Below are 122,571 nucleotides of genomic sequence, written 5' to 3'. Positions count from 1 at the left end.
AGTACATAAAAGTCGTAACTTTGTACCAGTCAGTAACTGCTGACCACAAAAGCTTTGGGTGTTACTGAACTTTATCTCACTAAGCAAGATAAAATAGTTGAGTCAACAAGAATTATTCCCTGTCTCTATAAAGCAGATGTTATAAGTAAATAACGCAAAAATAAGCCTGACTGCTTCTAAGGTAGCAGTCTTCAGGGAAAAAGGAAAAATATGTAGCAAACTCCTGCATCTGATGACAGAAAAGGAATGATAACACAAGGAAAAGATGAAGCTCTAATAGCAACCTGAGTTTGCTGCAGTAGACACTCAGGATTACTTGATAAAATCCAAAAACTACTTGAATTCTCCCCCTCCAACTACAGCAGAAGACCTAGATATTGTGAATCAGTGGTTAAAGATTTAGGACTATCACATTCATTCCAACAACATCCATCCAAACTGAAGAAGCCTAGATCACAACAATGTCTACCACTGGGAACAAGTACTGGGGATTATTGGGATAGATGGTTGATGAACCCAAATAAATGGCCCTCTTTTTTGATGGGTTTGAGGTCTTCATTCTATCAGCATATGTCAGGATATTAGGGAGATTTGAAATACACTGGTACAGTTCCCTCCTACCCCCTTGTTTCCTAACTCAGTTGTTCTCAAAGTATCGTCTGTGGAACCAAAAACAGCCCATAAGGCCCTTTTAGGGTCAATGAGGTCAAAACTAGTTGATAATAATACTGACATAATTTGTCTTTTTCACTGAGTTGACATGTACATTGATGGTGCAAAAACAATGATGGTAAAACTGCTGTCATCTTAACATGAATTAAGGTGGCAGCACCAAATTATTATATCAGTAATCTAGTAGTCATTGTATTCTTCATTGCCATGCACTCATAATTTTTTAGAAAGGAAAAACATTGTATTTCACATAACAGTGTTGTTGATGAAGCAGTAAAATTTAATTAAACTCGACCTTTCCATACATTCCTCTTTAACAGTCTATGTGACAAAATGAGAGATATAGAGAAACACTTGCTACATTCTGAAATATGATGGCCATCTCGAGTAAAAGCACATGCACAATTGTTTTAGATGTAGCTAACCTAGCTGCCTTTTTAGCAGAACATTTTACTTGAAAACACAATTGACAGACATACTACAATTATTCAAACAAGTTTTGACAGAAATTTTTTTTAAAATTAATGATGTGAACCTGTCATTTCAAGGAAAACAACTGATAATATTTGTTGCAATGATAAATTTCAAGCTTTCAATGAAAAATTAGAATTTTGGAGAATGTGGGTCTGCTATCACGTACTTGACAGTTTCCCAGTACTTAAATAATATTCTGATGAGGACACCAATGATGTTAACAGATGTGAAAATAAATTTGTCAGCTTTTGGAAGATACACATAACTCTGTTAACCAATATTTTTCCAAATAGGCAATGGATAATGTTACAAAGTTATGCATGGGTAAAGGGTAATTAAGGTGCAAGACACATCAATGTATTTCATATTTGTTGCTATGAAATATTTGTAGCTATGGATCAAGATTCTACATTATAATCAACTTTTAAGTAATCATAAATTGACAAGTTTTGGTGTAGTTCCAAAAAAAATAACCACAATTAACTTAAAGATTATTACAATACTCCTCCCTTTTCTAAGTGCATATCTGTGTAAAACCAAAACTTCTTCCTTATACTTCAAACACAACAGAACAGTTTGAATGCAGAAACCCTTATGAGAAGGTAGACATTAAAGTGATTCAAAAAATATTTAAATAATGACATTTTTCTCATAATTTTTTTATCTGTACAAAAGCCCAATGTTATATAAAATGTTTTTAAATAAAGTGTAGTAAAATTAAAATGAAGTAATCAATAAATCTTTCTCAGTTTAAAATTCTAATACAGTAAATATTGATATAGGCAACTTACATAAAGCTTTTCAGAGTTCTAAATAATTGTTAAGAGTATAAATAGTTCCTGTTTGAGAACAATTGCTCTACTTAAATTTTTACACATTTTGCATTTTACCCTAATGTTCCTGTCATTGACCAATAGTCCCACAATTTCTGTCCTTTTGCTTCAACAGCCCCTCATTCCCAAACCCTCCCAAGCTGGAGTCTCTGACCTATGATATAGACACATACAATAGACCAGCAGGTGCTTGGATCTAGTATAGGCCCCATTAGCAGCAACAAAAGCATTTTTTTTTTTTTTAGTTGAGTATCAACTAAGTTCTATTCTAGTTATTTTATCTCTCATTTCATTTAATCTTAACAATTCCTTAAAGTAGATTCTTGAATTACTTAGAATGCTTTTAGTTCCAAATAAACAAAAATTTAATAAGAGCTTGTTTTAGTTGTACAGAGTAGTTATTTTTATTTAACAAAAAATCCAGAGGAATGAGTTCGGGGTTGATTCGGCAGCTTAAAGACGTCATCCAGAACATTCTTACGCTCTTTTGCTCATTCATTTGAGATTCTTTTGCTCTTCCATCCTCAGTATGTTGGTTTCCTTCTTCGGACTTGCCTCTAATGGTCACAATATGTCTGCTGCATCTCCATGCATCACATCCTCATATGACAAGCTCCAAAATGCAAGTAATTAGGAGGGAAAAGGGATTCTCCTCATATGGTACTCTTTCTCACTTAGGAGGCAAATCTTTCACAGAACTACCACCAAGCTGGCTGATTTCTCCTTTTAATCTCTTTTGCCACATTTACCCTATCTCTAAATTAACCAGAGGAAAAGGGAACTGGTCTATCTCAGCCCATGTTGGCAATAGAAACATGTATCATCCTCTGGGGCGGTGCACATTGCTACTGAACAAATTCCAGATTCTCTTAGCTAGGAAATGGTGAAGTGTTGTTTTATATTTATAAAATATTTATATTCATGTTCTAATAGAAAACATACAGTCTCTGGATCAGAGATCACACCATTATTACACACAGAGCATCTTAGTGCTAGTTCCCCAAACTCCAATATCCACTGGGTAACATAGTGAGAGCCTGATGTTACCCTTTGCCTTCAGTGGGGCTGCACCACAGAGGAAGACCCCTGAATTTACACGATTCAGAAATTTTATAGGGCAGTTGACACATCTGTTCCTCCTTTCCTTGAAGAGAGAGAAAGAGGTGTTCAAGCTGGGATGCAAACAAATCTTTTCCTGGGAAGGAAGAGCAAAGTCTCCAGCCTCCCCAAATTGGAACCAAAACAAGTAGCCCCTGGGGGGATAAGTCTCTAAATATCTTTGAAACAATGCAGTCATGTGTCACTTAACGACAGGGATACATTCTGAGAAATGTGTCATTGGGCAATTTCATCCTTGTGCAAACACAGTAGTGTACTTACACAAACCTAGATGGTATAGCCTACTGCACATCTCGGCTATATGGCATAGCCTATTGCTCCTAGGCTACAAACCTGTACAACATGTTACTCTACTGAATACTGTAGGCAATTATAACACAACAGTAAATATTTGTGTATCTAAACATATCTAAACACAGAAAAGGTACACTAAAAATATGGTATAAAAGATAAAAATGGTACACCTGTATAGAGTACTTACCATGTATGGGGCTTGAAGGACTGGAAGTTGCTCTGGGTGAGTCAGTGACTGAGTGGAGAGTGAATGTGAAGGCCTAGGACATTACTATATACTACTGTAAACTTTATAAACATCATACACTTAGGCTACACTAAATTTATTAAAAAGTTTTTTCTTCAATAATAAATTAATCTTAGCTTACTATGACCTTTTTACTTTACAAACTTTTAATTTTTTTAACTTTTTGACTCTTGTAATAACACTGAGCTTAAAACACGAACACATTGTATAGATATACAAAAATATTTTCTTTCTTTATATTCTTATTCTATAAGGATTTTTAATTTTTTTTACTAAATTACTAAATTTTTTATTTTACTTTTACTTTTTAAACTTTTGTTAAAAACTGAGACATAAATACACACATTAGCTTAGGCCTACCCAGGGTCAGAATTATCAATATCGTTGTCTTGTACCTCCACATGTTGTCCTACTGGAAAATCATCAAGGACAGTAACACTCATGGAGCTGTCATCTTCTATGATAATAATGCCTTCTTCTGGAATAACTCCAGAAGGACCTGCCTGAGGAGGTGGCACTTTTTTCAGAAATATATCCATGGTGGTTTGCTTGGTTTGTTTCTATTTTTTATCATAGATTTACTTGTAAGCAGATAATGCACCACAAACATCTCTCTTTATTAACAAAAATCTTTTAGTGTTGGGGTCCATGTTTTCAAACTTTTTAAGGAGCTTGTTTAGGTCTGCAAAAGCTTCTGCTTAACCCTTCACTGTGAATTTTCTCAAGGGTCCTTGTTTTTCTTCTCACGCAGTTTCCTTTTCTCTTGCCTATTCTTCAGCTATGTATTCCTGCTCCAGTTCCAACAATACCTCATTAGTCAATTCCTCATGAACTACCTCTAGGAGCTCCTCAACGACATCCTCATTCATACTGAGGTTAAAGTTGTTTGCCATCTCAACCACAGTCTTCTTGATTTTTGCAAATCCTCATCCTTGGCAAATCCTTTGAAGTCACAGACGAATCTTTTGAGTGTCTTCTTTCATATGCCATTCAAACTCTCCTTGGTGACATCACCCCAAGCCCAACCAAGGTTCTTGATGCAGTCTCATAGCTATTGTAATCTTTCCAGAATTACATCAGTGCCTTCCCCTCAGCTGCAGCAATAGCCTAAGCAAAGATCTTCCTTGGGTAATAGGCCTTAAAAGCTACTATAACTCCTTGATCTATTGGTTGTATCAAAGAGGTGGTGTTTGGAGGGAGAAACACTGCTTTTATACTGGGATGAAGATCATCAATAAAAGAAGGATGTCTGGGACCATTATCAACAATAAGCAAAATCTTGAAAGGTATGTACTTTTTTCCATTTTACCAGCATAGCAATTCAGGAGGGCATCTTGGAAGAGGAGGTGGGCCATTCATGACTTCTTATTATTTCTGTAGTATAGGCTTATTGATATGCTTGAAGAGAGTTCTCACTGTGCCAGATCACAAAGGGTTTCAATTTGAAGTCTGCAATATTTCCCCTAAACAAGACTGTTATCTTGTTTTTAAAAGCCTTGAAATCTAGCATTGACTTGGTCTTATGAATGAAAGTCCTTTCAGGGATCTGTTTCCAGAAAAGGATGTTTCATCCATATTGAATATTTGCTCTGGTAAGTAATTTTCCTCCACAGTCAGCTTATCTAGAGTTTCCAAAAATTCTTCAGGTGCCTTCACATCAGCACTTGCAGACTCATCACTCACTTTCACATTATGTAATGAAAAACAATTCTTGAATCATTTAAATCACTCAGAGCTAGCAGTAAATTCAACAGCAGTCAGTTCCAACCTTCCCTTTCAACATCACAAATTTTTTGCTTTGATTGTGATCATCATGGTGCTGAAAGCGATACTCTTCTGTGTCTGGTCTTCAATCCAAATTATCAGAAATTTCCCTATGTCTGATATAGGCCCTTCTTGAATTTTTGTTAACCTCATTGCCTTCAATGAAGCAGATTCTTTATTAACTTCCATCACTTTGTTCTTGTTTTTCAAGATTGTAGCTATGGTGGATATGGGAGGTGCCTGACCAGCAAGCAATAACCATCACTGATTTTCCACCTACGTAGTCCTTCATCACTTTTAATTTCATTTCTAAGTCAATCACTCAACATGGCCTCTTAATGTCAACAATAGCAATGGATTTTGTATGCTTGAGGGTCACAATGAACAAAACAACATGAGACTAAATCAAGCACAAGAGAAAATGATACGATCAAGAGACACGGCAAACACAAGATATATGAGGCTGCTGCCAGTGTAACACAGCACACTGTTTTACAGTAAACTTTTCTTTTTATAAGTAGAAAGGGTACACACTAAAATAATGATAAAAAGTATAGTATAGTATATACAGAGACCAGTAACATAGTAGTTTATTTTCATATCAAGTATTATGTACTGTACATCATTGTATGTGCTACATTTTTATATGACTGGCAGCACAATAGGTTTGTTTACACCAGTATCACCACAAACTCGTGAGTAATGTGTGACGTTCCAAGAGCTATGACGTCACCAGGTGACAGGAATTTTTCAGTTCCATTATAGTCTTATGGGACCACTGTCGTATACGCAGTTCATTGTGGACTGAAACATTGTTATGTGTGCATGACTGTACACCACCCCAAACTTTCAAAGCATGTTTGCTATTAATCATCCTTTAACAAGTTTTCCAGTGAGTTTTGTTTAGAAAGTCTACACCATGCACAAATGTGGGAAGAAAGTATGGAGAACTGCCTTTTAACAATGGCACACCATCATTATCTCTGTTTTACAGACAAGGTGGGTAGAGCTCAGGGATGGCAAGGAACTTACCCAAAGTAAACCCCAGCTCAAATCTAGATGTTTTTGATTCAAAAACCCTTATTCTTTCACGGATGCTATACTACTTTTTGTAACATATGGCAAGGGAGGGGGAAAGGGAAGAGATAAATGGATTCTGGAATCCTAAGTTATAATTCCAAAATATTTTACTATTAAAAATACGGTTCAAGTTATAATTTGACATCTTTAGTTGTGTTTCAGACTCTACTTGGAACCAAATCATGATTTCTAACATTGAATACATGTGAAAATATATTCCTGATAGCAACTAAGCAAACTATAAGTGAACTTTGAAAAACATCTGTTTTAAAGCTGTGAGTGTTTATAGCTGGACACCTTTGTTTCCTTAAGTATGAATTGAGAGAATACTTTTGATTGTGAAGCAAATACCCCATTTATAAGATATAAGTACAAAGGGACTTTTTGTTGAAACAAATTGTCACAACATATAATATAAACACACATACAACATTATTTTTCTACCTTTAAATGTGGCTGCTATTGACCACTTAATACAGCAACTCCTACAGTTATTGGTTGTCATGAAATGAAGGGCTGCAAATAGTTTTGTGTTTTTTTTTCAAAAGAAACCTTAGGCAATTCAAAGTAATAAGATACCAAATAGAATGCCACAAACCGAGGTATTTTTTAATCCTCCATAGCTTCTGGGAGATTTTGTCCTTTGTAATTCAGCCTGTGCTCCACTGACACTGTTTTCATAAGTCAGAGAGAGCTGTTGTTGTTCAACTTAATGTCGAATATTATATGAAAGTATTTCCCCAAGATTATTATGCTGAAGAGTTTATATGTAATAAAAGTTACTTATGTTTTCTTTTAAATTTATGACAGTATAAAATACTAAAATCACACATTTGGAAGAAGGAGAAAGAAAAATGCAAATGAAATACCACAAAATTGTATACAAGTTTGTCACTTGTCTTTAAAAAAATAGCCAGAATGATTGAGACGAGCTTCACGTCCAGTTGGTTAACAGAAATTGTCTTGCTAATTTATATATATATATATTTGGTGGTCTTCTTTTAGAAGATTGTTCTAATTTTAATCCTCACTTTTGGAGATAAATTGTGGCTGCTAATACATGAATCTTTTGATCATTTTAGGAGAAAATCTCCTGTTTATTATTTTTTAATAAAATTTTCCATCCATTGTGCCACATTGGCATGCATAGTGCATTTATTATTACATACAAGCTTATGATATAAACCACAGAGTGCATTTATTCAGACTTACCTGAAAGCTTAGTTTATTTGAAGAATTTTATTGCCAGAAAATATTTGCATAAATGAATCTGGAAATTCTGAGGAATATTGATAATTTTATTTCTGGTTTTATAGGGACTGCTTGCCTCAGTCAGTAAACTAAGTGATTAAGACCTAATCAGTTCACAATATGTACAGTCCCTAACATATTTCAATGGAAATATAGGTTGCAGAATAAAAATTTAAAAGTCTAAAAGCTGTAAGTGTAGGGAAAAAAAGAAAACTTTAAAAAATAAGTAAGAAAACACAAAGAGATAAAAATACAAATAATTAGAATTTTGGAGTAAAATCCTTGGGGCACTTAAGGTGTTGAGCGATTGGAAAACAATTCAAACTGAAGATGAGACAGAGTGTACAGTCATGACTGAAAAGTCTTCCCACATTAGGCTCTCTTTGGAACCATTACTGCTTCTAACACACTAAACACGGGAACACACGATCCTGCTCTGTTGCTTATCTAGTTTGCAAATGCCGGCTGCCTGACACAGACACAAGTTAAAAACATTTGTTTTACCATCATATAACAAAACATTACTGGGTGAAATTTTTTGCTTAATGTTTTCTGCAATCCTGGATTAAATTTTAATATGCCAAAAAAAGTTCATAAAAAATATATATATACGCTATCTGTTAGACAATTAAATACAAATATCAATCAATTAATCAATTAGATATAAATGTTAAATATATGCAATACTGAAAAAAGAGGTGATTGGGGCTCGCCCAGTAGTGTAGCAGTTAAATTCACATGCCCTGCTTCGGTTGCCAAGGGTGTGCAGGTTTGGATCCCAGGCACAAACCTGTGTATGGCTCATCCAGCCATGCTGTGAGGAAGATTGCCACAGATACTAGCTCAGCAGCAATCTTCCTCAAGCAAACAGAAGAAGATTGGCAATAAATGTTAGTTGAGGGCCAGTCTTCCTCAACAACAACAAAAAAAAGAGGTGACATTTTCAAGAAAAGCTTCTAGCTATTTCCATGATTTTAAGATGCTGTATATTGTAAGATACACCATAAATTTAATAAGAGAGTTTTTAATAAAGTGAAACACGTCAAATACCTAAATTGAAATATTCCTTCTGATTTTAGATGCATTAAGAATAAAAGTGTCTTAGATTCAAGAACTTTTAGAACAAGTAAGGTTGTTAGATTAAGCAAATAAAAATGCAGGATATCTAGGTAAATTTGAATTTCAGATGAATGATGGATAGCTTTTTAGAATAAGTATGTTCCAAATACCATATGGGACATACCTACATCAAAACAAAAATTAACTGTCACTTATCTGAAATTCAGATTTAACTGGGCAATTTGCAGTTTATCTGATACTCTAGAGATAAGACCTTACTTCACCTTCTCCAGCTGCTTTTTAACTGAGAGCTTTCTCCAAATATCAGTTTTGATGATAGCTGGTCTTGCTACATCGTGTGTTTCTATAATGCAAATGACTCTACTTGCTATTAGTATAAAATTAATATTACATGAAATTCATATTGAATGATATATGATTTTTTTCCTAGAGTATTTATATATTGTGGTACCACTAATAACATCTGAAAACAAGATGCAAAATATAGAAACGTTATGTTAGTTTTCTATTTCTGCTTAAGAAATTACTATAAACAGTGGTTCACAACAACACAAATTTATTGTCTTCTCAGGTTTGCAGTAGTAGTTGTTGCTGTTGTCGTCATCTGACACAGATCTTGTATCTCACTGGGCTAAGATCAAGGTGTGTACAGAGCTGCATTCCTTTCTGGAGGCTGTAGAAGGGAATCTGTCTCCTCACCTTTCCCAGCTTCTAGAGTCTGCCCACACTTCTTGCCTTGAGGTCCCCTCACTCCATCTTCAAAGCCAACAATGTTGTATCTCTCTGATCTTTCTTCATCTTCACATCTCCCTCTGACTACAGCCAGGAAAGAGTCCCTGCTTTTATAGATTCATGTCATTAGATTAGGGTCACCCAGATAATCCAGGATGATCTCCCAATTTCAAAGTCTTTACATGTAAGGACTCCCAGTTTGCCATGGACGTTAATATATTTACAAGTTCTGGGGATTAAGACGTGGACATCCTTGAGGGCCCATTATTCTGCCTACCACACATGGCTAAATTCCAGCCAGCACTGAGGAACGTTGACCGTGCCACCAAATGTTGTTTGTCTTGGCTTAGTTTGGCCACTTGCTCTGTCTTTTTTACCTACTTCTCCTTGATCTTTGTTATTTCTTCTTGTCTGTGTAACTTCACATCTTTCTTCATACACCTTTCATTAAGCTTCTTACTTTTTTTGTTTTTTAAAATCCTATGTTTATTGCACAATCTATTACTTTGTTAGGAATTTGCCTTTTTTAAATAATCTGTCAGTGTTTAAAATTTGGATGTTTTTGGTTCATGTTAGTGCTCCAGTTACAATGTTGCAAAGAGTTTGATGGGTTTGCCCCAATCCTATCTTTCATATCAGCCTTATTTGCAGCGCACAAATTTGCAGAAGGTAAGGGTTTTCAGGAATGTATATATCACATTATGAAATGCATGTATTTTGTTTCTCTCTTTATTCTTTCCATGAAAGAGAAGTAGAACATCCTTTCTTGGCTTCTTGCATCTCCTTGGAAGGCAATGAATCCTAGATCTACATCTCCATTCTTACTTTTTGCACTAATATCAGTTTGTAGTCTTCAATGATATGCTTAGTGTTTTCACTTTTTTCATTGTCATGACAAGTTACCTGAAAACTGAACTTTTAATTTTCTCCTCTATTGATGAATCAGCTTCCCTTCCATTCACTCTTCTACTTTCCAACACTCAACTCTTACAGTTAATTACTACTTGTGCTAACTGTGCCCATCTAACCTAGACTTAGTCACCAAATACCTTGATATTTCTGCCTTTGAAACTCTTTCATGACAAATTCCAGCCTCTAATGCCATGCTCCCCACAGGTTGGTCCACACATCTCTAATGGTTCACAAAATTATTTCACTTATTAAAGAGATATTTTTAATATATACATTTTTATGGTTACTCTCTTTTATGCTAAGTAATATTGATGTATTTTTTTATGTAGGGGAGGAAAAAGTTTCACTACACTCTCTCAGGGTCCCTGACTGGGTCTGAAAATCAAATTGACAAAGACAGATTAACAGGAGAAAAGCATACAACTTATTTAATATGTTTTATGTGACATGGGAACCTTCATAAGGAAATAAATACCCAAAGAAACAGTTAGACCCAAGTATTTTTATGCTAGGTTTGATGAAGAGTGGGCAGTCATCTAGGAATATGTTAGGTCAGAGGGTAGCAAACTGGGGGAAACTTAGCAAGATCTGTTCATTTAGATTCTTCTTGGCATCCTTTTTTCTGCGGAGATAAGGATGCTCCTTTCTTCTGGGTGTAGGGAGGGCACATCTCTCATGAGGGTTTTATGGCCTGTTTCAGGGGAGAAGGGCAGGGAAAAGATAGAGAGACTGTCCCTCTCCTACTGTTTTCTCAAACTCCTTCAACTTAAAATATTCAATATGCCAAGGTGCCATATCTTGTGGTAGCATGTCCTGAACCCCACCATTAGTGATATGAAATCAACTTTTGAAATAAAATTGTCAAAGCTTTAAAAGTTACTTAATTTAAAAAACTGTATCAAGTATTATAAGTAGGGGCCCAGCCCCATGGCCAAGTGGTTAAGTTCAAGTATTATAAGTAGTATGCAAATATTGCAAAATTTGTGATGGTTGTATATGACAGAATAAAAGTTAAGAAACTGCTTAACAAATGGGGTTCAGATCCCTTTCCCATTCCTACATTCTATGTTCTATCATGGGCAACATGGAAGCACCAGAGAAACACAGTTAAGATATAATAATAGGAGGCAAAATTTGAATATGAAGAGTAGAAAGATTGCAAATAGCCTTGCAATATGGCAAAAACTCTTAGTCCTTTGCTCTCTCTTTAAATCTTTCATCTGTTTGCCTCTTTTTCAGATTCTTTCTCCTCTTCAGTGACTGATGTGATCACACAGATCTTGGTAATGCCTCTAAACTAGGAGTTGATGTTCCACTTGAAATGCAAAAAGGGTTAGAAAGAATTTGGGGGCAAAGGAGGGAGCAAGAGGGAGCAAGCAGAATCTTAGACCAACTACCGCAATTGGCCATAGGGAAATAGAGCCATTCTTTTTCCCCCTTCTATTCTCTTCTTGTTTCGCTCATAGCCAGAGTGGTAAAACCAAGTATGCTAAGATCCTAAGGTTGCAGGTCTAGCATGTGTTCTAGAGCAGTTTGTTCAGTCCATCTCACTCTTTAGCTTAGATATTAAGCTGAAGAGACAAAAAATTATGTATTTGCAGACCACGTATGTTCTGACTCATTGCACTGCATTTGGAGGTAGGATAGTCATTAGTGGTTAGGAGGCAGGCATCTATACATATTCTATATTCTTTGCAATATAGCAAATATAACAATAGCCCTGATATGTTATGGATTTGGGAATCCTGATCCTATGAACACTCTGATTTCAAGTCAGGAGTCACAATTAACACTATGCACTGCTTTATTTTCACTGTCATGAACGTCATTGAGGTTCAAGTTCTTATTAATTCATTTCTGATTTACTAACAAACCTGAATTACTAGTTTTCTTCTTCTGCAGACAACTACTCTGTACATTTTTAAACCGGATTTCCTGTGATAGATTATCTTTTCCCCATTGCACTTGATTTCATTATACATGCAAATATGGATTCTTCCTTGAAATTTTGACTTCATCACTTAAATCTTCCATAACTCTTTTCTGCCCTTTGATTAAAAAAAAAAAATCATATCTATTTATTAGATTGGTGTCCAAGCAATTCCCCAATCAAGTTCTAGTCTACCTCTCCAACATAATCACCACCACCATCATCATAATCAACTGTGCCAACAGCAATGGTTATCGCATGCTTATAATATGCACGGTGCCATGCACAATTGAGAATTACAAAGAAGTATGAAATATCGTTCAAGGCCTATAAGTTTATTTAATCAGGTAGAGATTTCATGTAAAATGATATATAAATTGGAGGATAATATAAAATAAGTACTAAGTGAAGGACACAAATAGCAAATGCTACAAAGGTTTGAAAGAAAGAGATCAGTATGGAAGCCTTCACACATCTGGAGGGTTTAATCACTACCCTCTCCAATGAGACAGCCCATTCCTCTGGCCAGGTCAGCCTCCTCACCTTTGTTGAATAGTGAAATGCTCAAACACTTAGTGCTGTGTTCATTCCACTTGGCAAAGCACTCTTAAGCCTCACTATCTTATCAAACTTTAATACTTAATTTCAATTTAACTTGTATTTTCTAATCTATCAGTCAAAACTTAACTAATTCTACACAGTTTTGTTGCACAAAGTATATACTGCCACTAGGTATAACCGGAAATATTCTTCTGGATTAAGCAGCATGTCTTTTCATGGTCTTGGTTACGTGAGAGAAAAAATAATATGTGTTTCTTTTTGGTTTATGCATTTTGCACAAAATTAAAATATTTTACTACAGCAAGTAAATTAAAACAGTAGCTACTACTGCTAAGTATTTTTAAATAGAATGGGCAATGCATACATATATGTGATATATGTATTATCATATGACATTTCACATATATCAGATTAAATTGCTCTTGATTTTAAATTAGAGAATTTCTGAGAGAAGATTTTAAGACAATTAACTAATAAAGAAATTCTCAATTTTTGAGAAGGTACTCTTTACCTAGATAATTTTAGAAATGATGCTTTATGTAAAACCAGATTTTCACGTTTCTTAGACTGCAGAATACCAAAAAAAAAAAAAAAGGAAACTTTCAACTGTGAGAACAAAAGAAATGAAAAATTCAGAGGCTTTTATTTTGCTATTCCTATGTTTTAAAAGCTGTTGTATTTTGGCAGTCTTAAATTCTATATATTACTAAGACAGAAGTTCAAATATTGCCAAGAACGACCTTTAAATTTCAGTTTCTCCTAAAACTAAAGAATATGTTTTAAATCTCCCATTTCTTTTTCCATCAGTCTCAGTTTAAGCATCTTATGGTGCTGTTATGACCACCATCTTCTTAGAATCTGGACTTTTCCCTATACAGAAATAAAATGAGGTTCCCACAAAGCGAAATAGTTGTTCGGTATGCTTGCCAATATTCTTGTGGAAGAAGTAAGTGGAGGGATATCTACGACACTCAAATTTAAATCCAGAAATAAAAAATTCTTGACATTTCATAAAATTGAAAGGGTTGATCATGGTTTCATAAAACTCATTGATTTTATTATAGTATTCTCAGCTTTTCCAAAGTCTTGCTACTAAACTTAACTGTAATGGTTCCTTGTGGACTACTCAGTATAATATCCTGAGTGAAGATACTGTGATTTTAGTGTTTGCATCCTGCTCAAACTTTCTTAAATTTCTACTTTCTTTAACAACACTAGTTTACAAAGTTGCTTTAAGTTAAAACCTTCAAAGCAATCTCATCTATAAATTTTTTCTCTCAAACTGTCTTACAAATCATCTTTACTAAATTATTATATGCAACAGACCTACCTACCTTCATAGATAGAGAAGTGTAACTTATTATGAATGTGAGTGTTTAGTGATGCCTTGAAAGTGGTACTTCCTTTCCCCCTATTTTGGCTTTCAAATGACTTGGTAGGAATCAGCAAAAGCATAGAAATATTACTGAGTTTCTGCTTGGCGACCTTATAAATGACTCCTATGATAATTTGCTATGCCCTGGGGGCTACTGTTAATGGAGTTGTGATAATGGCAGCCAGGGGAAAATCAGCCTAGCTCTTTAAGGCATGACTAACTTCAATTTACTGGGGTAAGTTTCTAAGGCGGTCTCCCCTGAATTAGCATTGTCTTACTCAGAGAACACATATTCAGCATCTCCTACTGTAGGTCAAGTGAGGACTTTTCTCTGGGAAAGAACACATGTAATTTGACTGAGAATATGCTGGGTTGTGTGGAATTGTGTTGGCCACTCTGCCCTACTATCCCCTTCTATGTTCTCCTTTTATCCTAGGAGCTAGAAGACTGGGACCTGCATTTTCAAAAATTCCTGCCAGTATGTCCTAAGTTAGATTCCGCCAATGAGAGGAACTAGTATAATTTTGGAAAGCATAGGAAAAGGAAAAGCAATTATTATTCTTGTGGCTGTGGCTGGCAATTACCGAGGCTTCCACATCAAGATTTTTCCAACAGCTTACTGATGTCTTCCAAAGAATCGCCTGCCTTTGGGCAGTGGGCAGTGAAATCAATGGCAGTCGTTTCCTGTAATCTGAGCATTTCCTGATTTCCTAAATGGTAGAGTGGCCTCCCTAATCTTTTCTTTCCCAGGCCTTCTAATGGTTTTCTAATCCCTCTATTAAGCCGTTTGTTCTTTGAAACACCTGGAGTTATTTCTGGTTTCCTAACTCAACCCCAACTGATACAGAGCTTTTGGAAGAAAAGGGATCCAGAATGCATCTCCTTCTTTTTAAAGCCCTTCAGTGGTCCTGACTGAAGAAAGGAACCGAGGACCCCAAATAGGAACTCACCAAGAGGAAAAGGAGAGAACAGGCTGGGTGTGATCAACTCCAGGTTTGCCGTATGGGGAGAATCTATTTGACAATGTATAACTAAGGATGAAATTCCATCTGTCCTAGGCAGCCTGGCATAATGACCACCCTTCAGAATTAGTAGCTGGGCATGCAAATGACAACAAAAAGTTGTAACTTTGAAAGCATGTAAGGTATCACCTCTCCTTATGCAGATATTAGGCTCAGCAAAAGCCATTGCAGCATTAAAGGCACATGCATTGTATCTCATCTCCATGCCTCACAGAGACAAAGTCATCATCAGCCAAGATGCTCCCAGTCTTACAACAGATTGACAAATAGACCTGCATCTGCAGCCTTTCCTTCTTTTTTGTTTTAATAGAGGAATTCTGTATGAACCAATTCAAGACCAGCACCTCCTCCTGCTTTCTCAGTGATCTCCATCTTGTAGTTATCCTGTCTCTTCCTCTATCTCCAGCCTCTTTGCCAACAACAATATTAGTAAACATGTAAATGTGCTCCAGGAATGCACAACTACAAAAGGATCCCTTTTAACCAATGTTAACATCCACCTTACCTAGCTTATTGTTGACCAAACTGTTTAAAAAAGATATTTATACCGCCTCTATTTTTTTTTTTTTAATCCCCAAATACCTATCAACTCATTCCAGTTGAGCTTCTTTAAATTTTCACTATTCTTCAAAAACCTTCTCTGGTTATGGTCATTCATTCATTCATGCACTTTTTTTCATCTTTTCCTTTAACATATTTTTACGTAGCACTATGTTAGGAGCTGGATCTATCTGTTGATCTATCGATTGATCGATTGATCTATAAATAAGTAAAAAGGAAATTGTCCTGCCTTGATTAATGATGCTCATGTTGCAAATACAATTAGTATCTTTTTTCTAATCAATTTATTCTCTGTAAAATAAGAAAAACAGTAATACAAACTTATTGCAACAAGTTAAAAAATATGAGGATAGATATATAAAAGAAAATGTAGGGGCTGGCCCCATGGCCCAGTGGTTAAATTCACCTTCTCCACTTCAGCAGCCTGGGGTTCCCTGGTTCAGATCCTAGGCTCAGACCTAGCACTGCTCATCAAGCCATGCTGTGGCTCTCTCCCAACAATTAGTTGATGTTAACAGTTTAATGTAGATTCTTCCACACATTTGTCTATACTCACATAATTTAGGTTATGATACATGTAATTGCTGATATTCTGTTTTTCACTTACAAAACAACAGTATCAAATGATTCAACCTAATACATATGCACATGTATTAAGATTTTTGTTTATTTTTAAACAGTTTTTGAGTAATGTTCAAATAATATTTTCAAGATATGAATGACTTAATGAATGAATGAGTGATATCTGTGTTCACCTTTATTGGGGAGATATATTAAAAACAAAATCTTCTGCCAACCCAGAAAAACCTCTCCAGAACATGATAAGCATTATAGGCAATCCACTAAGAGACTGCAGAGGCAGAAAGAAATCTCATCCTTTTATATGGCCAGGCAGATACAATCCATTCTATATATGTTGTTGAGGTAAACATTAACTATTGCTCAAGAAAGAGGACTTGACAGCATCATTTGTCACACATAGTTCATTCTAAATTCACCTGATAATTGAGATGACCCATTGTGTTAGCTGGATTCACCCATAAGCAAATCAAATTCTTACCTTTATAATGAGGTAGTTTTGCAACATGTCCAAGGTTGGGCTCTTACCTGCCCACAGAAACTGGGAGATGGGGGCACTATCTTCCTTGATGATTACATTTCAAAGAGATGGTTCTCAGATCCTAGAGAAAGATATTCCTGGATTGTAAGACTGACAAGAGGCTTATCTAGCCTTTAAAAAGATTTGCATACATTTCAAAGAGACAGAGAAAGAATTTAAAATTACAAGTTTTCTAAAGTAAATATGTAAGAAAAAGGAGGGTAGGACATCTCCTCCCTTATTTTTCACAGAGAGAATTAAGCCTCTTATTTTAAATTGGTATTTGCCTTACATATTAAATATCAAGAATCAAAACATTTATATAAAATTAAGTATCTTTCTCTTTGTCACAAAATGTTATGTCCTGATATTTGAATTGTTGGACTCATCAAGAGAGTAACTGTATAGAAGGCAGAAAAGAGACTATGGAAAGGTTGGAGAAATATATAAATTTTTAGGATGAGAGGATTAGTCAGGAAAGGAAGTCCCATAACCAGCAGTCTATGTAGATATTTTTAGACAACTGAGAAGGTAAAATTATCTATACACAAGTAAATTTCTTCCAATTTTTATTTTAGGTAGATAAACAATGATCAAACTGAACAAATTCTACACATTATTTTTCTTAATAGTTTAACAGCAAGAGTATGATTGTTGCAGTGAAAAATACATATATTAGATCTTGATGGTAATTAAAATGTTTCTCCTTTCCTATTGTAGAAATTCAATTATACATTGGAAAATTGCAGCTAATAAAACATGAAAGTAGAAATGAAATAAATCACACAGCTACACAGGCAAGGAAATAACACACATTTGTCTCTTTTTTTCTTGTCTGAATAACTATACAATATGTTTTACTTTAGCATTCAGGCTATCATATGTACAGACTCAATTAGTATGCTTATCTCACTAAACTATATTTAATTTTGTATTCCTGATACTTGCATATTTCCTGGCACAATGACGATACCCAATAACTGTTTATTGGATTAGATTTTAGAATGACTTTAGTTTAAAATTATCCAAGGATGAATCTTGTCTATATTTTTTCTCTAGAGGAGCACTACACTCAGACTAAGCCCCCAAAATGGTTACTTTAATTTGCTGAATAGTGTTTTACAGTATTGTCAGTGCAAATAATCTGTAGTCAATCTATAAATAAAAATTCAGGTGCGCTTATTATATGAGCCATTTTTGAGGACTATAATCAGTGAGCAAACTTCCCAAGGAAGGAAGTGTTCTGAAGAAGCAGGGTGTACAGAGTGGTTATACACCATCTTGGAACAAGGAACATACATCACAATTGACAGGAGTATCTCTTTTACTAGAGTCATGAGATGCTTTGCTAGCACAGCAGGTCAGTGGTCAGCAGGTCAGTGGTCATGAGATGAGAACAGTGGGTCAGTAACTAATCCTTAGTTTCTGGGAAGGAATGTTTTTCCTTAAAGAAATGTTGATATGGGCGGGGGGCAACATCCCCATCTTTAAGGTCATCATTCTTGGCTTTGGGACATTGTAAATGTTTAAAGCAGAGGTACAATGCATGCTCAACAGGTCATGTCAGGTCTTTCTGGAAAAACAAGGTCAGGCCGAGTTAATTTTAAGCCAAATGGCTTCCTCATATACTCCAATATATCTTTTGCTTTTCAATTATTCATCAGTATGAAAAGTAGCATGGAATCTTACTTGTACATCCACTTGTTGTTTATTCATGTTTGATGTCATCTCAATCATAGCTAATGGTTACCATTTATTGAGTGCTCACTACGCAACCTGGTAAACATTTTATGAATGTTACCACTTTTAGTTTCACAACTCTACAAGGTGTGTTTTCTAGTCTTAGCCTTACAATTGGTGAAACTGAGGAGATTTAGAGAAAGTTTAAGTAACTTGACCAGGGTAATACAGCCAGAAAATGGTAGATCTAAGTTTAAACCCATGTCAGTCTGAATACACAGTCCTGCTCCAGGGTCTCTGCTTTTTTAGCCAACGTATAACTCTGTGTCTCTAACCAGGCCACGTGGGCCCAGACTGTATGACAAGTAGTTTACACAGTACCTACCAAATGAAGTGGCAAATTCTGGCTTGTTCAAACCATTGTTAATAGTCAAGATGGCTTAATCCCCAGGGTTAGGAAATGAACAGGTGTTCCTGGTAATTAACATTCTCAATCAAACAAGTGATAATGCCATGGTTTTGGATGACCACTTCACTTATGACAGACTAAAAGAAATGGCTGTTACAGATGTGACCCATGAGGGAAACTCTGTGAGCAGTTGACATATAGGAAACAGAGTTCAGAACTTGTCGAAAGGCTTTCAGCAGGTATACAAAGAGTTATTTCTCCCAAACAACCATACTGTCTAGTGTCTAGAACTGCACAGCCACATCTTGGAGTAGTGATAATGGAGAGCTATGGAAGGTAGGATATTCAGGGTGGGGAGGTGGCTGGGTGGGATGAGAAGGAGAGAATAGCCTTTGCAGGATTCATATCTTTGCAGATTTTATGATTTAGCTAGGAAGGCCTGGTTCTGTTTACCATATTCAAGCTGCAGAGAAAGGGAAAGCATATCTGCAGATACTATCTCATAGGGATTTAAATAACTCCTCTAATGGTTTATGATATGCTTGCTTTTCTTATTGCCCAAACCTCAAGTTCCACAGGAAATTATTTGAGATACCACTGCACTGTCTTGGCATATCTTTTTTTTTATTATTGCTTTTCTCAGTTACTTAAACCTTGTATTGTTATTTAACTATTTATTTGTTCATATCATTTCTTCCTCAACACAAAGGTAAACCTTTTGAGAGCAGGAATGTGTCCTAGAGAGGAGCTATCTTAGTATAGGGAAAAGCACGTGCCATTTGATCTGGCAGGGAATTCAGACCTATTGATTTTCTTTGTTCCAACAAGAGCACATGGGAGACATATGGCTTTGTAGCCAAGAGACTCCTTATTCAAGTATTATTTTCACAGCAAGTGAAAGAAATCCACCTTAGTTCACCTTAATTGAGGAGAATTATTTTGTTTCATGGACGTGAATCACAAGAAAAGCTAGGATGAAATTTGTTGTGCACATTTAGAAGAAGAAATAAATATTATCAAAACTCTTCCTGTGTGACAGCAGAGCTGCAGAAACCTTCAATTTTCACATTTCCAAAACATTGCAACCAGAGGGAAAAGGTTGCCTCTCTCTCATGAATATTTTAGAAATCCCAGGGAAATATTCATAAGCCCAAAAAGGACTGTGAATAAAGAGGCAATCCCCACAGTTCCCTTCAGACCACATGGCTAGAATGTGGTGGGAAGGTGCAGCTCCTCAGAAGAATGGGAAGGCCAATGGGTGAATATTTGTGAGCTGGAAAGCCACTATATTTTATATCTAATGTAGAATGTGATAAAAGGAGAGAAATAGGGTATATCAATCTGTGTTGAATACCTACCATATGTCCTATAAACTTTAAATACATGATAAACTCATCCAAATATCCATAAAGGATAATAAATATGAAGATAAATGAGATGATACTGGGCAGTGAACATCTATTTAAAGATAAAGAAATAATGATATATTTTTAAACTATTAATACTAAGGTTTAACTTCTCTCTTGATTTTAGGATTACTTCTTTGCCCCAAAAAACTAGATAATTTAAAATTTTAGCCTGCAAGAGACCTAGTATTTGCAGAGTACCACATGCAAGCATTTTACATGCACTATATGATTTAACTCTCATAAAAACACCAGAATGTAGGTATTTATATTTGTTAGGATATAGACTAGGCTACTTTAGTAAAGAGACCCAAACATACATTTACTTAAAAAAGAATACAGGTTTATTTCCTTTTTAAGGAACACTTATATATATAGCATGATCCAGAATGAGTTATCCCAAGAGGGCTCTGCCAGACTCAGTATAGAGCTTCCATCTCTGAGTCCAAGATGGTACCATTTCCCAAGTCCAGCTATTGCCATTTCCCAGCCAGTGGAAAAAGGAAAAAAGGAAATGGAGGACAAACTAGGGGTTTTAAGGATATAGTCTAAAAGTTGCATATATCATTTGTGTTCTCCTGTTATCCAGAACTGGGTCAGATGATGATACTTTATAACAAGGCAGGCTAAGAAATGTAGTTTCTAGGTGGGAGTGCAGGACCCCTACTAAAATATGTGTATATGTGGTGAAGTTGGTCGAAGTAGTTCTACTGAGATTTACTGTGAAGTTAAGGTGGTAAAACGCCTCACTTACACAGCCTCCTTCCAAGACCCTGGGTGAGGGAGAGCTAGAAAATTATTCATTTATTTATTTCATATCCTTTTTTCTTAACCTTTTCAAAAGATAGATCTGCTCCTGACAAGTAGGGCCTACCTATAAAAGAAATACAGGAAGAATAAATTCTGGAGGAAAATTTACTCTCTCTGCCTCAAAGTAATTTTCCTTATTTTACCAATGAAGCCCAAAAAAGTAAAGTATCTTGCAAAAAGTCACATAGAGTTGAAGGAGAAATGAGAACCTTGGTCTCTACGGCTCAAAGAATTTGACTATTATATTTCTAGTACATCAAGTACTCATATCTTTTAGAATTTTATTTCCTCCCGGCACTATCTCAGGAGAAAAGTTGGACAACATAGAAATTACAAGGTAATTGGTCACATCGCTTTGTCCCTATCTGTTCAGATGATCTCGGGAGACAAAGTGAAAGTGAAAGAGAACACGTGAAGCCCAGCTGCCAAGCTGACATGACAGCCAGTTAGTTGGGGCGATGCCACTCTCAGATCAACCCAAAGGTTAATAACACAGATGCAGTCAAAGATCTGACGGATAGAGGGTGTGAACTCTGTATCAACAACTTACAGCAAATGCCTGAAGGTGGCAGATGAAGAGGGCTGTCATCAATTAAGCATGGCAGCCCATTTTTATAAAATTGTCAGATGGGATTATTAAATTTCACATCTTAGTTTGCTTGGGGAAAAAATCAAATAACACTAAAGGTTGCATTTTAAAAACAACATTTAGTGTAAACTCTTGCTTCTGGCCTCATGTCAAACTGTCAAAGAAGTGCTGTACAATTTGATCCATGTTTTTCATTTTTCCATTTCTGAACCAAGTTATTTCTTCATACTTATTATTAATCTCATGGTTAAAAAAACCCATCTGATTAATAATTTTTATTTTAAGAATTTCATAAACTGGAGCAATATTTACTTATCAAAGAAACACCCTCAAAGTCTGAATACGAGTGCAAGCGGAATATTTACTCAGCATATCAACTTGGAGTGCACATTCCTCAAAGTAAACTACCATAACAGAACACGAGGTGCAGGCTTTGCTTTTTCCAAATTTTCTTGTTTATAGTACACTCAGCAAAACATGCTGCACTAAGTCACAGTGCACTTAAAGCGGTCTGTCTCCAGATACGCTGCTTTTATTTTAAGATTTCATTCAGAGGGCTCCATGTAATTCAAGTTGAATTCACTGTGGATCGGCTTGATTATCTAACATACAGCAAATCTTAAACTTCTTGTATTTGTAAAACCCCTATGAAGGCCAGAATTATTTGGTAGCAAACTGGAAAAATTTAAAAGACCCAACACAACACTTTTTTTAAAAGGCAATTATAATTATAATGCAATCACTACTGAAGTATAACAAGTTCTCATGGTATCTAGAAAACCATTCACGGTTATTCCACCATGCATATTTTTACACTTAACCTTGTGATGCTGGCTCAGTAATTGGTTCCTATCTTAATGTGACTGGCCTAATACCTTCTTAAGGAAGTTACTTTTCTTTAGCACTGGATTAATATTATCCTATGCTTTTTACTTTTTATTTGTGGTAAGTTGTGTCCCATACTGTACCATGGTCCACTCAACTTAATGATCTATTTGAGGGACATCACTAAAACAGCTTGTAAACGTGATTGTAACCATATGAAATGTTGCACAATGATCAGCTTGAGGTAGTACACTGAAAAGACTCACAATACACCAGAAAGCTGTGAGAAATTGTTGAGAATCACTATATCATATATTGACACAGATGAAGAAAATGATTATGGAATTCTAGAATTATAAGGCATAGGAGTTATTTAGGCCAACTCTCTAATTAAACAGGCCATGAACCAAAAGCTAGATTTGATAAACATCTTAAAATGAATTGGCAGCTGAACCAAGATTTGGACCTAGTGTTGTGTACACCATAGCCTACTGTGTTGCTTATCATATGGTCCCCAAAATGGCATGGATACAATGATAAGAGCAGTTCTTAAATATACTTATTTGAATCAAGCAAATTAAAGATCAGTATTTTACCCTGAGATTAAAACTTCTCAGCTATCAAGTGATTCTTTATGCCTCCTCTCCCCCAATATATCAGCCTAGATGGAGGATATAATCACGTGGCTGTGGTGCTGAGAAAGTTTGCACTATCTTTTAGGTTCCAAAATGTTCCACCTTGTAACAGGTAAATGTAAATTAATTGGGTGACTGACTGCCTGCCTGATTAACTGACTTACAGACAAACTGGGTGACTGATTGTCTGATAGACTAGGGCTTCCCAAGGCAGGTCAAGTTTATCATTCTCTATAGGCTCCTCAAGTAAACTTCCAATGTCAAACATTATTGGCAAACTTTATATTTAGAGTACCAAGTTACCAAATAGGTTTTAGTGAGACAAATTCTAAACGTAATTGGCATCTCTTTAAATCTTTCTTAATTCCCCCACAATTTTGTTTTAAATTAGTACATTTGTTTTACACAAATATACTAGTCTAAAAAAATTAAATGATATTCAGTATCTAAGAATTAAGTTATGTAGTGAGTAATTCAACGCTGACACCTGATATTACGTGACAGACCTAACAGACATAATATTGTGATACTGTGATACTCACAAAAATAACATAGCATTTATATTTCCAGATCTGGACATAATGTGATGTCTTTCAAAAGGCAACTTTGTAATACAAACTTTAAAATTAATATTATCAACTTTTTCCATCTAAAACTTACCGTAGCAAGTTAATGCACTTGTTCTGGCATCCATGTTTGAGAAAAGCATTTTTTGCAAACTTCACAGGAAAACATTTGGACAAATTCAAAAATCACTGCAGCAATACACATAGATCTCATATTTCTTTGATTTTCCCTTTCTTTTCTAATTTCTACATCTTTTACTTTATGATAAGACACAGCCAAAGAAAAGACAATACATTACTACAAAAGACAACATTGGTTCTTAGGCAAAAAGCATATGGAGAATCATCTCTTTTATGTGACCAAATAATCTCTTTTTTAATGTCCTTATTAATGTGAACCAAATCTAAAAATGTGAACATGTAGCTTTATAGATTGCTTGATTCCAATTTCACCTGCATTAGGTAAACTGTGTCTTATAAATTCCTTTCTTAAGGAGTAATTCTTGTATGTTCATTTCTTTTCCTCAATTTCCCACTAGTCCCCCAATTATTTTAGAGTAAACATTACAGTAAGGCATTATGTAAATATGAAAATTTTAATAAAAATGCTTGGTCCTCCACATTATCTTTAGAATTGCAAGGTTTATGTACAAGCATGAATGCTAAGACTGAAATGCCTAGGTTTTCTTCTGCTGTTATATGACAGAGTACTTATAGTATCAGATTCTAACTTTACCAAAACTGAACTAAAATGAAAACCATCATTATAATCAGCCATATGGCTGCTTCATTCTAAACTGGTTATTTTTAAAAAGCCAGTCTCCAACATTCCTCCCTACAGGAAGAATAAAAATAGCATTACTACTGTGCACATCGAAGCTTCATTGCTCAGCCAGTGCATTTAGCTGGCACTAAATTCCTGAATGGCACAGTACTACAACACAGGTCATCTGGATGACTACCAATGGACAGTCTTCATGTGATCAGGGATTAATCTGATAGACATGGCCTTTGTAGAGACAGCTACAAAATACAACACTAATTCTGAAGGAACAGGGATGGAAAGAGTCATCTTTTTCAGGTGACCAATGAATCTTCTTTTAAAGTTACCACTACTGCACACAGATCCTGAAAAAGGTAGGAAAAGATTCCATTTCATTGTATTCAGAATCATCCTCTTGGAAAACCTCTTCTAGTCTAAAAGCACCCTCAGAAAGTGTTCTTTGTCTTGAAGATAACTGTGGTTCAATTCCGGATGATATTTGGTAGCCCTTATTTTTGTCTTTTGGAGAATTTTTTGGTGCTCTGTAGAGAGTGGACATGTATGTGTTTGGGGAGGGTCACAGAAATCTGATAAAATGATATTATTGAAGAACTTGAGGCTAACCATGAACTTGAAGTTTTGTATTCAGCTCTACAACAAAAGGCACCAGCTTCTCCTACCCATAGATTTGGTAGCAGGAAAAGACAGATGTGGGTCTCCATTTTGCCGCATGGATTGCAGTCTCTCCTCATTGGTTTCAATTTTTTTCTGTTCTCAGAGAAACAATTTCTCTGTTTCTATGTATTATATACATCCAGCTTTCTTTCCAGACTGCTGGCTTAGATGACCTTTTGAGACTTGAGGCCTAGCACAAGATGGACAGGCAACAGCTTTGCATAAATTTTTGCTCCAGTTCCCACAATTGTGTGAGGTGAAAGGTCTCTATAATAAATCTTTAATCTATATCACTCATAGTGATTCTACTTCTCAGGCCAAATCCTGATGGATAAAGTAGTAATGGAGAGACATGAAGAAATTAATTAAAGTGATTAATGCCCAAGCACTCTTCAAAGGAAGATAGTAGAAGAACCTAGAAGCATGCCTTTACTTTCTCTGAGTTGATTCCATATCCCTAAATGCATATGTCTATAGTTCTTATTTTATTTTAGACACTTTTTTACACAGTGACACTGAGTTTCTCCAAAAGTGGAAAGAAAATAGCTCCAAGTAGCTACCCCTTCAATATTCACTCTCAAGTCCATTAATCTTCACTCTGAAGTGTCTTAGTTCCACTTTTCCCTGCCTACTTCTGACTACTTGGAAAGTTTGCCCATCAGGCTATGTTAACAGTCCTTAAAAACCTATCATGGGTTTTTCTCTTTGTGTATTAAGAGTAAAGTCTTTATAGTTTAGTGATTCACTGCAAACTCGTGAAGGAAGTGATGCTCACATTATCTTTTCCTTGTCTAAGGCTCAGCCTGGCTCTGATTCTTCTAGCAGAAGCTGAGTAGAGCAATGACCACATCTTCCGGCCTAGCACTAAATCACCCATAATGTGAACAGGAGCAGTGCATATCAGCTCTCTGACTAGGAGCTACCAGACTGCCACTTCCTTTTATTTCAGCAAACTTGGTTTTTGGCAACCAGCACACTTCATTTTTCTTCCCTGACAGCTGTATCTGAGTCACAGGTCCACCGTGCAGGGCTTTTCTTTCTCCTTAGAGTGTTATCAATTATTCTACAAGTATTTACTGAGTACTTACCATGCACCATGCACCATGCACAGAACTAAGCCTAGGCCTAGGCTGGGATGAGATGTGTGATGAACGAAGCTCTTCAGTTTGAGGACATAACATATTCTTGGGCATACAGGCTACACAAAGAGGAGAGTTGTAGTAGCTTCTGTTGAGGTTAGAAAAATATATATAACGGTGCTTTTTAAATTTTACCTAATCTGTCACTGCTAGAGTTTTGTGTAATGTGAATAGAATTCTCATTCTTTTCCCTAGGCTAACCCTCAATGCTTCATTACAGCACAATTAATACTGTCTGGGGAGAAACAGTTTATAGCAGATCTCTAGGGCTTGCTTATTAGACACGCTATGCCCAAGGCTTGGGCTTTTGACTTTCCCACTAAACATACATTCAAATGATTATTCTATAGATGGGATTGTAGACTGGGAGTCCTACTTAGGCTATGAAAAGAAAAATCAATTTTCTTTTTTACCCTTTTTCCATTCTTCGGTACATCCTATCACAATACAATAAGATAGTAGTCAGCAAGCTGTTTGTACCAAACAGCAAGAAAGAAGCAGTATCTATTGTTAACTTTTTACAAATGCAAGTTTAAGACTAAAAGAAATCAAAATAGAGAGTATATAAATGACTGCAATTTTACTAAAAGACAAAGCTTAGTTATACACTCAAACATGTACGCAAAATACACTGGTGTGCACTAAAATACATCCCAAGGCAGAATTTCATAATTGTGTTTATAAGTAGAAGACAAGATAGACACATTCTGAGTAGTATATTCAATTTTGTTAGATTTTCTGAACAAGCAACTGCAAAATAGCACATCTACCAAAAGCAGTGATGCCTAAAATATGTTTTTAAACCTAAGGGGGAGGAAAAATCTTCCCTATTCAGGTTAAAATACTTTGAATTCATTTTTCAATGTTGGCTCCTTTTCTCTTACCACTTTATTAGGGATACATTAGTAGCTTTTAAACTTTGGTAATAAATATTTACAACAAAAACTACAAAAGTATGTTATTAAAGAAACAATTTCTGAAAGCACTTTAAAACTGTGGACCTTGTGAAAAAAATGTATAAAACAAACAAGCAAAAAGCTTTATGGGCTTCCTCGGCCACTATTATTATTTATTTACTCATTTATATTTGTACAGTCAGTACTTTTGGAAATGATTTAGGGCAACTTATAAAAATACATAGTACAACAAAATGGGTATCAAAAAGAAACAAAGAATTTGTAGTAAAGGCCAATGAGGGTAGAAACAATAGATTCAAAAGCTACACAAAATGCATGTCCTGGGGTACAACAGCTAACATGGAGCCTCTAATTTGGCAGTGCACTGTCTATAACAGTAAAGCCAGAGGAAACACAACCAGTTACTCGAGCCATCGCTTCCAATATACAATGATAGGACAGTTTCTCAAAGAAGCACATTTATTGCTCATACAGATACCAAAGATAAATATCTTCATTAATCAAAGTGATATGTTTTGCTTCTGTTATTGTTGTTTTTAACATATACGTGTGTGTGTATGTATATATACATGTTTCAGTTTTGGAGTACTGAAGTCCAGGTACATGGCACACAGCCTTCCGCCCTTATGCATTAATCCAACTATAGATTTGAAAATTTCAGGTGAAATGATTCTTAATCATTTCTTAGTTACAGACCACTTTGAATACGTGACAAAAATAATAGACTGCCCATTAAAATTTATATGCATAAAAGTTATATGTCCTTTTAATGTGCTCTTAGATCTTCCTTTACCCAAGGTAATGTAAGAATCTCTGAGCAAGAAAAATGGACTGCTTAATTTGCAAGAAATCCTTTGTAAATACTACTTATTTCCACAAAGATTTTGAGACACTGAACAGCACTGAGTTTGAGGTCGTTGTCTCTGATGAGCCCCTTGTGCATGTACTCTGTGCTGTTGCTTAAACCAAAACCAGACAGGAGTTAATAGGTTAAGCAGGGAAGAGAAAAATCAGCCCTTTATGAGACATCAAGAATAAAAATGACATACACGAAAAAACCCTAATTTAATAGAAGGTCTTTGTTCCGCTGCACTGAAGTAGGACATAGAAGAATTCCTGAAAGGAGGCCCCAGAATCTCCACATGGCTATTGGGAAATCATACCATCAGCGAATGCATAGATAGTGAAAGCTGTAAACATCTGTATTAAAAATGATGGCAGTAAGAATATTAGTCTAGAAAATACGTGCAGCGCATTTTAGTTGTGGGGAGGGGAAAATCCCTCTCCCCCTGTCCCTCTTGGTTCGTATGACTGCTCAAATAATTAAAATGGTATGACCCTTTAGTTCCTTTACAACCTTATTTCCCTAATACTTTCTGATTAAATTATAATGGTAAAGTGTTTTCTACAATAAGAAAAATCTATTTTTTAAAGAAAGGATATATATTAAATCAACATCTGTATTGGAGGTATACTCTGGACTCCTTGCTTACATGGCAGAATCTGCATTCAAACCTAGTTTGCTAATGTTTCTTCTCTATTACTTTCTTGGGTTAATTGACACTGTAGTCCTTAAATCAACCAATGTTTCCTTTCCTTATAACAGGCAGAATGATGAGAAGGAGACAATACAGGAAGGGGCATGTATATAATAATTTCAAAATTCCAGGCACTGTTTGAAGTACTTTACATATATTTACTCATTTTATCACTCCAATAACCCAGTACTATTATTATCTTCAACTTATACATATAGACTAGTGCAAGAAGCCAGGGTAACTTGGAGAAAGGAGGACAATAAATATGCATAATTGCAGAACATAAACCTTTACAGGTTTTATAAAGATTGTCTGTAACCTTAGTGCCTATCATGTGTCCTAGACACCATGAGCTAAATAAAATCACTAAAATCCTGAAAACCAGAAGAGAATCTTTTTTCTTTTAAATTTCCCAGACGCAAAGGCTCATGGTTTCTAAAAAGGCATGGTTCCACTCTATCAGTGACAATCATAAAGTAAAAGAATCTTTGACATGACTCGTCTTAAAAAAATCATTTCAAAAATGAAAAAGTTGTGTCCCAGTGTAGATGGAAACGGCCCATATTAATCATCTTTTAATACATGAAAAATTACTGCAAAATTTGGTTACTTAAGACAAGAAGCTTTTATTACATCACACAGTTTCTGAGAGTCAGGAATCTAGAAGTAGCTCAGTCCTTTGTTTTTGGCTCAGGGTGTCTTATGAGGTTGCAGTCAAGCTGTTGGCTGGTCTGCATCTCTATGGCTTGACTGAGGCTAGAAAATCTGTTTCCAAGCTCCTTCACAGGCCTATTAGAGGTTTCCGTTCCTCACCATGTGGGCCTCTCCATAGGGCTTCCCCCAGATGGAGTGATCAGAGAGAGAGAGAGAGAACACAACCAAGTCGGAAGCTATAATCTCTTAACTTAAACTCAGAAGAGATATACCATCCCTTCCGCCATATTTGATTTGTCAAATAGGCCAACCCTAGTACAATTCACAAGGGTGCGGATACCAGGAAGCATTAGGGGACATATTGAAGGCTGGTTACCACAGAGCCCTTGACTTGGAATCCAAATATTTGAATTAATAAAGACATTTGGGTAGTAGGGTGAGATAAAATGCCACTGTTTCCTTACCCTCCCCAAAACCTCCATGATCAGAAATGATGACCCTTGCCCTTCAAGTTTAGAAGTGCTAGATATCCTCCTGATTTTGTCTCATCCTGGAGAGACATAAAGCAATAGTGTATTTGAGCAGTGAAGTGATGTACTGAATGTCCCCGCTAAAATCCTGAATTTCCCTGCTTTAGTGCATTCTCCAGTTAAAGCAATGGATTTCCTAGAAAAGCCTATTGTTAATGAAAAGCTGAGGCAGTTTTCTTAATGGGAGGAGCTTAACAGAGTAGCAGAGCAATTGTACCTACACCTTTGAGGTCCCACATTCTCCATTCTTGTCAAAGTTCCCATTTATCCTGCTGGGATCCATGATATAGTTTAGTCTTCAAGGACTTATGAATTCTTCTTTGATGTTTTCCTGAGAAGTTTTCTACATGATTCAAGACAGAACATTGAATTAAGTTAGCCCCAAGGCCAACCTACATAGCAGACTGAGAATTCACATGCTGTTCTTTATTCAATCTTAATTAGGCTAGTAGAAGTGATGTAGTCTAGAATGCCAATCAGGTGTGTGAGTTACTATTGCATAGAGAGGATTCTGTATAGCGTAGACCTTGCTTTAAGTTTGCCTCTTTAAACATGATTTTTAAAGAAGACACATATTGTTCAATGTATTATTAGATACAATCACTGTATACAGTTTTAGAATAGACTTGCAATTGGAGAATTAAAGCAAGAAAGAAGGTTTTTGCACTAAGCTTTACCACTCACAGTGACTACTTACATGGAACAAATGTAGTTCAAATATCAGCCAGTCTCTTTTTCATTCATTTTAAGAGATAGGCTCTTTTTTTTCCTTATTGATTTTTCTCTGCTCATTACAGATCACTTCACTTCCCTTTGATCTGTTTCTCTCACAGAGTTGGTACTTCTTATAGGTGCTTCACTTATCACTAATGGCAATTGCTGGCTATTGACCAAATATGACATGACTACTGAATTGAAACTTTTTACATCATTATAGCTCAATATTGGTAAATGCAGTTTTATAAATTCTAAATTAGCTCTGCTGATAGCTTTAAGAAATGTAGGAACTAGCAGGGACAAAATCATAATAAAAATGCCCAGTTTAGATCTCTCCTAATACAACACGGTAAAATAATTTTGCTTATCTAGAATTAAGTGAAGGAGAAGATTCCACAAACATCCTTTTGCCTAATAAATATTTATGTTCTTTCACTGGGATTTTTACTCTATTTGGTAACAGAACTACACAAATAAAATTAATCCTATATGGTAACTATTTGGCCATTGAATAAACAAACCAAAAAAAAACCCCCACTGATTTTATTTATATTTTTTTCTTTCTTAGATGCTGCATTTGACAAGCCCAACTTTCTCAAGGATAGTAATTGCTATTTAGCCCACCTTGTCATTAAGGAGTGCTAGAAAACAGATGATAATTGTGTATTACATCTACTGTTTTCTAACCTCTTTCTACGACCTACAGGAGTTACTGACTTCTCATTTTTTCCCAAAGGTTGCATTTGTAACGTAATAGATTCTGCAGAATATGTGCCTGTAGCAGAAAATGGAAATATATTCCTTTGTGAAATATGCATGTTTTGGAAACACAGATAGTCAGATATAGGATGGATGAGGCATAAGAAATGCCAACAGAGAATAAGTTAAAACAAAATCTGAAAATCGAAGAGTATCCTATGATTTTTGTAATACTTGTGAGGGCCCCAGAAATGATGTATACATCTTATAACAGGACACACCAGTAGGAACTGGAGGAAATACACGATGCAGAGCTGTGTGTTGAGATTTTACTCAAATTTTTATTTGGATACAGAACTTTTTATTTTTCAGCTTGAGCATATAACTGCATGATCATTTATATGAATGAAGTAAGTCAACACCTTCTTTTGACTTCCTTTCCCATTCTCCTCAGTGGTTTTACTGTACTTTCACTACTTTCCTTGAATCCCTAACCTACCTCTTGTCTGATACTCTCACCTTGGTCTTCAAACATGTTCAATCCTTTCCACGCAGAAAACAGAGACAATGATCAATGTATTTCAGCTTCCACGTCTTTCTCCTCTTTGGACACACGCTCTTAAGAATAATCTACACTCATTTTTTTACTCTTATACCTCCCAGTGAGTCTTGAATCCACTGCACTGAATTTTTTTCCCTCAACCACTTCACTGAAACTACCTGAAATTGACCTCTGGACTGTCAAATAGACTTTTAATTTTTCACTTGCCTTGATTTCTTTGTGATATCTGCCTTCCTGGACATTATCTCCTCTTTTAGCTTAATTGACACTACTATTTTGATCTTCCTTTTTATCATTCACTATTATTTATCTGGCTCGTTTAGCATTAGTTTTTCATCTGCTCTCTTGTGACTGATGAAAGACATCTTTGTTCCTGTTATGGTCTTTGTACAGTCCCTTCCATGATATCAACTATAGAAAATTTTTTTTCCAGTATTAAACTTTCTCCAGAGTGCAAGGCTTATTTTTATTCACCTTCCAAACTCTGAACATCTATATACTTCTATAATATAAATCTCAAGAATATTATGTACAAAAATAGTAATAAATAATAACATGATAGAAATATTAATATATTTCACATACATTATCTGTTTCAATTTCCATAATAACCATTTGAGAGGAATTACTCTATGTGTTTTACCATGAAAGAAACTAAGAATCAGAGTGATTAAGTAACGTGCACAATGTCAAAAAACCATTGAGAGCAAGTACAGTGATTTGAATGCAAGTCTATCTGATTGCTAAATTCTACTGCTTCCCAAAACAAATTTTATATACAATAAAATCTGCTTTTCCACCTTGTCTAAAGCTCAGTTAATGACTTCAGCATCCATCAATCATTCATACTTGATATCTAAGAGACAACTCTGACCACCCCATCTCCAATAATACCCACATCCAATTTGCTTACTAGTTTTGATATATGGGTGTTAAAAATGTCTTTAAATAAATTCCTTGCTTCCTTCTTTCCTTCCACTACCCTTGTTCACAGACTCCCAGCTCTCTCTAAATCATCTTCCATTCACTACCTGAGTTATCATTCTTAAGCTTTTTCATATCATTCCCTTGAACAAAATCTTTCAGTTATTCTAACTGCATGCAGAATAAAGTCCATACTCCCAGTCCTCCCATGCACACATCCCTTATCATTTCTAGGTGTATCCCTTGCCCCTCAGTCCCAGCCTTTTGGCTTTAGATTTCTTCCATCATTGTTCGGTGTGTGAACATGCCAGTCACTTTCACATTTTCCCTTATTCTTTTGCTCATGCTCTCCCTTCTGCCCTTATTTTCTTCCCTGACTGGAAATTCAGTTCATTTCTATTCATCACTGATATATTTGGATCCAGATAGGTCAGTTATGTGTCTATTTCCCAAAATAAACTGACAGGTTTTCAGGGCAAGAGTCAGGTATTCATCTTCACAACTCTCCTCTTTTTCCCCTAGAGACCCTTAGTCTAGAACTTCTTGCACATAAAAGCTCAGACTGAAATTGTTCTTTCACAGCTACAGTGGGATAATAAGAGAAAGTTTCAACATTCATATATGAATTTTTGAGATCCTGGGAAAATTAAAAAAGTGAGAATAAGCAAAATAACTAACTTTATCAGAAATTACAAGGTGACAATGACATATGCAAAAATCCCACCATAGTATTATATAGTAACATGTCAGGACACTTACGACATAGAATTGATCTTAAAAAAATTTAGGAGTAGAAAAACAAATTATACACAAAGGATGAGAGAACAGAAAAGCATCACATTTTCCAAAATCTATAGCTATAAATATATTTTCTAAAAATTAAGGACACCACTAGGAAAATGCAAATTTTACACAAAAATATTCAAATCGTGAAAGAGAAAAATAGAATGAATAAAACTCTTATTTTAGCAAAATTTAAAAAGTCAAGAAAAGAACACATAAGAAAACTAGTAAACATGGAATGCAAATTCAACTAGGATAAATAAGACAAATAAAAGATTATTACAATACACGTAAATTAAGGTTAAAAAGCTTTATATGTTTTTAAAGGAAAAAAGGAAAGCAAATCCAGGTATATGTAGCTTATACTAAAAAAAACTAAGAATGGGCAAATAAATAAATATATAGGCAAAAATATAACTGATACAAGCAACCAAAAATATTGTAAGATGGCAAGTTTACATTAGATGACACAGTAATCAAGAAAAAAGTCTTATTTTGCATTAATGAGACAAATGTTAATCTTTTATAATGGGAAAAATTATAACATTATGAACAGTTATAAACACCTGTTCCTTTAATGTAGCAGCAAAATATATAAAGCAAGAGTATTAGAAAGAAAGATTGTCAGCCTCCCTCCCTCCCCAAAGAATTCACATTAGGAGACAGGAACTTACTTGCCTCCGAATTCAACAGGCTGAGGAGACAAAGAACTGAGGCAAGAGATTTGCACATCACCCTCAGCCTCCCTAGAATCTTATGCCGTACCATGAATATATATTCGTTTTGAAATTACAAATATTATTTATAAAATCAGTTATGCCTTTGTCACTAAAAAAACTCATTAAAATTTCCAAATAGTAACAATCAAGTCAACATTCCCTAAATTCAATGCAATAAAACATATTTAAAAAATTAATATAAAACAGGAATTAAAAGAAAAATCCTCTAAATATTTTTCCTAAAAAGGAAACCAAATTTTAAAAAATACACTCTGTTTTAAACTAATACTAATGAAAACTTTACAAGGAATACCTATAGGATTCAGACAAAGCTCTATGCACTAAAAAATGTCCCTCTTAATTAGAGAGGGAAGGTATAGAAAATAAATGAATTATGCATTTAACTTAAGAAGGTAGATAAAAAGCAATAAAATATATCAAATGAATTTAGGTGGATGACATTAAACTGGATTTTAAATGTAAAATTTCTTAAATATTAGTGTGTAGTCCCACTTTATTTTCATTTTTGTTGCCTGTCATTTTTTTTTCTCAAGAAGATTAGCCCTAAACTAACATCTGCTGCCAATCCTCTTCTTTTTTGCTGAGGAAGACTGGCCCTGAGCTAACATCCATGCCCATCTTCCTCTAGTTTATATGTGGGATGCCTGCCACATCATTGCTTGACAAGACATGCACATGTAGGTCCACACCCAGGATCCTAAATGGCGAACCTCAGGCCATTGAAGTGGAACTTGTGAACTTAACTGCTGTTCCAGCAGGCCAGTCCCCTTTTGCCTATCATTTTGATGTCATCTGCATGAAGTCATTACCAAGATGAATGTCATGAAGCTTTCCCCTATGTATTCTTCTAGGAGTTTTACAGTTTCAGGTTTTATGAGTAAGCATTTAATCTATTCTGACCTGATTTTTGTGTATTGTGTAAAACAAGTGTCTGATTTCATCCTTCTACATGTGGATATGCAGTTTTCCCAACACCATTTGTTGAAGAGCCTATCCTTCCCTCCTTGTGTATTTTTGGCACCCTTGTCAAAGATCAAGTGACCATATATGTGTGGATTTATTTCTAGGTTCTCCATTCTGTTCCATTGGTTTATGTTTGTCTTTATGCCAGTACCATACTGTTTTGATTACTGTAGCTTGATAATATGTATATATTTTTTTCCATTTTTCTCCGCAAAGCCCCCCGGTACATAGTTGTATATTCTTCATTGTGGGTCCTTCTAGTTGTGGCATGTGGGACACTGACTCAGCGTGGTTTGATGAGCAGTGCCATGTCTGCGCCCAGGATTCGAACCAACGAAACACTGGGCCGCCTGCAGCAGAACGTGTGAACTTAACCACTCGGCCACGGGGCCAGCCCCGATAATATACTTTTAAATCAGGCAGTATGATGCCTCCAACTTTGTTATTTCTGAGGATCAATTGGGCCTTTTGTGGTCTTTTGTGGTTCCATATGAATTATAGAATTGTTTTCTCTAATTCTGCACAAAATGTCTTTGGGGCTTTGATTACATCAAACAAAAACTTCTGCACAGCAAAGGAAACAATCAACAGAATGAAAAGTTACCTACTGATTGAGAGAAAATATTTCAAATCATGTATCCGATAAGGGGTTAATTTCCTAAATATATAAGAAACTCCTACAACTCAATAACCAAAAACCTAATAACTCAATTAGAAATGGGCTAAAGACTTCAACAGACATTTCTCCCAAGAAGATATACAAATGGCCAACAGGCATACGAAAAAATGCTCATTGTCACTAATCATTGGGGAAATGCAAATCAAAACCACAATGAGAAATCACCTTACACCTGTCAGGACGGCTATTATTAAAAAAAAACAAAGGACAAGTGTTGACGAGGATGTGGATAAACTGGAATCATTGTACACTGTTGACAGAAATGTAAAATGGTGCAGCCACTATGGAAAACAGTAGGTTTCTTAAAAATTTAAAAATAATGGAGGCTGGTCCTGTGGCCGCTGTGGTGGCCCAGGGTTCCGCTGGTTCGGATCCTGGGCGAGGACATGGCAATGCTCATCAGGCCACGTTGAGGCGGTGTCCCACATGCCACAACTAGAAGGACCTGCAACTAAGATATACAACTATGTACCGGGGGAATTTGGGGAGATAAAGCAGAAAAAAAAAAAAAAAGGTTGGCAACAGTTGTTAGCTCAGATGCCAATCTTTAAAAATAAATAAATAAATAAAAAATAATGATCCAGCAACTGCACTTCTGGGTATATGTACAAAAAACTGAAATCAGGATCTCAGCAAGATATTAGCACTCTGTGTTCATTGCAGCACTACTCATAATAGCTAAGATATGAAAACAACCTAAATGTCTGTGGATAAATGAATGGATTAAGAAAATGGGTATATATATATTCAATGGAATACTATTCAGCTTTTAAAAAAAGAAGAAAATTCTTCAATATGTGATGGTGTGGATGAATCTTGCAGACATTATGCTAAGTGAAATAAGCCAGACACAGAAAGATAAAGACTGCATGATTCTACTTATATGAAACATCTAAAATAGTCCAGCGGATGAAATCAAAGACTGAAATGGTGGTTACCAGGAGCTGGGGGGAGTAGGAAACAAAGAGCAATTAATTGATAGGTATAAAGTTTCAGTTAAGTAAGATGAATAAGCTCTAGAGTCTTGCTGTCCAACACGGTACCTAGAGTCAACAATAACGTATTGAACACTTAAAATTTGTTAAGATGATAAATCTTATGTTAAGTATTCTTACCACATTAAAAAAAACAGTATGGTTAACAAGACTAAGAACTGGAATTTTGAAATGACCAACAAAATAGACTCCTAGTGAGCCTGATAAGAAAAAAACAGAGAGAAATAAAAAATAAACATTATCAATTATAATAGGAATATAATGACAGAGAAGAATAAGATTAAAAATTGTAAGGGAATAAAATTATATTAAGTTAAATTTAGAAATATTTCTGTAGGAAATATATGGTAACATAAACTACTAGAGCTGATTGAAAAATGTAAGAAACTTAAATAAACCAAATTATATAAAATAAATAGAAAACATAGTCAATGATAAACCTTGCTACTTAGTCCATGTTATTTAAAATATTTAAGAGCATAGATTTAAAAAAAAATGCTTTCCCATTTATTTTAGAAATCTAATTGAACTCTGATGCCTAATGCTGACAAATTTCATAAAAATAGAAAATCATAGACTCGTTTCATTTATAAAGGTGCAGTAAATTTGCATTTTACAAGAGGATTAAGTTCAGAACTCAGTCTCTAAGGTGAAAATCTGTTTAATATTTGAAATTATCCCTGAAAATCCCTTAAAATGCTCGTAACAACATAATATGTTGTTTTGTGTTTATAAACCAGGTCAATACTATATTACTCTGCATGTACGCCAGATTACAACAGATTAAATATTAGCTTTGCATTCTGGGGCCCTGTTGGTTAAAAAATACATACATTGAGAGGCCAGCCCAGTGGCACAGTTGTTAAGTTCACATGTTCCGCTTTGGCAGTCCAGGGTTAGCTGCTTCGGATCCTAGGTGCAGACCTATGCACAGCTTATCAAGCCATGCTGTGGCGCGCATCCCACATATAAAGTAGAGGAAGATGGGCATGGATGTTAGCTCAGGGCATCTTCCTCAGCAAAAAGAGGAGGACTGGTGGCAGATGTTAGCTCAGGGCTAATCTTCCTCAAAAAAAAAAAAAAGAAAAAAAGAAAAAAAGACATACATTAAACACTAGAATAAAGAGTCATCTTAGAAAAGTCTTGCAGGGGCCGGCCTGGTGGCACAGTGATTAAGTGTGCACGTTCCACTTCGGCGTCCCAGGATTCGCCAGTTCAGATCCTGGGTGCAGACATGGCACTGCTTGGAAAGCCATGTTGTGGTAGGCATCCCACATATAAAGTAGAGGAAGATGGGCACAGATGTTAGCTCACGGCCAGTCTTCCTCAGCAAAAAGAGGAGGATTGGCATCAAAGATTAGCTCAGGGCTAATCTTCCTCAAAAAAAAAAAAGTCTCCCACAATGAGAAGCAAACAGGAACTGACTTGATCTGAATACAGAGATTCCTCTCTTCCTACATCATGCTCTTTTCAGAGGATGTATGCATCGAGTAGAATGGCAGAAAGAATTGTCCACACTAGTTAAGAGTAATTTTGCACTTGAAGGAAACTTACTTATCATAATAAAACCATGCCCAGAAAACAAATGCAAACTCTGTGTACTTATAAGTAGAACAGTAGAATGAATACCATTTAAGCAAAAGAAAAAAAAAGAAACAAGGTTGTCCACTAACACCACTAGAATTCCAAGATATTGACATTATATTGGAGGCCATGATTGAAATAATACATCGACTGAAATAAATAAGAACTAAAATTTTTAAAATAAAAGGCCGGGGCTTGCCCAGTGGTGTAGTGGTTGAGTTCACACACCCTGCTTCGGTGGCTTGGGGTTCACAGGTTCAGATCTTGGGTGTGGACCTACACACCACCGTCAAATCATGCTGTGGCAGTGTCCTACATACAAAATAGAGGAAGATTGGCACAAGATGTTAGCTCAGGGCTAATCTTCCTCACCAGAAAAGAAAAACTGAGGCAAGTTTTCATTAGAATGTAATACTTAATTGGAAAAATAAAATTGTACTAAGAAGAAAACACTATTAGTTGTTCTAGGAGAGTTAGGAAAGTGACAGACACTTTATCAATACCGTGAAATTAACAACTGAAATTACTATCTTTTTCATGTATTAAGTCTTTTTGAAAATGATAAAATAATCCAAATTCACAATAGCAAGAATAACTATAAAACACATAGGCATAAACCAAACAAGAAATGCGTAAGGTCTATAAAATAAACTGCAAATCTTTGCTATGGTATATAAAAGTTAAGACAAATAGATGCTACATTTTTAGATGAGAAGATTCCATATCACAAAAACATAAAATGAGTCAACAGTAAATGCCAAGCTCAATCAAATTCTCAAGAGGGTTTTTTTTTGGTGGGGGGAAGAGACAACAAATTTATTCCACAGCTTATCTGGATGAGGAAATGTTCAAGAAGAGCCAGAAAACTTTTGAAAAGGAAGAAAATTAAAATAAAGCTGAAGTATTTTTAAAATGCGGTATTGATGCAATAATTTACAAATAGATCAAAAGAAGCAAGTGAGGAGTCAAGAAAAAGATAGACACACATATGGGAATTGATATACGGAAAAGGGAAAATTTCACTTCAATAGCGAATGAATAATATAGGAATAATTCCAGCCTTATAATGAAAAATAAACCATGAATGATTTAACAATTTAAATTTTTGAGTAAAACACATACTATTAGAAAAGTATTTTTTAATATTCCTTAGATGAGGCAACTTTTCTAACCATAATATGAACAAGATGACATAAAACAGAGGACTGATAGACTTGACAAAATTAAAATTTTAAAGTTTTATATATTACCAGACCTTATAAACAAAATTAAAAGAAGTGATACAAGAAGAAAAACATTTTAAACATAGATAGCATAAAACAGTTAATATCCATGATATGTAAAGAGCCCCTACAAGTCATAGTGAGACAGGCTGTTTTAGAAATTTAGAACCAATTCTCACATGGAGTGCAAAGATGAAAGTACCAGAATGTTTACTGCTGCATTGTTTCTAATGGCAAAATATTAGAAACAACTCAAAGGCTCATCAGTCAGAGCATTTATGTATGTTTCATAGTAAGAGTGTTTCATCGGGTAAGCAATGTGAAAGATCCACTTGCTTCATAGCCTTATCCAAGATTTTATAATCTCTGTCAGTCTTTCCAATTTTAGTCATTTTGGTGGCTGTGTAGGGTTATCTAATTACTGTTTTAACTTACAAATCTTTTAGACTATTGGGTTGTGCATATTTTCATATGCTTACTGGTCATTTTGGATACCATCTTTTGTCAAGAGTCTCTTCAAGTTTTTTGGTCATTTTCCAGTTTGATAGTCTTTTTCTCATAGATTTATAGGAGCTCTCTCTATATATCTGCATATGAGTTCTGTGATGAAAATACGTATTGAAATATTTTCTCTCAGAGTGTAACATGCCTTTTTACTCTCTCCATAGTGTCTTTTCATAACAGAAGGTCTTAGATTTAATGAACACCAACATCAACAGAACATCAATATCAACACCAACATCAACAGAAATGAGTGCATATCCACAGAATGACATGCACAAAAATGGTCATATTAGCTTTATTTGTAATAGTCAAATTTAGAAACCACCCAAATGTCCATCAGCAAGAAAATGGAATGCTGCATCAATGGAAAAGAAATTACAGCTACATGCAACAACACACATCAATCTCACGATCATGGTTAAAACCACATCTGCTGTAACAGCACAGACAGGTGCACACTCAAGGATAGCGATGAGTGGAGTAGAAAGACAAAACAAAATGCATACAATCTGATTCCATTTGTGTGAAATTCAACAACAGGCAAAATTAATCTATGGTGAGAGAAGCCAGAATAGTGTCTACCAGTGGTTTCTTAAGTGGGGGTGACTTTGCCCCCCAGGTACATTTGGCAATGTCTAGAGACATTTTTGGTTGTCACAACATGGGGAGGGGGTGCTACTGCCATCTAGGATTAAAGGGCAGGGATGCTTGCTATTTAGATACTGCCTTTTATTTTTCTCTGCACTACATTGGACAAAGATATAAGCAGCAAGGGTGAATAATCAATTAAATCCATTAATTTCTACCAAGCAAGCATCAAAAATTGGAAATGGAAAAAAGGAAAGAAGGAAGGAATGCAGAACTAAAAAGGCAGAACTAAACTTCTGATTCATAACATTCCAGGAGAATATAGGCGGAGATAGGGAAGGAGAATAGAATGAGGCAAGAGTACTTTTTTTTTAACTTAATATTTCTGCTTTATTCTTCTTTATAATTTCTTGCTCCTCCTTCATGCTACCAATATTCTGTTTTCTGAGGATATTTATTATGCTTATTTTAAAACATCGAACTAACTTCTATATTAATTCTGGTTTGTCTAGGCTGCAGCATGTTATCTTTCTTTTAGAGATTTTTTTTCAGATTTCTTATTTTTTTTTTTTCCTGTAAATTTTGAGGGTTGGAGAAAATTCTAGGGATGCATTGACTTTGACCATTCCAGATGGTTTGAAGGCTGTGGAATGCATAAGGCAGAGGGTACCTGTCATATCTCTGCATTCAAGCATCTTCATTTGCTACCTCCTCATAAGGTGGCCCTAATATTTAGGAAATGTCTTTATAGCTCTCACAGGGAACATTTCTCTTCCAAGAGCTCACTCCATAAATGCAGTGGTTCCCACATTTGTCTGCATATGAAAATAGCCTGGGATGCTTTACAAAATTTGCCTGTGTCCCACACCCCAGAGAATCTCACTTACTTCATATGAGCTGTTGTCCTGGCACAAGAATTTTTTGAAGTTCTCCAGATGATTCTAATGTGTAGCTAAGATTGAAGCTAGTTTTACAATTGGAAGATTCAATTTATAGAGAACAACTAATCTTATCAATCTGTTTTAATCTGTTCCTAGTAGCAGTACACTACGGTAGTTGTTCTTAAACTACAGTGTGCTTCTAGATCATGTAACAGGCTTGTAAAATCACAGATTGGGGGGCCCAGCCCAAAGTTTCTGATTCAATAGCTTAGACTGCCACCTGAGAATTTTCACTTCTAACAAGTCCCCTGGTGATGCTGATGCTATGGGCCCCAATCTCTAAGAGAAGGATTGCCCTACAGTTGATATTTACACATATGCCTAATTTATAAAAAGTATGTTAAGATGCTGATAATTGTTTTATCACTTTTTAAACAAAAGTATTTAAGACAGTAAGTACAGCATGAACATTCAGTAAATATAATTTTAATTGAAATGAATTAAAATAGATTTTTTTAAGAAAATAGCTTGGAAATTTGGAGCACTCATTGAACTAAACAGAAAAATACTAGAATGCTGAAAAGCTCACATTGGAAGTTACTGTTCTGATCCGAAAATTTGGAAGTTATAAATAAAATTATTAACCTTTGTAGTGATCTTAAAGTTTTTCTATAAATATTATCTTAATTTTCTTAGTACTTGAAAAATACGAACATGAACACATTATTTCCTAATAAATCCCAATGAAAGATAACTTTAAACATGCTGCAATAATCATAGTAGAGCTTAAGCTACTGTATTTGGATTTCATTGTCTGCATTAAATAAACCATATAAAATAACTGCTTTGGAGAATTGTTTATGAGGATTTCACCTGGAATAACATATACTGAGAGTTTATTAAACCATCTTGGAGATGTAGGATAATCATTTTTTCTCCTATTAGATCATAACTCTAATAACACTAAGCCATAAATTGATATGTAATTGATAAGTTCAGATCATATAATATAGATTTGTGTGATTTACTTTAACACTGCATATTATTTTTCATAGGTAAAAGCTAAAAAAATGCTAATGATAATTAAATATTTTAGGTGTGATTACTCTCCCATCGCCTAACGATTTATTTTTTATGTTTTTTGAAGCTATGTGAGGCAGAAGCTTCAAAGCTACAACCTATAGAACTTCTATTTTCCAAAGAGGAATGCTGCACGTAAGTCATTTTTACACGGAAGCCTAGCTTGTAAGTACATGGCTTTTCGCTGCTGAAAATCCTGTCTTTCATAGGAGGCTGTCCAAAAACGACAATGAAAACTGCTGAGCTCCTGCAACCATTTTATTGAATCTAAACTTAGTGGGCTAGAAACGTGAAATACTTTTATTTTTACCATCCTTTATCAAGTCTCTCTTTCTCCACCCTTCTCCTTAGGGACATCTTTGAGTCCGTAGTAAGACAGAAGCATAGGGCTCTCCAAATCAACCCCAAGGAGTGTCTGGGCTTTTTTCCAAGCTCTCCATAGAATACAGGGTACTTAGGCCTCTTTGTCTACAGTTTTGGTTCCTAGTGACAGATTCCCAGGTACAGGAGAGATCTATTCACTGCCTTGTTACAGCTACACTGGTTTTGGAAAAGCAATCATGCTAACTTCAAAGCACAAAATTCTAATACAATTATTCCTGATTTTTTACTGGAAATCCGTCCTTTAGATTCAATTAAATGAAATATTTTTCTGAAATATAGCTGTTTAAAGTTCAAAGGCAATTGCTCTTAAATATATGAATTGACTTTTTGCACAGTTTAAAATATTATTTAGAAATATATTGGATTGGAGGTGTTATAGAACTATATGATTTGGGTGTTTGAGTTTTTCTCCACTTCCCTTCTCCCCTACAAGGAGTTATCAAGATTCTTTATCCTGAAAAACAAAAAGAAAAAGAAAAAAAGAAAGAAAAAGTTTTATTTATCCTAATTGGATGCTTTTGCCAAATCTATGCTTTCCGTAGAACCATCTCAATGATAGAAATTAAATAGTATATTTGACTTTAAACATCACCTAATAACTTCCAGAAGAAGTGTAGGTGACCTCAGTACATTATGCAGGATACAGATAGCGTATGCTCCTATTTACAAATTTGCAGAGTTAAATTGATAAAAGTTGAACAACAGACATAAATTGACTAAGGACTAATTAGGGAAGATATGCTAGAAGAATGTTTTAAATTGGATTCTAAGGGAAGAAGCCCAGGAAAAAAAAAGTTAAAGATGGTATGCTCTCTTTGGAGAGTAGGGGAAGGGAAGACTACATCAGGACTGACGCAATGCATACTGAGGTGAAAGGAGGATCTAGAAAGAAAACCTCTGATTCTCTCAGACGGAGCATTAACAATTCAACTTCCTAGTGTCCCCTCCCAACTTTCAGCGATGTTACTTCTAAAATTGAATTCATTCTTTACCTAAACATGTAGACAGATGGAGACGGGGCGCATGGGAGTTCTCCAAGTATGACGGACTCGCAGATGCAGTGGGGAAATGGAGGTGGCTTGGGGCTCACTGGTTGTTCCCAAGCTTTTGAGCACCCAAGAAGACTAATGTCCCAAGGTCTGCTCTAGATTTTCTCTCCATGTTAGTATAGAAAAGGATTTTTTAGCTCATCAGAGACTTAGGAAACCTGCACACACAGTGTATAGTTTTTAAATTACTATATCCGCTTGTCCTTTAATAACTCAGTTTTTAAAATGAATATTTAAAATTGAAATCAGTTAATATATTTTTTCACCATTTCCTGTATCCTCTTCTGATGAACAAGTCTCTTTATAGACATTTTTATTTCATCACAGAGTGATCTAAAATCTAACTCTAAAATTCTCTTAATGTATCCACTAAACAAACACCATTGCTTTCAACAAAAAACCACTCTCTAGTGACCTCAGATGAACGTCTGATACCTGCTTTAATTTGAATAGGCCAAGAATCTGCAGTTTGCAGACACTTAAGATCTGTTACTTCAAAATATAAATCTGCAAGATTCTTTTCCAGAATGAGATTAAATTTCCCAGACCAAAATATTCCTCCTCCACTACTACTCTTCAATGATATAGTATTGCTGGGAATGACTTTTCATCACTATGTTATACAAAGATCTTTTAACCCATTCTGCTTTACAAAAAAGAAACTTAGTATTTTTCTCAGATTCAAATATTTTGAAACCCTAACTTAACTTGAAGCTGCAGTTAATCTTATAGGCATTCTTGTAAGAATCTCATTTAAACAACTTATTTTTCAATTTAAAACACTTAAAAGCAGAGAAGTTTAGAAACACTAAAATCTCACTCACATAACACTCCCATTTTGGTAGAAGTAGTCTGTGACAGCAATAATTTTGTGTAAAATGAAAAAGAATACTCTGATTTGTCAATACATAATACAGAACTGGTCTACACAATTAGGCATTTTTGTTTTACCTATTTTGGAGAATTGCTCAAGGAGAAATCTATACGAGACATGGAATTCAGATTTAATCAAATAAAATTAAGATCATGTATGCCTGCAGCAACTTATTTTATTATTATTATTTCTATTTTTATTACAGCATTGGTGATGTTCTACCCTTATTATAAATAAGCCCGTTCATTGTTATTATTTACTGTTTTTCTTTACAAAGCCTGGCGGAGAAGTTAGATAACGCCAATTTGAGTCCAATAAAATCCAGTAAAACAGTGGAAATTAGCCAGTGCAGATTACATTATGTGCAATAGTTTAATGTGTTATTTAGTCATATGGATGAAGAGATTAAAAAAATGCATTTTGTTTACTGAAGGGTAATTATTTATTTTAACTTAGTATTTGTAAAATTTTAACCCAATGCTGCACAACAGCATAGCTCCCATCTGTATTCTTACAGCATCTCCTAACTCTTCTCTAGAAATTCATTACAATTTTAATTTTGCTGAATCTATCTTATTATATTAGATCCTTCTTCTGACTGTGAATGTCTAAAAGTTGGGACTACATCTCACTTAAAATATGAATATGTAACACAATAGCTTATCCTCAGAGCTGAAATTGGAATTGTTTTAGAAGGAAGTAAAGGACAGCAAATCAGTGCAAGAAAACAACTAAACGGAAAATATGCTATAAAAGCACAATATCAGAAAACATAATGGTATAAAAGTAACAGGCCTTGGAAAATTCCAGAATTGGAAACTAAAATGCTGTTTGTTGTTAAAAACAACAAAACAAAATGAATAAAAGCAAACAAACCTACACTCCCTATCCACTCCTCATCTTTTTTGCTTCTTTCTATCATGTCACTCATTTTTTTTCAATATTCATATCAGCTTTGGCTACACCCTAGCCCACATGGCAGAAAACTTGGTTGAGTTTTTAATCATTCAATAAACATTCCCAGGCATTCGTCAAATCTTAGTGCCAATTCTAAATTCATTATAATGGATTCTGAATGGCCCACCTTGGGTCAGGTGCGCACCTAGAGTTTGCCAGATGTGGCCGAAAACTGAAGCCAGACTGTTTAATGACCATGGGTGTGTAAGTGGGAAGCAGGTCCCAAAGAGGAGGTACTGAAGATGTCCATGTAGAGCTCACATAGGTTTGCTAAACTGAAAGAATGAATGAGTGAACGAATCACACCAAAGCATAAAATCCATTTAAAAATTCTCATCAATAAAGTTTGATTCATACATTCTTGGAATGGAAAGTATTTTTCCATTGGTGACAAGAAAAATAATAATTAAAAGCAATATCTTGTGAGTCACATCATTCTTGGATACTTGTTATCCTTCCTTTTCCTTCTCCTGTATTTGTCTTGACTTTAGATTAGTCAAGAAGCTTTTAAAGTACAGAACTGGCTTTTCATCTATTCTTCTGTTGTGAGAAAATATGTAGTTTTTACATAACAGGATGTTCAGTGTATGTTTTTAAAACTGCTATTTTTATTAGTATCCTCAGTGATTCATGTTGAACAAAGATGTTTGTTAATGAAACATAGGAACTGTTAAAATACTAAATACTGGAATTCCCATTTTCTACTTCCTTTAACTCTCTTTACCTAATTTAGTCACGTTTTCTCACACAAACTCAATAAGATATATGAAAAATTTAATTAAGTTCTATACACATTCTATAATTTTTCAAAGCCCTTTCTTGAGGTTGCAGTGCACTAGGCCAGGATGCAGGCCAAGCGTAGGTTAAGTGTCTTCAATAGCAAGATAAGTAAAACAAAAGCAAGCAGCATGCCAAGAAGTGAGGCAATAAACAGGAGAGAGAGTGCATAAGCAGGAGAGTGAGGCTGGGTAAACATCTGAACTGCGTCATGAGCTTGAGGCTTGTGATTATTTATTTGATGTGCCAAGGTGTGTGGATGCACTACTGGGTCCATTTAGAGTTTTAGGCATAGGCTAATTTCCACCCTGCTTCACCTTTAGGGCCTACCCAGCAAATTTATACACATTCCGGGGCATTCCTGAGGTTACAGATAGAGTGCCATCATAGTTTCATTTTTCTATACCCATTCTAAAAAATCAAAATTAAGAGTTTGCAACAGTGTTCATGGGAGGGAAATACTTCTTTGATGACCTACCCACATTCCCCTTCTTGGTAATTCAGCGCTGACTGCTGGGGGTGATCACGAGCATGGAAGCCTAAATCTTATTAGGATTGCAGGAAAACATTTATATAGTAAATACATTTGATGTTGAAGTTCTAAAGGAAAGTTCTTAATTTTTTAAAAGAGCAAATTTACATATTTACCCTACGATCCTTTTCTTTCCTTGACATCCTTTGTCATCCTTTGAGATGAACGTTATAGATATGCTATATCATTTTCAACTTTAAAAATAGGTGTACTTGATACAAGAAGAATCATTTACTGCTCTAAATTTACCATGTCAAAACTGGTCTTCAAACCACAGTTATAAATTTCTTTATGGCTTAAATGATTTTTAATGGTATCATACTCATAAAATCAAACCTTGTATATATTGAATAGTTGCATTAATTCCATTTAGAATAAGAAAAAACAGCGAACTTTTAAACTTTTTTCTTACTAACAGGAGTTTCAATTTTTAGAAAAATCTAAACCCTTCATGATGTCCGGGAGGAAATACTATTCAATTGTTTGCTGAGGTATAGTACTAGTGACAGATTAGAAAACACTGTGCAGTACAAAAGGGATCAATTTTAAAAATTAGGAGATCTGAGTTTAGTCTTGCCTGTCAGTAGCTTTTTGTCCACTAGAAAAATTATACAATCTCTGTAGACATTCCTTTTCTACAAAATTTAGGTGATTACATTTACTTCTATGGTCCATTACATGTAGTTTTAAGATTCTACAAATATATGAAAATCTATTTTGTGTCAATATTTTTCCTTCAAATAATAGAATTTGATTAACCTGAAGAATTTGCATTATATCTTTCTATCTTTTTTATTCCTCAGAGAGTTATGATACATGAATAAAAGAAACACTATGAAGATCATTCAAAATTAAAAATCTTACTTTCTTATTCATTCTGTAAATTAACCAATATTTATTGAACACCAACCATATGCAAGCACTCCTGTTAAACACCAAGGCAGTTACAAATTCCTGCCCTCAAAGCGCTTACACAGAAGTTTTATACTGCCTACCAATGAGTCCTACAGCTTACAGATACATTTGATTTGGTCTGCAGTGCTGACTTCATGGTGTTTGTTATTTTTATATTTTTATTTATTTTATTTGCTAATTGTAAAGTGATTTTACATAAATATATGCATTTCTGGCTTATTTCAAAAAATCAAATTATGCCTTTTATTTTTGTATGATGAAAACTGATGAAAGTAAGTAACAACTTCTACTTTTAGATAGGATCATCACTCTCTAATTGATTATATATGCATTTACTTACTCCTCCTGGCCTTATTTAATTTCAACCCCTATTCTACAAACATAAAAGTACTTGGGAAGGTATCCCACTGACAGAAACCATACTGAGCTCAGTCTGCCAGAGAGTTTCACGTTAATGCAAAGATAGGCAATATATACACCTAAGAGATGATTTTGACAAGAGATAAGCATCAAGAATAGGATAAAGAGAAAGACATAATACAGTGATAAGCTTGTGAGAATCCAGAATGCAAGACAATTTGATAATTTGGTTTATAAGGAATTTCACATCATGTGGATTAATTTTTGTCTTAGTCTATTTATCTATGTATTGAGCTAAAAGAAAATTTTTTGCAGGAACTTTTGAAATATTAACACTATTGGGGTAAATACAGGCCATTTCCTCATCCTTGAATTCTACCAAAGTGTTTAAATAAATCTTTAGGACAGCTTAAAGAACAGATAGGAAAGAAGGAAGAAGTGTAAAGAAAATAATAATATTTATCTGAGAGAAAGGAGGAGCAGGGAAAGAGAAGGGGGTAGTGTATGGAGCAGGAGAAGGAAAAGAAAAATCATGAGAGAGAGAGAACAAGGACTGCTTTCATGCTCAGCTAGCACTCGGTAGCTATCTGGTTTATTACCTGTTAAAAAAATGCAGGAAAATAAAAGAAAATACTAATTTTAGTTTAGAAGGTGGTACCACTCTAAATGAGTATGTAAATATTAATTATGTTTGGTTGCATCTTTTTGTTTAACTTATGGTTTGGAAATTCCATTTTCTATTAAACAAAAATCAAGAAGTTTGGAAACAACCTAAATGTCTATCAATGAGGAGTTGATTAAAATAAACTAATGTCCTTATTATGGAAAACTTTGTAGTAAGAAAGTCAAAGCTGATTTATCTTTCAATTAGTCACAATAGGCATAGTGCCTAAGGCTCACAATACTTTTAGGAACCCATGAAAATGTGCTAATTTTAATTTCTTTTAAATTCAGAAGAAACAAATATAATAATAAAAGATAATAAATCCAGCCTGGAATATATTCATCTTTATACCAACATAGTTATAAAATATAACGTTAATTTTTTTTATTGAGAAATGGGTCAAAGAAGGCAAAAGTGCTGAGGGCCCACAAAAATCATCATTTGGCCCTGAATAAAACAAGATGACAAATCTCATGATGTACTGATATGGAATGATGTCCAAGGTATTTTTTAAAATAACAGCAATCGACAAGCAAAGTACCATTTCATCTGTGTTAAAAAGGAAACGTTTATATAACTTGTAAGTGTATGAATATCTCTGGAAGATGTACAAAAAACTGAACACATTATTAGGCCTTGAGAGAGTAACTGTGTATCTGGTGAATAGGGATGAAAGAGAGTTTTCCAGTAAATATACTGTTGCATATTTTGAATTTTGAACAATATAAATTTAATATCTGTTCAAATAAAAATATTTAAAAAATAAAGTAGGTTTTCATAATATTGAGGCAACTGATCATTAGGAAGCATATCTCTCTCTTGTAGGGCATCAAGTATAGCCTTTCAAATTAAGGATCTATTTTGAAATATAATGATTACTATACAGACATCACATGATCTTTCTGGAATTCAAAATGTTTAAGTATGGTGTTTCCAACAAATTCCAAATTTGGCCTCAGCTCAATTAAATTTAGAATGGCAAGATTTGTCCACAAAGACTTACATATTCAATCGCCTTGGTGAATTTCGTTTTCTTTTCTGAGGTGCCTGTCCTCTTCCTCTGCTTTAAAATACAAATTTCAGTCTTGCCCTGCCTCCCACTAATATCAACCACCAAACCCCACATTGCATTAAAGATGCCCATAGAAATCAGCTGCAGACATATCCATTACAGATTAGAAACCCCATGGCCCTTTGATCCCAATGACTCTTCAGCGCCTCAGTAAACTCCCATTGCCCGATAAGTGCAGTTTTATGCCTACTTGGAAACACTCATGCTAAGGAGGACTGTGCAGTACATATATAGAGCCAGTCATAGCTGCCTTGTCTCACAAAATATTAATCTCTTTCCATTTTCCCTTCAAACCTGATACTGACTTCTCCTCTCAGGTTCACTGCAAATACACTACCCCTCATTTTAAGAACACTAAATTACTGCATAGGATGAAATGTCCATTAATATAATCTTCCTCGATGAGGCCTAACCTTCACCCAAGTGATGATGGCAGTGAGTGGGAGGCAAAGGTGCTATCACTCCACTCCATATCTGGCTCTGCTCTCAAACACCACCTCCTGTGCTCTTGCTTGTCCTTCGACCATAATCTGGTGTTTACTTCCTACAGTGATTATTCATTGGCTTGGGTACTCAGCTGCAGCCAATGAGAGCCATTTAACATTTAAACTTTCCTTAGCTCTATCCACTTCTGCCTTTCAACCAACTGACAGAATACATTTTTTTTTAAATCTTCAAGATAGAGAGACTTTGTAAGTATAATACCCTAAAATGAGGTCACTGGTACACATACCCTTAAGAAATAATTCACTGGCAGAGATGCAGAAAATATTTAAATGAAATAATACGATAGAAGTATTTTTATTAATAGTGTTCCAGATGAAGGGGAATTGTCCAACATAGTAAAGACATATGACAAATCATTAAAATTCATATTTGCAGAGATTTTAGACAAAGTAAATTTATGATATAAATATAAAAACAATGTAAATTATATATACTCTATTGTTCTAAATATGTAAGCAAAAGTTATATATGTATATGTATACACACAGGCCCGTATATAGCATTGGAATATTGAGAGGAAATTCTTAGGGTGGTAGAATTATTCCTTCTTTACATTGAAAATTTCCAAACTTTGATAATACCAACATATCACTTTTCTTATTAGGAAAATGCCATTTTCATGATCCACTGTATGAAACACCTGACACGGATATATTTTTATTCGTAGCTATTTATATTATCTTTTCTTAGATATACTTCTTTTATTTTTGACTGGTTGCTGTAAATCTAACAATATTCCTCCTTATTATTATTTTAACAATGTCTATTTAGCATCAATATTGTGCCACTTCAATTTTCACTCCTAATCTGTGAAGCTGCCTACTACCTAAACCCCTTTCACACCTGACATTTCCCACCTCACACTTCACAAATGTAATAGCCTTACAATAGTGGATTCTATTTATAAAACATTCCACTTCTCACTTCACACCTAACATTTCAAACTTCAAATTTCATGTCAGATTTTGCAGTCAGGAAAGAGTATTTCCATTTACTGCATCTCTCTTGTCCTTTACCTTTATGCTCCGTTTCCATATTTTTATTTGTACATGCTTCAAAAACATGGCCTTATATTATTTTTCAAAGCATTACATTCTTTTAAAGAAAATTAGAAGAGAATAAAAAATAGCTTTTTGTATCTACACATTGATTTTCCATTTCTGCTTACTAGTCTTCTTCCTATAAATCACAATTTCCATCGTGTATCATTTCAATTCAGGCTGAAAAATATCCTTTAGTATTTTTTGTAGGGCACTCTGCTTGAAATGAGTTTCCTCAGCTTTCATTTGCCTGAAAATATCTTTATTTTTTCATATTCTTTGGAAGATAATTTTACTGGATATAGAATTCAAGATTATGAGTTAAAAATTTTTTTTTATCACCTTAAAGGTGCTACTGCAATGTTTTCTGATCTCCATCGTTTCTGATGAGCAGTAATGCCTTCATTTGTATTATTGTTCTTCTGTATGTAATGCATCATTTTTCTGTGGCTCCTTTAAAGGTTTTCTACTTTGTTGTTGACTTGTATGAGTTCTCTATATTTTTTGGATATTAATCCATTATCAGATGTATCATTTGCAAATACATTCTCCCAATTGTTAGGTTGTCTTTTCGTTTTGTTGATGGCTTCCTTTGCTGTGCAGCAGCTTTTTAGTTTGATGCAGTCCCATTTGTTTATTTTTTCTCTTGTTTCTCTTGCCTGAGGAAACATAATATTCAAAAAGATACTGCTAAGACCAGTGTCAAAGAGCGTACTCCCTATGTTCTCTTCTAGGAGTTTTATGGTTTCAGGTCTTACATTCAAGTCTTTAATCCATTTTGAGTTAATTTTTGTGTATGGCGTAAGATAACGGCCTACTTTCATTCTTTTGCATGTAGCTGTCCAGTTTTCCCAATACCATTTATTGAAGAGACTCCCCTTTCTCCATGAGACTCTGATACTTGTGACTCTCAGTGTGACTCTGATATGCCTAAGTGCGGTTTTCTTTGTGTTTATCCTGCTTACTGCTCTCTGATCTTCTTAAAACTGCAAATCAAAGTTTTTCAGTTATGATTTTTCAAAAATATTTTATTGCCTCGCTATACTCTGGTTTTTCTTTTGGAGCTCCAATGCATATATTTTAACTATGTAGTATTGTTCTATAAGTTCATGGGGTTCTGTTTACTTTTGCTTAAATCTTTCATGTATTTTCATATACAGTTCTTGAGACTGTATAACTTTTGTTTGTTTCCCAAGCCCCTCTAATTTGGCAAGATTCAATCTCCAAACTCCGTCTCCGCTAAGAATCTTATTAGGACTTGGTTTTAAGCTTTGTTAAAGTGGATCTAGAGTGGGCCTTTCTCTGGGTGTGGCCTTTATCATAAAGCAGTGATTCAGCTTGATTCATACATTGTTAGGAGGTGTCAAGGAGCTCTATTCAGTATGTCTGGGCGATAATTCTGAAGTTCCCAGCACTGCTTACTGTCTAATATCTCTGTTCTGCTCTCACCTCTGTAGCAGCCAATCTCTCGTAATCATTAAGTGGCCATGACTGTGGTGGCACTGCCCAGGTCTCAGTCAAGGACTTGTGGGGAACTCTCCACAGGAAATTCACAACCTCCACAGACTTCTTCTCACAATTCTCTGCCCCACAGATTCCAACAACTCCAAAAGCCCAGAACTCTGACCTCTGCCTCTTTAGATATGAGAGACTTCCATATTCTGATTGAACTCTAGGGCACTGCACTGCAGCTGGGAAATTTTCCCCTCGTAGAGATCAACATCTGTGGAGCTCACCTTGTTTGTCTCTCAAGAACCATAGCCCACGTGTATGGTCATTTTCTTTTAGATATTTAATCCTAACATTTATTCATGTTCCTTCTTGGTTATGCAGTGCCTACCCCAGCAGCACTGTTCCCTTTTTATTCTTGAACTGTTCCTCTTTAGTTGTCTCTCTGACATTCCAATTCTGTCTTCACATTCTAGCTTTTAGTACATTCTCTTGGCCTCCTGGTTTTGTGATCAGTTCATATTATCTTTTCTGGACTGCTGAACTCTGTTTTCTTTTGGACTTCAGGGTACAGACAGTCCTCTGATGTGGAAGTTTCCTGCCACTTAAAGTATAAGAGATTCTTTCTGTCAGATGTGACTATGAATGACCATTACAATTGAGCCAGCCTCCTAACTTCCCTCATCCTTAATGGACAAGCAAGGGGATTTTTTTCTTTTCTGAGGAAGATTAGCCCTGAGCTAACATCCGTGCCCATCTTCCTCTACTTTATATTTGGGATGCCCACCACAGCATGGCATGCCACACGGTCCCATGTCTGCACCTGGGATCCGAACTGGCAAACCCCGGGAGGCCAAAGCGGAACGTGTGCACTTAACCGCTGAGCCACTGGGCTGGCCCCAAGCAAGGAGATTTTGACACCAGGGATTACTTACTGAGCCTTGTTCTCTATTAGACTGAACTGAAAATGAAACACTTATCAACATAAACCTTCCTCTTTTCCTTGCTAACATAAATTTAGTTAGAGACTAGAATATGTCCACCTAAATATTAAAATTTCCAGATTTCCAGAAGCTAGAAGTGGCCACGTGACATACTTCTCTCTAATGAGACGCATGACAAAGGCATCGGGTGGGGTTTGCGGGTAACCAATTGCTTTCATTGTTAAAAAAAAAAAAAAAGAGACACACACGGCTCTTCACTTCTCATTATGCCTATTCCCCATCCTCCTGCCTCTCACCCACTCTGCCTCAGGAAGTTCTGACCTTAGACTTGAGAAGAACATGACACAGCCAGCCATCTGATCCTAGAAGAATGAGGTGTCTGGAGCAAAACTGAATTAAACCTCTGGACTGGAACCAAGTCTGTACAAGGTCAGCTTAAATCAGTCAATCCCAGTTTGTCCAAAGTGAGAAAGAAATGTTTTTTTTTCTGGGAGAGAGTTGCCCTGAACATCTGTTGCAAATCTTCCTGTCTTTTTTTTCACTCCTCCCCAAAGCCCCAGTTCATGGTTGCATATTCTAGATGTAGGTCTTTCTAGTTCTTCTATGTAAGCTGGCACCACAGCATGGCTACTGACAGACAGGTGGTGTGGTTCAGTACCTGGGAACGGAACCCAGGCCACTGAAGTGGAATGTGCCAAACTTTAACCACCAGGCCATCAGGGCTGGCTCAGTGCTTATTTTTCTGTATGCCACTGAGATCTTTTGGTTACGAAGCATTATTCTAGCAATAGCTGATCGAGATAATAAGCTAGATTCAAATCATGGAAACCTTTAATTAGAAGATAAACCATAGCAGGGAACAGCTCACCTCTGCTGCTAGACTGCCTGGGTTCAAAGTCCAGCTCTATTGCTTTTACTCATGCGGATTTTTGCCAAATTGATTACCCTCAGTGTAATCACGGTGTCTCAGTTTCCTTCATTGTAAAACAGGACTGATAATGGATTGGGTGTTTTTGGTGAGGATTAACAAAGCTAATCATTTAATATTTGATAACATGATATCTGGTACACAATATATGCTTAATTAACATCCAAAATTATTGTCAATACCAGACTGAGAGGTTTAGATTTAACTCAGTAGGTCAGTGGTTTTTTAACAGTATTTTCATGGAAGAATGGTGTTCTGTCAGCTGAGGTGTTCCCTGATAAATTAGAATAATGGTGGTCTTTTCTTAATATGCAGATTAATTTAAGTAAATTGATATAAATTCCTTGTTCTAAGAATTTTTCTCTCCTATATGTTTTCAAATCTCCAGTGCTTGGCAGAACTTGTTTGCAAGCCAACTGAAAACAAGTAAATGAACAAGTAGTATTATTAATTTAAAAAATTCAGAAACATCAATTACACTTAGTTTGACAACTTGTCTTTTAAATCAAGATATGTGCCCCAAATTGTCATTTTGTATTACATGAGCAAAAAACAATATTTTCTCCCAGGAGACTTTCTCCTAGTTCCAGTGATGGAATTGGAAATATTGTTTCATTATGCTTTACAAATAATACGGTATTCTGCAAAGAACACAATAATTTGCAGGTGCTTTGCTTGCTTAAGATCACTGTTGACGAGAACTGAGACTCTCTGGGGAAAAAATCTACTTGTTTGTTGTTCTTTTGCTATTTTAAGAGAGATCTGAGCCTGAAAGTTTACCCTGGCAATAATATATAGAGTTTAATTGAAGGTAGAAAGGGCTTGGAGTCAAGTAGGCTAGTGTATAGCCCAAACAATATAAAAATGATTCCTTCTCAGAAGCAGGGAATGGAAAAAGAGCTGACTTATGAAAAAGATAAGATGTTAGGGAACTAGAGAAGATTTGACAAAATCTGAATACAAGTGGCAAAGAAAAGGAGAGATTCTTAAACTTTAGAGTAAATGAAAATCACACTGAGAGCTTAATAAAAATGCATACATAGTCCATGTCCCCACTCCTAAAAATTCTGGCTGAGAAGTTCTGGAATAGTGACCTAGAACATGCATTTTTAACAAATGCTATCTCTGATTCTGATTCAGGTGACTTGGAGTCACCTTTGGAGAAACATTAGAACATGACATGCTGTAATCATTTGGAACGATTAGTTTGGCTCTGTTATTTCAGGATTATTTAGCACTTTGCATGTCCCAGTTACTGGAAAGGACTGCTGCAGATGAGAAGACAAGGGTAAAGGGTGACTCTAAGATTTTATGCCTGAGAACCTGGGAGAAGAATAATACTATTAATCAAGATGAGGAACACAAAGGTAAAATGAGATACTGTAAAGAAAGTCAGACGATGCACTTTTTGTTTTTGGAACTGTTGACTATCTGTTTTTGAGGGGTGATAGGGAGTAGCATAAAATACCCAGCCTCTTCTACGTATGGCTCTGAGTAAGGTTGTGAATAAGGGAGATAGGAAATCCAAAGAGCCACTTTATTACTGATAAATGCCAGGTTGGAAGCTAAAATTAGGGTGTGTCACCAATGGTCTTCCTCACACTGGAACTCAGCATTAAGATGCCTAGTCCCTGCAATTCTACCAGGCAGGAACGACTGCAATACTCTGTTACCTCCAAGCAGCTAAAGGACCCTATCCTGTCCACTCTACCTGGAGTAGTCCTTTACAAAAGTTTTACTGTAGGTCAAGTACTGTAGACAAGTGCCACTTGTTATTTATAAGACACACTTCAGAATTCAGAATAAGTGCAGTTGTTTATTGTGTCATCTCCATTTGGACCTAAGTACTATCAGAGCAAGGATCTCATCTTATTTGTCTATCAGCCAATACGCATAATTTAGCACAGTGCTAAGCAAGGAGTAGAAACTCTAGACAATTTGTTGAATAATTTTTTAAAAAGAACAAATATTAACTTTGGCTTCTGGTCATGTGTTTTTTCGTTTGCTAGTATCTGCTCAAATCCATGTTATTGGTGTCAAAATTAAACAGGCAAAGAAGACTTTAGTCAAGATTATAGCAATAGAGGAGAGAGGCCAGAACTCAACTCCCCAGAAAGAAACAGAGCTGGAGAGATTTTAAAAGATTTAGGGAGCATCATAAGCCGCCTGTGTTTACTAACTGGGCTTACCCAAAGGAAAAGTGAACTTTTTCTCGTAGCTTCGTGACAGGAGGTAGTTTTCCAACTTGGAACAAGGTGCCTGTCTGTTAGGCTCCTACTCATCCACAGAGACTGAGAGATAGGAACGCTATCTTTTTTATTACATCTCAAAAGGACGACTCCTAGGTCCCTAACAAAGACAGTCCTGGGTTGTAAAACAGGCAAGAGCTTTAAAAGAAGATTTATATCTCAAAAGGGCAGAGAACGAAATTACAATTGCAAGCTTTCTAAAGTAAATGCTCTAAGGAAAGGGAGGTCGGGGATCCAGTGGCAAGAAGAAACCTGTCTAAAAATTTGTACCTGAGCTGAGGGAAGTGTCAAGCCTCTCTTCAGCAATCATTAGCTGTGGTTCTGCAGTTTTCACCAAGGAACTCAAATTATAAGATTCCGGTCTCTCACGGTTCCCTCACGCAAGGAGTTGCTTCACACTTTACAAACTCCTTCGTTTACGTTCTTACTTGTCACCCATCCGCTGAGCAGTCCCCGCTGCTTCCGGCAAGGCGCGTGCGCAGACCGTCGTGCGGGCCTGACGTCACTGAAAGCGCCTGCCTCTACATGTTAGCAACCCAGGGCGTCAGTAGTAGCAGTGGCTGCTGAGATGTACGAACTTCCGGTTCTTCTGGCAGCTGCCGCCGCTGCCGCCTCTGCCACCTGCCACGGCCCAGCCTCAGCCGGGGATTTGGTCACCTCTTCCTCGTTCTCCACTGCGCCCATGATCCCTCCTGCAGCCTGGGCGGCGGGCCCTGCGGCTCCCGCGTGGTGAGAGGGCGGTCTGGGGACAATGGAGGCCCCACGCTGCAGCTGCTGCCCCAGCCGCCTCCTGGCCTCCGCCCTCCTGCTGCTGCTGCTGCTGCCAGGGTTCAGAGGGCCTTTGGCGGTGCTGCTGCAGGCGGCCGAGGCTGCGCCGGACCCCGGGCCTCCGGACCATGGGTCGCGGACCCTGCCGCCTCTGCCGCCCGGCCCCACCGCCGCCCAGTCCCCAGGCCGCGCTCCGGCCGAAGCCGCGGGGCCGCGGGGCGCTGAGAGCAGCAATGGCAGCAGCCCCGGGGCGGGGCTTGCGGCCAGCGACCTAGGAGGGAAGGCGGGGGAAGAAGGCTCAGTGGGTGGCGGTCTCGCTGTGAGCCCCAACCCCAGCGATAAGCCCATGACCCAGCGGGCGCTGACCGTGTTGATGGTGGTGAGCGGCGCGGTGCTGGTGTACTTCGTCGTCAGGACGGTCAGGTGAGGCGAAGCCTCGATCAGCGGCCCCCTGCAGGCCTGAGATGGGCTGCCTGGTGACCTAGGAAGGCAGATTTTTGTGACCCGGCGTTGCCCCCTCCACGCCTCCAGTATCAGAGGTGTCTGCCTGAAAGAGACTGCGCAGATGAGTGTCTTAAAAGTCTGTAGTACATTTGGGAGAGAATTTAAAACAAATATTTTCTCCCTTTCATTGTAAATTGTAAATTAGTAACCCACCTACAGATCTCTTTACCTCGTCTCATAGAGCACACTTTGCCTGAAGAAGCTCTTGTATTCGATCACACTATCTTCTAATACTTCTCTCTTTCTACACTATATATGGTTGTGTGCTTTGTCATTTTGCCTATGAGAATGCAAACTTCTTAAGAACAGGATTCCTATTAAGTAGATTGTAAGTCTTAAAGAGTTCTTTGTACAATACTGCGACTTAGTAGGAAATCCGTTCTTACTTGAATGGAGTAATAGTAGTGCAGAAGAACCTTATTATGGGTATTTTATTTTATAAAATTTAAAAGAAGAAAAGTTTTTTCTTACTAGCAGTTTCTTAATATTGGCTTTTAATCTGCTGCCTAAGTAATTAGATTGTGCCATATGAAGTTTCCTACATTCCACTATTTTTTGACCTGGAAAAGTGACAGTTTTGTATAGTTCAATCTATGACATGGTCCCTATTAATCAGAAATATTTAGCATTCATTTTGCATGACACAAAGTATTTCAGTGCAAAGTGGTATCGGTTGCATGATAAGATGGTAAATTGATACCTATGCAGCAAAGGAAAAAAAGTCATAAATATCCAGTTTTAATATTAGAGCAAATTTTTGGTAGCCCAACGAAACTATAAGTGTATCTAACTTTAAATTTGCAAAAATTTGAATTAATAAATGGATAAATTTGTATTTCACACAGAAAAAACCTTTCTAAAATGAATTCATCTGTAAATAATAATTCTAACATTCAAAAGTTTAAATTTACAAAATAGTTTTTTGAGCCTATTCTTGCTACAGAATACTAGATCATGGACTTATTTAAATTTCAGGTTTGGAACAGATGTGATCACTTAAATGACACCTTTCAGTTTACATATAAGGAAACTGATCCAGAAGGGTAAAGTGATTTATCTGATGCCCTATGGGGTCTAATGATAATCTATGATTGTAAAATCCACTGCTTACTTTGAGTTTTTTTCCCATTAACAAGATATCTATGTCCTGACCTATCATCAGCCTTTTGATTAAGTAAACTGGGCATTATGTTCTAAGTACCTATTGTACATAAAAGTAGGCGATTGCCACTTATTTTTCTGCCACCCTTAATGCTTTATCAAGTAGAAAAAGAATTACATAATCCAACTAGTGATATTTGTTATTGTTATCAATAGCCTCCATTTAATACATTCCTTTGTTACTGAAGTAAAATTGTTTTATGATACTAATCATGATATTAAAATATTCCAACCATGTAATAAGATTGATTTAGAATAATCTATAATAAAGCCTCTTTAAGTGAGTTAATTGGGGACCACCTCTGTGAAGAGCTGACATAGAGAGCCAAGACGTCACTATTAGAAGGAGCTAGCCAAGAGAAGAGCTGAGGGAGCACTGTCTAGGTAGTTTCCTCCTCTATAAAATAGAGGATAGATTTTCAGGAAGGCACTGGTTTATTATTTTCCAAACTGTTTCCCATTTTTTCCCTCTATTATTTCATATATTTCTTTAAATGTGTTTATTTAAACTAAATGTTTCCTTTTAAACAAATCTGTTTATTATTTTCTGAATGGAAAACCAACATCCCTTACTTAAATAGCTGGTTGAAAAAGTACGGTGTAAACCAGTAGTTCTAGACATGTGGTCTAGGGAACCCTGGGGTGGGTGGGAAAGTTCTCTGAGACCTCTTCAGGGGACCTGCAAGATCAAAACTACTTTCAAAATAATATTCTCTTACAAGCTTATTACAAGAAGTTGATTGATATAGTTTCGGATTCTATGTGGCAACTAACCTTTAAGAGACTACCTCTTGTTGAGTTTTGGTGTAGTATCAAAAAGGAATAAACACCAGTATCTGAAAAGGGTATTAAAATGCTCTTCCCTTTTCCAAGTTCATATCTGTGTGAATCTGGATTTTCTTCATATCTTTCAACCAAACAACACAATGCAAATGCCTGAATGCAGAAGCAAATATGAAAATCTGTTTTCTGTTTTCTCTTTCTTCCTATCTTCTATCTAGTTCTATCTGCTTAAGCCAGACATTAAAACGATTTGAAAAAATCTGAATCAATGCCATTTTTTCACCTTTTTTTGTTTTCTTTTTGACAATATATTTTCCCTAGAAAGTTATGTTAACATATAGTAGATTTATTATTATTTTAAATCAAGTGTTAAGTATTTTAAAATTTCCTTAGGTTTAATTCACGTTAAGTATTGATATATAATCCACATAAATATAAGCTTTTTGGGCTCCTGAATAATTTTTAAGAATGTAAAGGAATCCCAAGACTAAAATTTTTGAAAACCACAGGTGTGAACAATATTATTTGAGCTAGAAACTATTGGTTCACAAAAGCTAGCAAATCCAGGCCCACTGTCTGTTAAGGGGGAAGTTAGAAAATGTTTGTCAGCTGTTAGAAACATATTACCACCAAACTGAGACTTCTTGATATAAAGAAAGATTAGGAGAAAATTGAAGCAGAAAATACTTTTCTCACTATATAATTGGTATTTAATGCTGTCTGTGTATTCCTGTAAAGATCCAGAATACCCTGAGTATTATGTTTCTTATACATATTAATTATGGGTCTGATGATAACTTTTTTGGGATGATCCTTCTTCATTTTGCTTCCACCTTATAATCTTATATGTAAATGTTGATTGCCATTGATTTTCTATCTTCATTTCTATGAAGCTTGGAAGGGTATGGTCTTTTTGGTGTGCTTCTCTTGGATGACTCACTAATGTGTTGTGTGTTAGCAGCCAAATTTTGAACTGTGGCTAAGAAAAACTCCACTCTTTAACCAGTATCTAGTACATTCATTCAGTCAAAGTCCTAAATTTAGTTGGCTACCTGATGTCCAAAGCTTGATTGATGCTGACAATGCTGGGCAATGTTCAGAGTTCATGCTTTTTGCTTCCAGATTATGAGATGAAAACGATTAATTTTGGTAAATGCCCATTTTGGTCCCGCACTTCCAAAGTATGTGGGGCAGCATACCAACATTAGTTATTTGTACCAAGGGGGAAGAATGGGTTAAAATCATCATTTTCTTGACTGACATGAGGCAACACTGAGAATATTTTGCCTGTAAAATACTTGAACTCCGTGAACTTCCAAATTGTTTTGTTTTAATATAATTCAGTTATAATGAGTATGAAACTAGAAATATTTCCACTTTGAGCCTGGAAATATTCCAAAAAACAATGAGATTCTCTGTAGAAATTGAAAAATATATACAAGGAACACAGTAGGAACAGCAGACTTCCTAAAAATACATAATATCTGTGAGAAGAGGCTCATTGTCTGCCTTATTCTCTACTGTATCCCTAGTGCTAAACATTATGTACAACATATGGTAGGCACTGAATAAGTAGTTGCCTAATGAATGAGTGTTCCTAGTTAATCCTTTATATTGTAGGTGGCGAAGATTTGGAAATTTAAGGGTAATTGCTACCCACTGATAGAATAAAGAAGTCTGAAGTTTTCAATTAATACTTAGATTTCCTTCCTCTCTGTAGGGCATCCTTCTCACAGGAAAATCTATAAAGCAAGAAAAAAATTACTCTATAAAGTCATTATTATTTTTAGCATATATGTTGATTATGTAAAGGCAATTTCCGGTATAACTTTGTGAATAATGGTTCTTGCCTTAAAAGTGGGGAATTATTTCTTTTTTCATACCATAACATTGATGCTTTTTCATTTTGTGTTCAATATGTTGTGTTGGAAGGAGACCAAGGCTTAGATTCCAACCCTGACACTTTTTTCCTCTGTAATCTTTAGCAAGTCATGTAACCTTTCCAGTTTAAGATCTCTGTAAGCTGAGATAGATAGCTATTTTATATGGTGGACATGGGCATGAAATTTAGTATGCTAGCCCCTATTCAGGTAGTCAGTATTTATTCAGCTGCTCAGAACCTGGGCATTCGGGATCAGTTGTGAAAGATATAGATATTTCTGCCTCCATGGCACTTATAGGCTAGAGGAACAGAGAGACATTAATCAATCAATCACATAGATAATAAAGAATGTACAGAATGCTGTGAAAACAAATTAAAAAGCAGATCCTAGTAATACTTAGTGTATGGTAAATACCTAATATTAATTTAATTTTAATGATTACCACACCTATAAGCTAAAACACAAAATTAGGTTTCTTTAAAAGAAGAAACTTCCCTATGTAACTTAAACATTACTTTTGAGATCTTACCATTATGTTATCTAACATTCATTAATTGCTTGTCAGATACAATGCCCACATACTTTACATGCATTTTCCAATTTAGTTCTTGCAAAAACCTTCAAAGTAGGTAATACCGTTCTTGTACAGGTGAAGAAATTGAGGCTGAGTACGATTAAATAAGTTGTCCAAGGGGATATATATAGGACTTGGCAGAACTGCATTGAAATCCAGCTCTGTCTCAACTTTCTCAACATGCCTAGCCACTATGTTGCTTCCTGTAAGTACTTAAAGTAACCAGTTTAAAGTGATATTGTATTTAAGGATGGCTATGGAGAAAAACCAAATGGATATTGTGTGCACAGTGCCTTTCTGTTTAAAACTTAATGGATTTTGTGAATATTAAATGCCCCAAATTTTACTTTTAAAAAGTGAGTCTACCCTAGCATTTATTGATCATTATGTCTGTGCGAAGCTGAAATAATTTAGTATTCTACTTCATCCCCTACCTCCCTTTTCATCCAAAAATTTTCTTGATTTGCTGGATGTAGTCAGGGAGTGGTGGCATTTTAAAGCAACTTCTGTTAATATGATCATACATATTTCTAACTCAACTCCTCCTAGAGCAAGTCATTATTGCCTTATGATTGTGAGATTGGTAATGATCTTTTTCCCATCTAGTTAACTTAAGAAGAATCTCAGTTAAGAAATTTATTTTCTTTTTCTCCCAGAAGGCATATGGTTTCAGCACTCCTTGTGAAATCATAAGACATCAGTAGAAATCACTCAGTTTAGGCAAAAACAGGGAACACTTTGACTTTGTAACATATATGTGTTTACTCACTCCCATTTATTCAGTAAATACTACTGAGCACCTCCTGTGTGTCCGGGCTTGGCCCTGTGATGAGGATTAGTAGTGCTCAAGTTGGGAAAAGTCCTGCCTGTGTGGAACTTCCAGTCTAGTTGTTGATAGATCCTTGGAAAGTGGAGTTTTCCCAGCAAGTATAAATTGTCCTTGTTTGCCATCATTTATTCAGCTAGGTGGTGTATATTGAATGTTTCATGTAGAGAGACCCGGAGCTTGGGAATGTGTTTAACAAGTACACGTTCTTAAGGAATTGATATTCTTTGCAGAGATGAAAATTACCTTCCCAAAATGTTTAGTCATACTCTTAAAATGATGTAAAATGTTAATTTGGCTTTGTGGTAAATGCCAAAATGTCAAGGTTATCATGTCTTAATGGTATAGCAGTCTGATATGTCCAGGGTCAGTGTGAAATGAAGTTGCTGAGGAAGACTCAGAAAAACTCCTTGAGAACAGAGGCTATTCAGTTACCATTTTTTTAATCCCAGACTAAGCACAGTGTTTACATCCAACATTTAGTGAATGAAGCAGGCTTGGTTAGACTGAAAAAAGAAATGTTCAGGTAAGGAAAATAGTTATTTTATTATTTTCTCAAAAGAAATAACATCCCTTATCTTTCTCCTCCTATATACTACTTTCATGCTTCTTTCTAATATTAAAGGAAGATTAAATTACTGCTTGTATCAATTACTATTTTAGTTAAGTATGTGAAACAACCCTGGCCAAGTTAAAGGGGATTTACTGGAAGAATTTTGAGATCTCAAAAAGTTAAAGAGAAACTGGAGAGTAAGGTGTTGGGAACAGGTAGGAACTAAGGCAGGTAAGGAGACAAACCAAAATGCCAACGAGGTTTCTTTGCAGGAACATTCCATTGTATGATTATGCAGTAGTTTTCAGTCTCTTTGTCCCTCAGGTCAGGAATCAAATTCCAAGGAAGGATAATTAAATTTGGCCCACCTCTTGGCAGGGATGGTGACAATCCTAATTATCATCTCACCAGATTATTTTTGTATGTTGTGGTAGAGATATTACCAATAAAGGAATATAGAGCGCAATAAGGAAAAGGATGCAAGCACCAAAACCACAGATGTTCACCTCCCTGATCCATCTTTGCTCTAGGCTTTGAGGAGGAATATAAATTATTCATATCCACCTTGCTAGACATTTTTTAACCCACCAATTTAAAGTACCAGTGTCTAGGACTGCCTCAAAATGTCGCGGACAATTTGACCAGTAGTCTGTAAGGTCACTAATCACCTCCAAATTACCAAATGTTCTTTATTCTACCAGAACAGTTTTCATTGTGAAAAGTTCTCTGCATTTGTTACTGATCATTTCATTCTTATTTTCCTCTATTGACTTCTGTTCCATTATACTATCCTGATCTCATTTCAGTGTAGCCTGATGGGAAGTCAGGTTCCTTGAGTTCTAATCCCAGCTTTGTACCAAAGTACACTAGCTGTGGGCCTTTAGGTGAGTTACATGGCATTGCTAAAGTTCAGCTCAGGTTTTGTGAAATAGAGAAAATGATAATATTTACCAGAAAGGAATGTTTTGCGGATCTATACAAAGCACAGTTCCTGGCGCATAATAACTTCAATGAATTTTAGTTGTGATAATGATTATTATTTTTCTTCTCTTAATACTCTTTTCTGATCTCTTCCACTGGTCTCTTCCCTTTTCTCCTGTACTATAGACATAATCTAGATTTCTGCGAGTGGTTCTAAAGCTATCTTTTTACTCTGTTCTTCCACATGTGATAATAGGATTTTCTGTATTTAAGCAATATTTATCATGTGTGCAATTCTGGGAGATAAAAGTAATGAGGTTAATTTGTTCGGGGTAGGGTAATGGGGTCAGGCCAATTCTTCCCAACCTTTTTCATGTCATGCCACACTTAGAAATTGATGTCCGTGTGGGGTTAATGCTTGAGACCTTGCCCTGATCTCTGTTCACGTTGGGCCTTCCTAGCTATTCCAAGTGCTGAGGGAATCTTTGTTGCATGTATGACAGTGGTTGTGGAGTGGTTCTAGGATGATGCTGAATGTGGATTATGTAAAGAAGTACCTGGACAAGTTATCATATGAACCAGCTTTAAATCCAGTCAAATCAGTCTGTGATAAATTTTAGTGATTCTTACATCACTCAGACTGCTCTGGGTACTGGGACTTCAAAGATAACTAAAAAGTCATATTTTCCCTCAAGATGCTTAACTTCTAATGAAGGAATGCCATTGCTGTTTGTGGTAATAGATTGAACTTTGAGGAATGTGGTGACAAGAGATCAAGCTAGTCTGAGGAGGATGCTTGGGAATCTCGTTCCCATAGACAAGTCTATTTGGAAAGTCACTTAATATGGCAAAAACTATTACATTTGTATAGAAGACTGAGATCTTTGTCTCTAATTAACGGGAATGATCTAAGAACTTGCCCTATAACTGAATCCACTTTTCATTCGGCCATTTCTCCTTGGTTATTTTTTGGTCTTAATCTTGGCTGTGCAATCAGGGAGAAATATTGGATGAGAGAGAGAAAGAGGAATGTCCATTTAAGAACAGAATATCCAAGTATATTCGAATGTCAGTAGTAGAGAAAGAATCAGTAGAAAAGGAAATACTGAGTTAAAGGAAAGGAAGATCCTTGAGAAGACATGGAGAGAGAGAATCTAAATAAAGTCCCTGTGGTAGGAATAGCATGGACAGGAGAGGAGCGACATCCTCCGCTGAAATGATCCTGTTGCACATCGTTCATTCCCTCCTCTGCTTGTTACAGTCTGGTTTCTACTTCCACCACTCTAAAATTGCCCTTGCAGCGGGTAGTTAATAACCACATCATCTCAATTTTATGAACATTTACCTCTCTTTCTTGTAGCAATCAATACATTATTTCTTACTTTGGCTTCTGACTTTTTCCTTACCTCTTCTGAGTTTCTTCTTACCTCTTTGAGTGTTTTTTCCCCATCTTCTCCACAAGCTGCTGCTGCTGCTTTTTTTTTTTTTTTTTTGGTGGGGAAGATTGGCCCTGAGCTAACATTTATTGCCAATCTTCCTTTCTTTTTTTCCCTCCCCAGAGCCCCATTACATAGCTGTATATGCTAGTCGTAGGTCATTCTAATTCTTCTATGTGGGATGCCACCATAGCATGGCTGGATGAGCCACACCCAGGATCTGAACCCGCAAACCCCAGGCCATTGAAGAGGAGCATGCGAATCCAACCACTCAGCCACTTCGCCAGCCCCTCCATGAACTTCTTTCTCCATGGACTCTTTCTATTTTTAGGATTCTTCTACAACTCTAACTTCCTAGAGAGCAGAGCCTGTATCTTATTCGTCTTTGCCCTAAAGACCCTTCCCAGTTCCTGCAAGACAGAAGGCATTTATTAAATATTTGTGAAAGAAAATGATTTTTACCTCCTAAATTTCTATGTTCTGTGGGCCCTTTCCTTAACTTTTTGCACTTTGACTGTCCATGTTCTCTGAGTGACCCATCCAAAGTTCACTTCTTTAATTACCACCTCTAAGCTATTAATTGCCTTCCGAGTTTCCATCTTATGTAGTCAGCCAACTTCTTACTGGATAGGGTGATTCAAACTCATAAAGTTTAAACTTGAAACCATCATTTTTATCCCCAAACTCCCCTCACATTGTTCTTTAAAGGTAAATGGCATCACCATGTGCACAGTTTCTCAAACTAGAAACCTGAGCCACCTCAGGTCTCTCCCTTTTGCTTACCATCTACATCCCATCACCCATTTGCAATTTCCAAATGTTTTTTATTACATTACCACTTTGTGAGCTCCATTGACATCACATTAGTTTAGGCTTACATCATTTGGCTACTGTGGTCTCATTCTAACTTGTTTCTCTATCCAGGTATGTCGCTCTTTCAATCTACCTTCCACACTGAACAGCTAGTTTCCTTTAGAAATGTAAATCTCGTCATGCTCTATTTGTGCTTATAATCCTTTATGGCTGTACAGTATGGTAGCTACTACCTACATGTGGCTTTTTTAAAATTTAAGTAAGTTTAAATTAAATAAAATTAAAATCTGGTTCGTTAGATGCACTAGCCACATTTCAAGAGCTCGATAATCATGAGTCTGGTAGCTACTGTATTGGACAGTGCAATATAGAGTATTTCCATCATTTCAGAAAGTTTTGTTGGGCTGTGTTATTCTATGGCATCTGATGGGATGAGGTTTATACGCCTTAGCTTAGCATTTAAGGTCTTCCTCAATCTGACTCTCTTTTCTCATTTTCTGTGTATATCTTATGTTTCAGCCTCAAGCATGCCATATTTTTATGGAAGTGCATTTTTCAAGCAGAAGGATTGCATGCATTCTTTCTTTTATCTAACTCCTAGTTGTCTTTGAAGATAAAAATAAAACATCAGCTGTACCAGAAAACCTCTGTGATCACAGACCTCCTCTGAATACCTGTTGTCTTAGTCTGTTTGGGCTGCTATAAGAAAAGTACTGTAGGCTGGATGGTTTATGAACAACAGAAATTTATTTCTCACAGTTCTGGAGGCTGGGAGTCTAAGATCATGGTACTGGCTGATGGCAGATTTGGTGTCTGCTGAGAGCTCACTTTCTGGTTCATGGACAGTGCCTTCTAGGTGTAATGTCACATGGTGGAAGGACAAGGGAGCTTTCTCGAGCCTCTTATAAGGATACTAATCCTACATATGAGAGCTCTGCCTTCTTGACCTACTCACCTCCCAAAGGCCCTACCTCCTAATACCATCACCTTGGGGGTTGGGTTTCAATGTGAATTTTGGAGGGACACAAACAATCAGACCACAGCACTTACGTTATAATATTACTTTCAGTGAACTGTAATAGTTAGTAACCTTGTCTGTCTTCTTTTCTGCACTATTTGTTCCTTAGGGCTTTTGGGAAAATAGTAGATACTCAAATGTTTCCTGCATAAATAACAGAAGGAAAAAGGAAGAATGTATGGAAACTAAAGCAAAGCATGGAAATGAAGATTAGAAATATGAGTTAGCTGTGAGAGAGGTATTAACATTAATTCTGTAATAATCTAATCATTGTAACTCATTTCAAATACTCTCCATACTTAAAGAGTTGTGGAGCTCGTGATCTGTGGCTGTGCAGAAAAGTCAACTGGATTTATTTAAAATGCATAAATTACTTGCATGTATTTACCCAAAATAATATGCAAATTATTCATTAATGTATATCTAAGATAACTGCAATAATCAAGATAAATTGTAATAGAGTGCAACCAGGAGATGCTTTCGCAGGTAATTGAGAGAGGTTGGATTTGGAACAAAAAGGAGAAACTGAGTTGAGATGCATCTGGTTAGTTATTACAGAGTTTTTCTGAAGATAAAATAGTCAACAAATGTGAATTAGGAAGGTTCGGTACTAATAGTCAGGTTAGGTATTCCAGTACATTCCACTAGTTTACCTGGACCAGTTGTTACAGCTGGTGTCTATCTTGATTAGTTAATCTTTATATCTTGCAGTTGTTTAATAGCTAAATATATTGAATATCACCTCTGCTTCTCCTACTTTTCAAAGTTCTTGAGTTCTTTTGCCATGACCTCCATTTCCTGTTTTGGTATTTCTCTTCTATATTACAACATTTGCCTTTAGTTTTATTTTTGGTAAAGACACTGTCAAATCTGTATTTTTAAAATTACTTATACTCTTCTGAAATTTGGGAAATACAGTAAAAAGTTGAAATTGACTTGAAAGATATATTGGTAAGTTGCATTGTTCAGTATAATATAAAACATAGCATGAAAAGTGCTTCAGTCATAAATTGCAAATCTTATAGTAATTAAAAGCTTTTCTTAAGAAGTCATTTAGGTTTTCCTCAGTAACTTTTAAAAGGTATTTATTGCTATTTTGTTTAATACTCTTTTTTTGTATGATAAGAAATAAGCATAGATTTGATGATTCGTAGAACAACATGAAGATATGGAGTCTTCTTATGAGATTTTGATTGGCACATAATGTTATTTTTTCTGTGTAGCCAAACTGTGTTTTCTAAAGTGTGTTAAAGTTTACCGTGGTTTGACTTTAGTTTATATTGTAATTCTGTTTGTTCCCCAGTCTTGTCAATAGTATAACAAAAGATCAAAAAAAGCTTACCTTTCTGTGCTAGCTAATTTACATACATATGTGTACATGTGTAATATTCTATGCAAGCCCCTACTCCTCCAGTTAATGTGATGGTTTTAGTTTTAACTTTCTTTTATTACTGAAGTCTATAGAACATGAATTCACATTAGGAACATGTTATATTATGAATAATTGTAACCTTATGTTATCATTTATATATTATTTTCCATTTTATTAGGCATATTAGACACACCTTGAATTTATATAGATTTATACAGAGTTTTTATAAAGTTTTTTAATAGATGTTATCTTACTTTATCCTCACCTCTGAGGTAAATAGATGATTTTACAGATTTGAGAACTGATATGAGAGGCAAATTATTTTAATCATGGCAATATAGATTATGCTGAGGTAACCAACAATCTCAATCTCAATGGTTTAAAACAATAAAAATTTATTTCTCGCGAAAATTCAGCTGCAGGCTTGGACTATCCTCCAGGACAGTTGTCCTCCACGTGATAACTCAGCAGTTTGGCTGGCCATAATCTTACGGTTTTGCCATTTCAACATAAGCCCTCCACAGTTGTCAGAGCTTGGTAAGAGAGATTAAAGAAGGCACAGGGGCTTTTAACTGCCTCAGCCTAGAAAGGAGCCTCTGTTAAGTGCTGGGGAGTGTGTGTGTGTGTATGCGTATGTATGTGTTCCCAGATTTGGCGAGCACTAGTAATGTGTGCCATATGAAGTGATACACCAAAGGTCAGACAGCTGGAAAGTGTCCAAGCTCCTGCAGAACTCAGAGTTTGAATTCTGCTTTTGGCATTCCTTCTATATCTCTCAGTGAGTTCTTGAAGTGATTGATTATATTTTTACTCTTTCATTGGGATGAATTTGCATTTTACAGAATAGTAGTAAGACAAATTCTTATTGATACTGAAAATAATAAGCACTTAATGTTTTTGCTGTTAGCTTGGTCTGCACTGTTTCCACATGCTTTCTTATATATTACACACATTGTAATGGATGCACATCTATACCCATTGCAAAACTATCCTGGCTCTTGAAAAAGTAATGCTACTATATAAAATTAACAAAATTTATTTACTGTTTAATTGCCTGTTCTTTTTTCTTCTTGCTTTTGACTGGCTTACTTATTCACTATGTATATCTTTTTCTACTTCATAGCTTCTGACGTCTCCTACTTTTTGCTTTCTTGTAATTTAGGTCTGCTGTGCCCCATCATTCCCTTTACCATGCCTTGTAGTACCTTCATGAATCCTTTTCTCTCCATCACCCCTTCAAATTGCCTCATGTTTGCATTTGTATATGTGTGCCTTTGTTTTCTCCAACATAACTTCCTAAAGCAGATATTCTAATTGGTTTATCTTATCATTGTAGTCTAGGCCACATCATAGGCCACAATCCAATCTAGAAGTGACAGCCCTGGCTTAGTGGCAGGGCCCTAATATGTAAACTAGCTAAAAGCAGCACTGCACTGAACTGAAACCTAGGACTCTGAGGAGTCCAGTTTAAAAACAGTCGTGTTCATGAATTTGAGCTGCTGAATCTTGAGGAGAGAAAAAGATGGAAAGGATGTGATGATCTAGATGGAGATGGGACCGCTGAGCTGAGCTGAAAAAATAAGTGTAGACTGAAACTAGGAAAAGTTAGTGGGCTTTTTTTGTGGCACTGATTTTTTTATTGAAAACTACTGAGAAAAAACGTGATTAAAAACTTATTCAGAGTGAAGGGTTGCTAATAGAACCTGCCTGAGAGAGTCTTAAAAAGAAGAGAATCAGAAGGAAGTACACATCTGAGTGATGGAAGATTGGCAACCTAAGTCAGAAGCTAAAATGCTAAGTACTCTTATGAATTAGGAGTTTTTACCTGTAAGTAATAGAATATCCAATTAAAAGTGACTTTAACATAAGGACATAGTTTGTTGTTGTTGTTGTTGTTGCTGTTTACTTGTCATGAATATGAGCAGGTTTAGGCTTGGTTCAGCATCTTTGTGAGATTTTCAAGAATTTTGGCTTTTCCATCTTCCATAGGATGGCTGCCTCAGCTTTAAGCATTATGTTCTCACACATTAGTGTCTCAAACGGGAAAGAGAGAAGGGGGCTTGAAAAGAGGCCTTCTCTTCCTTTATTCTTTTGTTAACAGGGAGAAAAATCTTTCCCAGAAACTCCACTACCAGAGGCATCCCCTTCTCTCTCGTTTGCCTGAACTGCTTCATCTGCTCAGCTCTAGACAGTGACTGGCAAAAGGAAAATTATATTTTTGTGAATGGTTTACACCAATTTTTATGATCATTGTGTATCTCTTAGGGTTGGGCCCAGTTGCTCTCTAAACAAAATTGTGTTTCTGTTAAAGCAGAAGAAGAGGGTTTCCTTTTGGGTAAACAAAAAGCAGATTCTGCTACTGTGATCAAAACTAAGAGATGGCCTGACTAGAAGAGCATCAATGTACTTTTCAATGCCCGTAGCTACCAAGTGTTAGTTTCTACCACAAAAGGAGATGAACCAGAAAATACAGTTCACTAAAGCAGTGTGTCCAATCTGGTCTAATGTAAGATCATTGTATTGGGGATCAGAAGACTATTTGGGTAGCTAATTTTATGACCTTGGTTAAAATTACTTTGATTCATTAGGAATACAATATAGCTTAATGTTTAAGAACCCAGGCTTGGGAATCAAATTGCTTGTATTTGAATCCTAGCTCTACCATTTACTGTCTCAAATTAAATTTTTTCCAAGCTCTGCCTTTCTATGTATAAAATGAGGGTACTTATAGGATTGTTGTGAGGATTATATCAGGTAATGTTTGTAAGCTGCTTCCTGACATATATGTACAGTTGGTAAATATTAACTCTTGTTAGTAATTTTCTCTATCTAGAGTTGCTATTGTAATATATTTTGGGGGCTTTACTATCATGTGTTTTCTGTTACCTTTGCCATACCATACTCTGTGTGATATCTGACCTCAGAAACCGTAATCAGCAATAGGGTAGGTCTGACAAGACCATGCTAGAGATGGGCTGGGAGCTGAGGAGATTGTAAGAGAAATCTGTGGGAGGGGTTGGTCATAGAGCCAGTCAGAGGCAAGGTGGGATGAATCTTGGAGGTGCTGGGTTGTAAATAGGACTTTAAAGTTGGTTGAGAACTAAAACCATGCTGAACTCTTAGACGTGGAGGTCAGGAGACTTATTAAAGCCTCACATCTCAAGCTTTAGGGCCTAAAAGAGAACACAAGGAAATCCATGTGAAGACAAAGAGGAGAGATGACAAGGGAGCTATGTGCTTTGCACTTCATATAGGACACTTCATAGCTAAGCTGTAAGACATTTACTTAGGATTTACTTCACCTGTAGCTCTCCACCAAAATACCGTCAAATAGGAGACAAATCCAATTACAAGAACTGATTATGCTGAATTACAGGGGGCTGGGTGAGAAAAGGGGTCTATCAGAGAAAGCAACATTACAATATCCTAAACACAGATGAACATGCATTTGATCTTTTCTTCTTTAACTTTTGTGTGTTAGCAGTGAACATTTTACTGTAGATGAGCAGTGACATGATACCTTCTTGGGGGAATCTTCTGTTTACTGCTGGACTTGATGAAGGTTGTGATAGTGATGGAGCTTGGTAACTGATAGGCTGAAAGAGATGACCCAAGAATAATTTGAAAACAAGCCAAAAGAATTTAAAAGCACAGTAGTCCGAGAACTTCAACATGGGATCAATAGCTCCTGAGAGCACCACTGCTTTACATCAAAGTCAAATAATCATAATGATCCTGAAAGATCAAAAGGTAGAATTAACTCATTTTATCCTGTATGGTAAGGCAGGGATATCTCTAACATTGGATATGGTTCCATTAGAGTGCTAAGAATTTGAAAGAAGAAAAACAGAAAATCAGTTTGGTTTTTGAAAGGATAAACTTCAATTATTTAGAATGTAAATGGAGGATAACTGCATGTTACAATATAGTAAATTTATGTACCCAAAAGATCAAAAGGAAACTCCTCAGCACAGGATGCAAGCCGAGTGTTGGTGGTTCTAATTTGGGTAGCATATGAGAATTACCTAGGCTCTACCTAAATCATCCTAAAAGAGTATCTTAGAGGACTTGAAGTGAGTGCATGTTTAATGTGTTTAATTGTTCTAATATTTTTTTTTGTCCTGAGCCAGAAGGCAATTATCCATATTATGATTTAAAAATTGGCTAGCTCCCCTAGGTTTTGCTGTGGTATGTTTCTGGAGATGGTGTTCTTTCAGGCTTCTCTTATCCCAGAGGTGATGATTCGTATATGAAATTGTAGGCATCTTTGTTATACAGAGGAAATGCAAGATATATTGTGAATCCATACATTTCAGTTAATTTATTTAACAGGTATTAGGCATCTACTTAATGCCAATCTCTATATGCTGTGTTTATAGTGGTGAGCAAGAACAGATCTTTTTCCTGCTCCCATGAAACTAATAGTCTATTAAGAAAGGCAAATAGTTGCACAAATAATTGTGCAAGTACATTGCTGAGAAGTACTTTAAAGGAGGTGTACATGGGTGTTATGGAAGCCAATAATAGCTGTTTGTAGCCTAGCTAGGTAGATTAGGGAAGGCTTTCCTAAGGAAGTGATACTTGAGCTGGAGCTGAAAGATGAATAGGCATTAAGACAGCAATATTGTGGTGGGTGGGGAAGAGTGTGAGGCCAATGACAGAGAAAAGCATGGCCATTATAAGGGAATGGGAGAAGCTTTTGTGTCTGGAGTGCAGAAAGTGACATAGAATGTAGAGTGAAGAGCAAGCTGAGGCTAAAGAGATACATATGCACTATCGTGTGTTGAACTTTGTAGGCCATATTGCAGAATCATTACTTAATGCTGAGCAGTAGGGAACCATTGGAGATTTTAGAGGATGGAGGAGAGGTTAGTGGGTGATCAGAGTAGACAGTGGTAGACAGTTATGAAGCTCTTTTAATAGTCAAGGCAATTGATGATAAGAGTGGTGAGCACTATAAGTGAACTTCAGTGATTCTCAGGAATTACAATCAATAGGACTTTGTGATTGTGGCAGCCATGGAGGTACACTGATCGGACCTCCCTTTAAGAGACCCTGCTGTGGGAAACATAGTTGACTGACAGCGTCCAGCTGCCAAAGCTTTGGATCCATCACAGCATCCGTGCCAGGGCCATGATTCCTATTCCCAGCCAATGACTGAGTCTGACCAAACCTGGCCATCCTTACTGACAGCGATTCCCTCCATTCCAATGGGCAGCTTTTGCTTGAGGACATCTCATTGGCCCAGTCAAACTTTCTCAGAATTGCATTGCATTTTACTGTTCTTCCGGCTCAATCATCCTTCCTTTCCACTCTCTTTCGTAGGGGTCAGACCTGCATCACCCTCTGTAGAATCTCCTCATCTTCACCTGCTCCCTCCTTCTTTAGCCTTCAGAGGTCTTTCCCCTACTACATCTCCTGCACTCTGTATTAGTTTGCCAGGGCTGCTATAATAAAGCACCACAAACCGGGTGACTTAAACAACAAAAATTTGTTGCCTTACAGTTTTAGAATCCAGACATTCGAAATCACAGTATTGGTAGCGTTGATTCCTTTTGAAGGCTATGAGAGAATATTCTGGACTAAAGGTTTATGTCCTCCCAAAATTCATATCGGACTGTATTTGAAGATAGGGCCCATGAGAAGATGATAAAGGTTAAATGAGGTCATAAGGGTAGGGTGCTTATCCTGTAGTTCTGGTGCCCTTGTAAAAAAAGGAAGCGACACCAGAGCACTCTTTCCTTGCACGCACAAAGAAAAGGCCATGTGAGTGCACAGTGAAATGGTGGCTGCCTATAAGCCAGGAGAAGAAGGCTCAGAATGAAATCTACCTTGCTGGCCTCCAGAACGGTGATAAATGAATTCCTGATGTTTAAGCCACCAAATCTGCGGTATTTTGTTATGGCAGCCCAAGCAGACTAACATAAGAAAAGTTCTTCCAAGTTTCTCTCCGTGGCTTGTAGATGGCCACCTTCGTCTTCACCTGGTGTTCTCTTTGTAGCCATGTCTGTCTCTAAATACATTTTTTTATAAGAACACCAATCATCCTGGATCAGAGCCCAGTCTCATGACTTCTTTTGAACTTGATTGACTCTGTGAAGACCCTATCTTCAAATAAGGTCACATTCTGAGGAACTAGGGGTTAGGATTTCTACATGTGAATTTGGGGGCAGACACAATTCAACCCATAACCTACTCTTTTTTTTTTTTTTTTTTATTTATTTTTTATTTATTTATTTATTTATTTTATTAATGTTATGATAGATTACAAGCTTGTGAGATTTCAGTTGTACATTTTTGTTAGTCATGTTGTGGGTACACCACTTCCCCCTTCGTACCCTCCCCCCACCCCCCCTTTTCCCTGGTAACCACCGATCAGATCTCCTTCTCAATATACTAATTTCCACCTATGAGTGGAGTCATATAGAGATCGTCTTTCTCTGACTGACTTATTTCGCTTAACATAATGCCCTCGAGGTCCATCCACGTTGTTGTGAATGGGCCAATTCTGTCTTTTTTTATGGCTGAGTAGTATTCCATTGTGTATATATACCACATCTTCTTTATCCAGTCATCAGTTTCTGGGCATGTAGGCTGTTTCCACGTCTTGGCTATTGTAAATAATGCTGCGATGAACATAGGGGTGCAACGGATTCTTGAGATATCTGTTATCAGGTTCTTAGGATAGATACCCAGTAATGGGATGGCTGGGTCATAGGGTATTTCTATTTTTAACTTTTTGAGAAATCTCCATACTGTTTTCCATAGTGGCTGTACCAGTTTGCATTCCCACCAACAGTGTATGAGGGTTCCTCTTTCTCCACAACCTCTCCAACATTTGTCGTTCTTGGTTTTGGATGTTTTTGCCAATCTAACGGGGGTAAGGTGATATCTTAGTGTAGCTTTGATTTGCATTTCCCTGATGATTAGCGATGATGAACATCTTTTCATGTGTCTATTGGCCATATTCATATCTTCTTTTGAGAAATGTCTGTTCATGTCCTCTGCCCATTTTTTGATCGGGTTGTTTGTTTTTTTGTTATTAAGCAGTGTGAGTTCTTTGTATATTATGGAGATTAACCCTTTGTCGGATAAGTGGCTTGTAAATATTTTTTCCCAATTAGTGAGCTGTTTTTTTGTTTCAATTCTGTTTTCCCTTGCCTTGAAGAAGCTCTTTAGTCTGATGAAGTCCCATTTGTTTATTCGTTCTATTGTTTCCCTCAGCTGAGGAGTTACAGTGTCCGAAAAGATTCTTTTGAAACTGATGTCCAAGAGTGTACTGCCTATATTCTCTTCCAAAAGACTTATTGTCTCAGGCCTAATCTTTAGGTCTTTGATCCATTTTGAGTTTATTTTGGTGTGTGGTGAAAAAGAGTGGTCAATTTTCAATCTTTTGCATGTGGCTGTCCAGTTTTCCCAGCACCATTTGTTGAAGAGACTTTCTTTTCTCCATTGTAGGCCCTCTGCTCCTTTGTCGAAGATTAGCTGTCCATAGATGTGTGGTTTTATCTCTGGGCTTTCAATTCTGTTCCATTGATCTGTGCACCTGTTTTTGTACCAGTACCATGCTGTTTTGATCACTGTAGCTTTGTAGTATGTTTTGAAATCGGGGATTGTGATTCCGCCGGCTTTGTTTTTCTTGCTCAGGATTGCTTTAGCAATTCGCGGTCTTTTGTTCCCCCATATGAATTTTAGGATTGTTTGTTCAATTTCTGTGAAGAATGTTCTTGGGATTCTGGTTGGGATAGCATTGAATCTGTATATTGCTTTAGGTAGTATGGACATTTTAACTATGTTTATTCTTCCAATCCATGTACAAGGAATGTTTTTCCATCTCTTTATGTCATCGCCTATTTCTTTCAAGAAAGTCTTGTAGTTTTCATTGTATAGATCCTTCACTTCCTTGGTTAAGTTTATCCCAAGGTATTTTATTCTTTTCGTTGCGATTGTGAATGGGATAGAGTTCTTGAGTTCTTTTTCTGTTAGTTTATTTTTAGTGTATAGAAATGCTACTGATTTATGCACGTTAATTTTATACCCTGCTACTTTGCTGTAGTTGTTGATTATTTCTAATAGTTTTTCTGTGGATTCTTTGGGGTTTTCTATGTATAAGATCATGTCGTCTGCAAACAACGAGAGTTTTACTTCTTCGTTACCTATTTGGATTCCTTTTATTTCTTTTTCCTGCCGAATTGCTCTGGCCAGCACCTCCAGTACTATGTTGAATAGGAGTGGTGAAAGTGGGCACCCTTGTCTTGTTCCTGTCCTCAGAGGGATGGCTTTCAGCTTTTGTCCATTGAGTATGATGTTGGCTGTGGGTCTATCATATATGGCCTTTATTATGTTGAGGTACTTTCCTTCTATACCCATTTTACTGAGGGTTTTTATCATAAATGGGTGTTGGATCTTGTCGAATGCTTTCTCTGCATCTATTGAGATGATCATGTGGTTTTTGTTTTTCATTTTGTTGATGTAGTGTATCACGTTGATTGACTTGCGGATGTTGAACCATCCCTGTGTCCCTGGTATAAATCCCACTTGATCATGGTGTATAATCTTTTTGATGTATTGCTGTAATCGGTTTGCCAAAATTTTGTTGAGGATTTTTGCATCTATGTTCATCAGTGATATCAGCCTGTAGTTCTCCTTCTTTGTGTTGTCCTTGTCAGGTTTGGGGATCAGAGTGATGTTGGCTTCATAGAATGTGTTAGGGAGTTCTCCATCTTTCTCAATTTTCTGGAACAGTTTGAGGAGAATAGGTATTAAGTCTTCTGTGAATGTTTGGTAGAATTCTCCAGAGAAGCCGTCTGGTCCTCGACTCTTGTTTTTGGGGAGGTTTTTGATTACCGTTTCTATTTCCTTACTTGTGATTGGTCTATTCAGATTCTCCATTTCTTCCTGATTCAGTTTGGGGAGATTGTAGGAGTCTAGGAATTTGTCCATTTCTTCCAGGTTGTTCAATTTGTTGGCATATAGTTTTTCATAGTATTCTCTTATGATCTCTTGTATTTCATTGGTATCTGTTGTGATTTCTCCTCTGTCATTCCTGATTTTATTAATTTGCGATTTCTCTCTTCTTTTCTTGGTGAGTCTGGCTAGGGGTTTGTCAATTTTGTTAATTCTTTCAAAGAACCAACTCTTTGTTTCGTTGATCCTTTCTATTGTCTTTTTTGTTTCAATATCGTTTATTTCTGCTCTTATTTTTATTATTTCCCTCCGTCTACTGACTCTGGGCTTTGTTTGTTCTTCTTTTTCTAGTTCTGTTAGGTGTCGTTTGAGGTTGCTTACGTGAGCTTTTTCTTGTTTAGTGAGGTGAGCCTGTATTGCGATGAATTTCCCTCTTAGGACTGCTTTTGCTGCATCCCAAATGATTTGGTATGTCGTGTTCTCATTTTCATTTGTCTCCAGATAATATTTGATTTCTTCTTTAATTTCTTCAATGATCCATTGTTTGTTGAGAAGCGTGTTGTTTAGTCTCCACATTTTTGCACCTTTCTCTGCTTTTTTCTTGTAGTTGATTTCTAGTTTAATAGCGTTATGATCAGAAAAGATGCTTGATATTATTTCAACTCTCTTGTATTTATTGATGTTTGCTTTGGTTCCCAAAATATGGTCAATCCTTGAGAATGTTCCATGTGCACTTGAGAAGAATGTGTAACCTGCTGTTTTTGGATGAAGTGTTCTATATATATCTATTAAGTCCGTCTGTTCTAATTTTTCATTTAATTCTATTATTTCCTTGTTGATTTTCTGTCTGGATGTTCTGTCCATTGGTGTTAATGGTGTGTTGAGGTCCCCTACTATTATTGTATTGTTGTTGATGTCTTCTTTTAGTTCTATTAAGAGTTGCTTTACAAATTTTGGTGCTCCTGTGTTGGGTGCGTATATATTTATAAGTGTTATGTCTTCTTGGTGGAGAGTCCCTTTTATCATTATATACTGTCCCTCTTTATCTTTCTTTATCTGTTTTGTTTTGAAATCTACCTTGTCTGATATTAGTATAGCGACACCTGCTTTCTTTTGTTCATTATTAGCTTGGAGTATTGTTCTCCATCCCTTCACTCTGAGTCTGTGTTTGTCTTTGGGGCTGAGGTGTGTTTCCTGGAGGCAGCATATTGTTGGATCTTGTTCTTTGATCCATCCTGCCACTCTGTGTCTTTTGATTGGGGAGTTCAATCCATTTACATTTAGAGTGATTATTGAGATGTGGGGGCCTACCACTACCATTTTGTGTCTTGTTTTCCGGTTTTCTTCAGTTTCCTTTGTTTCTCGTCCCATGGTTTAATCTGTTCTGATGTAGAGCTGCTACTCTCTGTTGTTGTCCTTCTGCTTATCTCCTCTGCTCTTGGTTTTGTAGCCCCTTTCCTTTTTTGGATTTTTCAGGAATGAGGGTTTTCCTGAGGATTTCCTGAAGAGGAGGTTTTGTGGCAATGAACTCCCTTAATTTTTGTTTATCTGGGAAAGTTTTTATTTCTCCATCGTATTTGAAGGATATTTTCGCTGGGTAGAGAATTCTCGGCTGTAGATTTTTGTCCTTCAGATTTTTGAATATATCATTCCACTCTCTTCTAGCCTGTAAAGTTTCTGCTGAGAAATCTGCTGATAGCCTGATGGGGGTTCCTTTGTAGGTTAGTTTCTTTTGCCTGGCTGTCCTTAATATTTTCTCCTTGTCGTTGACTTTTGCTAGCTTCACTACTATATGCCGTGGAGTTGGTCTTCTTGCATTGATAAAGTTTGGAGATCTATTGGCTTCTGTCACCTGAAGATCCATCTCCCTCACCAGATTTGGGAAGTTCTCAGCCATTATTTCTTTGAATAGGTTTTCTGCCCCTTTCTCCTTCTCTTCTCCCTCTGGTATACCTATAATCCTTACGTTGCATCTCCTAATTGTGTCTGATAATTCTCAGAGAGTTTCTTCATTTCTTTTAAGTCTTGCTTCTCTCTCCTCCTCTGCCTGCAACAATTCTATATTGCCATCTTCCAAATTGCTAATTCTTTCCTCCATATTATCGACCCTACTGTTCAGAGCATCTAGATTTTTCTTAATCTCCTCTATTGTGTTCTTCATTTCCAATATTTCTGTGTGGTTCTTCTTTATTGTATCAAACTCTTTTGTGACATAGCTCCTGAACTCGTTGAGTTGTCGGTCAGAATTCTCTCTTAACTCATTGAGAATCCTAATGATGGCTGTTTTGAAGTCATCATCATTTAGGTTATATATCTCATTTTCTTTGGGATTGTTTTCTGTGTATTTGTTACTTTCTTTCTGTTCTGGAGATTTAATGTATTTTTTCATATTGCTTGATGATGTTGATTTGTGCCTCCGCATGGAGATAGAGTTTAGTTGCTCCTTTCACTTGTTTCAGCTGCTGCGGTGGGGGGAGCAGCTGTTTATACTTCACCAACCAGGAACCCTGTCCGTAGTTGCTAACTGGGCCTGGGCCCCTCTTCGTAGCCACAGTGGCCCTTTGGATTCCCTCCTCTGCCGTGGAGGCCGTCACAGGGGGGCTTCAGGCTGCAGGTGCCTACTGTTGTTGCCCACCTAGATGCGCTCTCTCCTTGGGGTCTGCAACGGTGTTATGGGCTTTTCCAGCGGCCAGGGGTGGGATCACTTATATTTGTCGCTCCGTTGCTGTCGGCACCCACCAAATCTCACTTGTCCTCTATGGGTCGCAGGAGAGCTATTGGCATCTTCTACAGTCTGTGGTTAGTACACTTAGCTATGCTGCTTTTGCCCTGGGGTCTTCCAGCCTTGTGGCTGGCGGCTGGGTGCCTTCTACTGGTGCTGTGCAGAGGCTTTCCCTAAGGCTGCTGTGAGCCTGTAGGGTTTCCCCCTAGGCTACTAAGCTGGGTCTCTGGAACTCTCCACCCATAACCTACTCTTATCTCTTATTGGTGTCTGCTTCTTAAAGAACTTGAAATGACAACTGATGGATTGGGTTTTGGGAATGGGGGATGAAGATGAGAGAGATGTCAGATGAAAGAATTTTTACAGTATATACACAATTGGGTTTGATTTCTTGATGAAAATCATAGATAGCTAAAATTGTGGCTCATTAATTTTTATTTGTTTATGTTACAATGGCAAAATAATTAGTTTCAAAATCATTCTTGATCACTAATTCACTTTTTTCCCCAAAATAATCAAGATAAAAAATTCTGTATCAGTAGTTGTACATTTATTTATTAATCTTTACTTTGCTTTATCATAATGTCTAATCATATAGGAGAGTGTATGTCTCTAAAATACACAGTAAATAATATATTCCTCAGTTTAATTTTAAACATGCTATAGAAGAAATTAAGGAATAATATTACTTATATTATTTCACACTTAATACCCTACAGATGTTCAGTTAAAAAAAAAACAAAAAGAATAAAATCAGATGGATACAGCGAGTTACATTGATTGGTTTTCTCCCTTTCATAGAGTAGTAAAATGAAATGCAGTTTTATTCTGTTGTGTTTATTTTATGTGGCATCATACATTTGTGTATAAAATTTTATCAAGCTTACTTTAGTAGTTTAGTTTTATTTTTCAACTGTAGCTTTTACATGTTGCTTAAACAAAAATAATTCTTACCAACCTGAGTATAATGGATGATTGAGGAACCTGCATCTATGTTAGACAGCTGTCTGAATAATAACTTGAATCCCTAGAAGGGATCTGATCAAGATTACTCACCTGTGCATGCCATGTGATGGTGAGTGTAATTCAATGTAATAAACCATATAGCTGTTTTCTTTTGCCCTCCTAGGCTTCCATACTTCCCTCTCTACATATTTCTAGATAAAGTCCGTATTTTTTTTTAACTAAGACCCAACAAAATTTGTTTTCAGATTGCATGTGCATTTACTATGTCTAGTAGTAAAGTATGCATATCTATAATTATATGTGTAATTATCAACATACAGACAAGTTTGAATGTCATAGCTTAGTGAAAACATTCATTTGTAGGAAAAGAACCATAACTGTTAAAATCACATGAATTTTAAAGCCTCCTTTACTCTTTTGTTTAAAAATAATGTACACTGCATATTAAAAGATAAAAGTAGCCTTTTTACTTAAAATTTCAGTATATTTTTATGTGTATTATATTTTACACCTAATGTTTGTTAGTATTTTAAGTAGATGGTTCATTGAATTGGCCAAGTAATTTTAAAGCTTTACAAGTGTTTTGGCATTTCCTGAGAAAAATCACTGCATATGAATATGTATATATATATATGTTTTATTATATTTGATGTGTTTATGGCCATATAGCCATCATGAACATGTAGCCATCACTGCCTATATATCTTTGGACTTAGGGAAGACATTTTCAAATTTAAATTCACTTTAACAATATACAGTTTTTTATTTGACTTGTTCTTAGATAAACTGGTAACATTTACTAAAATACTAAATTTATTTAAATTAAACTTCATTCGCCCGTTTATTTGGGCCTAACAATGCACTTTCTCTGTATATGAAATAGGTTCTCATTTTTAAAGAGCTTAGACTGATGTTTGAAAGATAGTATTTATATACATGATTAAAGGACAGTATAAGCTAGAATAAGTGAAGTACTCACACCAATACAGTCAAATGTTTACACTATACACAGATAAAGAATATAGCATTATTAGCCAGATTACTTTAGGCACTCATTGAAAGACTGAGAATTCATTCAAAGTATAATGAAGACCTTGGGAGTAGAGAAGAGTGTCAGCTGAGATAAATTCTAAATGTCCTTAAGTTCTTTGATTATATCATTCCCTTTTTAAAGACTTGCCAAGGTATCCTGTGACTGACAATGACCAGGTTATTAACATATTGATTATTTGATGTATAATATATGACCTGGAAGAATCTGGCTTATTTCCAAAAATAATTTCACATAACATTAATTTCTTCTTTGTTGACTGAAAATGCCAGAGTGTTTAGAAAGCCATATGGTCTAGAAAACTGAGCAACAGACTGACAAAAGGGAAGAGGAGAAATTATAACTCTGACTATCCTTAACTTATGCTACCAAGTGGCTTCACTCACTCTTGTGTCACTTTTTAAAATCAAAGGAATCCATGCAAATGTTATTAAATCGTGGGTTCATAAGGACCATAGTGAACTATAACTCCCCTGTACTTTTTCTATTCCTACTTCCAGAATCAGTACCTTTATCATTTCTGTTCTCAGTTTTTCTTTCATAAGTCTAAATCAGAGATTGGCAAACTATGGCCCATAGGCCAAATCCTGTCCACTGACCTGTTCTTTTAAGACCTATGAGCAAAGAATTTTTTTTTTACATTTTTAACGGATTGTAAAACATCAAAACAACAAAAAAATTAAGATAAATGTGTGACAGAGACCATATGTGGTCTACCGAGCCTAGAATATTTATCTGTTCCTTTTCAGGAAAAGTTTAGACCTCTGGTCTACGTGGGGTGAGTGTGAGTATGTTTGTGTGTGCACACAACATATATATGTATGCATACATATATATATTTGCTAATTTAGCAACCTAAACATACTTAGTTCCTCACTATATAAAAAAGACTAGCTTATATTTCATACTGCCACCAATCTACCTCATTTTTGCTAGTTCTGACATTAGTATTAACTCTTACAGTGGTTATATTTGTAGTTTTAAAAACTGTACTTAAACTTCTGTTTCCTGTTTCAGCACCTTTGGGTGGAAATATAGATAGATCTATAGAGATTAGTGGAAATTATCTTGGCTTTTGTCTTGGCTTAGTAATATTTTCTACATTTTGATCACTGAGAGCTAGTACTTTACACCCAGAAGCTAGCACAATGCTTGATCCTTAGTAAGACTCAAATATTTCTTAAGTGTATGTTATATGTATGTGTGTATCGTATGTATGTGTGTGTAGGACAGTTTGTCCCCCTGGGATCCCCACTGTCGTGTTTGCAGAGGCTCATATTACTCTTTGCAGTTGGTGCTGTAATCATAGTATTTCTTACCACATTGCATGTATTTCTTATCTTATTATGTTAAACAAAGTGAACAGAATTTAATAAACTTATTTGTTATTATTTGCTGAAATATCTCTATTTTGTTTTTAAACTCCTGTAGATACTTATGTAAAATATATTTTCCTGTGTGTAAAGTTGAGGTTGTTGTATTGGAGGTGACTTAGGCATCGATTGCAGGGTCAGATTTGGATAACTGAGCTAGAATATGGTATCACTCAGACCCTCAACAAATATTTAAGGAGCCTCTTAATCAATCGAACACTGCTGCAAAGTAGTAATACAGTGGTGAATGAGACAGGCATGGTCGCAGCCCTCGTGGAACTTAGTAGGAGAAACAGGCAAATAAACACTCAAATAACAGTATACATAAGCAAATAAAAATGCAAATTGAGGTAAACAATTTGAAGGAAAAGAAAAAGTTACTTGAGAGAGAAGCAGAGAGTAGGGTTCTAAATCATGATACCCTTTCATATAGACACAGATAATAATGTATAGCAATCTAAGATATTTTCATTCTTCTAGAGCATTCTTCTCAAACGTAAGCATGCATCAGACTCACAGAGAATGTTTGTTGAAACATGGTTTTCTGAGCTTCAGGTTCAAAGTTTTTTATTCACTAGGTCTGAATGGGCATGAGGATTTACATTTCTAATAAATTCCTCGATGATTATGATTCTTCTGTTTGAAGGAACCACACTTCAAGAACCACTGAATCTGTGATAGTGGTTTTCAGCACGTTAGAATCACTTGTAGAACTTTAACAAAATGTTGATGCTTAGTTCCTATTCCTGGAAATGCTGATTTAATTGTGTGAAGATTTGGCTTGACTGTGGGGCTTTTTAAAATAGCCTAGATGATTCTGATGTGCAGCAAGGATTGTAAGCTACCCAGTCAGAATTTGAGTGCGTATATACAGAGTTTCTTAGTGAGGAAGAAAGTACCTAATCATGCACAGTTGTAAGAAGGCATGGAGGAGGTGGGAAAAAGGCTGGAATGGAAAGCTTCAATAAAAATATATACCTGAACTAAGGCCTAAAGGATTATCTGTCAACACCATAAGCTGACAGAGAGAAGAGAGTATGTCAGACAGAAGAAATGGTGATGGCTCACAAGCATGTAGGAGTAGATTTTGTTTCAAAAATAATCTGAGGCGGTAAATCGGTTCCATTTCTGAAATATAACCATTGTGATATTGAGTGCCTTTTATGGCAGAAACAGTGACAACTTATTTTTAATTTACAAATAAATATAAGGATCATCTATACCATATTCAAATAATTTTTTTATTCATTAATATGTTCTATTTAATAGGATGAGAAGAAGAAACCGAAAGACTAGGAGATACGGAGTTTTGGACACTAACATAGAAAACATGGAATTGACACCTTTAGAACAAGATGATGAGGATGATGATAACACATTGTTTGATGCCAATCATCCTCGAAGGTAAGTGTTGAGCAGTTTAATTCCCTAAATCAGGAGGCAAGTCTTTGATAAGTAAATTGAAAAAGTAGAATTTCATTTAACAGTTTTTATCCTAACAGATTTTATTCAGTTCTGTTTAATGAAGTTTTTTTTGCTACCTAACCAACAGCTCACATTCACATTGCTTTGCTAAAATAGACATAAATAATAGAATACCATCCCCAAAAGAACTCTTTGTTGTAGATCTCGTTGCAGAGCTATGTCCTTTTAACTGCTTCCTACTGGTAATGTGTATTAATGGGGTGTGTGTCGTGTGTGTGTGTGTGTGTGTGACAAAGAGAAAAATAGTAGTAAACTTGATTTTATTTTTGCATTCTGGAGATATTTTGATTTTAGTCTGGGTTATTCCATTTCTAAACAGTGCTTCCTGGCAAAATTGTGGGACTGATGGTCCATAGCCAAGTAGTATAGCTATAATGTGTACTCTCAGATCTGTTCTCATTGAGTGTTAAAACCTTTCTCACTTTTATAAGTATTACATAAATATTATTTATAATATATTAATATTAAAATATTAATTTAATTACTATTTAATTTAATATTAAATTAATTAATTTAATAGTAAAAATATATAAATAAAATATAATATATAACAAAGTCTCACTTTTTATATAATTATTATTTTCTTTTATTTTCTGAAAAGGCACCTCTTCTATGCATGCACAGAAAAAGGGAAGACAAAAAAGGAAGTTATTAGCTTAGGAAGTCAGGGTTGTTTCCACAGAGGAAGTGATTTTGAACCCCAGTTAATCTATTTCAAGTGTGCTTGACTAAAGACAGAGGTGTTATAGGCAGAAGCAATTACCCAAAGTTTAGTTGTGAAAGATGATAGTTTGTTTAAGGAATGCGAGCAGCAGAAAATGTCTAGAATACAGCCTGTTGTGTGTGCGCATGTATTCATACATACAAGGTTGAGAGGATCAGCTGTGGCAGGACACAGGGATTCACAAGCTTTTTTGAAGGAAATACAGAGTTTTGTAATCTGTTAAGAAGTTTGTTACTACCCTGCTGTTGTTGGAGAACTATTGATGTCGTTTGTCCAGAGCGTATGAAATTAAATAGTCAGATTTGTGTTGTAGAGTCATACCTCTTGTAGTAGTGGGGAAGGTGGCCCAGGAGAGATGAAGAGGGACAGAACTAGGGAAGGTAGGAAGGGCATAAAGGAGGGGACAGTTTCCATAATATCTAATTACCTGTAGCCATCTTTTATCTTATATCCTGCCTCATCACAGACCTTTCTCCAATATGTATCCCTCTGTTATGCCCCATTTTTCATGAATTTTGCATTCCATTAGGGAGCTAGACATTAATCAGGGTTATACAAAGAGAGAAAGAATAAGTATAGGGTGGTGTGAGAACTTATAATGGGGACATAAAACACTTAATGAAAAACTAATGGTCCAGAAAAGCCTCTCAGAAGTGATATGTAAATTGAAACCTGAAAAATGAGTAGAAATTAGCAAAACAAAAGGTGGCTATAGGGGCAGGGGTTGGATAGAGGACAGCAGTCACAAAGTACCAGAAGAAAAGAGAGTATAAAATATTCAAGGAACTAAAAAAGTTAAATAGGTGCTATATTAATATGCATGAGAATAAATGAATGAGTGAATGAATGATTTTTGAGCTTTGACTGCAAAAGTAGGAGTGATGGGTAAGGCAGAACAAAGAATCAGAAAGGAGATCATGATCCATGTTAATGAGTTAGCAATTATTCTACATGTTATGAAAAGTGGCTTGGAAAAATTTAAGATGGAGGAGCCTAATCGAAGTTGTGTTTTGAAGATTACTCTGCATGGATTGGAGAAGAGTAAGATAAGGAGGAAGATGATCAGGAAGAAGACCAGCTAGCTGGTGCAGGTACATGGGGTGGTCTGTACTAGAGTGACAGCAAGGGAAGTAGAGAGGAGTAAATTATTCAAGCGAATTGTGTTTGGAGAGTAAAGGAGGTAGAAATGGTGATAATAATGGAGAAGCAAATTTCAGGGGTAATGATAATTATCAATGATAATTGATAATGAAATCATCTTGAGTTTTTAGTAGTATGACCCCATTTACTTAAAAAAATCTTTAATATAGAAATGTCTAGATAAAGAGAACAGTAAATTGTTTACTATGCTTACCTATTCATTCATTTATTCATCCGATCAATGAATGATGTAGCACCTGTTTATATAACAACTCTTTAGTGCCACACACTGGTCTCGGTGGTTGGGACACGTTAGAGCAACAAAACAGAAAAGAAAAAAAAAAATCCTGACTTAGTGAAGCTTAGCTTCTAGTGGAGAAAAGGTGAGATTGGGAGGTTGAGAGTTCATTTTCATTTTCACTTTGCCTTCTATATCCTTCTAGGTTGTTTAATTTTTTTTTTTCCATCAAAGAGGATATGTTCATGCATTACTTTAAAACAAACTTTTTTGGAGGGAATAATTTCAAATCTTCAGAGAATTTACAAGAATAAAAATAGTACAAAGAATATCCTATAATTTTTTATCTAGCTTCATCTATTCTTAACGTTTTACTTCATTTGTTCTCCTGTGTGCTCTCTTTGTCTCTCATAATATAGTTATAGAAGACTGCATCTCCTGAATTTTATATTTATCTGATGTTCTGTTGTTTCATTATAATTAGATTCAGGTTGTGCATTCTTAGCTGAAATATACATAGATCATTCTGTCTCCTCACGATATCATATCTGGAGACACACGATGCCCATGATGTTCATCTGTCCTTCATTCGCAGTGGTAATTTGGATGCATCTGTTCAAATTTTGCAATTTCTCTAGTATGTTACTGTTAATTTCCCCCTGGGTTTAGCAGTCATTCATCATGATTCTTTTTTTTTTTTTTCCTGCTTTATCTCCCCAAATCCCCCCTGGTACATAGTTGTATATCTTAGTTGCAGGTCCTTCTAGTTGTGGCATGGGGGACTCCACCTCAGCGTGGCCTGACTAGCGAGCGGTGCCATGTCCGCACCCAGGATCTGAACCAGCGAAACCCTGGGCCGCCACAGCAGAGCGCACGAACTTAACCACTTGGCCATGGCCAGCCCCTGCTCATGATTCTTTCCTGATCTAATCTTCATTATTATAGTTGTAAAATAATGATTTTCCAACTTCAACATTTCCTCTGTATTTACAAATCAGTATTGACATTGTACTGTAAGCAAGAGCCTTCCCTCATTCGTTCTGAATTTATTTATCTGTTTATTTATTGACACCATGGAATCATGATTTTCGCTTTTGTTCAAAGGTTTATAATTCATTGCTGTACTTGCAAGTGGGAGCCTCTTCAAGCTGGCTTCTGTACCCTTGTGACTTAGTCCCATTTTTTTTAAGCACTTCCTTACATTCTGGCCTAACAAGATATTCCAGGCTCATTTTGTATCTACCCTGCCCCAGCCATGGAATCAGCCATTTATCCAAGGAACCTTGGTTCCTTTGAGTGGGCACTAAGTGAGCTGTTTGCTATTGAGGTGTCCTTGCTTCTTGGGCCTTTCAGCAGACAAGTCTATGATATGTCTGCGCATGTATACACACATACCCATATGTATGCATGTTCACAGATATATGCAGATTTTAGGTATTATTACTTCATATCTCCCATTCTGCTGTTCCAGTCTGTCTCCCCTGGTTTCTTTCTTGCCTTCTTCCTTTTCCATAATTGCATTCTCCTTTTTCTGTCATGAGAATGACTCCCAGCAGCATTCTGGCTCTCAGTAACATCAGCACATTTACTCATATGCTCAATCCTATAATAAAATTAATACAGTTTCAGAATTGCTATGCCTGTAACACTAAAATAAACAAACCTACTAAGGAGAGTTTAGGGTTTGTTTGCAGTTTTCTCCTCACAACCCCATCCTGCCCAAGACTAAGAGTAAATATTCAGATATTGTAGGTGATTTGGCTTAGTTCTTTTTCTCCTCCCCTCTTTAGTGTGGTTATAGTAGTCATTTGAAATATAATTTAAGTCATTTGAGTTTGCTTTCTGTTTTAGATTTCTCCTTCCCTTCTCATTTTTATTGTTTTTTTTTTTAATATGAAAGACACTAACATGCTTCCAAAAGTAAAAACCACAAAAGATTTTTTTAAGATATGCACACACATACACTCAGGAAAGTAGCACTTGGGGCCAGCCCCGTCGCTGTGTGGTTAAGTTTGCATGCTCCGCGGTGGCGGCCCAGGGTTCAGATCCTGGGCATGGACATGGCACCGCTCATTAGGCCATGTTGAGGCGGCATCCCACATGCCACAACTAGAAGGACCCGCAACTAAAATATACAACCATGTACTGGGGGGATTTGGGGAAAAAAAGCAGAAAAAAAAAGAAGATTGGCAACAGTTGTTAGCTCAGGTGCCAATCTTTAAAATAAAAAGGAAAAGTAGCACTCTCTCTTTTATCCCTTCCACTCTGTTCTCCCCACCTCACCCCTTGTTAATAATCAGTTTCATTATTTTCTGGTTTATCTTCCCTGTGGTTCTTTTGATAAAATTTGGCAGAAATATGTATTTTTTGTGTTTCTCTTCTTTCTTACACAAGAGGTAAGCATACAGTATATGCTCTTTTATACTTTTTTTGTTGCAGTTAGTAATATCTCCTGTAAGTCATGCTAGATAAGTTCATGGAGATATTTTTCATTTTTTACAGTTGCATAATACTCCATGGTATGTAGATGCCATGGTTTATTCAACTAATTGCCTATGCATTGACATTTAGGTAGTTTTCAATTATTTTGCAATTATAAATTGTACTACAATGAATAACCTCATGTATATGTGTTTTTGTATTGTTGGCGGTGTATTTTCAGAGTAAATTTCTACAAGTGGGATTATGGATCAAAAGCTGTGAAGCCAGTTTTAATCATGAGAATTGGAGATGCCTCTGAGGTATCCCAGTGGACACAGCAAATTAGATGGATTCATTTTTTCATTAGAAGAAATGATAAAATGTCTGTCGTGTGTTCCCAGGCACTCTACTGAGCTCTGGGGATGCAATGGTGAACAAAATTGGACAAAATGCCCAGCCTTGTGTAGTTAACAATTTAGCAGATATTCATAGGCCAGAAATAGAGAACCAACAAGTATTAGCTAGACTTGGGATTCCCCATTATTGTTTTTGACCTTGCCAACATCAGGGTAACACTCTTCTCTAGGCTAGACCTGCTTTTGATAAGGTGGATATTTCAGTACACTAAGAAGCAGGACCAAACAGTTTTTCTATTCTCTTCTTATATTCTTCTTAAAACAAAATTAAACATCATTTAAATAACAGCTACACTGATTCAAGACCTTTGCTGTGATTTTTTTCAAAGTCTGTGCAGATATGGACCCCTTTTTCTGTCTCTCACTTTGGGGAAGGTGGACACATTTCTTTTTTACTAATGGACAGCAGTTTCAAGGAGGTGTGGGTGAGCTGTGTTTATATTCCTCTTACCTTCTGTAGCTTAGAGATTATTTTCTGTGAGGAGATATTCAGTCCAAACTCTCTCACTCCATTTGAAGCTGATTCAATGGGAGGACTCTTTCTGATCTTCTAATGTTGGTGTTAGAGATTAAACATGCATTATGCCATCAATTTATTCAACATTTCAAATTTATCTGTGGAAAAGATGCATATAGATCTTATTGTGAGTCATTTTAATAACAAGTGATAATTATATTTAATGCCATTTGTTTCTCCCAATAAAGGGGAAAAAGTCAATACATATATGGAGAGTATGTTGTAAAGTCTTTTTAGGCCCTGAAAGAGGGCTCTCACCAAGAGCTTCCCAGAACAGCCATATAAATAGTAGAAGAAACCAAGGGAGTTGAGCATAGTGGTAGAGAGAATGTCTTTAGAGAGATAAGTTCAGGGGTCCTGTTATTGAGCCCAGGGGGGAAGCCTGGACTGAGTAGAATAACAACTACAGTAGGAGCGATTGTAATAGTCACTTGTTAGTAAATATCTACTTTCAGTGCAAGATGTACCAGACAATGTGCTAGGCTTCTTACATGTGCTATGAAATCATCAGGACAGTCTGCAAAGTAGTTCCTATGGCTCTTATTTTTTTTTCAAGGAGGTTTTTTTTGCAAAGAAAGATTGGCCCTGAGCTAATATCTGGCGCCAACCTTCCTCTTTTTTTTCCGTCCTCAAAGCCCCAGTGCAGGTCGTATATCCTAGTTGTAAGTCCTTCTAGTTCTTCTGTGTGAGCCGCTGCCACAGCATGGCAACTGACAGACAGGTGGTGTGGTTCCATGACCACCTGGAGGCGAACCCTGGGCTGCCGAAGTGGTGAGACAGAGTGCTGAACTTTAACCACTAGGCCATCAGGGCTGGCTCTTGTTACTCTTATTTTAAACATAGGAAAACTGAGGCTCAGAGACTTTAAGTAATTTAGGCTTCTCTTCCTGCTAGAATCTCATTCCATTTTTTCAAGAATTTGTTTGATTTGTATCTATGAAGAGAATAATTCTATATTCTGTTCATTCTGTCTTCTCTAACCAGAACTTGCTGTTACTCTTTATTTTTCAAATGAGGACCCTAAAAATGAGGAATGTAAATATGATTTGCCTACCTTGCCAACTGCAATGTAGAATCATATTAGTCTACAGTTTAACTGCTGGTAATTCTTGTTGGATCTTCTCTTGCTGATGCTGCTTTCATTGTTTAAATGCTTTCCAAAATTAGTTCCTCTTCATTTTTCAAATTCTGTCCACAAAATAACAGGAAGCAAGCCATTTCCAGAGAGGTAAACGAATTTCCTTGCTTGGAATTTTATCACAAAAACTATCCTTTTGTAGTCAGCTCTTTCTGAGAGGGGTATTTTTATCAAGGCTTTTAATACATCAAAATTTTAATGATTGTTCTTGGTAGTTGGGATTTGGGGTAATTATTTTCACTGTTTCTTTGTATTAGATTGAACCATATGAAACTGCTGATATATGGTTTAATCTTAATTTCCTAAAAGAAATGTATTATTTCATTTAACAGATGTCACAGCCAGGGCCAACTCCAGGCACAGTACATCAGGGCCCTGGCTCCTCTCCTCCGTGATCCCCTTGGTTCTGCCCATCTTCATGTGTTGGCCTCATTTTTAGGCTGATAATAGGATGGTGCCAGCAGTTCCTATAATCACACTCAGAATGGTAACTTTCGACTAGCTCTCTTATGTGTCTTTCTTAGGATTGAGAAAAGTTTCCTTAGAAACTTACAACAAAGTTGTTTTTTGTTTTTGTTTTTATTTTCCATATCATTGGTCATGTAATCATTCCTAAACTAAACCCTGGGAAGAAAAATGGAAGTACCATGATTAGCTCAGATTAAGTCCCCATTCGGGGTCGAATGGATATTGAAGAGTTAACCACCATTACCATTATATCTAGTAATTTAAGCGTTGAAGTTAGTACAGTCAAATTGGGAAAATTTGTTGGTATGTGGAAAAAAGTAACTTGAGCAGCATGGATAATATAACTTCACTTATATTTGCTATTGATATCCTAATTTTGTATATTAGAAGGAATTTCTTTTGTTTAATTACTGAAACATTTTGCACAGAGGAATTATAAAAACTGAAAAATGATTATTAATTCTTTAACTATTGTGTAGGATGTTTCAGTCCTTTCAGATAGAAAAACTAATGGGGAATCACAGAGAGCACATACTGACTAAAAATTACCTTCATTTTTCTCAAAGAAAAATATTGGAAACAAATACTCATGACTAGTCTCAAAAATGCAGTTTGAAACAGTGTTTTACAACACAAAACAAATGGGAGCAATATTTTCTTGCTATTCTGTTTGATTTCTACTGAAGAGTAAAATTATTATTATTATTTTATAATAATATACACTAAAGGACATTTTGACAATCTTGGTAGCAGCTTTTAAAAGCTAGTACTTCTGTCACTTCAAGGCTATTCTAGTAATTTTTGCCAAGTATGTAATTTTAAAAAGTGCTAAATTTCCTTTTTAGTTACTTCTGTTCTGCTTCATTAAATTTAATGTCTTGTATGTGTTCATTACATTTGTGCTCAGTGTTACTTGGCTACAAAATATATTCTGGTTATTAACGTCAGCGTATCAGAATCAGAAAGCAGGTTTGATATAAGCGTTTATCTAGAAACCCTCATTAAGAAGACCTTATTCAGTTATCAATTTGAAAATAGTTCTAATTTCTAAAACACTGCTTTCAATGTAGAGCACAATGTATTATCAGAATAAATACTAAGGTTATTCACAGTAAATAGAATATAGGAATGTATCAAAGCACTAATGTTTATTTGGGATAGAAATTGGTATTTTAGGATGTCCAGTGGTGTGTTACTAATAAAATAGTCTGTACTTTATCCACTTAAAGGGAACTATGCTGTCTTTGTCATTACTTAAACAAGTAATAAAAGAGAACCTTCATGTAGGGTTTTTTCTGCATGCTTTACTTTTATGTGGACCTTGACTCAGAAGAAAATTTGCTTTGCTCCATTGAAAAGTAGACATCACAAAAATTATTAGTTAAGAGCATGAATCATTTATATATTATTTTAACAAATGTTATGTAACATTAGATTCTATTTGGTAATGCTATTTTCTCATGTCACTGTGTGGTCTAGAGTTGCCCTGTCTAATTTGATAGCCACTAGCCGTATGTGGCTCTTGAACATTTGAAATGTGACACATGTGACTGAGGAACTGAATTTTTAATTTTATTTAATTTTAACTAAATGAAAGTTTAAATTTCCAAAGGTGGCTAGTGACTACTGTGTTAGACAGCACAGACCTGGACCAAAAGTGTTTGATTGATCTCGTTTAAACTAATTCTATTAAATGAAAACTCCTATAGAACAGTTGCATCACAAATTTCTGTTCATATAGCATTTGATCCATTTAATAAATTGCTTACTGCTTTGATTCAGGATTTATATTTCGCTGTGATTGTTTGGATTACAGACTGTCTAAGGTATATAGTGGGATAGATGGACATAGGAGGTGAAGCATAACCACCGATAAGGTCGACTTATGTGAATGGGGTTGAGGAAAATACAGGGACAAGGACATCAAGGTGTTGGACAGGAAAAGTCCTAAACACAATTGTAAGGCATTAACCTTTCTCAGCCCTCTCAGATAATATTCATTCTCTAAAATCCACTGACATATCTTCTTTAAAAGGAACTGGGAGAAAAAAATTTTCAGGAATCTAATATTTGCAAATTTATTTAAATAAAGAGTAACAATATTCTTGACTGTACTAGGACACTTTTTCCTTTCAAACTTGATTTGGATTTGTAGCCATTTTGCTAGTTTAAGATTTTCTGAGTTAGCTTTTAAGTTGTCCTTGCAAATAATGTCTATTTTTTTATTATTGTATAATGTGTAGAGACAGTATTCTTGTGGCTTGAAAAATACTCTGAGGTTTCCATAAAATTTATTGATACTACGCACTTGTTTTATCTCATAGAAAAGCATGATAATTTTTTTATTGTAATAATTATATGTAACGTGAGATATACCCTCTTAAATTTTTAGGTGCACTGTACGGTATTGTTAACCATAGGCACAAAGTTGTACAACAGATCTTGAGAACTTACTCATCTTTCATAGCTGACACCTTATACCCATTGAATAGAAATTCCCCATTTTCCTCTCCCCTCACCCTGGGCAACCACCATTCTACTCTCTGCTTCTGTAAGTTTGACTGTGTTTTACTACAGGTAGTAGAGAACCTAGAATTACAGTGACTGAAAAGTTTTTCTCACATCATAAGAAGTCTGCAGTAGTTGGCTGCTGGTATTGATTCAGTGGTTGTTTGATGACAGGGTCTACATTTATGCACTTTTCTTGAACCTTTCCTCTTGCTTGTCTTATCCTGGTTATATGGCTGCTGTAGTTTCAACCATTACATCTGTATTCCAGGTGACAAGATAGTGGAGGCAAGAACACACCACATCTGTCTCTTTATCAGGAAATCAAAATTTCTCAGATCTGTCTCTTCCTCCCAACAGATTTACCCCCCTTCACTCACACACACAAAAATCAGTATTTGTATTAGCAAACAAAAAGGAGAGAACAAATGTTGAATAGACAACTTATAATATGTCATCTTGACTATTCAAAGTATTTTCTGAAGGTTCAATCTGGCACCTGGCAAGAGAGAAATGTTTGGGTTTGGGCACTCACTGAATGAAGGCTTGAAGTCTGAGGAATTATTGTTTATGAGTAGCAGTTTTGCAGAGAAGTGAGAGGTATCCAGGACAGTAGGATTATAGGGTAAAGCATAGAGCATGCCAAAAGTTTGCTGCTGCTGCTTTGTTTATTTGTTTTTAGGAGTAGGAATCTATTGTCATAACCAGAGTAGTTTTTTTAGTACAGTGGGAATTCTGTAAATGGCAGAACAATAGAGCATTTGACGTCTGATTTAATCATTAGATTGGAATGACTAAGTGCTCATGTATGAGAAGTATTGTGGTAAAATAAATAGCACCAGAATATGATTATATAAACTCAAGTGCTTCTTGAGCTTCTGTCGTTGATAATTGCATAACCTTACTTCACTCCATTGTGTCTTGACTCTTCCTCCATACCAAGTCACCTGACAAATAATGTGGTTCCACTGCATCTCCAAACTTGTTCCCAGCTTTGGGCCTCCATAGGTTGTGTTTTCACCATGAAGACTTCCATGAAAAGATGTCCTTAATCTTCTCTTGGAAACTGTTTTAACCCCCTATTGAGAAAAAGGACTTCAGAGCATCCAGTAAATAACTGACCGAGATGGTACTAGAATTCAGACTTCCTTTCTTAGGCCAAATTTTTTTGTTCTCTGGATGATTTCCATGCTTTATTTGTAGTTCTGTAATAAGAGAGCAGGGAATTATGTTTTATTTTTCTTCTTTTTTCTTTTTTGTCATCAGCATTCTTCCCAGTATCAAGCAGTTTTCCTGGCAGATAATAAAAACTCAATATATGTTTGGTGATTAATGAATGAATGTCCTTTTTTAAAAAATGTAGTTAGCTGTAAAACTTAGTAGCACAAACAACCCAAAATGTTGCATACCCTATTTTAAATACTTTGGAATCCATCAAGGCATTAAATATTCTGGTTACCAATGTCTGCTTTCATGTGAGACTATACATTTAAAATAGATTTGTCTGTACTGGTTCTATGTGTCATTACCACAGAATGTGGGTGAATGAGGATATAACATTCTTAATAATTTTTAGATCTTAAATTCTAATGGCGAAAACTTGAACTTGTCAGTTTCAGTAGTTATTTCCAATTTAAACATTGTGAATTCAAGATTTAAATGTCATTAAGTAAAGATTCTCCACACTCCTTTCCCACCTCCTTCACTCCAGGTTGGTCGGAGTTCCATAGAGATTTATACCATTATTCATTTAATCTAAGACACTATTAATTTTAAACTGTAGTACTAAGAAAAAAAAACACTGTCAATTTAATTACGAAATAGTGTGATACTTTTACATAAGAGAAGAATCATGTACACCAGCGTCTCAGTACTTTACAGTTTTCATCCCTTCTAAAGAAGAATTTGGCGACTTCTTCTGCCTTCAGATGCATTTCTTGGTGTATAATAGTTTCTCAAAACAGAAATTAGCAAAGTTTCATCTACCTGAGACATCTTCCCATTTTAAAAGACATGGTTGTTTCTTTGCAAAAATATGGAACAAGACCATGTTCCAGTGATAAACATTTGTTTCACTGATACCAAATTATAACCTAGTATACTCTTTCATCTCTTTCTACATATACAATAACTTTTGCTTCAGTGATGATGCATGATGTTATCTTTTTTGAAGTATTTTAAACATCATGAAACTCATTCTTTTTTTCTTTTTTTTTAATTTTTAAAGATTTTATTTTTCCTTTTTCTCCCCAAAGCCCCCTGGTACATAGTTGTGCATTTTTCGTTTGTGGGTCCTTCTAGTTGTGGCATGTGGGATGCTGCCTCAGCATGGCTTGACAAGCGGTGCCATGTCCGCGCCCAGGATTTGAACCGGCGAAACCTTGGGCTGCCAAAGTGGAGCATGTGAACTTAACCACTCGCCCACGGGGCCGGCCCCTGAAACTCATTCTTTATAATACCAGACATGCATATAATTCAGTTGAAGTGACAACAATACAAATAGCTTTGATCAACTTCATGCACATGTAGACAATGGCAACTACGTAAGAACTACCACTTATCTGACAGCAATTCTAAGATGCCTGCCATCAACTGGAAGATGCATCCCAAGTTCAGAGATGTTAAAATATGAAAAATGGCTGTTTTAGAAACTATAAAATATGGTCCTGTCTATAGGGGTACACTTACAGTCTTGCTTGGGTTTGGGGCTTTAGCCTCTATCTCTCCTACTTCTGCCAAAAGAGCTTCTTAACAGGTCCACACAGATTATACTGTGTACCCTTGGTTCTGTCTCCAAGCTTCTTTGAGTCTGCCAGTCTACCTTCTACAACTTCTATATCACCTCTCCAGGTAGTAGGAATGCTTGATTATTTTCCCCATGCCATGCGTAAGCTCCACATGTTTCAAACTGCTGTGGGATCACTGAGAAACTGAGTTAGGGATAAAAACATAGGAGATTTCACTGAAGAGGTGATACTTGAGTTGTAGTTATTTTAAAAAATATGTAAGATATTCAAATAAGAGCCTTATGAAAGGGGTGAAAGTTGCATTTCAGGCAGAGTTTAAAGCATGAGCCAAGGGATGACCCCGTATGAGAGTGTGTGCATGTTGTGAGCCTCTGTAGAACACAAGATATGTACTAGGGTTGTGATAAATCAGTCAGATTTGGGACAAAACCTAAAAAGATATATTTTTAAAAAACATATTAAGGATTTAGATTTTATTAGTTGTGAAAATAGTCATAAATCATCAATGACTGTGGAGTGAAGGAGTGATACCATGACATTTATGTTCTAGGAAGATGATTCTAGTGACCTTGTGAAAGGTGAATTACAGTTGGGAAGAAACTAAGGTCATATATTTTGGAGCTGTTTCACTTGTTCAGATGAGAGGTGTCAAAGCAGAAGCAAAAGCTAGTTTAGGAGGGTAAGGAAATAAAAAACTTTGACAAGATAGTAGTGCTCAGCAGAATGCAGGGCATGAGAAGTAGTCAGAGAGGACCTGAGTGCTTCTACTGGAATGATGACTAGGTAGATGACGTTATCATTATTTGAGTTAAAAGCATACAGAGGAAGACCAGGTTTAAGTCTGGAAGATGATGGGTTTGATTCTTGATAGGTTAAAAATATTTCCTATGGGCATAGGAGAAAGAACATCTTCAGTACTGTTTAGTCTGTAGTTTAGTCATGCCAGGGAGAGATTAGGGAGTGGTGCTTCCATGTAGCACATAGTAGATGTTAGGATGACAACATCTGGGTGGAATTCTGAGAAAATCCCAACTCAAGGAATGCAATCCTTTAAGAGAGAAAGTTATACACTCTCGAAAAATACAAATAGATTCAAGAAAATGTTGGACATATGTGGTATAATATATCATAATAGACAACTATGCATATTCACATATGTTTTGAGGTTGATTATGAATCTCAAAATGCATTTCTGAAACTCCATTAAGAGATTCTTCATATACTAGGTACTTCTTGATCACAAAACATCTTATGGTGCCAGTGCTAAATGTTCCTTAGATTCTCATAAGTGGTCCAAGTTCAAAAAGCTATTTAATGATAGAGTTGGGGTTAGGTACCTGCCGTTTTGTGTTCTTACTCTCCTAAATGAAACTGCAATCTTGATTTCACTGATTGATTTTTTTCATAATCCACAAATTCATTTATTAAAATGATCAAGAGTTTCAAGCATGCAAAGGACGAGGGTTGTGTAAAACGATGACGAAGTATTACATTGTTTTTTAGTAACCTTCAATATCTTTTTTTAAAAGCTTCAGTTTACACTTAAATTAAAACATATTAGAATCTTATTAGCTTATTGTAATCTCATAATCATTTAAAGATCTATTATAGATTGCTTACTAAAGATTTGGATAAAACACTAAGATGTAAGAGAGTATTACTCATTCTCACATATATCTCCAATGAAGTTCTAAATGTTAATGATGATTATAAAGGGAGTTTTAAGTTAATAAAATCGGCACATCTTTGGCTGTTCTTTTAGTTTGACCAAATGCTTTTGGTTGTAATGGCTCTAAGTAGCAGAAGTTTTTGGGAAGCTGTCATTTGGATTAAGTACCAGTAAAGCCTGATGTGTGATGAGAGTTAAGGTCTATAAATATGTTTGTGATGAAAGTGTAACCTCATATTACCATAAACTAGTCAACAAGGTAAGAAAATGGGCAATCTTACCCCATTGTATATGTTATGGAAAACCTTATCTTCTGTATGATACATTTTGTAACTGTATCATAAGTACTAAAAACATTTTTTTGTTTCATGGAGTATACTTCCGGGCCTGCAAATTCAATTAATCCTCATTTCTGAAGGTGTAGAAATATCAGTTAAGAATTGTATTTACAGAAACTATAGAAACAATAACTATATTGTATATTTAAGTCAATTAAAGTCATTTATGAACATTATATGAGGCTATAATTTTAGTGTGACTATGAAATAGACTTTAATTACCCACACTAGTTATATATAAATTCCCTTTTAACAAATTAGAATTATAATTCAAAAGATAGTATCTGATATAATTAATATAAGCAAAGTAATCATGTGTTTTATCAGTGCCATTCATTATAATGCCCTTAGATTAAATACTTTCATTATCTTCCTGCCACTCCAAATCTTTGGGAATATTTTAAAATGTGTTTAAATTTGTTCTGGGTTGAGCATTTATAGTATTTTTTTCCTTGCAGATAAGAATGTGCCTTTTGGTGAGAGGACTTCATCTTTCTACAATGAAGAGAGAATTTCTATGTTTAAGGAATAAGAAGCCACTTTATCAATGGGGGGGGGGTATTTAAGTTACATATATTATGACAACCTTTAATTTGTTGTTGAAGTAAATACTGTATCATTTTGTTATGTCTTTGTATGTATAGAAGTGCTCTTAATGGGCTCAGAGTTCTTGGAAGTAAACTATACTATAATAGAAACCTGTTTGAAAGTTACTTTAAAGCAAGATCTTTTCTGATCAGTTTTTGCTTATTGCTTACCATGTTATTGTAAACTGTTTTACCCATTAATCAGTTAATGTTATTTTTGGGGGAATTTTTTGCTGGTTAATTATTTTTTGCTGGAAATGTAAGTCCCAACAACCAACTGGTATGTAAAAATAATTTAAAAATTTCTTTAAAAGGATATGTTTCCCATTTTTGTGGGGAAAAGAAGCCAAATTTACTACTTTGTGTTTAGGTTTTTTAAATATTAATAAATGTCTGAGTTGTGTGCAAAACAATAAATATGATTTACAATTCTTTTAAAGTGTTACAGACAGAATATGTTTACAAAATAAACCCAAAGACTATAGAATTGTATATTAACATGTATTTTATATAATTTCTAGAAAAATCTGTCAAAAAAAGGTTATTGTATTTTAGCAACTTCCTTGCTAAATTGAGATATCTACTTTGATTAGATATTTCAGAAACAGTGAATTTTAAAGCCATTTTATTTATTTACAGTATTGTGAGAGATAGAAATAATGGCAAAATGTACTGGTCATATTATGGTGTAGGAGAGTAAAGAATTAAAGTAAGTGCATAGACTTTGGAGGCAGATAGACCTGGATACAGAGACTAACTTCATTATCTCTGAACAAATTATTTAACCCCATTGAGCTTCAATTTTTCGTGTTCTAAAAGTTAGAGAAGAGCCTATAGGAAAAGCATGGGTCACAAATTCAGTTGCTTACAGGGGCCAGGTAGGTAACTTAAATGTGTGTATGTCAGTCAGGATAGGCTAGGTCATAGAGAAGTAACAGATGGTCCCCAAATCACACTGGGTTACAACAAAGATTTGTTTCTCACTCATGCTGCCCATTTGTTATGGACTGTGATTCTGCTCTTCATTGTCTTTTCTCCAGGGCCAAGGCTGATGGAGAAATCTCTGCTTGGAATATTGCCTTATTAGCTAAATGAAAAGACATGGTGAACTGCATGCTAGTTCATAAGCTCTGCCCTAAAGTGATATATTTCATTTCCATCTACATTTTATTGGCCAAAACAAATCCTAAGGCCACTCCAGAGTTCGACAAGACAAGGATAGGTAATTCTCTAGCAAGGAGGCAAGTTGGAGTATTTGGCCACCCAAAATGCCAACTTAGTTTTACCTATATGCTGACTGGCTTACCACATTGAGTCACGGCCCCCTGATGTCAGTATATTTATGTATATTGTGTAAGCAGGGATTAAGGTGAAAATACATTTCCTCTTCTAAAGGGATTAGCCTCCGTTCAGCTCCCACTGATAGTTACTATGAGGAAATACTTGCCCATTGTTGCTAATTCTTTTAATTTCCAAGAGAAGCCAAGACTCCAGATGTCTTATATAAAGTTTCCTCATTTTAAACTGTTATTAAAGCAGAACACATTTTTGGATTAAATTTAGCCTCATACCTACTATTTTTTAATATTTGAAAATCATATTCTATTGTATCTTAGAAATAGTGATAATTCATTTAATAACTGCTGCTATTTATAAGCTGACTTTTGCATTAAAACTAAATGGAGGTAATAACCAAATCTGCCAGTGAAGAATAATTCTAATTATTAAGATAACGTAAAGTAATAATTTTCATAAATGATGTCCAAGTTGGTTTTAAAGGATATGTTACCAAAATGTTTTAAGTAGTGGCAGAAACTTTATTAGAAATATACAATTTCTCTAGGTGACTACTTTAAAAAGAATATCCTTCAACTGAATATGGAAATTCTGGCATGTTTGTTAAAAATGCTTGTATTTTGGGGCTGGCCCATGGCCGAGTGGTTAAGTTCACGTGCTCCGCTTCAGTGACTCAGGCTTTCGACGGTTCGAATCCCGGCGTGGACATGGTACCACTCGTCAGGCCATGCTGAGGCGGCGTCCCACATGCCACAACTAGAGGGACTCACAACTAAAATATACAACTACGTACTGGGGGATTTGGGGAGAAAAAGCAGAAAAAAAAATGCTTGTATTTTATTACTTTCATATAATCATTCCTGAATTGTGAATCAAACTGTTATAATCATCATAATAAGCCACACTTTGATTAAAGTGCCAGATAGTACACCAAATTTTAGCTTCATTAGATAATGTAATAAGCATGCTGATGAAATGATTAGACTTTTCACCTACAAAGCTATATGTACATTATAAAATATCTTAGATGTAGTGAAAACACGTTACTATTCTCCTTTCCATTTTGTCCTTCTTTTTGGCTGGTTTAATGGTACGAGCCTCACCTAGGAATTAGAGATCAATGGAGAATTGTGTTTATAGCTCAGGAGGAGAGTAAATGGAGAGAAAAGATAGGTTTGGAGAATTTACACATGTTCTACACTAAACTGGAAGCTTCTGATCAACCACTGTGTGGGGCTAGAAAATCAATGTGCTTCTTTCTGCATAATTTCCCGTTATTATCAGGTCGGTAACCACTACTATGAAAACAAACCCTTGGGCTGGAGACTCAACCTGCACCTTGTCAGATTATAGCTGATTTGGGGTTTAGTTGCCTTACCAAGGATATAATCTATTACCTTTGATCACTTGTCCTCTCTTTTATTTTATTTTTTTTTCTTTTGCTACTTCAGTTTAAATTTTATTCATTTTCACTTGTTCAGTATAGTTTTGCCTAATTTGCTTTTCAAAGTGAAGCAATAAAGGAAAGATAGTATTTTTCTCTCATGTTGGGAGGGAAAAAGACTTTATAAGAAAAATGACTGAAGGAATGAGTGTAGTAAAATAATCCATTCCATAAACATGGGTGATGGGAATATTTGTTTCCCTGCATACTCTACTGGCTACCTCACCACTTTCAAGGATGGCTTTCATAAACAGCTTTACCTTATAACAATCAAGCAAATTATTCTCAATACAGATGCTATGCTTGATTTACTAAGATGGATGTTTGATATTTCCTTTCATTTCACACTATCACTCCCTGCATCAGAAGTTGAATATTTTAAATCCACAGTCTCCAATATATTTTGCCTACTCATGGCAATAGCACAAAACAAGGCAAGAGGAAAAGGTAGAAGTGAACTCTCCCCCAAGCTTTCATGTCTGTCTGGTTGAGAAACCATCGATGCTGTATATTCTATTAAAAGATCCTAGGGACTGGCCCCCTGGCCTAGTGATTAAGTTTGGCACGCTCAGCTTCCTTGGCCCCGGTTCAGTTCCCTGGCATGGACCTACACTGCTTGTCGGCAGCCATGCTGTGGTGGCAACCCACATACAAAATAGAGGAAGATTGAAACAAATGTTAGCTCAGGGCAAATCTTTCTCAGTGAAACAACAAATCTTATTATAGAGCCATAGTATAGGCTCTGTAGCTAGGTTTCTGGTTCTATTTTTGCATCCGACTCTGAATATATGTGTTTTCGTTTGGATTTCTCTCCATTCTTACAATACAGGTTCTTTCCATACTAGTACCAATGTAGGAGGTCCAGGAAGCCTGCAGATTTACTTGTTTCCAAGGAACAGACATATGACCTTTGATTAGTTGCTCTTGGCTTGTCATATTTAGAGTACATCATGCCCAAGGTAAGATCTAAGGTAAAATCAATAGATGCAATCTTTCAGAAAAGAAACTTTAGATCATTTCTGCTGATAATTCTTTCTTTCTTGGAATATGGCAAGCTGGACTCCAAAAGTAGTCATCCCAATTTTTGGCTTGTCCTTTCTAAAAATTTCAATATTCTGTTTTCAAGATATGGATAAGTAAATTTTATTTCACAATAGTCTATTGTTTTGTTTTGGGTTCTTCCCACTCTCCATGGTAAAATAGACTTTGACAGATAAGGGTAGATTAATCAAGCTTATTTCTTGCACCCACAGGGGTCTGCAACTTATTGCTCCTAAGTTAGTTGCCTAGCAAGATACTTAACATTATTCCTAGAAAAAGCACCTACTCTGGATATCTGCTCACAATTTGAATTACTTTTAACTCCTTTATTGTATAAAATCCAATTATATCTAGGGACCTGAAAGCCAAAACTGTTAGCAGGACCAAAGGGACTCTTCATAGAAGTATCGAAGAGCAAGAAGATTTTTTTTTCTGCAGGAAGTATGATGGTTCCTAGCCTATGGAAATTTTAGAAAAATATACATGTGCTGTACATTCTCACAGTCAAGAATTCACGTTATGTTGGTATAGGGAGTAGCCTAAGCATCTGTACAGTTAGAAAGCACCATGAGTGATTGTTTTGTAACTTCAGATTGAGATCCTCTGCCAGTCTGAAGATTAACCACATCATGAATAAGAGCAGAGCTTCAGAGACTAACAGACATTTTAGGGAATTCTGACTCATTTTTCTCAACTTAGTTATCTTCAGTATTTCTTTTTTCCACGTTCTCCTATTCTCTACATATAACTGATAGTTCAGACTAATTGAACACTAGTGTGCCAAATGCTTTAGATTTGTTAATTCATTCAGTCCTCACACTAACTTTGAGGGTGAGATTATTATCCTTGTTTTGCAGATAAGGGTACTGAGGTTCAGAAACGTTGAAGAATTTGCTCCACGTGGAACAGCTAGAAAGTATAAGCCTGGCCTGTTTAAAATGAGCTCAGGAAATTTATTTTTATAAACGTAAATCTCGTTTTGTTTCCAAAGAAAAGATAAGATTGTTTATAAATGTATGTACAATAAAAAGATAAAATCAATTTGAGGAGTTGAGACAATTGAGGCACAGGGAAACAAAAGGTAGGAAAATAAGGTCATATTGTGGTTTTATTGTCTCACATCCATGCTATGAAATTCCATACACTTGCTATAAATGTGTCATAAATGTCACTCAAGAGAAAGGCAAAGCTATTCAGTTATCGCTAGTACAGAGACCAGAGGGAAAGTTCTTTTTCCCAGGTTCTCAAGGAGTAATATAATGGAGGTCCTCTGGTAAACAGTAGTGAACACTTTCCTCAACATCTTTACAATAAACCCACAAAGTATATTAGGTACATCTTTCTTACAATGTCTTTTAATATAGACTAATAGCATCACACTACAATATAATTCCTGTAAAGTTAATTTCACATGAAAGCAAAATAATCCTGTTTATATGCAACCCTCTACCTAACCAAAGGGTAAATTTTAATGACATCTAAGGCAGCCTTTCCCAAAATCGTCTATAAAACAATCTATAAAAACAATCTCTCTCTCCTTCGATTTTCTGATATCCTCCTTGTTTATTTGTTCATTTGTTTGCTTTTCCTCCTGTCGTTCTTTTTTTGTTTGTAGTTCTACTTTTAACTTTTTCCTAGATCCTTTCCACTTCACACTCTGATCTCTCCCCAGGCAGAACTGCTCATGACTTCTGTTATCAGGTACAGACCGTGTCAAATCAAAAATTGCACCAAGCAAAGTAAAAAGTGCATCCTGGCAAGGAAGACTTTATTCAAGGCTATTACAATAGTGGAGAGAGGCCAAAACTAAATCTAAACTCAACTCCACTGAAACAAAAGAGCAGAAGGATTTTTAAGCTCTGGGGTAAGCTAGTCAAAAAGTACTGGAGGGTGTTAGGAGAAGTCATAGGCCATCTCTGTTTGCTAATTGGCTTTATCCAAAAGAAAAATAAACTTCTCACATATTTATGATAAGAGAGAGCTTTGCAACTTGGCCCCATCGAAGTTAGGCTCCTACTCTCCCACAAAAACTGGGAGATAGGAGTACTATCTTCCTTGATGTTTATTTATGCTTCCAATAGATGGCTCCCAGATCTCTAAGAAAAACATTCCTGGGTTGTAAAACTGTCAAGAGGCTTTTAAAAAGATTTACATCTCAAAGGAGCACAGAGAGAATTTACAATTAGAAGTTTTCTAAAATAAATGCTCAAAAGAAAAAAAAAAGGTAAGTAAAGGATCTTGAATTAGGAAGAAGCCTGTCAGTTTAATCAAGCTGAGGGGGATGCAATGTTAAGGCTGTTTTGGTCAGCAGATTCCTCACAAATGTGTATTTCCTTAAATTTTCTCGGACAGTTAGGACCTATATATTCAAATCCCTGTACATACTTCCCACCCCCCCATGGAGGGCCCATAGATCCCTAAAATTAATGACCATCTTCACACAAACTACGCCTTACTCTCTGTTCCCAGTCTCAGTGAAGGGCATCAACAGTCATTCAAGTATGCAAGCCAGAAGCCATGTAATCTTCCTTAGCATCTCCCTCTCCTTCTATACCCAAATCAATACCATGTTCGTATAACATACAATCATAAAGGGTATTTGGCAGTACTCAATTTTTTTCCAAGTTAAAATTATTGGGCATATACTCTATGGGCTAAACCATTAGCATCTCAGTTTGCCATTTTTGTTGTGAAATAAACAGAAATACTCTGAGAAAATCCTTACTCTGTTACTGGCTACTATCTCAGCCAATCCCAAGATTAAATTAGAACCTTCCATCTAGGCACATGTCCTAATTAGGCTATCAGTTTCCATGAGAGAATGCTAACTCTATCTCCGCATCAGCATTTGAGTCTAATCTTTAATTATATGCAATATTTACACTGCTGAATTTTATCAGGTTGATTTATCAAAAGCTTGCTAGCCAGAAGTTTTTATAAAGATTGGTAGTAGAAATCACTGACCACCAATTCCTCTATATTCTGAATTTTATTCTTAGATTAGTTCAGACAGCCAACTCCTATAAAATTTGACTTCATTGTTTTTTATTTTGTCGAATTGCTTGGGACTGTCTAGCATTATGCCTTTGATGAAGAGAGATGTTAAAATATATAGCTGTAAAGGAAAAGATTATATTTCACTTGTTAACAATGTGTAAATTGTACACTACATCACACCATATCTTTTTTTGACTAGAATCTATGAGAAATATTTAAGTCAGTACCAGAAATGTTTGGGTTCCCACTGAGCAGCTAGTTTGATTTTTACTTTATATACTCTGGCAATTTTGTAATTGTATGACTGATTCTCTTTCTTTGCCCACAAAACCCAAAGCGGAACCAGCAGCCGCTGTTTAGCAAAGTACAACACTTGATGTGTTGTACTTGTGTGTGAACACTTGTGTGTTCATCTCATCCCTGGAGTGTCAGTTTGTTTACACGTCTGCATGTGACCACAAACCCAAATAGGAGATTCTTTTTTCTGATACGTTGAAGTCAGGAAGTTTGTGGTTGCTAGTGCTTCTCAAGGGATTTAGGGTCAAGATCTCTAAAAATGTCTTGGTATTTCCTTCATGGCCTCAATATGATTGTTGCAGCTGCAGGCATTATGCCTTTGTTTACAGAAAGAGGAAAGCACCAGAAGAAAAATGGTTGGCCCTGATAACAGGTGTTCCTGCCATTTATTATTTCATATCAAACCTCTGCAAAACTTAGTAGCTTAAAACAATTTATTATCATCACATATGGTTCTGTGTATTGACTGGGCTCAACTGGCCCTTCTTACTTGGAATCTCTCATGGAATTACAGTTGGATTGGGGCTGGGGCTGGAGGCCTCTGAAGGCTTCACTGAGCTGAAAGTCCAAGGTGACTCACTCGTGTGGCTGAGTTAATGCTGGCTGTTGACTAGGAGCTCAGCTGAAATTCCTACATGTGGCATTGGCTTCAGGAAGTCTGAAGTCTAGCTGTGTCACCAGTTCCTTAACTGGCGCTGAGTCCTGCTCCCTGAGGGTGTGTTTCTGTGCCACATGGGTCTGCCCTCTAGGTTTCTCACTCTGCAGTCTAACACTTACCTTCTTTTCATTTAGAACTGGCCTGTGTTGGCTGCTAAGTAGCTTTCTCAGCCTACTTTCTGCCTTTAGAAGCTCTCGGGGTCTCCTTTTTATTTTGGACTGCTTCTATCCCTTTTAGTCCAGTCTTACTGGGGTTCACTTCCTTAGACAAAAGCTGTCCCACAATTTTTTTCCTCTGAGAGGCTCCTGTCTACTTTGGACTGAGAGTCTTAATAGTGTGGTGTCAAATCCTTGAGATCCTTTGGAGCTTTATTTTCTATTTAAGAAAGTCTGTAAGATGCTCCCTGATATTCATAGAAGCCTTTTTGTATGGTTGAGGCCCTGCCATATATGTTTTGAGGTGTTAGTAATGCGTGCTCCAAATGCACCATTGCACTGAACTTTACCCTCCTGTTTCCTGTTATTGGAAATATTCTTGGTTTGAGTTTTGCCCTGAGCCCATTTCTAGTTTTGAGAAACCTTTTGCAGCCTGCAAAAACTGAAGATAATAAACAGTTCTATTTTTGAGCCCCAAAAGTCCTATCTCTTTTCTTTTTCCTCTAAATTCTTCTATAAAACATTGAATATTGTCTTTTTTATCTCATTCTTTCTCCATCTGTATCTGATCCTATGCATCTAACAGAAACCAATTGGCACTTTCAACATTCTGCCTGGATATCTCCTTAGCTTGATATATCAATTTGTTAGGAACATTTTCTATTTTCTACATTACTGTAGCATGTTATCACTAAACTCTTTGCCACTAAAAGATTTCACATGACCTAGTTTCAAAAGTTCCTGAATATCACTTCTGCTATATCCTATCAATCAAATCACTAAGGCCATCCCAGATTCAGGAAAAGAGGAATTAGACTTCACCTCTTGCTATGTGAAGGAACATGCGTGTAAAGAAAGGAATTTATTGTGGCCATCTTTGGAGATTATCTGCCACATCAAGAAAGTAAAATCTCCTGGAAGCCCTTAGCACACTTTAACTTTTCTCATTGGTCAGAATTGTTTCATAGTTTGGTAAGGGAACAGCCCAGAGACTCGGAAATATGAGTCTTTTTCCTGGGTTCATTGCCAACCCACAAAAAATAGGAGTTCCCATAATGAGGAAGAAGAGAATGGGTATTTGGTAGGATACTAACAACATTTGCTATATTCTACACCTTGGCTAGTTAACATTCTTTACATAAGCTTCTTCCAAACAGTGGAATATAATCACCTCTTTTCCATTGAAGACTTCCCACATTCTCTTCCAGTTGCTGCCTCCAACTCAGAGTTCAAGATATATAATCTTGATGATAGGTAATCTCACCAATAGGACGACTTGTGGTTCCTGTTTGGCCATTTATTAACTAAAAGACAAATTATCTGTCCCAAAAACATACACATTATCGAGGAAGACACAGATTAACTGTTATGAAAACTTTCATTTGGGAAAAGAGAAGATTAAGAAAATATAGAGAAGTAACATCCATAGCAATTTTTAAAGCCTGCTGATCAGGAATAGCAAGGACTCCCTAAACTAGTGGCAGAGTAAACTCTGGGTCAGTCAGTTTTTTATTCTCTCACTCGATTTTTCTGTTCCCTGGCTCTGCCCTCTGACATGGGGCACAGATCTGATACTTTAGGCTCTTGTACAGTTTTATTTATTTATTTATTTTGAGGAAGATTAGCCCTGAGCTAACTACTGCCAGTCCTCCTGTTTTTGCTGAGGAAGCCTGGCTCTGAGCTAACATCCATGCCCATCTTCCTCTACTTTATATGTGGGACGCCTACCACAGCATGGCGTGCCAAGCGGTGCCATGTCTGCACCCGGGATCTGAACTGGCAAACCCCGGGCCGCTGAGAAACGGAACGTGCACACTTAACTGATGTGCCACCTGGCTGGCCTTCTTGTACAGTTTTCAAAAACAATTGCCTGTGATCAGTATCCTAAAGGTGTAACTATAGCTAAAGATATTATCTAGCCAAGCTTTTTAACCCTGGATATTCTCTTTATTGACTGACCTTTACATTCTACCCACTCTACCCCCATTAACTTAATGGTCATTGCCTTGGGGTAAATTAAAATAACGTATTTGGGGGAAGGCCAAATCTTTAATCTCGCTTTTGCCTTCATACCGGCTGCATTTGCCTGGCTACCTACCAGTTTTGTCTCTTGCTAAGGTTGCTGTTTTGCTGTCCTTAGAATGCTTCTATTTGAGGTATGAAACATGTTTTTATTTTTTAACCTTCTAAGGCTCCAAACTCAATGATTCTCTGGCAATATAGATGTCAGACCATAGGGAGAGAGTGATTCTCTTACCAAAGCGGCATTTCCACCCATCTGTGCTTCCCTGCTGTCTACATCTCACCTGAGTTCCTCTAGCTCTTGTAAAATTTTCCTAAAGGTGGCAACACTAGCCAACATTCAGATCAGTCCCCATTCTTTTCAACAGTACAACCTTGGTCAGCATATAGTTTGCTTCACAATGTTCATCAGGTGACAATGTGACCAAATATTTCCCATTGTATGTAAAGTATGACCAATTTTCCAGTGTCAAGTATCTAAGACCTGAATTTTCATCTCTCCACTTTCTCCGTTAAGTCAGTTCTACATTTTGGTTCCCGTTACTTATAGCAACCTATTTCTAGTAACGATTACTGAATCAATTGCAGTACTAATGTGCAAGAACAATGCATTTTAAATAATTTAATTAGCAGCAGTTAGTTCCTAAAATCCCCAGAAGGCCCAGAGAAAAAGCTGTTCAAAAGGAAACATTACGGCTGCCACACTTGTCACCAAACACTTATGGCACTAGTAACTGGATAGCAGAAACTGCCACAGCTGCCCCAGAAAAACTACCTCTGTGCTTATAAGTACCAGAGGTCACATTTCCTCGCCCAAAGGCTGACTCATTTTGCTTCATTCTATCACCAAATTTCTGCTTGGTATTGAAAAAAAGTTTTTTGCAGTTTTTAGCTTTACAGACACTATTTTACAGACAGGCAACCTAAAAAGGATACAAGAAAGGGTGCTGAATAAGCAGATACATAGAATCTGCCACACCTGGTTTTTAACGTATTTTCCTTTCTTGTTGAGAAGTAACATATCATAGTGGCAAATACAACATAGTAGGTTCAGTAGTCAGACTTCAGTGGCATCTGTACTCTACTACCTGTGTGGCCTTGGGTATTGCTAATTTTTATGAACCTCAGTATCCCTATTTTGAAAAACCTGGGATAATAATACCATATCATAAGCTTAGTGTGACGACTATATAGAATAGTGCAGATATTTATTAGCATAGTATCTATATGAAGCCAATTCTTAATAAGTAATAGTTATTGCTATTCCATATTATTTCTACTTTGAAGCCATCTTCTTGGTTTTTTTTTTTTCTCATTTTGAAATTTTTACTGTATTTATTTTGAAAAGGTACTTCAGGGTTTGGAAATTTCTTTTCGGAATGATACATGGCTTAAATAAATATAAATAATTCTGAATGTTAAAATATTGAAAAGCTTGCATGAAAATTTAAGACAAAAATTAGAGAGTATCTCAGGATTTTTCAGGGAGAGCTTTAGGAGCCTCTGTAAAATGTTTATCACCTCCCATTTCTTTTTGGATCATGGATAATGTTGTTGAGTCTCAGTATTTAGTCACTAATTCCATAAAATTGTATTAAGAACCTAGTATGTGCTAGTCACTCTGCCTAAAGGTGAAAATACTGACAAGATCTCCACCTGCACAGAGTTTATATTTCAATAAGGGAGCCAGAAAATAAACCAGTACACAAGCATAGGTATAATGATTACCGATTATGATAAGTACTATGAAAGAAATACCTAGTTGCTATGTTAGAAAAGTATTGGTAGGGGCAAGGTAAGCTACTTAACATGGAATTCAAAAAATGCTTATCAAAGAGGGTACATTTAAACTGAGACATGGAAGAATGAAAAGAGACAGATGTGTGAAAAACCAGTGGGAAAGCATTCCAGGGAATTACAATCTCAAAGTTCCCTAAATGGAAACTAATTTGAACTGTTATAGAAACTGAAAGAACATCAGGGTGCCTGGGGTTTAGTGAGCTGGTGGGAGAGATTAGTGCAAAGTTAGAAAGCCAACATGGACCAGATTATGCAGAGTATAAAGGCCTGGCAAGAAGTTTGAGTTTTATTATAACAGAAATGCAAATGGGAAGCTATGAAAAGATTTAAAGTAGGGAAGTGGTCTAATCTAATTTGTGTTTAAAAAGATCCTTCTGGCTGGGCCTGGGCCTGTGCCTGAGTGGTTAAAGTCCCACTTGCTCTGCTTGGGTGGCCCGGGTTCTCAGGTTCAGATCCTGGGCACAGACCTACTCCACTCACTAGCCATGCTGTGGAGGTGTCCCACACACAAAATAGAGGAAGATTGGCACAGATGTTAGCTCAGGGCTGGTCTTCCAAAAGCAAAAAAAAAAAAACGAGGAGGATTGGCAACAGATCTTAGCTCAGGGAGAATCTTCTCAATAAAAAAAAAATAATAACAATAGTAAAAAGATGCCTCTGGTTGTTGTATAGAGACTAGACAGGAGTGAGTTAAGAGAAATTTGGAGAAACTAGTTAGGAGGCTTTTGAAATAGATAGGTGATATATGGGACTAAGGTGGTGAGAGATGAAATGGATTTAAGTGGATGATACCAGATGCAGTTTAGACACACAACAAATCAACTAGACTTTTGATGGATTGGATGGGGGAGATAAAAGAAAAAGGAGAAGTCAAAATGACTTTCAGTTTTCTTACTTCAGTAATTGGGTCAGTTATAGTATTCTGAGATAGGGAAGATTAACAAAAGATTAGGTTTGAGGTATTTTCTGGGGATGACTCAATAAATCAAGATTTTCATTTTGCTCATGTTCAATTTAAGATTTCAATGAGATGGGCAAGTAAGAACATCAAATAGACAGTTGGGTTTGGGTCAGGAATGCAGAGGTAGTGAGAAAGGCATTTGAGTATTGCCAAAATGCAATAGTGTCTAAATCCATGGCTCTTGAATGGAGATACAAATATTGTGCATTATTAATGTAAAGACAGTACTTATAATGGGATAAATAATGAAATCACCTGGGGAGATGTATAGATTTAGAGAAGTCATAAGATCGGTCTTAAGTGTCTGAGGAAACTCGATGTAGAGTTTATGAAGAATTCTCAATTGTGTGTATTCCAGATTATAGGGAACAAGTGTATGTATGTGTCTGTGTGAGAAATATTTGATTTCGTAAAAAATAGTCATGGTCGTGGATGAGGTCACTGGTCACCTACGGAGAGTATGTAGATTTAGAAGAGTAGAGGGCCCCAGACTGAGCTCTGAGAAACTTCAACTTTTAAAGGTTTAGTGGATAAGGATATGCAAAAGAATTTTATAAAAATAAAAACAAAAAGACTACTACATAAATAGGAGAAAAACCATGAGTAGTGACACTATGGCTGAGAGAGGAAAATGGAAAATGTTTTAGGAAAGATGGAGTGGTCAACTGTATCAGATACTGCTGAAAGTTTTAATAACATGATGTAAAAGTATATATTGAGCTTAGAAACAAAAATTTTTGGTGGCCTTACTAGACTAGTATCAATTAAATGATGGAGACTTAAGCCAGAAAAAGTAAATTTAGGACTGAATTCATGACAAATTATGAGCAATATAGAAAGCATTTAATTTTTTTGTCTGTAAGTACAGGTGAAGAAATGGGACTCAGAGAAGGAAGCGAAGTCCTTTAGAAAGCAAGGGTGATGGGGATCCAGCATTCAAGGGGAGGGCTTGGTATTTCATAGGAGTACAAAGTTTTCGTCAGATGTAACAAGAGAGAAGGAGAAGTTGGATACAGTCACTGATAAGATTGAAAAATTGGTACAGTCATGCACTGCATAATGACATTTTGGACAATGATGGACTGTGTATACGATGGTACCATAAGATTAGTACCATATAGCCTAGGTGTGTAGTACATTATACCATCTAGATTTGTGTAAGTACACGCTATGATGTTCTCAAAACCCTGAAGTAGCCTAATAACGCATCTCTCACAATGTTTCCTTGTCATTAAGTGATACATGAGTGTAAAGAGAAAATGAGATATTTCACATTTTATTTTGATAAGATGATCAGTAAGAATGGAGCTAAGAAAATGAGGAGGAAACCTTAAAAAAAAGGGGGGGGGATGGTATAATATAGCAATTTGAGCCAGTAAAAAAGCAAAATTACTAGGAAGGATAAGGAATTGCTCAGTGTTCAGTAATATATAGGGTCTATTCAATGTTATTGATTATAATTAGAAAGGGAAACTAGGTATGTGATTACTTGCTAGTTTAGTATCTCAGGTTTCTCAGAATACTTTTGGCCACAAGTAAGACAAAATCTCAAATCAACTTAAACAGTAAGGGAGATTTATTTTCTCAAGTTAAAAAAAAAGGCCTAACACTGTATTGTTCACAGTAACCAAAGTTCAGGCAACTTCCTCTGGCTATTCTCAAAGTATTGACCTTTTCTATGACTAGTTTCCCTCAGTTTCAAAATGGCTGCCACAATTTTAGGAGCCATATACAGATATCTAGGTAAAGAAGATGGACCACTGCACCACCGTCTCTTTGTAAGGGTAAAGTAACTGTTTCTGGAAGCCACTTAGAAAACTTTCACTGGCCAAAATTCTGTCATGTTTTCACGTTTAAACCACTCCCCAGCAAGTGGAATGGGGAAACGCGGTTGTCTTAGTCTAATCGGAACCTACATCTGCAACTGAGTCAGCCCTCCCTAAATTAACTGGTCATGAAGATAGTATGGTTACAGGAAAAAAATTATGGACTTCTGTCTGAAAGGGAATGGGGGATGACAGTTGTGTAGGCATTAAGTTATTTGTGTTATAGTTGACTAGAACTAGGTTTAGGTTTTCTCAAGTGAGTGCAAAAGAAAAAGTGGAAGACAAGGCATTGGGAGTATTTGCAAGTGAAGATTGAAATTATTAACAATGAGAGAAATGGAAACATGACAGTCTTGATGGACTGTGATAAAGTGAAGAGATCAATGGGTTGGTGATCTTGAAGAAATCAAAATATTGCAGAAGTGCTAGGAATATTGTTAAAGGTAAGATTTCCAGATGGAAAATGGTTTGGCGTTGTAAGATATTTGAAATTATGATTGTGAGGATGGTAGACTTTCTGGTATTAATTCTGGTTCACCTTTTAATGTTTATCTTATTATGATAGGAAGGGGTTTAAAAAAATGAGTCATAGGGCCCAAGACACTATTTTTTTCTATGTTACAAAAATTGGGCTTAAAGATGTTTCAACAATTAAAGAGTTGAGATCATTACTGAAATGCAGTGCATTGAGATTTTTGAGGTATCTCAGTTAGTAATGGTGGGGAATAAGTAGATATTTCAAGGGAGAATATAAAAATAGAAGGATATAAAGTGTATAATATATAGAATGTATGCAAAATGTTTATCTTTTGCAGACATAAAAAATAGAGTATATGAAGAAATCACCTTGGACTTAATTGACCTATTCTGTAGTTTGTCAATACATTGCCTTTAAAAAATGAATGCCATTATCCAAAATTTTTGGTTAATTAAAGAGAATTAGAAGTAGTGAGGGATAATATTTGATGTGACAGATATCAGGAAGGAACCTTAATAAGTTGTGGTCCTTAGTAGAGATCTAGATTATGTTTTCTGTTCATTTCTTTCTTTTGTATTTGTGTCTTAGAAGCAAGCTTTTGGTCCTTAGCATGCTCTTTTGCAGAGTGCATACCTATGTATATTAGCTGAAGCAACGTGAAAATCTGAAAAGGTGGTTGTTAGAGTCACTCTACATTACAGTTTGTGTCTCACCATTGAAGTTGGCTGGCTAACATGACTTAGGCTTATGTTTCCATGGTTAACAGGCCTCATTTTATTCAAACACATTTATTGGCAGAGAATGAGAGTTCATAAACATAGCTGCCACATATTTGGAGGCTTGTTTTCCTTTTTGTTGTGCTCTTCATCTAAAAAGCTTAAAGCTGTTATTTCCTTCAAAGCTTAGGGAGAAGTCAGGCTCGATGGGTAGGCCAGCTCTTGTGTGCATGAGTTAAATTCTAAGCCAAGATGCATTAATTATTTATGAACTTGGGTCTTTAAATGCTTCACTTGAAAAAAATATCCATTTATACTCCCACTGTTCTTAGATTTAAAAAGGGAAAGAGTAAGTAAATGGCACAGGAAAAATTAAAGCAAGGATAAATCTTATGAAACCCCCCAATTTTAAAGGATAGTTTCCATATAAAAAGGTTAAATGGAGAACAAAATATTTATATCAAAAGATAGGTTTTTTTTTTTAACTCAAGCTTGTCATTTTTCACATTTATATAATATCTTTTACCACAGTTTATTTTTTGAAATTTCAGTCAATTCTATTCAACTCAATAATGATCACATGTTCAATAGCAATCACTTACTAAATGTAGAGCAATAAGCTGATGTATTGGGAAATAAAAAAAACAGTTATTTGCCCAGCCCTCAAGGAGCTTCTATTACACATAGTGCTTTAAAAGCAATCGAGTCCAGTAATTTTTTCAATTTCATAAGCCCTGTAGCTTTTATTTCAAATATACATTTTTAAGACATAGTTCATAAGAAAAATTTCTATGTTAATTTTTTTCTGAATTTACACACAATCAAAAAGGCATCTTCAAAGATTCAAATTCATTCTTTCTTGATACTTGTCTCCGTTGCTCTCATTTACCTCATTTTTTCCCTTAGAGTTTTGTAAGGAATATATGTTGGCAAATTTCTCTCTCCTGATTCTTTGATCAATTTGCTTCTTCCGTTTTTATTCACTGAATCTTTCATATCACCTTCAACTTAGTACACTTTTCACATTTCATTGATGTTCTGATCTATCAGGTCATTAACGGAACCAGGAGGAAGTTAACAAATAATTTGCTGCTTTACTTGAAAGAGCCAAAGTTTTCTGGCCCATGGGGTACAATGCAAGATCCATCTGTTTGTCAAACACATCCCAGTTGAAGCAGCAGGTTCAAGATCCCAGATTTCAGTCCTAGAGTGTTGTAAATAATTGTAGGTATTGCTTTTGTCCCAGAAACAATAAAATGAACATATCACGAGCTAAATGATATCTTCATTAGATGTTTTTAAGTACATTGCCAGTTAACGCCAACTCTATTTTCACTGTGAAAGTCTAATGTTACCTTTAAAAGTTCAACTTTTTATCCTGTCTTCTGAAATTAAAAAATGTTCATCATAAAAATTGGAGAAAATGCAAATTCAGAGCCTACAAATATAAAATAACCTGATATCCTATCACTGTAACATATATAATGTATGCACACACTCAAACATGCAAATGCATAAATATACATGTATGAGCTGTGGTATAAGCAACTAGTTTTAAATTTTTTTGATTAATATACGTTCAGTTTTGGCAATAGTCTTTAATATAATTATTTTTAATGACTGCACATAGTCTATTCTGTAGAATAGCGTAATTTATTTAATCAAACCTTATTGTCAATCATTTATTTCATTTATGATTTTTTATAAAAAATGCTGAAATAAATATCCTTATATATATCTCTGCATGGATCTCACTGTTTAGGGTAAATTATAGAAGTCACGATGTTAGATTAAGTACACAAGGATAACTGCTCTCACTTCTACAAATGCTTAGAAATAGTTTGTGAAACAGTAAAACAATATCATAGTGCTAAAAAATACACAAACAAGAAATATTTTGGAAGTGACAACAGGAAATGAAGCCCTATGGTCCAAGAGATGCTGAGCTCAGGAGCAGTAGTTGAGGCTAGAACCCTTGTATAATAACAGAGACAGCATAACTCATGCTTGGGTCACCAAACCAGGCAAGCTACACAAGTGCAGTCAGTAAAGTTTCACCCACTTGTAGGAGAAACAAACTGCTTGTATGTGGCGGAGGGTGTAAAAAGAGGCAACACAAATGATGTCAGCATGATGGTGGTGTGAGCTCTCCCTGTAAACTCTCCCCTCTAAGATACAACAAAAAGGACATTCATATTCCAACAGAGAGCATCCACACAATGTGAAAGGCATCTGAGAGACCCATGCAGCCATATGTTGGAAGGTGGAGGTGCTGGACCCCCACACACACTGAAGAAGTGGGACAAGGTAAGAGTAAGCTTAACTTCCTTCCCAAAGGGCAATGATCCAGAGACTGCATGCAGCTTCCAAAAGGAAAGAGGGTAGGAGTGGCAGCCCTCCATGGGAACACCACCCATCTCTGAGGTTCCTCACAGCCCAGGGGAAAGCCCCACACAGAGGTTACTAGCTATCACAGGGGTGTCTTCATCAATCTAACACCCCAGAAGAGCAGATAGTGAGGGCAGATCGAGAAGCCCCCCGAGATCATGCAGGAGAAAGAAAGTGCCCCTTCCTGCCACCCAGCACCCCAGTTCAGCACCTGGGAGTTATGCCATGGATCATGGCAGGCTCAGAATATTCAACTCTTGACCCCTACCCAGTGGCAGCAAGTGGAAGCAGCAAATACTACCACAATTCGGAAGCACAAAGCCACGTCATCTAGCAGTATGAAAAAACATATTAAATCTCCATACCAGAAGGAAAATGACAAGCACCCAGAAATCAACCCTGAAAGCACAAAATCTATAATCTAAATGACAGAGAATTCAAAATAGCTATCACAAAAAAACTGAATGAGTTACAAGAAAATGCAGATAGTTCAATGAATTCAGGACCTACTTCACAAAAGAGATTGAAACTATAAAGAAAAACCAATTGGAAATATTGGAGATGAAAAACACAATGGGTGAGATAAAGAAGAATATGGATTCCCTGAATGATAGAGCTGATATTATAGAGGAATGAATCAGCAATATTGAAGACAGAAATATAGAAATGCTTCAAATAGAAGAGGAGAGAGAACTAAGACTAAAAATAAATGAAGAAATTCTCTGAGAAATATCCAACTCAAGTAGGAAATGCAACATAAGGATTATAGGTGTTCCAGAGGAAGCAGAGAAGGAGAATGGAGCACAAAGCTGGTTCAAAGAAGTTATAGCAGAGAAACTCCTAAATCTGGGTAAAGTGATGGAAATGCAAGTGAAAGAGGCAAACAGATCTCCTAACTATATAAATGAAAGAATACCTATGGAAAGGCATACAGTAGTGAAGCTGGCAAAAGTCAATGACAAAGAAAAAATACTAAGAGCAGTAAGGCAGAAGAAAATAATATGCAAAGGAACCCCTATCAGCCCTATCAGGCTTTCAGTGGATTTGTCAGCACAAACGTTAAAGACTAGGAGACAGTTGAATGATATATTCAAATCTTTGAAAGACAATAACTTTCAGCCAAGAATACTCTATCCATGGGACCAGCCTGGTGGCGCAGTGGTTAAGTTCACATGTTCCACTTTTCGGCAGCCCAGGGTTCACCAGTTCAGATCCTGGGTGTCAACATGGCACTGCTTGGCACACCATACTGTGGTAGGCACCCTACATATAAAGTAGAGGAAGATGGGCACAGATGTTAGCTTGGGGCCAGCCTTCCTCAGCAAAAAGAGGAGGACTGGCAGTAGTTAGCTCAGGGCTAATCTTCCTTAAAAAAAAATTACTCTATCCAGTGAAAATATTCATCAGACATGATGGAGAAATAAAATCTTTTCCAGATAAATGAAAGCTAAGGGAGTTAATTGCCACAAGACCCACCCCCCCCCCAACAAGAAATCCTCAAGAAGGCCTTCATATATGAAAAAAAAGAAAGGGGTTATAAGCCCTGGGTAAGGAGATAAATAGTTAGATAAAACCAGAAAATTGTAGCTATTCATCAGAGTAGGTTAGCAAACAATTCAGTATAACATTAAAGATAAAGGGAAGGAAAACACCAAAAACAAATACAATCTTCTCATTTTAACCACAAACTCACAACACAAGATGGAATAAGATATGACAAAAACAACTTAGGAGGGGAATAAGGCTTAGTCTAAGGAAATAAGAGGTTATCAGAAAATGGACTATGTTATCTATGGGATTTTGCATACAGACCTCATGGTAACAACCAAACAAAGAAGTAGAACAGAGGCAGAAATAATAAATTAGAAGAAAACTAAGAAAACCTGTGTAGAAAACTACCTAACCGAATTGGTATATGGGACAAGAAACAAAAGAAATGCAGGAGAATGGGAAAATGAGCAATAAAATGGCAGCATTAAGCACTCATATATCAATAATCACTCTAAATGTAAATGGGTTGAATTGTTCATTAAAAGGACACAGAGTGGCTGATGGATTAAAAAACAAGACCCAACAATATATGGCGTCCAGTAAACAAATCTCAGCTCCAACAGCAAACACAGGATCAGAGGGAAGGGATCAAAGATGATACTCTAAGCTAATGGCAAACAACACAGGAGCATCAAAGTATATAAATCAATTATTAACAAACCTAAAAGGAGACATTAACAACAACAACAGTAGGGGACCTCAATACTCCACTCACATCAGTGGACAGATCATCCAGACAGAGGTCAACAAGGAAATAGTGGAATCAAATGAAAAACTGGACCAGATAGACTTAATAGATAGATATATATATATAGAAAGCTCCATCCAAAAACAGCAGAATGAACATTCTTCTCAAGTGCACATGGAACATTCTCAAGGATAGACTATATGTTGGGAAACAAGGCAAGCCTCAATAAATTTAAGAACATTGAAATAATAACAAGCATCTTTTCTGACCATAATGCTATGAAGCTAGAAATTAAATACAAGAAAAAAGCTGAGAAAGGAGCAAAGATGTAGAGAACAAACAACACGCTACTGAACAACAAATGGATCATCACAGAAATTAAAGGAGAAATCAAAAAATATCTGGAGACAAATGAAAATGAAAACATACTATACCAACTCATATGAGATGCAGCGAAAGCA

The 122,571-nt window shown here is 36.1% G+C and overlaps 1 protein-coding gene and 1 long non-coding RNA gene across 4 annotated transcripts; one reads left to right on the top strand and one right to left on the bottom strand.

Annotated features, from left to right (window-relative positions):
• Positions 1–931: 931 nt before the first annotated feature.
• On the bottom strand, positions 932–58,239 carry LOC139075141 (uncharacterized). 2 transcript variants are annotated; one of them, XR_011525242.1, is made up of 4 exons: positions 58,036–58,239; positions 30,364–30,485; positions 16,968–17,088; positions 932–2,592 (listed from the first exon to the last, which is right to left on the bottom strand). It is a non-coding gene; the product is annotated as an uncharacterized lncRNA (long non-coding RNA). The 2 variants fall into 2 exon arrangements; XR_011525243.1 differs by lacking the exon at positions 58,036–58,239 and adding an exon at positions 38,038–38,266.
• On the top strand, positions 58,080–102,209 carry FAM174A (family with sequence similarity 174 member A). 2 transcript variants are annotated; one of them, XM_070569598.1, is made up of 3 exons: positions 58,080–58,956; positions 86,666–86,800; positions 101,664–102,209. In XM_070569598.1, the coding sequence occupies exons 1-3, from the start codon at positions 58,517–58,519 to the stop codon at positions 101,665–101,667; spliced, it is 579 nt and encodes a 192-aa protein (XP_070425699.1). In that variant the 5' UTR covers positions 58,080–58,516; the 3' UTR covers positions 101,668–102,209. The 2 variants fall into 2 exon arrangements, with proteins under 2 accessions (XP_070425699.1, XP_070425700.1); XM_070569599.1 differs by lacking the exon at positions 101,664–102,209 and having other exon boundaries at positions 86,666–86,804.
• Positions 102,210–122,571: the final 20,362 nt, after the last annotated feature.

Source organism: Equus przewalskii, chromosome 13, assembly GCF_037783145.1.
Source record: "Equus przewalskii isolate Varuska chromosome 13, EquPr2, whole genome shotgun sequence".
NCBI classification, from domain to species: Eukaryota; Metazoa; Chordata; class Mammalia; order Perissodactyla; family Equidae; genus Equus; species Equus przewalskii.
Note: the sequence above shows the minus strand (reverse complement) of the source record. Positions and strands in the feature narration are given on the sequence as shown.

Coding starts and splice junctions, on each gene's coding strand:
- FAM174A (XM_070569598.1), top strand. CDS start 58,517: ATGGAGGCCCCACGCTGCAGCTGCTGCCCCAGCCGCCTCCTGGCCTCC. Junction 58,957..86,665: donor TTCGTCGTCAGGACGGTCAG/GTGAGGCGAAGC, acceptor TCTATTTAATAG/GATGAGAAGAAGAAACCGAA.